Below are 105,625 nucleotides of genomic sequence, written 5' to 3'. Positions count from 1 at the left end.
CAGCATGATGCTTGGTGTTCTTTTAGACTATCCCTCCCTCACTGGAATTGCTAGCAAAGTGACCAGATGGGGACCCAGTTCTGCCATGCTCCACAGTAGAGCCCCAAATCCCAAGCTTCCATAGTGTAGCAGTACCCTCCTAATCCCCCTTCTCTTTCACGGTGACTGACTTGGAACCTAGAATCTTATTCATCAATTAAGAACAATTCTATTTCCCTTCAGCTTATCTATGCAGGCTGGAGACGGTCAGGGAGCCACTCAGCAACCCTCATTCTACTCCAGGTCTTAGTCATTGGAGTTAGCCGCAAGGGAATCAGGCATGAGGTTCAATCATTGATGAGACACAGTTCCTGCTCTTGAAGAGTCTGCCAGGGACTTAGAAAGCTGAAGCCTCAGTAAAGGGGGGAGGATCCAGGAAAACTGACAGCGCACATCAGGGGAGACATAATGCTGCTGGGGAGACCTGAAATGGGCCTGTTCCCTGCAGCAGACAAAGGCCATGATGATTCTTGAGAGTCAGGGACAGAGGGCATACTGTCAGACAGACACATGTGCCGACAGGCCAAAGAGACAGGCAGGCGAGCCAGCAGGCAGATAGCCCAGGCCAGAAGACAGCAGGACCTGCAGACAGGCAGACTGTGGCGTTTCTATCTGCCTGGCTGAGCTGGGCTCACCGAGAGTAGCAGGGATAATGCCACAGTGCTGGGCACAGGGCCTGGAAGGGAGCAGAGCAGACGATGGATAGCAGTAAGAAGTCTGGCCAGGGCAGGCTGTATGGAGAGGCTCTCCACCCAGTCCTTTGCTTCTCTTCCTCGGGGCCTGTTTTCTACCTGGCCATAGCCTAGAAACCAGGATTGGAGGAGCCTGGCTGTGGCCTTCGGCTCTGGCTGCCCCTTCCATAGCTCTGCATCAGCCCCACTCCTCTGGTCTGAAGTGTGGAGATAAGGCTGTCAGCTGCTTCTCTGAGGCCTGGTTTTGTGGCCAAAGGAAGGAATGGTTAGAACCAGAGATCACAGGGTAGGAATTCTCTGTGAAGGAGCTATGCCCATGCATGTGTGAGGAGAGAGAAAGGGAGCACGCGCCAGGGGGTGTTGGTGTATGTGACGTGTGTTAGGTGTGGCTGGGTTGGATGCTGACTGCGCCATCGATAGTGGGCCGGGAAGGAGGTTGAGTAAGTGCAGAGATGGGGGAATTAGAGTCTACGGTGAGCAGTTTTCTCCCTCAACTTGAAAAAAAGCAGATCACTTCCCTGGACTGTAGCACAGTTCTCTACACCAGGCCCTCTGTGGACCCATAAGGTCCAGGGTGCCTGCCCCAAAGGCCTGACTCCTAACTTCAGAGTTTGCTGTAGATAAAGTTGTAACACAAGTTAATTACATGGTTCTGGAGAGATAACGGAGCCACTCGAATGCCGTTTCTGGGCAATTACAATTGTTTCCAACAGAGTTACCATATTGCAGCCATGAAATAACATGTCATTCTGCGGTAATTATGTAATTAACTTGTCTCACCACTCGAGGTTGCACAACAATTAATTCACTCACAATAAGATAGACTCCAAATCAGACAGGTGGCGTTTGAAAGCCCCCAGTAGAGGAGTTGGCCTTCTCAGAAGCCCCAGACCTGTTCTGTCCACCCTCAGAGCTTATGGGGTGGGGCTCTCCCAGCTCTGTGTGTTCCAAGCTCACTGTCACGGACCCAATGTATTGCTTTCTTACCACCTTGCCCAGGAAGGAAGAATGATCTGGTTCCTAGGTGAGCCAGGAGACTCAGATCTACACTGTGAAGGCTGTGCTGCCTGGCATGAGCTGGCCTCACCATGCTGGGCACTGCGAGGGCCTGAGTTGGATGCACCTCACCAGGAAGCCCCCACCAGCCCACGGATGCTCTGAAAGCAAACTCTGCAGGCCTGGCCTTAGCCATGGGAAGCCACTAGGAGAGAGGAGGTAACCAAGACCAAGCACTCTTTCACGGGGCAACTGAGACAGGGCAGCACTAGGGGTTATGTATCTGGAGGGGATTTGTGCTCTCTGGGGTGACTTAGGAAAAGCCTTGCCTCCCTCACCCCAGCCACTGCTAGGGGAGTTAGTTAAGTGCAGGGTATGAGTTGTCCTACTTTGGTTCCCTTGGGACTGCAACCCACAGATGATTGAGGTTCAGGGACAGAGAGCGCTGAGAATAGCCATTGGGGGCTGCATCAGGTCTCGCCTAGGACAGGTGGCACTTGAACTATGCACTACATTTAAAACCTTTCCTTAGCCAGCCCCAGGTGTGGAGGCGGGCCTCCATCTCCCCTCCCTGTCTTCCTTGGTGGTCTAGTATCAGAAATAATACCTCAGGGCTCCTGGGCCTCATGCATGATGGAGACTGTTCTTGTCCCCAGTCCTTCACCTGCAGATCAACCCCAGGGAAGGGCTCAGGAAGGACCGTGACTCCAATCTTGATGCTGCCTGGCATGGAATCTCACATGAGTCTCTCTCCTGACCATGGTAACCTTTCATACATGACATTCCTGTCTGGGGGAGCTCATCTCTATGAAGAGATGATTGCTTTTCTTGACTTCTGCCACCAGAGACCATTCATGGCCAGGCTAACTAAATCAGACACCGAATGATCCCCAGAACTACCAAGTGAGGGCAGGCCCAGGAAAGATGCTTCCTGGCTGCAACTGTTGATCATCCTCAGAGAAAATGGTGCTGGTGAGTCAATATTTAGCTATCTTTTACCTTTAAAACTTGAATTTCCTGAAAATGAATGAATACAGATGAGCTGATATGAAGATAGGTGGGTTCAGAAAAAATTATTTGGTCAATCTTGGTTTATCATGAGAGAATAATCATATGAAACACACACACAGAGACACACACAGACACAGACACACACAGACACACACACACACACTCATAAAACCAGAAAAGAATGACCTTACTCAGAAAGCACAGTCAGTCTTTATCTTTGCATGAGATTGGGGGCGGGTATTCACGTTTTAGCCCATCTAGGGTCTTAGTTTCTTGTCCCTGGGGCAGGAAGACAGAGGATTGTCCCACTTTTCAGACTGTTGGTAGCACTAAAGTAGATTATTTTTTGAGCTCTTTACATGATTTTTGTCACCCACCAGAAGCCAGCCCATTCCTCCCATGGATTTGTCTTCAGCTTTGTAGCACTCTTGGCCTCTGCTATCACAGTTAGATTCTCTTGGACTCCTAGCTGAGTACAGTGTTAAAATAGCAGGCTTCATGTCAGGCTATTTCTGCCCCTTCGGCAGCCTGTATCCCCTTCTTGGAGCTTGGGATGACCCTTGATGAAGCTCTTTGTACCTGGGTTCCACCTTCTTGACACTCCAGGGTTTGAGTCAGACCCAGCAAGAAGGCAGTTGCTGACCACAGCTATAGAGGAAGGTCTGGTCCCTACTCTCTGCAGGCTCGGGGAGAAGGGAGACAGGCACTCAGAAAAGAAATCAGTCTTTAAACTCTTTTTTTTTCTGATCAAACCATGCTTTATTATTTTTCAGAAGCTGTTATATAGCAAATGGGCAAGGCTGAGGGGAGATGTGTCAGGTCTGCTGGAATTCAGGCCTGGAGACATCCCTAGCTGATAAGTAAATACTGAGGGTCTGTGATTGTTGACTAACAAAGGAAATACTAATTGTCTCTAAAAGCCTGGTGCCTACAGGTCTCACTAGGCTAATGTCCTAGGTCTGGAACTTGCCCTGCAAAGGTGAATGTCTTATTTGTGAACTTAAGATGGCTGTGACTCTTATTCCCGGCGGGGGTGAGGAGGCTGTATCAAACAGGCTTGCATTCAGTTTGTCTCCCCCAGGTGGCCTTTGTTCTTGGCACCACTCCTCCTTGAGAGCTGGTGGAAGCCCTGGGTGAGCTGAGCTTCCTCAGAACACCCACCTCCCCTCTTTTCAGACCACCCACCCCCCTAGGCTGTGTACCTACCCACTGCTTCCAATGGATGCTATCCAGAGTCTGCTTCTTTGAGATCATGGGTTCTGAGTCCAGCAAAAGCAACTACCCAATTATCCCCCCCCCCCCCGAGCCTGGGCTTGGCTTGAGAGTCTGGGTCCCTTTGGCTGGCTGTGGTCATTTGTGATGGGGATAGTCCTTTCCTTGTCCCTTCCATCTTTGGCACACAGACTGATTCCAGAAAGGATGTGATCCAGATGGTCTTGCCTGAATGTTAGTGACAGGTTCTGGCCTAAGTCTGCTCTGTAATGGGTCTCTGGTGAGGGACTGGAATTTCCAGGTTTTGTTATATTTTGTCTCCCAGAGGCATAAGATGCTTGTTAGGGACTAAGGCAGGCTGTGGGTCATACCTCCTGATGTAGTGGGTCTCCCCACTGTATTTTGGTGAGCATAAAAATTCCTATGGAAGATTCAGAATCTCAAGGCTCCTCTCCTTCTCCTGTCTCAACTTCTGTGCTCATCTGCCAGCCCATGGCATAGGTGAGATCTGAGGCCAGACACAAACAGGACACAGGGATCAGAACAAAGATGGTGCTTAGCGTGGTGGCGCACACCTGACATGCCAGCACTTAGGGAATAGAGGCAGAAGGGTCCAAAGTTCATTGTCATTCTCAGCTACATAGTGAGGTCAGGCTAGCCTGGGATGCACGAGACTATGCCTCATAAACACAAAAGAGGGGCTGGGGAAGGAGAAGACTGTGAGGTGGGGAAGAAAGAAGTAAGAAGATGGATAGAGCAGGGATGGGGAGGGTCCAGAAGGAAGTTTTCTGATTTCTGGGACGAGCCTGATAGAAGGGCAGTGTGACAGGACTGAAATGCTGACTCAGAAGCCAGGCTGGTGGCACGGTTAGAACCGGAACTTCCCCACCTGGCTGCTGCGCGGTCTGGGGTGGCTACCTGAGTCTCAGCTTAAAGTCTTTTCTTTTTTTTTTTTTAAATGTTTATTTATTTATTATGTATACAATATTCTGTCTGTGTGTATGTCTGCAGGCCAGAAGAGGGCACCAGACCTCATTACAGATGGTTGTGAGCCACCATGTGGTTGCTGGGAATTGAACTCAGGACCTTTGGAGAGCAGGCAATGCTCTTAACCACTGAGCCATCTCTCCAGCCCCTTAAAGTCTTTTCTTGAAAGAAGAATATTGACAATACCTATTTTTCAAAGTTCTCCTAAGATTTAGACAACATTCCGGCTTCAGACATGATGGTCAGCCCAGACAAGCGCTTGGTAGGACCTTTTATGTTCTGTAACTGTACCATGTCCTCTGGTCTGGCCTGGGTCTACCTCCAGGACAGTTTCTGGGCCCCTCTTGTGCAAAGGCCTGGCTCACTTCCACAATCTTGGCCTCATCATCGCAGGCTGTCCCTGGTACCTTCCTGCTCTCTGGAGGGAACACTGTACTAGGGAGCAGTGGGGACCAGAGGAAGTTCATCCCACACTAGCAAGCAGGCTTTCACAGATAAGATTAAACCCGACCCATTTCAGCCTTTTTGCAGTTTGGAAGTTAAAAAACAAAAACAAACAAAAACCCAACAATGAGCCCCTAGGAACTTTGTGGGTTATGCAATCTGGATTTGAACTCAGGCCTCATCAGACTCTCTATTCCATGCAAGTTTTTCAGAGATTAAAATCTCAGAGGCAAAGATCTGGCCAGTAGGAGTATCTGGGAATCCAAAAGTAAGTTTTACTTCAGTTAGAAGCATAGCCCTGGCTGCCATGGGAAGGTGCTCAGTTGGTTAAATGCTTGCCTTGCAAGAAGAGGACCTGTATATGATTCTCAGAAGCATATTAAAAAGCGAGCCTGCACTATATCTTGTAATCCCAACACTGGGGCAACAGAGGCAGGTGGATCCCTGAGGCCGTCTAGCCAGTCAGTCTAGCCTACTTGACAAGTTCCAGGCCAATGAGAGACCATGTCTCAAAATGTAGAGTGGATGACTCCTAAGGAATGATGCCGAATGTTGTCCTCTGGCCTTCATACCCATGGGGATGCACACAGAATGGTTCTTGGCTGAAGACAGGGCCTGACATATTTGTCTTTCAGTGCATGTCTTAGCTAAGCAAGTCAGCTCTGCCTGACCTGCATTGGATGCAAGATAGGATAACCAGGGCAGGCTCCTCATCTAGTCCCCGGCTTGGAGCCTATCAGGGAGGCAGGCCCCAATGCAACGTTCTTCAGTCATTAGTCAATCAACTGACAAGAATCTAGGTTTGGTGCTAAGAGCTGAGAAGTAAAAGTACTAAGTGCAAAGCAATAGTGTAGAGGTTGGGGGAGGGACAGGAAATAGTCCAAGTCATAGAGCAGCAGAGTGAAGCTTATTTAGGCCTTAGGATGGGCAATATGGCTCAGTGAGTAAAGGTATCTGGCATTAAGCCAGATGACCTCAGTTCTATCCCTGACACCCAGATGGAGAGGACCAGCTCCCAAATGTTGTCGTCTTACCTCCACAAGCACACTGTAGCATGCACACACACAGAGATGGATGGATGGGTGGATAGATGATAGATAGATAGATAGATAGATAGATAGATAGATAGATAGATAGAAGGATGGATGGACAAATGGAAAGATGGATATTTAGATAAGATAGGTAGGTAAGATAGACAGATGGACAGACATATAGATGGATGATGGATAGATAGATAGATAGATAGATAGATAGATAGATAGATAGATAGACAAATGGAAAGATGGATATTTAGATAAGATAGGTAGGTAAGATAGAAAGATGGATAGACATATAGATGGAGGATGAATAGGTGGATAGAAAAGATAGATAGATGATAGATAGATAGATAGATAGATAGATAGATAGATAGATAGATAGATAGATAGATAGGCAGGCAGGCAGGCAGGCAGACAGACAGACAGACAGACAGATAGATAGATAGACTAGAGTGGCCTCTGCTCACTCACCCATAGAGACATCCTTACCCAAAGGGCTCACTCTGGGGACACTGAGGTCCAAAGAAATGATTGGCAAGTACACACTGGATCCATCTAGCTTGAGAACTTGGTGTCCTTATCCTGCTGCCCTGGGCCTCTGCCTCCTGCCTGCCATGCCTTGTGTTCCAGTCTAAGACTCTGCCTGGACACAGAGGAAGGAGGACAGGCTACTCCATGTAGCCCTGACACCTCCTCAGTGCACCCTTCCCTCTGCTTTCCAGATTAGTAAAACACAAATAAATAACTGGGTTTGGGTTCTTGGCTGCCATCCCCCATCCCCCAGTTCCAGCTAGGGACACATTGGCTGGATCTATGGTTTCTGGAGATTCTCTTGGGTTCCTGGTGAGATTGTTCTGAACACTTAAAATTACTACCCTGAGCAGAAGATGCATCCAGAAAGTGGATTTCTCTATATTCTGCATGACTAGTTTTCTAGGGAAAAAGACAGTTTGCTATAAAAGCAGGAATTAGCAATGCCCAAAGGACCACAGGACATGGGGAGCTGGCAGGATGAGTCCTGCGTTCTTTCCCTCTGGCCCTTCTTAACCTGCCCAGTTTGCTGTGATGGGGAGGGGCTGTGAGCCAAGGCTAAGCCTTGGCACTCATTCTGTACCTCCTGGAACAAAACTAGCTTGGGGCTGCTGAGCTCCCCTTAGCTGTGACTCACAGGTGGGGCTGAGGAGGAGGGGTGTCCACAGGGTTCTGCCTGTTGCTACTGACAGCGCCCCTTAGAGGAGGGGTCTGCTGGCTGGCTCCTATGGACCTCCCATCTTGCTTCAGCTTGGGTTTCACCCAGGGCTGCGGGTTTCCAAATCCCTGTTAAGGTGACAGTAGATCGTTCACTTCTTGTTTGGGGACTTCAGACCGTCTTCTACACGGTCAGAGTGAAGGAGTGAGGCTGTCTTTGTATAAAGGATAGTAGGGGTGAGTACCCTGAAACCGCTGCTCCCAGTCCTCAAAGGCTGGCTGTCTAGGGCTCCTACAGCCCCAGCCTTCCCTGCACCTGTCTTCTTACTTAGGGCCTATGTGGGAAATAATCCTTGTGTTCATTATGTGACCCCCCCTCCTCTGCCCCTCTGCTTTCATTAGAGACAAGAGAGCTAATTACCACCCCTCAGAGGCCCAGCTACAGGCCATTTAGAACTGACACAGCCCTTGAAATGATTTAAAAATCCCATTTTCCTGCAATGAAATGGGCCACCCTTTCCTCCTCATTAAGGCTAATTACTAAACGTTTCCCATTCGAGGAGGAGCCTTGCTCTCACCCTCTGCCCAACCCCACCTCAGGAACTGGTTCCCCATAGATTCTTCCTGGGCAATAGCAGAGGCTCTCCCCTGTCTTGGCTGGATTTTGAAGACCCACTACACCACAGCATCCTATTGAATCCCCAAAAGCAAAGGCTAGATAGAACAGACAAGATGGGATCAAGCTGGATGGAGTGGTGTCAAGGAGGAGGGGGAACATCTGCGTGGTGAGGGGACACCAGCACCTCTGCAACTTGCAGTAAAAGCTCCTGAGCCCAGACCAGAACTTAAAACTTTGTTGCAGCCCAGGGGAAGTCAGTCAAGGCTGGGGCTGGGGTGGCTAGTCTCCATGGAACTCTCCAGGGTGCTGGATTTTCCTAGACAAGTCTTTAGGCTCAAGAGCAGATGGTTCCCTATTTAGAACCAGAAAGGTACAACAAACAAACAAACAAACAAACAATACATTAGAAAATGAATAGAGTTATTATCTTTTCCTAGGGAGATGTGAAAATTACAGAGAGTGCCCTAGATGGGACACTGATGACAGACCAAAGAAATTATTCCACAGGAGTCTAGCTTGGAAAACTAATGATTTATTGGGGTTCTTTACAGGAACAGAAGTAACTTAAATGGAGCTGCATCATTGAAAAGCAAACCCCATCATGAATGATGTCTGATAAAAGTTGCATTCCTGCAGCTCCTTATGCAGCTGAGGGGCAGCTGTACCAGTTTCCTCTTTCCAGAAATTGTCTACCATTTTTATAACCTTGGGAAGCGTTTGGCTTTCTCAGCTTCCTGGGTCTTGTAATCTTGGTTAGGTTCCTCAGTATTAATGAGGTTCCCTCCTGAACCCAGGAGGGAATGTTTCAATTCAGAGGAAGTAGTTTCAAAACACCAAATTAATAAATAAGACTGATCTCAAACTCACTATGTAGCCGAGGATGACCTTGAGTTTCTGGTCCTCTTGCCTCTACCTCCAAAGTACTGGGACTAGAACTGTGTGATGACCAGATGGTGGTGGTGCACACCTTTAAGCTCAGTATTCGGGAGGCAGAGGTGGCCACATCCCGCCGCCCGGCTAGCTTAACCCCTGAAATAACCACACAGAAATTGTATTAATTAAACTACTGCTTGGCCCACAAGCATGTGGCTAACTCTCACATCTTGATTTAACCCATTTTTAATAATCTGTGTATTGCCACATAACTGTGGCTTAATGGCATGAGTTTAACCAGCATCTGTCTCAGGCAGAACCATGGCTTCCAACACACTGCCCTTCTTCCCAGAATTCTGTTCGGTCTACTCCACCTATCTAAATTCTTCCCTATCAAAAGGCCAATGCAGTTTCTTTATTCAACCAATGAAAGCAATACAAATACAGAAGGACCTCCTATACCACAGAGGTAGTTCTGTGAGTTTGAGGCCAACCTGGTCTACAGAGTGAATTCCAGGACAGGTCCCAGAGCAACAGAGACACCCTATCTCGAAAACAAAACAAAACAAAAAGGTGTGTGCCGCCACAAGGTTTGTGCAGCAGTGGGATTGAGACCCAGGACTTTATGCACGATCCACAAACACTCTATCAACTCAGCAGCATGCCCAGTCCTCTCTCTTAATTTCAGTCTAAATGTGTTTATTTCCTAACATTTGTTCTTTGAATTAGGGTTTCTAACTTAGGCTTAAAACTCCATCTGGCGCTGCTTTCCTGTATTTATTGAGGCCTGGGAGATGCAGTTCCTAAGGTTCTTCTCCTGGCATCTGTCAGAAGCCTTTCCTTTGCCGTCACATGTGGTATGAACTGTCCCTCCATGCTTTCCTCCCAGCCTCACGGTGTAATATACACATTAGTTTAGCTCCTCAGTGAGCTCTGTATGGAGGGCAGTGGTATTATATGGGAAAGTGGTGTTACCTGCTCTGTTGGAGATGCCAAAGCCTTCCCAGTGTGCCAAGTAGGAACCAGACTCTATATTCCACAGCTGGTTTTGTCCCCACTGACCCCCAGCTGCAGAGACATTTCAAAGAGTGAGGCGCTATAATCTAAGTCCCCTTCTGGACTTTCAGTTTTGCCTACATTCAAGCTTTTCCTTTTGATGTATGCAAGCCAGAAAAGCTCAATGTAGAGGAAGAAGTACCCATTTCAGAGTATCCCAATAGATGTATATTACAGGCTCCTGACCCCATCTGGGTGACGTCTAGATCTCCACAACTCCTGCCCCTTGTTTGGTCTAAGCACACCCCACTTCTCAGTGACCTACCTTCTATTTTATCCAGTCAAGACTGCAGATTCCCTCGTGTCTCCAGCTGCTGTGTCTGCAAGGAGCAGCTTAGTATTTACATCCTTAGGTATTTTCTGTCACAAGCGCTAGCCCTTCCTCAGAATTTTCATGACCCACTCTCCATTCCCCACTCTCACTGTGCTAATGGTCCACACCTGGGTTGGTCACTTCTGTGTCACCATAATCACCATGTCTGTTGGGACAAAGCTGGAAGGAGGAAGTATTTATTTCAGTTCATGGTTTCAGTCCATCCTGGCAGCAAATGCGTAGAACTAAGAACTCGTGGCTGTTCACACAGTCAGGAACTAGAGGCGAGACATCGATGGCCTTCAAATGTCCACCCCTAATAATCTACTTCCACCACATGGGTCCCACAGTCTAAAGGCTTCACAGCCTCAGACAGTTCCATCAGGGAAACAACTACCCAAAACGTGAGTCTCTAAGGAATGCTTCAGTTTTGAACCACGACAACATCTAATGTACCAGAATTCTCTATCCCAAGAAGCCAAAGAGCTGATGTCTATTCTCTCCTGGGCATCACCTACCTACATGGCAATTTGTGGTACCTTTCTCCTGTAAAATGGGAAAGCAGCTCCAAGAGGAGTATTGTGAGGAGAGAGAAGTGAGGTGATTTAATTCATCCCCCACTGCTACCCATCCCTCCATCCTGCCTTCCACCTACCCTTTTATCTAATCAATGTCTAACACAGGTTAAGAGAGATGCAGAAGATAAATGAAGCCAAGGCCCTTTCCTCAAAAACCATCACAAAGAAAAGAGTCAGGAGCCAGCCCATGGAAATGTCATAACTCATTGTGCTCAGAACAGAGGCCGCAGCAAGAAGGCTGCATGGAGGGGACCAGAATTCCAGAAGAAGAAAGTTTCTGAGATCTCAGACATGGGCGGATGAGCGTGAGGCAGGCGGTAGAGACAAAGAGATGGGAGAGAGTGGGGCCCATAGCTTGCCATGCCTGCATCCCAGAGGCCCTGGAGGTGACCTGCAAGGCTGATAACAGGGCTCTCATTTCAGGCTAGAGAAACCTTTACCCACAAGACCACAGGGAAATGGCAAAGCTTTTTTAACAGAACAAGGACATGACTGGATCTGCGCTCTTTGAGAGATCATTCGTGGATGACATCAAGGGCCACTCAGAGGGAATCAGGGGTGGAGACAGAGTAGACAGCAGCCTTGGAGACACCACTACTATCATCCAAGTAAGGAGTGGGCATTGCATTATTTGCTCTTCATGAGCCCTTGATGGGCATTTTTGTGTTTTGTTTTTCAAAAATAAAATTTTAGGTAAGGGTTCGTCTTATAACTTAGGCAAGTCCAGAACTTGCTAAGTATTCTAGCCAGGCCTTGAACTTGCAACCCCCCTGCCTTGGTTTCTTGAGTGCTGGGACTGCAAGCTGTAGCACTCTTTTTTTTTTGGAAGGGAGGGGTTATTGAGACCAAGTCCCTTATAGCCCAAACTGGCCTTAAACTAGTTATGTTGCCAAGCATGCCCTTGAACTCCTGATTCTCTTGCTTCCACCTCTTACATACTGGGATTCTATTAATCCACCCCCATGGCCACCTTGGTTACTTTTTTGTCTATATCCATCAAAACTCCTACTTCAACCCTCTTGGGGGTGTCAGAGGGCAGGTGTTCCCATTCAACCAGTGTTCCCTAAGTCTATTTTTCTCTGTTTAGAAATCCAGATTACATACCAGGGATTTCAACCACTCTTCACTCCTCAGACAGCTCCCACCCCAGAGAATAAAATTGGGAAAGTTGTTCATATTGAACAGATGACTTTTACCAAATTGTATGAGCCATGGTTATCTTTTAAGTCCTCTAGCAGAGCATTTGGGGCTTGGTGGGAAATGAATTGAGAGTAATGTCAGTTTCCCCAAATGTCAAAATAATGGGGCATCTTCTGTGAGAAAAAGGACAGCAATTTTGACAGTTTGCAAAGGGGATTTGGGGGGGCTTCTTTTATAAATAGCAAGTCTGAATAATGGGGGATATGAGTGTTTTAGACGGGAATGAACCTCTTGCCAAGAACCATATTGCTGACCCAGAATATGGGTATAAACTGTCGGTGGCTGTGGGTTCCCTCTGCTCTCCTGGATAGGTCACCTCAAGCCTCTGGGAAGGTCCAGGCCAGCAAAGGCGCCACCCGAGGTCCCTCCACTGCATCGGAGCTGCAGCTCCCTGTTAGAATGCAGCCATGGCCCAGGGTTTTCCACCAAGAAGCAGAGTAGCCTAAAGCAGGTGCTCCAGCACCCGGCAGGCTCTGGAGGGGCTGCTATGGCTTTACATTGCTTACTTCAAGAGAGTATCCCTACCTCACAGAGACAATAAGAAGACTAAGGGAGGTAACAGATCAAAAGTGCCTAATGCAATGCGTGGCATACAATAGACCCAAAGTTAACACTATCCTATGTACTGTTATTGTTATTTTATTATTAGCAGAATGACATCACAAGGAGACCAGGGATTAGAGAAAGGACCGTGTAAGCTTTGCATAAAGGTCTTCAAGATACTTGTTAGGAGCCATCTCATTCCTTAAGGTGTTTATTAAGTAGAGACTGGATGACCCTGGCCTCTATCTCCAAGGGCCACCACTCATTCTGAGCAACATATTTGATGTACTTTCTACAACTTTAAAAATTATAGATTAACAGATAAAATAGTAGTTATGCACAAAACAATGTTTTTGAAGTACTCACACATTGTGAAAGAGAGAAATATAGCTAATTAACAAAGGCATTGCCTTACCTGGTCCCCTCTATACCTTTTGCTCCTGGAAGGGGTATCCATGACAGTTTGTTGGTCTATTTGTGGTATAGGAAAGGTGGAGTTGAGGGGGTTCCAGCCAATGTCTGTAGTAGAGGACCCAACTCATGTCTCCATGCAGAAAAGCAGCCCCCACCCCGAATTCCTTTTTCCGAGCACAGACAGCAGGAGAGGGACCAAAATGGGGCCAGGAAGAGGTGGCTTAATAAAAAATCCCAATAAAGCTTTGCAGCCCCTGGTGGCCAGGGGCAGAGCCTGGGCACACGCCTTCTATAGACCCTCCCACCAGGGGGCCCTAACTAATATTCCTGGAGCCTCTGCCTGCCCCTGGCTTCATTACCCATTCAGAAAGGGACAAGAGGTCCAACAGGGCTCCCCAATGCTGCCTGACAATATTGCCAAGCTACCCACCCCAGCCCCACCCCAGCATACCCCTCCCACTCCAGACCCTCTGATGAGGGATGGGATCCATGCAATCAGCCATTTGCCTATGGGACCAACTGGGTCAACTTATTGTGGTCAAATGCCAGCTCCAGGGAGTCAGGCAACCCTGGTGTGAAATTTGGAGCAAAGACTTATTAAAGAGCAACAGAGAGGCATGGGGTCCTTGGCCCCTCCCCCAGAGCAGAGAGAACCAAGACTGGTTCCAGTAGTGAAGGTTTAGATAAATAGGACCAGACTCCCAGACTGAGCCCTGCAAGAGTTGCTTGCTAACAGAGCATTTCCTCTGGCAATTCAGAACTGGCCAGCCCCCTTGAGGGCTCTAGGTGGGGCCAGTTCCTGCCTTGTTCCCCCTCTCTCTACCCTCTCATAGAAAACACAATGCTTTTGAGGAGTTTAGGCTGTGCAATGCTAAGTCTGGCCAGTTTCAAGACAGCTAGACAAAGGGCTGCTACAAGATTGCCCGGAGTGCCTCAGCCCTCAGCTGCCTACAAAAGGCAGGAAAAAGGAGTAGCGACTCTGCAGTTGAGCTTAGAAAACAAACCTGTGAAACAGAGAGAGGTCTCCGGCTCCCCCTCCTCCGGCAGGAGCAGGAGGGGCTGAAAACATTTGTTCTGGGGGGGGGGGGGGGGAGAAGAAAAAACCCTAAGTGCTTCTGCTTCTTTTTTTTTTTTTTTGCCAAATCATGCAGAAGATGCTGGCAGCTGCGAAGATTCAATTATGCACAATGCGAAAAATCATTTACAAAAATAATGGCACTTGAAAAAAAATGGCCTCTCCAGAAATGGCGTGGAACAATAAATCCGTTAATTAGCTAATTAATATTCAATTGGGGTCAGTGGGCTTAATAGAACCTTTCTTGGAGACCCAAGAAATTCTAAACTGCCGTGAGGCGTCTGCCCACTGCCATTATCTCGGGCTTGCAGGCCCTTATCGGACCGCCAGCTGTCCCCAAACAATGCGGGCCCTTATCAGCTGGGGCAGCAGCCCTGGCCGCTCACTCCAACTGCCTCCACCCAGAGGAGCATGCAGCCTCTTGGTAATTGATATATGGCTCAGCTTTGTCTGAGGCTGTTTGCTCTGCTGGTATTTAAGGCAGCGCGGGACCCCCTGATTGATTGCCATTGGCCAAGTTTCTGCTGTCAATGACAACCTGTCAACGGGGGACCAGCCAATGACAGTGGCTAACATTCTTCGTGTCCCAACCATCTGGGCCAGGCCAGAGGCCCGACATGCAGCTTCATGGCCTGCTGGGTTTGGCCTGACTTTTATTTTCCTTCTAAAGTGACTTGGGTAGGTAGATGCTTGGGTAGAAGGCCACCTTGCTTTGCTTTGTAATCTTTTCCGTCTTTCTCTCGGGAAATGGAGGGGTTGGATCAGACCCTTACTACACCAAGTATGACCCATGAACTTTCAGCCACCATTGCCTGAAAGTTCCAGAGAAACATCAGCAACTTGAATTGAAGCCTGGGGAGTAAAAGCCTGAGAGTCTGTATTTATCTAGCTTGCTGGAAAATTCTCAGGCTGGAGTTTGGGAAGTGGTTGAAAAGATCACAGTTCAAATCTCTGACTATGTCTCAGGATCATTTGGGCGTGAGGGGATTAGATACACTCCTTCCTGCTTTGTGAGAGTCTCTTCCTCAGTCCTGAGAGAATCAGGGTGACTAGCAAAGAGGCATCAATCACTGTCATGGTCATACTCGTGGGAATCCTATTCACTGTGAGAGAAGGCTGCAAGTGACCAAGAGCGTTGACAAGCTATGGACATATAGGACTTCAGGAATCCACTGAGAGCTAGAATGCAATTCCATAGAATATGTTTCCTACGGGAAGGGGTTCCAAGGCTAGCCCCCAGATGCTTTGAGCAGGCTGGATCTCAGTACATCTCTTTCATGGGATGGACCATGCAATCAGAAAGAGAGGAGAAGGAAGTAGAGGAAGTCAGTGACAGAGAGGGATCTTACGTCTTACAAGGACTCAAAGCACAGCGTCAGGGTACCAGGTATTTTTTTGTTGCTGTGAGCAAATACTAGACAAGAAGCAACTTAAGGAAGGGTGTGTTCCGACTCACACTTGATGGCATAGTCCGCCATCAAAGGGAAGGCAAGACCGCAGCAGTGTGGCACATTTGGTCGCATGGGGTCTACAACCAGAAAATAGAGATGAAAGAAGGTTTTCAGCTGACTTTCTCCAGTTTATTCAACTGGGGACCCCAGTCCATGGGATAATGCACCTACATTTAGGGTGCATCTCCCCACCTCTGTTAACCCAACTAAAGCTCTTATAGACAAGTCCAGAGGTTGATCTCCTAGGCTGATTTCCCCTCTTGTCAAGTTGACGACCAAAGCTGACCATCATAGTTAGGCTTCAACTGCTTTACTTTCTAAGTGGGCAAGGTTTCTGCAGTGCTCCACATTCCCACTGCACCCCATCTTTCCCTTCACCCTGCTTGCCTGTTCTCCATCAGTATACCTTCAGGCCTGAGAGGGCTTGCGGTCCCACACCTCTCCCTTCTCCTTGTCCTCCTTTCCCTAAAATCCACATGTCTGGAGCTGCCTGTACTAGGGGACCAGCTTGTTCCTGTCTCCGCATATCAATAAGAAAGCCTAATAACCTGAAGGTAGCCTAATATGAGGCAGGTAGGAGAGCCCACTCTGACAACACCCCACCTTCTTCCAGACACTGTGTGGGAGCCACTCAAGTAACAAGGACAAGAAGATAATGAAGTAAAGAACAAACACCAGGCAAAACTAGCCCAGCTCACCCTCAATGATCCTAATCTCTGTTCAAAAAGGATCCTGCAGATCTCGATGAAAGAATAATCCTCCTAGAGCCATGGCCAAGTGCAAGGGAGTCTGGGCATCAACAGGTGGCAGGACCCAGTCTTTGGAGATGTGGGAAGTTAGCGGAGCGAAGCCAGTGCAAGCAAAGCACACCTTTGTTTAAGAAAATGGTATGTTGATCATGAGACCTGGCAGGGCCGTGAATCTCAAAACAATCAAAACTGTTGGCCCTGGAGTTCAGCAGCTATGACACTAGCTAAACCCAGAATGTGAGGGTCGGGCTACTGAAGCTCTTTTCCATCTACAAGCACATCCAACATGTGTGTGGCAATCTGACTAGCCCCTTGCTCAATATGAAGCCACAGCACAGGCTCAATGGGCTCCTCTAGGAACAGATGTCACCACCTCCTGCTGTGTGGGAGTTCTAAAAGGAACTCCCAGAGCTTCCCAGAGCCTTGGGGCAGGCTCAGCCACTTGCTCAGATGGGTGTGGGGTCAGAATCACCAGCAAAGGGCTTAGGGAAGAATAACTGATGTTCTGGAGCCAGCAAATGATCCTAAGACTATGCTATCCTGGGACTCTGGGGTGATCCACAAGCTGATAAAGAATAGCAAAAGCCATATCTATCAGTCATTGCTCTTCTAGACCCAATGACTGTCATTTCACTATGATGAATTCTAACGAGAAGCATAGCTTTCTGCTAAGTAAGTACGACATTTATGTAAGAAACCATGGGTTAGCCAAGCCTGAATCCCAGCCAATGAGCACTTAGTACTCAAGCTGCTTAGGCTACCCAAGTATTTCATCCTTCCTCTCCCACCTGCTCACACCTGAGAATAGCTCCTCCTTCCTCTCCCACCTGCTCACACCTGAGACTAGCTGCTCCTTCCTCTCCCACCTGCTCACACCTGAGACTAGCTGCTCCTTCCTCTCCCACCTGCTCACACCTGAGACTAGCTCCTCCTTCCTCTCCCACCTGCTCACACCTGAGACTAGCTCCTCCTTCCTCTCCCACCTGCTCACACCTGAGACTAGCTGCTCCTTCCTCTCCCACCTGCTCACACCTGAGACTAGCTCCTCCTTCCTCTCCCAGCTGCTCACACCTGAGACTAGCTCCTCCTTCCTCTCCCACCTGCTCACACCTTACACTAGCTCTGCTTCCTTGAGCAAGTCCACTCCTTTGAACAATTTGGGTTTAGCTCATCTCACTGGGCATGGACCTGGGCATCAACATTGTTCCCACGTGGGTTTGCGTTGTGATCATATTCTCTTTCCAGGGGGAACGGATGATCCTAGGCTGTGGTACTGCCCTGGACAAGCTGGTGCAGGGTTAAGACATCCCAAGGCTATTTTGCCCAAGTCCAATCTGTCTTGGTTCTGTTTCAGGAGGCTCATGGGCTAAGTGTAGGCGGGAGAACTAGTGACAGAACCCCATAGCAATGACACATTGAGACTCTCAAGAGTCAAATCTGAGAGAGGCAGAGGGCACCCTCAAGCGCTGACTGGCTTGAGTGAGAGAGGGTGAGAGATAGCCGTTGGGTTGGGGAGGGCACTCGACTAGCACAGTCTTCCTAAACTAATGGTAGCAGTTATCAATGTGAAAATGGTGGTTGACAGTAGGCTGTAGGTTTTCAAAATTCCTACCCTGACCCTGAGTGCCTGGTTTCCCATATGCCCCACGTGGCTTCTACCTTGAGCAGGGTGAGGGCTGAGATTGCTCTTTTGGGGTACCTGAGACCATTCCACTTTATTTTTATGGTGAAGAATACCAAGGCTTAGAGCACACCAGTGTGTGTGTGTGTGTGTGTGTGTGTGTGTGTGTGTGTAGGCCAAAAGACAGCTTTGGGTGACATCATCAGGTACAATACACCTTTTTGTGTGTTTTAGACAGGGTTTCTTGTTGGCTTGGAACTTACAAAATAGGCTAAACTGATTGGCTGGTCAGCGAGCCCCAGGAGCTCACCAGTCTCCTCGGTCCCCAAACAGGGACCGTAGTGTGCTATTCCTCCACACCTGTCTGCTTTGTTATTTGTTTGTGTTTAATGGCAGGGTCTGGGTATCAGATTCAGCTCCTCATGTTTCCTGACTGAGCAACCCCCCAAGACTGCTTTCCTAGTATGTACTCTCCACATTGGGGCAGAGAGAGGACGAACCCAGGGACTGCCCTCTTTCTTCTACAGCCAGCTCTCTGTCTGACACTTACTTCTGCAGATACACCCCCTTCCTGGACTGACTCCATTGTGGGAGCATCCAAGTCCTATCACCAGGGGAGAGAAAGTTTCTGTTAACCTGAAAACACGGCTTAGGAGCAGGAGGCCCTGAGTGTGCCTGCGGAGTTTGGAGCTCCTTCAACTTCAGGACTAATTGCAGAGAGGCGGTGGGCGGGCTCTTGGCAAGCGATTAGCTGTCCCACTGCATGAATAATTTGCATAGAAAATGCTTTATTTTGGCAATCTATTAAAGGGCCCACAGTGCTGTGGCTTATCTCAGTCTCACAGCAAGGCAAAGGCTTGGCTATCTCGTTAAGTTCTGTTGATGCATAACAATTTGAAATGGGCACAAGCTAGTATGACATTTAAAGATGCCTTCACTTAATTATATTACACAAACATGGGGTTGTTTATCCTTGGGAATAAAGTCTTTTTGAAGTCAAAGTTGGCATGTGCATAAAGGAGGGCATTTTAACTGATTTTTCAAGAGGGGGCCTCCTCACTTCAAACTTTGGGGAGGGTGGCGCTGGATTTCCTCGGGGCCTTGTAACACAGAGGGTTCTATGGATGAGATTCAGGCTTTGAGATTGGTTCTTTAGTTTTTCTTCTTTCGGGGTGGCCTATAGTTTGGCACTGAGTACAGTATTGTGGAGAGAAAAGCTTATTAGAGCGAGGAAAAGAGACTGGCTATATGACCTTGGGTGAGCGCCTCCCCTTCTCTGAGCCTCCATTGCCTCCCGTGTAACACGTGAGGTGGCCTTTCCTGTTTGAGGGTAGCGGCTGGCAAACTACAGCTCATTTTTGCTCTCTCTTTGCTGTTCTGCACACTGAGTACAAAAGCAGCCTTGGCCAACCACAGGGCCTAGCATGCACAGATGGGCTCAGTCCCCATCACTGCATAAACAGACATGGTGGTGCATGTCTGTAATTCTAGTACTTGGACAGGAGGGTCAGGGGTTCAAGGTTGATCTCAGCCACACAGAGAGTTCAAAGCCAGCCTGGCACACATGAGCCACTGACTTAAAAACAAAACAACAACAAACCGCGGCTTTTCACTGAGAAGCATAGGCAATGCAGAAAGCCCATTGTGCTTCCTGAGGATTGGGCCTTGTGGGACGAGGGAATACAGGAAGGGCATGCCGCTGAAGCAGGCATTGGCATGCTTTTGCTCTGCCAAGTCAGAGGCCCAGGAGACTGCAGAAAACACAACCTCGCCTCACTCCCTTTAGCACTAGAATTAAGTCCTGATTGGAGGAGGCACAAGGAGAGCTCTAGGGGCATTTAGAGAGCCGTGAAGCTCTGCGAAGCCTACCTTTGTCTACCGTGCTTGAGGCAAAGCCATCTGAGAGTGAGCTAGGTCTTTATCGCTGGGCACTGGAGCAGTTGCCAGTTCTGCCATGGAGTTCTGGACCCAGGGTTCATTGGGCTGGCTTCCAGAAGAGCAGAGCCTTTGGTGTTTCCAGTGAACACACAACAAGAAGGGCTTTACCTGGGTCCTGGCTTCCTGACTCCATGGTCTGAATTCCAGCTTTCTAGAAAATGGATTCTCATCCTACTTCTCATTCCCTTCTGGTTCCTCTAGAACCAAGGACTACACACTCTTCCACGTAGAGACACATGTTCATGCTTCTGTCTCTTTCTAACACTCATGTGTGGGTTCAAAGATGTGTACATGAGCATGTGTGTGCATATGTGTGTGAATGTGTGTGTTTATATAGAAATGTATCATGTATATACATGTTCATGTGTATAGGTTCACAGATTCACATATGTATGTAGGAATATAAATAGATGTGCAGATGTGTGTTTGAGTGTGCCTCTGTGCACATGTGGTCATGCATATGAAGGATTGTGGCTGGGTGTTCATATGTGTGCAAATGTGAATGCTTGTGTTTGTACAAGTGTTTTTATTAGTGTATCTACCCAAGTACGTTTGAATGTGTTAATGTATACATATACTCACACATGTAAATGCATGCATGCATACATGTGTGCTTATATGTGTATTAGTGTGTATGTGACTGTGTGTGTGTTCATGCCTCCTCAACTTACATGTATTTGAAGTTAGGTGTGCAAATGTGTCTGTGTGATCACATGTGCTGTTGTTCTAGTGATTGTGTCCACTGTGTGTGTTGTATACTTGTGAATAAATGTGTGAGTATGTGTTTTCATGTGGGTATGAATGTATTTGCATATGTATGTGCATTAATGTGTGTATGCATATGTTTGTAGTGCATCTAGATGTGTGCTTGTCCACATATATGTGCGTGTGTATGTGTTTAAGTAGTGTAAACATATATGTGTGTGTGTCTATATATATTTGCCAGATTATAATTATTTTCATGAATGTGTGCATATGTGCTCTGCTTGTGTATATGTATGTATATGCATACATATTTTCTTAAATGTATTCCTGTGTATACTTGTGTGTACATCTATTTGTGTGCACACATGTGCTTGTGTGCATACCTGTGCATGTTTGCATGTGCATCTATGTATATCTATCTGAACTTTGTGTTTCCACGTGTATGTGTGTACATTTGTGTGTGGATTCATATGTGTATGTGCATGTATATATATGATTTATGTATGTGTGTTTATTGCTCATGCTTGTGTGTGCAGTGATATATTTGTGTATATTAATGTTTGTGTGTTCAGGTATATGTTTGTGTATGTGTACACTTCTTAATGTGTGTATGAACTTCAGAACTGTTCCCTGCACTCAAATCTGTCCCCTCAGCCACCAAAAAAGCACAATGTCTTCTCTTTGCCTTGATGTTGCCCCAGCAGTGCTCAAAGTAGAGACATTATCTGTGGCCCACAGTGCAAGGGGGGAAGATACAAGGAATAATACTCCAGAAGGATATCTGTTATGGTCAGTCTTCATTGTCAACGTGAGTGGATTTAGAATCACCTAGGAGACATAGCTCTAATCGTGAATATGAAGGTGTTTCCAGAGAGTTCAAAGTAAGGGGAAACTGCACTCACCCTGAGTGCAGGTGGCACTATTTCATGGGCAGGGTTAAGTAAAAAAAAAAAAAAAGGAGAAAGAGAATTGAAAGAAGATGAGCAACCTCCTCACGATTTCTCTGCCATGCTTTCCCTGTCGCCATGCAGTGTGTCCCTTCAAACCATGAGCCAAGCAAACTCTTCTTTTTTTTAGTTTTTTTATTTTTGTCATATCATGAGAACATTACTAATATAATAGTTTATGTTATAAACCAAGGAGGTGGACAGTAATTATCTATCTTTGGCTAAATGTAACTAAGAAATTTAAATCTAGAAAATGATGCACCATAAGCATAGCCACCCTGTTGAATAAAGTCCAACAACAAGAAGGTGATGTAGTTAGCATAAGTATTGCTTTCAGTCTTAGGGGATCAGCAAAAGCTGGTGCTGGGCATTTGCCTCCCTTGGGCGGCTAAGCCCCTACCCATGGCAATTTTTATAGTGGTCTACTTTGAGAGGAGTATAGATAAAGCAGTTAGTCAATTTGGAGACTTCTGATCACAGGGTGTCTCTGAAGCTTGAGGGGTGGATGGGTGTGTACAAAAGGAAGAACAGCTGGTCCCTAGAGAACAGCAGGAGGTGAAGCACTGAGCTTTTCTTTGGTTTTTGCCAGGTTTCCTGGAGATCAGAACTAATAGAATGACCATATATGACGAAGGGAGTTACTATATTGGCTTACACAAGAAGCCTGAGTAGTTCAGCAATGAACGCCTGCATGCTGGAGAAGCTGAGAACCCAGTATCTGGGTGCTTTGGCTGTTCCGGTCTGGTGCTGAAGGCCTGGGGGATTCTTGGAGAGCCACACAGGCTGAGTTCTGATGGCAGGAAAGGATGATGGTAGCAGCAGCAGCAACAGGACAGACACACTTGCCAGCAAGAAGTGAAGGTGGGCTGGAGGGCTGTCCCAAGAGCACTTGCAGCTCTTCCTCCAGAGAGCCCAAGTTCAGTTCCCACCACCCACATCAGGTGGCTCAGAATTGTCTGTAACTCCAGCTCCAGGCTATGCATACCCAATCACAGATATACGCCTACACATAATAAAAGTATTAAAAATATCTTTTTACAAAAGAGAAGCGAGCCAAGTAAGCATTTCTTCTTTTCATGGGGACCTCTTTATGTCGAGGCCACTGCCAGCAGATGCTGTCCACTGTGAAGGACACTCCTTTCTATTCAGTTAATCCTTCCTGGAAATGCTCACAGACTCGTTCAAAGGTGTGTCTCTTAAATGATTTCAGATCTAATCACATTAATAGCCAAGATTGCCTATCAAGGGGCTGAAGAGATGGCTAAGTGGTGCTCTTGTAGAGATCCCAACTTTAGTTCCCAGCATCCACATCGTGGATCACAGATCCTGTGGTTCAGGGGATCTGACACTCTTTTCTGGCCTGTTAGGCATGCATGTGATATACAGATGTAAGTGCAAATGAAACACCCATATGCATAAAAACATCTTTTATTGATTACCTATCATACCCACTGTGACTGGAGAGATGGTCCAATGGGAAGGAAAAACACTTGCTGTGCAAACACAAGGACCTGAGTTTGAATCCCCATCACCCATTTAGAACATGGCTGTGACTGCATGGTATAGCCCTGGTATTAGGTGAGAGACATAGATAGGATTGGGGAGTCTTGCTTATGCCAACCTAGCTCCAGGTTTAGTGAGAGACCGTTTTACAAAAGAATAAAGCAGAAATAGTTAGAGAAGAAAGACTAACATCCTCCTCTGACCTCTGTATATACACACGCGCGCGCGCGCTCACACACACACACACACACAGAGAGAGGGGGGGGAGGAAAGGAGAGAGAGAGGTTTACCCCTCCACCACAAAGCACCCCATACTCCTACCCCAAATAAATTAAAATGAAAGATTAACCATCACTTCTAGTAAAGTTCTATCCTCATGCAACGTATAGGAACTGTATGACCTGCAAAGCTCTTTTGATTTATTAGCTCATTTAATCTTGCAATAACTTCATTAAAAAAGATAATTACAACTCTAGTTTGGATGTTGACTGTCCCCTAAAGGTCCACATGTTAAAGGCTTGGTTCTCAGAGTGTTGTTATTAGGAGATGCTGTGACTCTTTAGGAGAAGGTCCTTAGGTCACTTGGGGTACTCCGGTGGTTTGGGGGAATTGTAGGACACTGATCCCTGCCTCTTCCTTTCTGCTTGCTTCCTGGCTTATGATGTATGTGATTTTGTATACCACACTCTTTAGATCATTGTCTTCTGGCACCGTGATAAAAGGCCTGCAGCTATGGGACCACTCGATCAAGAAAGGAGTCTCCAAAAGTGAGAAGTAAATAAACCTTGCCTTTTATAAGTTAATAATCTCAGGTCTTTTGTTAAAGTGACAGAAGTTTGGATTATACAACTGTCCCAAGAGGTAACTGGAGCCTCACGGGTAGGGGATCCTCCTAATTCTACTCAATGAGTCAATGATACTGAAGGGACCAGAACATCGTTGCTTAATTCCTAGTTCAGAATTCTTCCTATCAAAGCCCACCATCCAATGGCATGGGATGGGGTGGCAGGACAGGAGATCTATGATTCTGACATGATGGATGTGGAGTGGTGAGATCGCTCATCTGGCTTTAGCATCTGCTCAAAGAGCCAGGTTCCAAGACGGCCTTGCCTGTGTGGAAGAAAGCAGCAAGCGGATAAACTGTGTTCCAGACAATCCTAGAGTGTTGACTGACATCCTACTGTGTGCTAAGACTTGCTCTGGGTGACAGCCCATCACAATACCAGGTTCAATCCTCTTCTCCCCATTTCTCGCAGTCAGAATGAGACTGCAGAATCTTGGTGCCACAGACAGCTCAGTGCAGGGCAGCAAAGACTATATTAAACCTGCAAGAAGATGGAAACTGGGGGCGTTTCTACCCCCAACACACACACATACTTTTTCTGTATAACAACTTCATTTTGGAAGACCTGTACTCTCCCATAAAGGAGGTTTACGGCCTCCATCCCTCACACATTGAAGGCAGTCTATAGCTATATTCTTTTTGGCATAAGTCATTCAAGGGTCAGATGGGATTACCTGCACGTTCCAAGAGATCATCTCGATTCATTCTTCCTTGTTCCTTCTTCCTCCTCGCTTCCTTGACACCATTTCCTGTGACCCAGCTCTCGTCTGACAGCCCCAACTCTGATCCCACCACCGACCATTCTTTCAGACTCTGAGAACTTGTCCTGTGACTTTGATTTTTCCTAAAATGAGCTCTGATTTAACTTGCCCCTGTCTTGCCTTGATCGGAGCCCCGGATACGGCACCCAGACCTCCATGTACCCCAGGTAGCAGCTACATTTTCCTCTAGGCTGAACTTCGACAGATAGTTGGTGTGGGTATAACTTTGAAGTGACTCGCCTAGGAAAGAAAGAAAAAGCTGCAATTTGAGAACTATTTGGTTTCAGAATCACAGCCAGGGAGAGGCTGCGATGTGCTAGTGATAGGGCATGAAACGATTTCCCACAGAAAGGCTTCTATTTCTTAGGGTTTCTTTTTAATAATGAGTAGAGTAGCAGGGGATGCTGCGGGAGACAAGAAGAGAGGGGATGCATTCTGAAATAGTCTCTGTGAAAGCAGGAGACAGAGACGCTGGGGATCAAGAGGGGGACGAGTGAGCGGTGTCAAGGACCTGACAGAAAAGGTGCCACAATTTGTAGGATTCTGGGTCTTGTGCCTGGGCACTTGTCCTTAGTAGCACTTAGCTCCTGGTATGCAGAGAAAAAAGAGGTGGTTGTGGGAAGTTTGCTAATAGTAGAATGGAAAATGGAGGTCAGTGAGATTGACTGCTTTGGCCGAATAGTAGTAAATATAGCAGATTAGTGGAGGGAAAAGGAAAACTAATGCCAGGAGAAGGCTGAAAAAAACTTCAGAGAAAGAGGGACATGAGAAACTGTCAGGTACAATTAGGGCAAAAAACCACACACACACACACACACACACACACACACACACACACACACACACACACATATATTCAGGAGGAAATAAGTGTGGACATCCTCAGAACATGGGACTTTGGCCATCTCTGGAAATAATAGAAAGTAAGGATTCATAAGTGGCACGGCTTGGATGAAGGTCCTTGCCAAGGCTGTTTTTATGGGTAAGGGATGCCACGTAGTATGAGGATTGTACTGGATAGCTTCTGTCAACTTGACACAGGCTAGCATCATCTGGAAAGAGGGAATCTCAGCTGAGGGACTATCTCCATCAGACTGACTACAGGAAAGTGTAGATGGATTTTTCTGTCCCACCTGCCAGCTCCCAAACCACGACATGGAGACTTATTATTAAATATGAAAGCTTGGCCCATAGCCTAGGCTTATTTCTTACATTTGGAAATGATAAAATGAATTTTGTAGTGGGACTCGATGGTTAAAAGATGCCTCTACAAAGGCCTTGCAGAAAAGATCTGAGTTGGAGACCTGAAGGGCCATGGCGGGGTATGGCAAGCTGACACTGAGAAGCCATGATCAGTAATAACTAGCAGAGGAAGAGCAGACACAGGAGCTATGGATCCACTGGGTTAAGGACAGGACAAACAAGGACTATGAGTAGCTGCTACTAATGTCCCTCAGCCACCAGGATCAGAAACTAGTTTTTACCCAGGCTAGTATCCTGTCCTGGGGTTTCTGAATATTCAGACCCCCTGTTTATTCACTTTCCATGCTTGCATTGATCCAAATACTACTACTTCCTACATGATAAAGCAGTAACACAGAGCCATATCTCCTAGATCCAAAGGCAGATAAACCCCAACACTGCCCTCCATGAAGCTTCTTATGTCCCTAGCTCCTCCCAAGTCTTGGTGGGACAGACCTAGCAGCAAAGACTTCCAGGGATTTCAGGAAGCAGCTACAATCTTCAGACCTCACAGTCTCTCCCGAGCCTGCCCACTATGCCTCTCCCTCCCACTGGGAAAGTCTCTTTTGACACCTGTTGTCATTTCACACCAGGAGAAGCTGTCACCCCTTACAAAGACCTCCATTCTGTGCCAGGAAGGATGCTGTATGCTCTTAGCTTCTCCTAATGTCGCCTGTTAGGACCCAGTGGTTTCAGAGACAGAGACGCCTGTAAAATTCACTCCGTCACATTTCTGAATGAGAAAATAGGGGGTCACAAAGGAGAGTACCCCAGGTCACCAGTGCTGGACAGAAGAAGGAAGACATGTCAAAACTGGAGCCCTTGTCTCTGTCTCCTTCCTATTTCAAAAGATTTTTGATCAGTGGACAGGCCTATGAGACAATTACAGCCACTATAAAGCAAAGTGTGCATTCATACACTGTTGTTGACCATTGTTACCTTTTAAACTTTACCTCAATCACAATTCCTTTAAGTAGTATAATCTTCAACATTACCAGTGGACCAACTCAATGCAGAGTCTATCGCAAGGCCAATGGCAGAACCAGAACCCAGGCAACCTAGAATGCCAGTTCTCAGAGGTCCATAGAAGGTGACTAAGGGATGGCTGCTGAGATCGACCTTCTGTTTCCATGCTAATGGTGCTGGTGGGATAATACCCCAGAGTCCTGGCCTCTGCTTTTCTGAAATAAAAGGCCTGAGACAGGACGACCTAGGAATTTGCCCTTCCTCCTCCATTTATCAGTCATTGTGACTCAACATTCACAAGAGTTGAGCAGCTTCCCTCTGCAGAGACCCATCCAATGCATCGCAGCTTCGGTGGCATATGCTTCTAAGACTCCGTGCTATAGAAGAGGAAGCTGAGGCTCACAGATGAAATTGTTTACGCCACACTGAGGTCAGGGAGTATGGTGGAGATGAGAAGCTGTCCGACTCCACAGCTCTAGCTACTGCTATGATGTGCTACAACGGGCCTCTGAAAATTGAGAAGGAGCAGTGCTTGGTGGCAGTGGTGAGAGCAGGCACAAGTTAGAGTATCTATCTCTTTTTAGTCCAGGCTAGCAAGATCTGGGTTCCAACTGGCTGCTTCCTCCTGGGTTAAAGAGAATTGTTGTTTCATTCTGAGCATGGCATTCTGAATCTTACCTGGATGGGGCTGTGTTAGTTACCTTTCTCTCACTGCTGTGCCAACACATAGAGAATCAACTAAGGAAGCTCTCTTTTCCCCTCTCTTCCTCCCTGGCTTATGATTTAGGGAGTGCAGTCATCTGAGGAGGACAAAATATGGCATTGGGAGTGTGACTTGGCTGGTTGCATTGCATCCCAACTCAGGAAGCAGGGGAGATGGGTGCTGGTGCTCGGCTAGCTATCTCCTCTGTTCTCACTCCCATGGGATGGTGTGGTCTACAGTCAAGGTGGGTCTTCTGTCCCCAGTTAAACTTGTCTGGAAATGTTCTCACAGACACAGCCGGATGTGTGCCTCACAAGTGAGTCTAAATCAGTCCCGTTGACAATGAAAGCTAGCCATCCTGGGACATGCTGCCTTTGTGGGAGCTCATATTTCAGACTTTAGGGGTGATAGGATCTGGGACTCAGGATGTGGGTGGACAAGAGCAGCCTTTCCAGACACTGTTCTTCAAAGTACAATTGTGGGCATGGGCAGTGTTCCAGGTTTTGCACCCTGACAAAAGCAACTTTAAGGGGAGAGGGGACTATTCAGCTTCCAGTTTCAGGTTGTAGTCTGTCACTTGAGGAAGTCATGGCAGGGTCTTGAAGCGGATAGTCACATCCAGTCAAGAGCAGAGAGAAATGAATGAGCACACACTTCCTAGTCAGCTCATCATCTCTAATCTTACATAGTCAAGGGTCCAAACTCAGGGTCCACTTTTAGGCTGGATCTTCCCATGGTGATACTGTAATCAAGACACTCCCCTATAGACCAACTTGATCCAGGAAAGCCATCACTGAGACTCTCTTGTCAGATGATTCTAAGAGTGTGACAAGTTGACAATTCAAGCTAACTAGTGCAGGTAGTTTTACTGTTGCCTCAGGGTAATGGCAGGAATGTACTGAGGACAGCTACCACAAAGCAATGGCGGAACCACTGTTCCAGCAGCAGAATTGGCTGGGTAGCGGGTGGGTTTCCCTGGTTTGCAGTGCCACGAGGACTTAGGGTCAAGACTGTTCCCCATCCAGGCCCTCATGAACCTGAGTACAGGGCAGGGTGGAGTGACCTGGACCATCTGGAGAGAGGGAAGGGGCTAGGCATGCTGGTCACAGAGCTCCTGGATGAGTGTCTCTTTCCCAGAGCGCGCACACAGTGGGTGATTCTATAGGCGGTCAAACGACCCCTGTATGACTGCTGAATCTGGCAAGATGAGCAAAGATTCCTTCCCTCCCTGTAGCCTGCAAAATTCTCATCCCAAGATCCCAAGCCGTCGCCATATACACACTGCCATCTGCTGGGGGCAAGGAGGAGTGATCCCCAAACTACACTGTTTGGGCCCAAGGCAGAATTTATATCTCGCTAGAAGCCTTGCCTGCCTGCCCTTTCTGGCCTCCCAAGACCTTTCTCACAGTTCCTGGGGGGAACCCATCCCTTCATCTCTTGGGTTCTGCTCCTGACTCCCCACTTTAGGCAGTTACTTCTAAGGACAAACCATCACAGAGGTACAGGCTCACAGGCAGGGGCTCACCACTGGATTGCTGAGGGCTACCGCAGGGAGACTTTGGAGTCTAAGTGTCTTTACTCTGTAGTGCATGAAGCATGGGAGAGAGGGGTTGGAGTTCAGGAGTGGAAATTCCATGCATGTACTGCCTCTAGTTTACTTAAAGGTTGCAGTCCCAGAGGACTAGGCCACCCTGTAGCAAAGAGGGCTAGGTTTGGGGTCCTGTGCATCTGCTTGTTAACTTAGGGATCTAATTAGAGAAGTCAAAGCCACCTAGTGGAGAGGGGGGAGATGACTCAGTCAGTAGAGTGGTTCCTGCACAAGCACAAGGACCTGAGTTCAAATCCCCAACACCCATGTAAAAAAGACAGGTGAAGTGGCATGTAGTTCTAACTGTAATTCCAACACTGGAGGAGGGCAGATCCAGGAGGACCCCTGAAGCTCACTGGCCAGCCAAAGAGAAAGAGACCTTGTCTCAAAATATAATAATAGAATAATAATATTCTATATTATTATTATTATGTGGAGACTGGTTGAGGAAGCTACTGATATTGACTTCTGACTTCCACATGTACAGGCATGCATGCTTGTGCACTTTCATGTACACGTGCTCACACATGAACACGTAAAGACAGATATATGCCTCACATCAACACAACACACACATGCCAACATAGAAACGCCTAGTGGGATAGTGGAGGGAGACAGCAGTCTGAAACTTCCCATCAGCACTGCACACACGTTTCATGCATGAGAAAACCGAGGGCTGACGTCGTGATAAGAGAGACCATGGAAGTTCTATGAAAGGACTTGAGAACATCTCGTCTAATCTGTTCACTTGTACGTGGGGAAACTGAGCTTCAAGGTTGAGAGCAGGAAGAGAAGCTAGCACACTGGCAATATCTGTCCTGCCTTTCTTAGGCACCAGACTGTTCCAGCATGAAGGGATCAGCACCCTAACATAGGGTCTGCTGAAGACAGTGGACTCTGGGGAAGGGGACAGGTGGGTGGGAGGCTGTCTGGGCTTCAGAGAGGAACACTGCGGCAGCAGCCACAGCGTCCTGTCCTATGGGTATGCTTCTACCACCTGCCTCACTATTTAGACCAGGGCCGAGACGGGAGGCTTATTTATTCCCATGCTTTTCTTTACTCACCTTTCATTCATTCACATCCTGACACTGTATATTATTTACCTTATAAATCATGCATTCCCACACTCACTCTTTAGGAAAAAGCCCAAGAATCCAGATCATTCTGGAGCCATGAGAAAAGTGGTGATGGTGCTGGTGGATCCAGATCATTCTGGAGCTGTGAGAATAGTAGTAGTGATGGTGCTGGTGGATCCAGATCATTCTGGAGCCATGAGAACAGTGGTGATGGTGCTGGTGGATCTGGATTGTTCTGGAGTCGTGAGAACAGTGGTGATGGTGATGGTGGATCCAGATCGTTCTGGGGTCGTGAAAACAGTGGTGATGGTGCTGGTGGATCTGGATTGTTCTGGAGTCATGAGAACAGTGGTGATGGTGATGGTGGATCCAGATCGTTCTGGGGTCGTGAAAACAGTGGTGATGGTGGTTCCAGATTGTTCTGGAACCATGGGAACAGTGGTGATGGTGCTGGTGGTTCCAGATCATTCTGGAGCCATGAGAACAGTGGTGATGGTGCTGGTGGCCACATCTTATCTTCTTCTTCCCCCAGACATCCCAGCAGGATGTAGAGACTCTTGTGCTGAGCTGAGGACTGAGACCATCTTGACACCTCATCCTCAAGCCTAATATATGCATCTGACCTACATGTCTTCAGAGGGACACAGAAAGAAGAGCAGAAAATAGCTCAGCTGGTAAAGTGCTCTCCATACACACATGAAGTCCTGAGTTCAATTCCCAGGGTCCGGCTTGGTTTTGTTTTTTTTCTGGTGTGGTAACACTAGCTTGTCATCCCAGCACAGGAGAGGCAGTTAAGGTCTACTTGGCAAGCTCCAGGCCAATGAAAGGATCTGTCTCAATTAAAAAACAAAGTGGCCAGTGCCTTAAGAATAACACCTGAGATTGTACTCTGGCCCCTACATGTACACATGCACGTAGTGGGCATGCAAACACATGGGCACATACTCAGAAAGGAGAAGCGAGAGAGGGTGGACTCTGCAGGGAAACCGCAGGATGATGTGCCCCCCATCCTTGTCCTGAGCTGACCATGGAGGCTTAGAGTGCAGCAACAGCTGCTTCGAACTATCTGAGCGGAATCCAAGCTACTTTGGAGGAAAGCCTCAAAAAGCCACCAGAGACATGGGCTACAGAGGCAGAGAGTGCAGTTTACATGCAAAGGAGCGGTGGAAATAAGAGGTAACCTGATGGGGGAAGCTTTGTTAACCAATCGTCTTTAAGAAGTGGAACCTAGTTAAGGCCCAGGAGAAAAACTGGGACCAGGTACTCGCTCGCTCTGGTGATTCCCATGGGACACAGCAGAACTTGGACTTTCCATTCTTGTGGCATGAGTTTCCCCTTATAATGAATAAAAAATGTAATTGTTTATCTTTAAGCTAGCCTGGCTACTTCCTGAATTGAGCTAACTTCTACAGCTGGCACCCAGCATGGGGCCACTAGAGTCTCTGGTGGCTCTGGCCAGCCGTGTTCATTTGGGCATAGAATTTCCACACAGTGGTGCTCATTAGCCACTACTGGCTGACTTCTAGGTCCAGTTTTTTCTGCACTTATCGAAGCTCAAGCAGTGTGGGTGGAGAGATGCAGGAGGCCGGGGCAGAAAATGGCTGAGGAGCTCCCACCCAGCCCAGCTCTGCCACAATCACCGCAGGCAACACACCCTCTGTCCTGAGCAGGAGGCAGCTGTTGAACAGTCAGGGACCTTCACAGAGCACACAGTCTGTGATTTATAATAAATAACTTTTTAATCTAAGCATATCTTTTAGCATTTAACTCCAAAATCAGATTTAAACCAAGCATGTGGCTCCAAGTGCACCATGACACCTACTGGCAGGTAACGGTTATTGCACCTACTCCAGCTAATTAAAGCACAGGTGAGATTTATTATTCTAAATAGAATTCATAAGTTGCTGATTTAAAAGGGCAATCAGACGATTAATGCATATACATTTAAATATATATACATATATATGAATATGTATAGCTGGCTTTGGGATTGGACAATGGCTCTGTACTTCTCTAAATCCAAGCGTGTTGTTAAAAGGAACATTCAGAGTTTTGGTCTCATATTGGGAGCCATCTGGTATGGGGAAGGAAAAAAAGTAGAAAAAAAATTTCCTTTCTCTATGTCTAGTTTGTCTATATTCTATTATTTATTGGATATTAATACCTCTATTAATAATGTTTAAGCTTTCCACGATGATCAATAGACTTTCCTACAAATCTTTTCCTGCAGTAATCTTTGAAGTTTCTAGGAAGAAGATGGGGCCCCACAGCAACAATTCCACCTGCTTGAGATGACCTCGTGATACTGCTAGCACTAGTATAAGACCAGTTTTGGGGTACCAGCTGCTGACACGGTGCACCTTCTCATGACATTCTGGCCAATACTTCAAATAAGAACTTTGGGAAAAACCCTCTCGACTGCTCGAAAATCGTTTGCAACTATGCTAGACAGTAATCTTGAAACTTAACCATCACTTTACTTTTGCAGGATCCCATTAAGAGAATATTGCCCCCATGTCAACAGGAAGCAATTTTAGAGGACAATGCCCCCTCCCAAAAAAGTTGGTCTATAGGGTTGGGAACACTGTTTAGGGGTTGCTGATTATTACTTATATTAGATAGAGAGTTGGGGTGAAAACTATGTTTGTTCAAGAAAAAAGAGGGATAGTAATAGTGAGTAATAGAATGAATACTTGTGAGCTATTATTCATGGATAATTTCCATTGGTATGGTTTTTGTATAAAAGTTCAAATTATATTTATTTTTGTTTACAATATTTGTACACCTATGTAAAGCTATTCTGTCAGATTGTATATATATATATGTTCTTATCTCTGCTTAGGACATTTTTATATTGATACAACTTTAGGATATATTTTCATATTGCATTATATATTACTCCTATCTCTGATCAAGATACTTATAGATTGTTTACATTTTGAGGTCATTGTCCTCACTTGTTGCACATTTATTTACAGATTATTTAATATTCTGACATGAAGTTTTAGTCTTTAAGTTATACAGGTATTAATTATTATAAGTCAATAGTTGTTCATGTTTGTTGTACATACAGTCAGATCAATTAGGTTCTTTAGATACATAGAGATTATATTCTGTCCAGTTAGGTAATCTTCAACCACTTCAAGGATCTGTGGAACGGGGCGTTTAAATAACTTAGACATGATTGCTCCTGACAGCACCAATCTATTTCCTAGAGACCAAAGACACTCCACTTGGAGTGTGTTTTCTTCTTGGCAAAACTGGCCTTTGGGCAAGGAACTGCCCATACTTCAACCACTGACAAAATACATGGTATCTGAAATGGAGAAGCAGGACACAAGAAAAAAGACTGTCAAACCTTGCCAAGACAGAATAAGATGGTTTTTAAAAATTTTCCTGCCTCTAAAAATGTTAGGCCTTAGTCAAAGTTGGTTGCTTCAACGTTGCAAATGAGACTTTGGGTGATCACTCAAGAAGCCAATTGTCCCCATCATATACTGCTCATTTTGGAAGCTGCTTGATTGCACTTCTTGCCTCCTCAAGTAATATTATCTCTCTTCTCAGGCCTTCTATGAGGTTGAAGATTAGATAGTCGTAGTTACCTTCCTCATGATTTAGCTAAGCTTATTTCCCATGCAAGATTTAGACTCCTTGAAATAGAATGTTTATTAAAACATTTGTCATGTGTTCCTTACTTAATATTGCTTATGTTGTTTGTAATCTTATACTTGGTATCTGTTCCTATTTTATATGTAGTTGTATTGGTTTTGGATCAATTTTGTTTAGACAAAAGGGGGAGGTGATGGAGGAAGTTTTGTTAACCAATCATCTTTAAGAAGTGGAACCTATTGGCCATTTGAACTTCATCTGATGAGAATTCTCTTTTCAGTTCAGTGCCCCATTTTTTAATTGGATTAATTAGAATTTTCATGTCCAGTTTCTTGAGTTCTTTATATATTTTGGAGATCAGACCTTTGCCTGATGCGGAGTTGGTGAAGATCTCCCATTCAGTAGGATGCCTTTTTGTCTTAATGACTATGTCCTTTGCTTTACAGAAGCTTCTCAGTTTCAGGAGGTCCCATTTATTCACTGTTGCTCTTGTTGTCTGTGCTACTGGGGTTATACGTAGGAAGTGGTCTCCTGTGCTCATGTGTTGCAGTCTACTTCCCACTTTCTCTTCACTATTACACTGATGATTATCTCAAATATCACCATAGAATCTTCGTCCAGCGGCGATGGGTGGAGATAGAGACAGAGACCCTCATCAGAGCAACGGACTGAGCTCCCAAGGTCCAGTTGAAGAGCAGAAGGAGGGAGAAGATGAGTAAGGAAGTCTGGACCGCGAGGGGTTGGTCTACCCACTGAGACAGTGTGCCTGTTCTAATGGGAGTTCACCAAATCTAGCTGGAGCAGGACTGAATGAGCATGTGATCAAACTGGACTCTCTGAATGTGGCTGACAATGGGGGCTGACTGAGAAGCCATTGATAAAGGCACAGGGACTTGTTTCTACTGCACATACAGGCTTTTTGGAACCCTAGTCTATTTGGATGCAAAGCTTCCTAGGCCTGGATGTAGGGGGGGAGGAGGGCCTTGGACTTCCCACAGGGCAGGGTTCCCTGCCCTCTCTCAAGGAGGGAGGGGGAAAGAGGAGGGGGAGTGGGGGAGCGGGAGGGGAATGGGAGGAGGGGAGGAAGTGTAAATTTTTGAATGGAAAAAAATATAAATTAAAAAATATATAAATAAATAAATAAAAGAAGTGGAACATTAAGTTAAGTTAAGTTAAGTTAAGTTAAGGCGTGGCTTCCTGGAGCCCAGGAGAAAAATTGGGAGGGACCAGGTACTTGCTCGCTCTGGGTGATTCCCGCTGGACACAGCAGAACTTGGACTTTCCATTCTTGTGGCATGAATTTCCCCTTATAATAAGTAAAAATATAATTGTTTATCTTTAAGCTAGCCTAGCTATTTTTTGAATTGAGCTAACTTCTACAGTAACCCTGTGGGATGGGACATGGGTCCAAAGCAAGTCAGGAATGAATGCCCCAAGTCATAGTGGGGCCCAGCTTATGGGCACTGCTTGTAGTTATAGGTTTGCAAATAAGTGGACATCAAAGGCCTGGAGTTCTGACAAGATCCTGGTTTGAAAAACTCTGCTGAGCAGATGTGCCTAGCAGCTGTGAGAACAAGCAATGGGAAACCGATACCCACATGTTCAAGGAGAGCAAAGACACAGAATATCATTTTATTTGGTGTGTGTGTGTGTGTGTGTGTACAAGTATTCAACTATGCGTGGCTGCACATTTGAATACAGTTGCACAGGCTTGGGTGTGAATGCACAAATGTGGAGAGCAGAGAGCAACCTTGGCAACCTTGGGTTCCATGCCTTGGGTTTTGTTTGTTTGTTTAGAGACAGATTTAGTCTATACTTGAATTCACCAAGTAGGCTAGGGGAGCTAGCCAGCAAGACCTAAAGATCTGCCTCTCTCTGCCTTCACAGTACTGGGATTAAAGAAAACAGTACCATACCCAGCCAGCCTGGTCTATGCAGTGAGTTCTATGCCAGGCAAAATACAAAGTGTGATCCTGTCTCAAAACAGATGGGAAAAAGAACAGGAAGAAGAGAGGAAGTAGAAACTGGTTGGCTTTTATTTGTTTTCATTTTTACCACAAAGCTTTATTCTCCTGATCTAACTGTTGCGTTTCTTACCACAAATACATGCGATGAACAAGGAGTGCCACCTCACAACAGCCCTTTATGAACATATTCTAAGAAATCCAAATATATTCACGGAAAGGCAAAATAATCTTTATTCCCAAGCTCTGCTTCTTTGAAAGTGAGTTAACCTGACGGTACCAGACACCAGGAGTTGCTAATATATTCAAATTTAATATATCCTATATCTAGATGTATGTTTTATTCTCAAAACATTTGAAAAAATATATTTAAAGATAAAATTAAGGACAGATATTGAGGGAAGGCCTGTCCTTTCCATGTTGCTAAGAAACATCATTTAAACAGCCAGTTACGTATAGCTTGATAAATACTGTCTCTGGCCAACATGGGAACCTGGGTGATCCATCACTCATTGCAAACCTGTTCCCACTTCATTTACTCAACTGTGGTTCTCAGTCGCTGTGTAATGTACATCTAAACTTATTTCCAGCAGATGTGTTTTCAAAGCACTTCATCTATAGAGTCTAGATTCTGTCATCTCCACTCATGCATCTGACAAATATTTATTGGAGCTATATGCCAGGAAGTGTTGTAGCTGTCGGGGAAGCATAAGTAATCAAAAGAGACAAGATCTTGTGATGCTTACACTCTGGAGAGGGTCGGGTAAACCATTGTAACATGAAGGGCCAGGCCTGCTTGTTTGGGTTTTCTGTCCTGCCCGGTACCCCCAGCTGTTTAGCCCCAAAGAAAATCACACAAAGATCTCTGTAAGTTATAAAGCTGATTGGCCCATTGGCTCTAGCCTCTCATTGGCTAACTCTCACATCTTGATTAACCCATTTTTCTGATCTATGTTAGCCATGTGGCTCAGTATCTTTTTCAGTGGAGCAGATCACATCCTGCTGCTTCGGTGGTCTAGGCAGGAGTGGGAGGAATCAACTTCCTCCTTCCCAAAATTCTCCTGTTCTCATTACATCATTTCTACTTCCTGTCTGGTTTTCCTGCCTATATTTCCTGCCTGGCCAATCAGCATTTATTTATAACATGATTGACAGAATACAGACAATTCTCACGCACCAAACCATGAACCCACTTTGTACTGAGGGTGAGAAGGGCAATGGAGGAAAACAATGCAGGGTAGGAAGGTGAGTGTTGTGCTTGCGGGAGTGGGGTGGGTATATGTACACATGTCTGGGCTCGTGTGTGGAGGTCAGAGATCAACCTCAAGCGTCACTCCTTAGGTGCCCCCACTTTTGGTTTGAGACAGGGTCTTTTACTGGCCTGTAACTTTGCCAAGTCAGCTAAGTGGCTCTCAGCAAGCTTCTAGGTATCTGCTCCTCCCTGCCTCCCTCCTCTCCATCACTGGAATTAGGAAGCCAAGATTTGTACATGGATTCTGGGGATGCAAACTCAGATCCTCATGTTTGCAAGGGAGCACCTTGCCCTGGCTGTATTCTTGGTTAGTCCGTGAAGGCCTCACTAAGGAAAGCACTGTTAGAATAGAGCCTTGGAGAGGAGAGACTGAGCTGTGTAGATATTTTGGGACAGAGCATTCCAGGAAGAGGGCACAGCATAGGCTCAGGATGAGTCCTTTCCAGACATGTTTTGAGTGAGGTAGAGAGTGGAGCTGGAAGCAGAGACTGAAAACTCAGAGAGGCGAAGGTGTCCACAGACAGTGCTTAGCTCTAGCAGTGGGATCCAATTCCTCTTTTTCCATTCAAGACCTTAGCGGGCCAAGGGGCCAAGTCGGCATGTGACAGCCCACGGAGGGTGAAGGACAGACACACCATGTAAACAGAGCTTACGTGGGAGTTTTGAGATAAATGGAGTGGGGGAGGGAGGAGAGAAAGAGAAATACAGAAAGAAAGAGGAAGAAGAGGCGAGGAACTCCCTGAGTCTGCAGAAGAGCAGAGGGAAACAGAGAGTGGGAGTAGGTGGAGGTTGTCTCTTAAAGGGACCGTTTGCACCTGTGTACATACATAGGGACTGCTGACTAGTGACTAGCAGCCATAGGGCCCCGGGCTAACCAGTCTTGCCAGGTGACAGGGCCCAGCACAATGACTGAATCCTAACAACCATGGCCTGCCAGTTTCCTGGGGGACAAACATCCTATGTCTCAAGGGCATTGTGTGTCTGTGTGGCCGCTGCTCCTCTGCTTGCACTTCTGTGCCTCAGCCCTTGGCTTGCAGTCTAGAGTCACCTTGGCAGTCCAGATTAGGGTAAGGCAGTCAGCCATTCGATGCCATTGTTGCTGCTGTTGCCTTCTGTATGGTCGCTGTGACAAAATACCCGAACAAGAAACTTTACACAGAAATAGTTTATTTTAACTCATGGTTTAAAGGGGGTACAATCATGACAGGGGAGGCATGGCACCAGGAACGTGAGATGTCTGGTCACATTGCTTCCACAGTCAGGAAGCAGGAAGAAGTGTATGCTGGTGCTCAGCTCACTTTCTCCTTTATATTGGGTCCAGGATCCCAGTCCATGGAAGGATGCCACCCACATTCAGGTGTCTTTTCCCTTCTCTTTGGAAATTCCCTCACATATATTAAGATCAGAGATATGTTTCATAGGTGAGTCTAAATCCAGATGACTTGGCAACAATTACCCATCACACCTTCTTACACAGGGGCAGGAGTTAGGGAACAAATCTGTCCCTTCTTCCTAGGACCCTTGCCACTATCATAAGTGTTTCTGTAGGCTCGAGGAAAACATGCAGAAAACAAGCCTGGATATCAGCTTGCTGAAACCTAGTCCAACCCAACTTTCTCTGAGGCCCACCCCTCCACAAATCATGTGATTTCAAAGCTGTCTTCCCCTCATCACTCCCAAAGCTGTTAAATTCTTGTCTTTGGGCCATCAGAGTGCCCCCAGGTTTTCCTTCAGTCAGACCCCACTTATTTGGAAAAGCTCCTCTGTCTTCTTTGTCCCAACTCTTACTCCAAGTCAGCTTAGGATGAGCCTGAGCCTTGTGTGTGCAGAACCAGAAAATCCTTGGGAGTGCTTCCCCACTGCCTAGGCAAGCCTCTTGCAGTCTGAGAGGGTGGAAGCCTCTGCTGGAAGCTTTTCTAAAAGTGCCAGCTTTTACCTCCTATAATGCTTGACACAACTAAAAGCTATGGGACTGGGAAAATGGCTCAACTGGCAGTGGGCTTTGCTGTGTACGCATGAGGACTGTGTTTGATCCCCCAGAATAGCTTGTGCCTTTCATCCAAGTGCTGGGGAGGTGAAGACGGGAGGCTTCCCAAGGCTTGCTGGCTAACCAGTCTAAACCAAGTCAGTGAGAGCACAGAGAAAGGCTCTGCCTCACAGAATGAGGTAGAGAGTGATAGAGGAAGACACCTGACAGACCTCTGGCCTCCACACACACACGCATGTGCAAAGACACAAACACCATATGATATAAGTGTATAACACACACACACACACACACACCTATAGTGTGCTGTGGAAAACACTAACTGGGAGACATACTACTTCAGTGCACTCTGGACTCTTTGGAGTAGAGGCTGTAGCCAAGCATTGGCTACACAGTCAACCAGGCAGGGCATCTCAAACTATTATGCATGCTGGACCCTAAACTGCATTAGTTTCTTTTCAAATCAGAAGGAAATGAATTTCTAGGGCAAAGATTATGCTGCTTCTTAAATATTAATGTGTTTGTCTTTATATTAGGCATAAAGATATAAATGCAGGCATTAAAAAGTAGTTTAAAAACAGGTACAGTGGTGGACACCTTTAATCCCAGTGCTTGGGAGGAAGAGACAGGCAGATCTCTGTGAGTTTCAGGCAGCCTGGTCTACAGAGTGAGTTCCAGTACAGTCAGGGATATATAGTAAGACCCTGTTTCAAAAAAAGAAAAAAGAAAGACAAAGGAAAAGAAAGAAACAAAAGAAATTTTAAAATGTTTTTTAATGGGGTGAGTATAAAGGTGTCTAAGAGGCCATCCCAGATAAATCCCTGGAGCTAGGCAGATTCTTCCAGAAACTGAACCTGATTGGGTCACTCATGCTGTGTGGTTTGGCTCTCAGATCCTTGTGACCTAACTGCACTAAGTTCCCATAAGTAAACTAGAATGGTATTTAATTGCAACAAGGAGATAGTATAGCTATGGTTTATATGTATGTTTATATATATATATCTTTAACTGGGATGGTAGATTTCAACGTATGTTAGGAAAAAGATGAAAAAGAAGAGTAGAATTAAACTGAATTTTTTTAAAATTAGGTTTTTGTAAAGCTTTATTTAGTATGTTTACAGTATTCTTCCTGCATGTATGCCTGCAGGCCAGAAGAGGGCGCCAGATATCATTACAGAAAGTTTTGAGTCACCATGTGGTTGCTGGGAATTGAACTCAGGTCATCTGGAGGCCTCAGCCAGTACTCTTATCCCCTTGAGCCATCTCTCCAGCCCCTAAACTGACTTTTTATTATTTATTTTTATTTTATGTGCATTGGTGTTTTGCCTGCATGTATGTCTGTGTGAGGGTGTCAGATCTTGGAGTTACAGACAGCTGTTAGCTACCATGTGGGTGCTGAGACTTGAACCAGGGTCCTCTGGAAGAGCAGTTGGTGCTCTTAACTGCTGAGCTGTCTCTATCTTCCCAGCCCCTAAACTGACGTTTTGTGATTCTTTCCAGGCTTTATTTAAGTCCTTGATTCATAGACCCTTCTGGAAACAAGTCAGACATTAAGCAAAGATGAGAACCATGTGAGAACAGCAGCAGCATTTAACGGAGGCAGGCTCCATTCACGTTCAACATCGCGTTGTGTGAAAACTCACTTATCTCTGCACAAAACTTTTAGCTGCTTGAGATGAAGATGAAACTGAACCAAGTTTAACAATGGCCCCAAAAGGGGAGGACTGTGTTGGCTGAGCGGAGGAAGGAGGCGGCAGTCCTATGAGAGGTGCTGGGACTTCAGCACCTGGGTGCTCGGTTCCTGTTCCTGCCACTCTGTGCAAATGCCTTCAGGCTCCCTCCTCCAGGCAAGGCTACTCCACCTGGTGGGGGCAAAAGTTGCCCAGAAAACTCATTATATGTCTCCTTGTGTGGGTTCCACAAAGCCTTCTCCAAGGCAAGAATACAAGTGAGCTGCTCTTTTTGGAGGGTGTGGTAGGAGGGGCGTCAGGAAGGGATAGCGGGAGGGTGTGTTAGGGAAGTAGCTATAGCAGTTGAGATCTAACTAGATCTCAAGTCTTACCGGGATGCTCCAGAAAGACTGTGTGGAACAGCCCTCAAACTCATTCTCTTACGGAGTATGCTCTCTTCTTCATTGAGAGTTAGTCTAAAGGTAACTAGCTTGCTTTCCAGGGCAGAGAAAGGGCTTATGTTGAAAGGCCCAAGAATCTTCTACCCCATAAACCGAAACTGTGTGTAGATGGCTTCAAGGATAGACCACACCCACAATGACTACAACTTCTTCCAACACTAGTTTCCAAAGGGGCGTGGCGCTGTTTCTCCAGCTTAGACAGCAAGCCACTTGCGAGGAGCGAGCTAAGGTCATATGACCACCATGGACCAATCACAGGTCTAGAGGAGCAGGCGGCTGCACCATTAGGAAGGGGGCAGCTCATCTGTTGGAATAGAAAAGCCTCTTCCCCTCACTCTTTTTCCTCATGCTTTTCTGTACCTACATTCGCCCCTCAGGTGCTGAGTTATGAGAAGCGCTGACTTTGCTCTGCCCAGCAGCCAGGGCTCTGGCAGATGCCAACTTGCCTGCTTCTCCGGCTTTCAGCAACTTGATCCCCTTGCAGAAAGAAAATAGTCATTATCAAAAAGCCAATTGTCGTTACGCCTCCTTAGAAAAATTTCCATTAAAGATAAAGCAAATTTTAATTAGATTAAGTATCCAATTACTGTAATTACATTTTTTAAAAATTCACATCAGGAAGACGACCCTTTTTAAAAGGGTTACAGGAATAATTAGCGCATTCATATTAACCAAAATGTATTGGGTAATATTTATACCCAGAAGACAAAGTACATTCTACACATTTCACCTTTGGGGAAGGCTTGCAAATGTTTTGGCAGTGGCATGAATATTTATAGGCAAGAGTGTGCTTCAGCGAGATTATGTGAGGTAGCATTTAAATGCTCACCCATTTTTACCCAGGGGTAAAGTATACAGAAAATGTACTTCGGAGATTATGGATATGCAAAATGTGACTTAAGCAGGGAATTCCTATTAGTTTGCTTAATTAATTGGCGCCAAAGACTATTTCTCCTTATTCGGGGTAGAAAGAAAGTATCTGGCTGCGACTTCTCTTTGGAAGTAGAGTGGTCATTGTCCCCTTGCCCACTGGCCACCAGAAAGCGCCTGTCTTTATATTCCTTACCTTTGCCTACCCTGCCCCATTTGGGAGGAATCTGAGTCTTCTAGCAGCTTTCTTCTCAAAGCTTTTCTTCTCCTTCCTACTTTCTTCCTTTAGGTCTGCCTTTCAGCCGCTGCTACATTTGCCTGTTCTGCTACGCATGCGCGGGTTCCTCAACCCTTGTGGGAGGGAAACCCACAGTTTCCATTGTACAGATGAGAAACTCACCGGTTCTCTAGAGGTTGGATGGCCTCCTGGTGCTCCACTACAGAACTGGTCTCCTATGAACCGCTGAACCTGAACCACTGGTCAGGAAGCGCTCCCTGAAGCCCGGTGAGGCAGACTAGACTGGAGTCTGTGAACAGAGAGCCTATTTAAGGATATCTGTTTTCTTCTTTCTCGACTCTTCCCAGGTTTTCTTCTTGCTGAGTTCTCTCATATCTTATTATTACATGGCAACTGAAACCCCTCCTCCTCCTCCAGACTTCCCACGAGAGTTCTCTGGCCTCTTCCATCCTATGTGCACCTGCTTTCCAGGGAGGCCTCACATTTAGGAAACAAAGAAATAGCTGTCACTTTAATCCAGTCACTTCACAGTTACTTATGAGTAAATACCCTAGAATTAGATTTCCCACAGCCTTTCTGCCTGTAAAAACTCCGCAAGCAGCCTTACGTTTAACATAACGTTTTAACTTCAGCATTGATATGAAGGACCTGGAGCAGCTGCTGATCACCAAGGTCACCCCTTTTTGAGGTCCTCATGACCAGGGTCACCAACAAGAAATGCCCATCTTCCACTGAGGACTTAAGTTGTTCCTTTGGTCTAATAACGGAAGATCTCTGAGCTCCCCCTCCTCTCTCCTGCCCACTTCTACTCTTCTAGAATGAGTCTCTTGGAGGCTTCCAGGCTCGAGGGATGCTGTGGGGAAGCCAAAGCCAGCCGAGAATGTGCCCGTAGAAAGATGCTGTTTGTTTCCAGGGCGAGAACAAGCAATCCATAATTATCTGTGATCCCAGGTTGTCCGTATGCCTTCTTTGCCAAGCTGGAACGATTCCCTCCCCTCTAAAATCCTTTCCAGAAGCTTTTCCTCTGTTAATGGCCTGAATATATCCTTTTTGCCGGGAGTTCTGCTGCACTGGGAACACACTCCCTTGATCTGCTGTCCCTACACCATGCCTTTAATGTGTGCCAGAATTCACTTCTGCTTCGTTCTTCTACATTGGCTCCACCGCCGAGTACTTGGTGTGTGGTCCTCGTGTCCGCTCCAGGCCTGGCCTTTGCTCTAATATTGATCCCTCTTGCTTCTAGATTTCCCACCATTCTTTTTCTGACATTTCCCGATAAACACACAAATGTTTGTTTCTTCCCTTAAAAAAAGAACGTGCCTAGCCAGATTTGGTAGCACATATCTGTAATCCAGCGCTTAGGAGATAGAAACAGGAGGATTTAAAGTTCAAGTACAGCCTCAACTATGTGGCAAGTTCTAGGCTAGCCTGGGCTACGTAAGACCCTGTCTTTGAAAAATAAAGAATGAATACAGGGCTTCCTCAGCCTTCGGACACCCCAAATCACCACTGTACGCACTTCACCTCTTTCCATGCACACGGTGCACAGAACAGACTTGGTTCGCCAGCCCTATTTCCCTGTCATTTACTTTGTATTTCACTCATAGCCTTCAGACTTGTGATCTTTGGTCTCCAGTACTGTATTTAAAAACTTGCTTTGAGATAAGACCTGCATTTTTTCTAGAGGATTTTAATATAGTATTCTTCCGGATCCAAGATGGCCCCTGCGCAGGCCCCTTCCAGGGCCTCACTTCATCCGGCTGCAATACTGAATGTGGACCCAGTTAGGTGTTGTGGACTCTAACGTGGTGTCTTCACTTTTCACTAGGCGACTTCCCTGGTCTAATGTGACCATGGTCTCTGTCCATTCACAGTGACAATGACTGCTGTTCATTTGTCTTCACGTGGTCCTCCATCCCCTAACTACTATAGCATTTCATCTCTCATCCTCCCCTGGAACGAGTCTTCCTTTGTCCCACCAGCTCCCAAATAATAACATGGAAACTTATTAATTATGAAAGCTCAGCCTATAGCTTAGACTTATTCCTCACTAGCTCTTGTAAGGTAAATTGATCCATTTATTTTAATTTACATTCTGCTGCACGGTCATTACCTCATCCCTCTGTACTGCTGACGCTGCTTCCTCTGCGTCTGTCAGCTCCACCTTCTTCCCAGAGTTCTCTCTCTACCCGGAAGCCCCACCTACACCTCCTGCCTAGCCATTAGCCATTCAGCTTCTTATTACACCAATCACAGTCATACATTTTCACACAGTGTACAAATATCCCGTAACCCCCACCTTTGTGCCCCCTCTCCTTCTTTCTGTACTTTGCTTAACTATCTTGTTCTAGGGGATCCTTTGCACTTTTTTCCTAAACAATATATATTTGTCTTCCCATGGCTCAAAGCCTAGGAATGTAGTAGGTATACAACTCAGCCCTTCTCGATGCTTTCATATACCTGCTTCTTTATAAACAAACAAACAAACCATTGCCACTGCCACTAACAATAACAAAAATATAGTGCCAGGGGCTGGAGAGCCTATTAAGAGAGCAAAGGGCTTTGTCTTACAAATATGAAAAAACTATGCTCATTTCTAGAACCAGATAAAAATGAAAACAAACAAACAGGCGCAGTGGTATATGCTTTTCGGCCCAGTGCTGGTGGGTGGAAGTAGGTGCTTCTCTAAGGCTTGCTGGCTAGTTCGCCTACCTGGACTTAGTGACCTCCAAGGCCAGTGGGAGACTCTACCTTAAAATAAAATGGATGGTGTTCCTGTGATACTTGAAATATCCTGAGGTTGTCTTCTTGATCTCTACATGAATTTGATTATATACACATACATGCATGCACACCTGTATACACACACACACACACACACACACACACACACACACACACTTCTCCTTAAAAGAACTTATGAAGTTTTTTGTTTTTCATAGTTGTTTGTTTTATCTCTATACATATTACCTTCCAATCTTCTAACTCTCATTCAAGAGTTTAACATCTAGGTCATTATCTTCATCTTCCCATTTCAGTCCACACATAGGAACGTCAACATAGCATTGTTAATTAGATTTCTGTTGTTACCTCTTTACTTTCCATGAACACTTTTTCTAATGTCTTCTCCCAGACTTAATTTACTACTGATTATATTACCAATTGATGTCAACTTACACATCTCTTCAAAGGTGAGCATGTGTTCTAGATATTGCTATGTGGGTATTTCATGGAACATCAACATCAAAACATGAATTCATGATCTTCTTACCAACTTTATTGTATTCCTGTTATGAATTTTTTGTCATATAGAATCAAAGCCGACCCAGACATACAAACCAAAGTTTGGGAGATTATTCCAGATTATCTCTTGGTGGTCACATTCCCTCAGTAATAGCTTCCTAGCCTACACCTGTTGTCCATGAGTTCAGAGCTTCTCTGGTCCTGCCTCTATAGAGAGTAAAGCCAGTAGTACTAGGGAAAGTATTCCCAGGTTAAATCACAGATTCCAATCCATAGCAGGTAGTTGTCTGTAAGTTTCTTAAGCTTGTTGTGCCTTGTCTTTCTCATCTCTCAGATGTCATATAATATTGCTTACTTCTATAGCCACTAGGACAATCAACTGAGTTATGTTTGCTGGTTAGATTTTTTGTCAACTTGATACCAAGCAGAGTCACCTGGGAGGAAGGAACCTCAGTTAAGGAATTGCCTCCATCAAATTCTCTTGTGGGTGTATGTCTGTGAGGGCATTTTCTTGATTGCTGGCTGATGTAAGAGGGCCCAGCCTACTGTGGGTGGTGCCATCCCTGGGCAATTATTTCAGAACAGTAGCTGAGTGAGTCATAGGAATAAGCCAGCACTCCTATGGTCTCTGCTTCAGTTCCTGCCTTGACTTCCCTTGATGATGGACTAAACAGTAACCCAAATAAGCTGAATCCTAGCCCTGATTGATTCTAGTCATGGAGTTTACCACAACAACAGGAAAGTAACTGGGCAATATGTGTGACCCCGAGAACAGTGTAAATACTTCACAGCTTTTAGCGGTGTGGATGACATAAATACGGGTGCCAGCAGGGACAAACATCTGTAGGAAAGAAATCTGAAGAATAGTTACTTTTTGTTTGTTTTGTTTTGAGACGGGGTCTCTCTATTATATAGCACTGGCTCTCCTAGAATCACTGTATAGACCAGGTTGGCTGTAGCTCACAGAGCTCCACTGGGCTCTACCTCCCAAGTGCTGGGATTAAAGGTGTGTGCTACCATGCCTGGCTTGGACATCTACTTCTTAACTAGACCCTCAACCAGTCCTTTTTTATTCAGCTGCACACCACACCCTGGCCTTCGAAGATAACCCGTGCTTCTAATTACTAGAATTTATAGGTTCTTGGGAGCAAATTAGTTTGCTTCATATAGGCTTTCCTTTTGTAGCAATTAACTTTTTGTGCTGTACACCTTCACTATCCAGTTGGTAGGTGGCTGGTGGGTCCTTAAAATGTGACTGGCTAGTGCTACTCAATCTGAAACAATATTTTGGATATATCAGTTTAAATAAGACTTACTTAAATTAATTTCACATATTTATTTTAAGTCATTTAATATGGCTAATAGGAATTCTGAATTGTGTTTCAACTGGATGGTGTTGTGTACCTTACACAGTTTTGACCCTTCTCATCCTGTTTTCTAGCATTCTCTTTAGTCTTGAAGGCTTATCCCCCTTTTCATTTTGGGACGCGTCTCGGGGAAAACAAAGATAAATGCACGTGTTACACCCTCCATGTTTAACTGGAAGCTCTCCCTGTACTTTCCAGGACCTATTTCTGAGATCTAGAGTCTCAACACTTTATGACTGCACATCCAGCTAAAATAAGCTCTGAACACGGCCGGAAGCTTGAGGCAGGAGCTTCCTGCCTTAATTTTCTTTGCTTGCTGTTTTTGGAATGCACTCCTAATCCCTCTCAACTGTCTGACCATTAAATAAAGAGTTCAAATTTGACCCCAGCAGAGCCTTTCCTGGCTCCTCTTTGCAGCTGAGCTGAGTATGGAGTCCATAATTTGCTTAGATGCCTACCTGTTTCCCAGTGGAACCCATTTGATTCATTACGCCCTGCGATGCTAACTTCAGAGTTTAATGTATACTTTAAAACTAAAAGAACATTGACTAAAGGAAGAGAGACAGGTGGCATAGAGCCAAGGTTTTGTGACATGAAGACGCTGGCTACGTTTTATAAGGACAGTTGTTCTAAGCTGTTTCTTCTGATGAGTTTTTGACAGGTGATGATGACATCAGGTATCTTCCAGGAATAGGAAACAGGATGAACAAAAGTCCCCTCGAAACAAGAAAATTGGTAGCAAATGTGTCCTCTAGTTTCCAAAGTGTTGGTAAGACTAGATCATGCAGGCCCTTAAGGTCAGATAAAGAAATATGCTGTCGTTCTGAAGGTCATGGTAGGTTCTGTAAGGCTTTGAGCTATGGCGAGAGCTCAGTAGTCCGTTTTGGTTTTATTGCCTTTGGTTGTAGATGAGTTGTGGATGTGCATGAATGGAAGCTGGGAAAGAGAGTTCCTCCTGCAAATGAGGCAAGGGTTTAGAGGTGAACAGGGATAGAAAGGAACGCAAAATCGCTAGAGGTCTAGACTCTGGGATGGCCGTGCCTTGGTGACGCAGAGCTGGACGCAGAGCGAACTGAAGGACATTAGGGTAGCTTACGGTTGCCACGCACCACACTGCCCTAGGGTACACGGCGTAGGCGTAGCGGAGGGTCTTGTCCCTCGCGCGCCGCCGTCTGCGCAGCCCGCGGGTCGGTCGTGAACCGGCTTGCGTGCTGCGGTTCCGGTTCCGGTTTTGACTCCTGGGCCCCGCGGTACGCAGCCATGGCGTACTCCACGGTGCAGAGAGTGGCGCTGGCCTCGGGTCTCGTCCTAGCCGTATCGCTGCTGCTGCCCAAGGCCTTCTTGTCCCGCGGGAAGCGCCCGGAGCCGCCGGCGGATCCCGAAGGTGAGCGCCGGGGATGCTCGCGGGCGGTCTCGGCCTCCCAGGCCCACACCATTCCCCTCAGTGGCTGGCTGTCGTCTCGTCACCCGTGCCTGAACAGAGTCAGTAGGAATCTTAGTCGGTAGTGGAGTTTCACCTTTGTTTTGGGTGCTCACTGGTTCAGCCGTTTGCTGTCTCTCATAGTACGACCTGATCTGGTGTTGGTGGTCCGCACCTGTGATGCTGCCTTTCCAGAGGGCCACTGTAAGTTCAAGGCCAGCCTAGCCTGCTTAATGAATTCCAGGCCAGCAGGGCTACATAGTAAGACCTCGTCTCAAAACAACAAAAACATCAAAAATTTTGTTCAATAATTTAAACCATGTTTTGTTCCTGAGGTAGAGATAAGCAAGTTACTCTACTTCTCATGCCTGTTAATTCTCGTGGATTTTTGGTTTTGTTTTGTTTTGTTTTTTTTGGCATGAGTGTGATGCTTCAAAATCAGCCCCCTTGACTACTACATTCTGAAAGTTTTACAGAATCTGTAAATGCATGGTCCTGAATGCTGGGAGAAGGGACTGGAACAATTCGCTATTGTTGGCCAAGTTCTGCTGGTAACTTTGTCTTGTGAATAATCCTGTACTGCCATCCTTGAGCCTTGGGAACTGTCTGTGAACGGTCCCTCTGATTTCAGCTTGTTGAATGCTGGACAGCTCCCTTTGAACCGTAATCCTCTTTGAATTTGTGCTTATTGGCTGTCCTTCCATCCTCCGGAGCATTAGAGATTAAAAATACTACGAATGCAAAGCACCATGCTCCAGGGGCTGAAGGCAGGTTGAGCACATTATTCTGCCTGCAGAATGTGTTTGATGAGCTGTGCTTGTAAAGCTGCCGTTCCCCCTCCTTTTCTGTCATTACAAAATTCAAAACGTTTTGCTCATTTTTTTTCCTATTGGTGTTTTTTTGTCTTGAAGAGTGACGATCTTCAAGATCATCTTTAAACTCTGTGATAATCCTGAACCGTGGAGAGTTGTAAAACCCCCTTTCCCCAGCTGAACTAGCTAAAGAAGTACTATGGAATGTGAGTGGAAGACACTTCTGCTTATCAGTGTGTGGGGTATAGAGTTCATTGTAGATGTGACTGCCTTCCTTAAAAACCCAGGTACTGAGATCAGTGTTCCCATCTTGACATTTTTGCCCTTTCTATTTTCTTCATTCCTGAAATGCTATTCTCTTGCTTCCTTCTCATCATTTAAGTGTCTTCTGAGATGTATCCTCTGTAGACTTTGCCTGATGACCCCAGGTAAAGAAACGCTTCCCTGAGGACCACTTTAAAGGCAGTCTTGACCGACAGTTTTGATACATTGAAGGCGTAAGTCACAAACAATGCCACACCAGTTTGGAATTATGATTAATAGGGTGGTATTTATTTAAAGGGGAAAAAACTTACAGATCACTGTCAGCCCTCTGCGTAACCAGGAAGGAAGTCAAGTCACCGGCGGAGCAGGAAGTGAAGAGAGAGAGGAGAGGGAAGTGGCCGCTTTTTTAAAGGGAGAGAGACCACGCCCCAAGGGGCTGGTATCTCAGCGGCAATAGGCTGGAGGAGTGGGAGGACCTCCCGTAACACCTCCCCCTTTTGTTTAAATAAGAGAGTTCTAAACCTACTATGAAATTATATACAATAAGTACAAATATCCTATTCTAACTAGCTTAGGTCTTGTATAATAAATAACTTGGCCAAGTCATGAGAGAAAGGTAACTACATCTATATAGTCTTCAACCCCATCAAAGATCTGAGAAGGGAAATAATGTTACTTGGTTAATTAGGAAGTTCAATAAAACAACTTCCAAAACATGCAACAAATCACAGAGACAACTAGCTACCTAGGCAATCACCCAAAGTCACATTAGCAGCGTTGAAGCAACCAACTTTGGCTAAGGCCTAACATAACTGACACACCATTTTCAAAGGCAAGCAACTTTTCAAAACTATCTTACCCTGTCTTGGCAGGATAAGACAGCCCTGTTTTATCCATTGATGCACGCTCTGTATCTTTGTCAGTGGTTGAGGTATGGGCATTTCTTTGCCCCAAGGCCAGTTCTGCCAAAAGGAAAGGCTCCAGGTGGAGTGTCTTTGGCGCTCAACATTCTCTCGGGAATAGAGTGGTGTTGCCAGGAGCAATTGTGTCTCACTACCACAAAACTCTGAGTTAGATTAAAGGCCATTTTCTACAGCTCTTTGAAGAAGTTGAAGATTATCTATCTATACTGAGTATAATCTCTATATATATAAAGAACCTGATTAGTCTGATTATAAATGACAAACTTAGATGACTATTTATCTATATAATTCTCAATATCTATCTAACTTAAAGACTAAGACAATAAACAACTGTGAAACAAATGAGGACAATGACCTCCAAATATAAACAATGTACAAATATACATTGCAATATGGTAAATATATATCAATGCACAAACATTATATAAGTATCTTAATCAGAGGTAGAAATGTACATTGCAATATGGTAAATGTATACAATATATATATATCAATACAATATATGTCAATACATAAAAATGTTTTAAACAGACATAGAAACATGCATGCATACAATAGTCAATATAATTTAACTTTGTTTCAATATACAAGAATTGATACCAATATATTTGTCTAAAAGCAGTAACTCACAATTATAAATCTATAATCCCATCATCCCTCTTTTTTTTTTTTTTTTTTTCAAAATGATCCCTGAGCTTATAAAATTCCTCCCCCAACCCTCAATCGTATACTAATTATAATCAACCCCTAAATGATGTCCCTAAACCCAAGGGCAAACTTTACTGGGAGAGGGGACGTCGTCCTCTAGAATTACTTCCAGCTGTCATGGGGGCGACGTTCTTTCTGGGGGATCCTGTGAAAGTAAAATGATGGTTAAATTTCAAGATCAATGTCTTTTAAAATTGCCAATAGTCTCTGAGTATTTTGTGCAGGTCTGGCCAAAATGTTGTATAAGATGTGCACCATTTCAGCTAACCAAGTTGGAACTGTCTTGTGCAGCTGGTACCCAAAGCAGGTCTTGTTGTAGCGCTATCAGTATCATGACGTCATATCAACCAGGTGGAGTTGTTGTTATGGGGCCCCATCTTCTTCCTGGAAACTTCAAATGTCACTTCAGGAAAAACTCATTGTTCATTATGAGAAACTTAAGCATTAATCATATAGACATATATATATATATTCAATGAAAGACATGATAGATATATTCAATGAAAAGTATGATAGATATGAAGAAAAGCAAAGATGTTTTCTAAACTCATATTTCTTTCTGTCCCACATCATGGCTCTTGACATGAGACAGAAACTCCAGAAACTCTGGGTTTTTCTCTTACTAACAGGCTTGGAATTGGAGAGGGACTGAGCCAGAGTCCAACTTCAAAACCAGCTTTATAAATTTAGAAATATGGTTTAATATTACTTACACAACCCATTCAGTTTTCTTGATATTTCCTATCGGGCAGGTATTTTTCCATCTGTCAGTATCCAAACATCCAGGGTCCCTTGAATTTCTCAAAGATGAGTGTTTTCCTGTGGAGATAAGAACAGAACCCTGCCCCCATTCTATATGTTTTTCTTACCACCTGTATGAATATCATCATTATGGATGAGTTGTCATTTCTCCTTTCCAAGAGGTTTCTCTTCTTCAAATCGAAACTTTATTAATTTTGATGGTATCCACAATTTTTCTTCTCCTGTGGAAACAAGAGCAAAACCCCTTCCCCAACGTAGCACATCTCCTGGCTTCCACTGAGAGGTCAGCACATCTTTGAAATAAATCGGTTGATTTAGTTCAGCAGACTTTTCCATTATCCAATGTCTCTCTGCTGCTGTCGTTCCTTTCTCATTAGCGTTAAGAAAATTCAAGGTTAATAAAGCATTATGTAATCTATTTCTGGGGGTATTTTCGGTCCCTTTCTGTTTGTTCAGCATATCCTTTATAGTACGATTTGATCTTTCTATAACTGCCTGACCTGTAGGATTATTTGGTATACCTGTAATGTGTTTTATATTATAATAATCAAAAAAGCGTTTCATTTTCTTAGATACATATGCTGGACCATTATCTGTCTTTATTTGCGCAGGTATACCCATGATGGCCATAACTTCCAATAAATGTGTGATTACTGAATCAGCCTTTTCTGAGCTCAGGGCAGTAGCCCATTGAAAACCTGAATACGTGTCTATGGTGTGGTGTACATATTTTAATTTACCAAATTCTATAAAGTGGAACACATCCATCTGCCAGATTTCATTTCTCTTAGTGCCCTTTGGGTTACTCCCTGCAGGCAACGGTGTTTGATTATAGAAAGAACAAGTAGGACATCTCTTTATAATGTCCTTAGCTTGTTGCCAAGTAATGGAAAATTCTTTCTTTAGGCCTTTACTATTGACATGATGCTTCTTATGAAATTCTGAGGCCTGCAACACACTTCCAATCAATAATTGATCAATCTCAGCGTTGCCTTGGGCTAGAGGACCAGGCAGACCTGTATGGGACCGGATGTGTGTTATGTACATCGGACAAAGCCTGTTCCTGATTATGTCTTGTACCTGGATAAACAATGAAGTCAACTCTGTGTCATCTGGTATAAATTCAGCGGTTTCAATATGCAAGATAACTCTTTCTGCATATTGTGAATCTGTAACTATATTAAGAGGTTCTTTAAAATCCCTTAGCACCATAAGAATGGCATATAATTCTGCCTTCTGGACAGAATTATAAGGGCTTTGTTCCACCTTACTCAATTCATCTGACTTGTAACCTGCTTTCCCTGATTTATTTGCATCAGTATAGAACGTACGGGCTCCAGTTATTGGAGCATCACGTACAATTCTAGGAAGAATCCAAGAAGTTCTTTTTATGAGGTTAAGTCTACCACTTTTGGGATAGTTGCTATTAATTTCTCCCAAAAAATTAGCACAAGCTCTTTGCCACGGTTCATTGTCTTCCCATAACTTTCTTATTTCTTCAGTAGTAAAAGGCACTATAATTTCTGCTGGGTCTATACCTGCTAGTTGACGAAGTCTCAGCTTACCTTTTATAATTAATTCAGAGACTTTTTCCACATAAGTTTTTAATTTTTTACTTGGTTTATTAGGTATAAATATCCACTCTAAAATAATATCTTCCCTCTGCATTAGAATCCCTGTAGGAGAAATTCTGGAAGGCAATATGACTAGGATGCAGCTAAGATTTGGGTTCACCCTATCCACATGTGCCTCCTGTAATTTTTCCTCAATCATTGTCAGTTCCTTTTCTGCTTCAGCTGTCAGTTTTCTTGGACTATTCAAATCTTTATCACCATCTAAGGTTTTGTTTAAATGAACTATTAGATCAGGTGTTATCCCAACAGCTGGTCGTAGACTGGAAATGTCTCCTAACAATCTTTGGAAGTCATTAAGAGTCTTTAACCGGTCTCTCCTAATTTGTGCCTTTTGCGTTTTAATTTTCTCTAACCCTATTCTGTAACCTAGGTAATTAATAGAATTTCCTCTTTGAATCTTTTCAGGGGCAATTTGTAATCCCCACCTAGGCAAGACTTTCTTTACTTCTTCAAACATCCTTTCTAAAGTATCTTTATTTGAATCAGATAACAAGATGTCATCCATGTAATGATAAATAATGGACTTGGGGAATTGTTTACGAATTATTTCCAATGGCTTACTTACAAAATATTGGCACAGTGTAGGACTATTGAGCATACCCTGTGGGAGGACAGTCCATTGATATCTCCTATTGGGCTGAGAATTATTATAAGTAGGCACTGTGAAGGCAAATTTTTCTCTATCCTTTTCTTGTAACGGTATAGTGAAAAAACAATCTTTCAAATCAATAACTATAAGAGGCCATCCTTTTGGTAACAGAGAAGGCAAAGGAATTCCAGATTGTAGTGAGCCCATAGGTTGAATTACTTTGTTGACAGCTCTTAGATCTGTCACCATTCTCCATTTACCAGATTTCTTTTTTACAACAAACACAGGAGAATTCCAAGGGCTGGTTGATTCTTCAATGTGGTGAGCATCTAGTTGCTCCTGCACCAGCTGTTCCAATGCCTGTAGTTTATCTTCAGCTAGAGGCCACTGTTTGATCCATATTGGCTTCTCAGTTAGCCATTTTAAAGGTAGGGCTGTTGGTACCTCTAAAGGTTTGGTATTTGCTGTATGTTCTTGGACAGCCTGAATGGCTAGTGACCTTTTTCCATAATACCTCATCATATACTTCCCAGAATTATGAGTTCCTGGAACTACAGGAATGTTAATCTGGGTATTCCATTGCTGTAGCAGGTCACGGCCCCATAAATTTATGGCAATATTGGCTATATATGGCCTTAGTCTTCCTATTTGCCCTTCGGGCCCTATGCATTCAACCCATCTTGTGCTTTGTTTTACACGAGATAGGGTTCCAATTCCCAGGAACTGAACATCTACCTCTTGAAGAGGCCAATTCGGATGCCAAGATTCTGGGGTAATGATACTTACATCCGCACCTGTGTCTAATAAGCCTTCAATAAAAGTGCCATTTATACAGACTCTTAGCTTTGGTCTTTGATCATTAATAGAAGTCTGCCAAAATATACGTTTACTCTGTCCAACTGGGTTTTTTGACTCATCCTCCACATGGATTTCATCATTTAGACCAGTATTACTTTTTACAGCAGAAATTGGAGCTTTTAATTTTCTTGGTGAGGCACGTTCTCCACTGTGACTGGGAATGACTGGGCCACTGTTGGCTTGGGGGCCTGCGAGAGGCCCCTCAAGGAGTTTCCCGACGGTATCGGGTTGCCTTGTTTGTCTGTTGTTGACCTGCATTCATTGGACCAATGTCGGCCTTTACCGCATCTCCTACATATACCTGAAGGCCTAGGTCTCCTATCTTTGTCATTCCCAGAGGAGATAATATTCCTAGAAATTCTGTGCCTGCAATCCCTTTTCAGATGTCCTAATTTACCACAATTAAAACACCTGGCAGTTTGATGTCTCCTCATTGCTGTGGAAATCGCTTCTCCTACCCAAGATTCATCGTTATAGCTAAACGTCTCAACATTCATCGTATGCTGAATCCATTCATCCATAGGTGCTGATCTAGACTTTAAAGGCCCAATTATCTTTTTGCATTCTATGTTTGCATTCTCAAAAGCTAGAGATTCAAGAAGTATTCGTCTAGCTTCTGGGTCTGTTACCCCTATGTCCAGAGCCTTAATTAATCTTTGCAAAAAGTCAATAAAGGGTTCTCTCTGTCCCTGCCTAATTCTGGTATATGATTCAACCCTTTTTGCTGGATCTTGTATCCTATTCCAAGCATTTAAAGCTGCTTGGTGACATAGACACAGTACTTCATCATCATAAAGAGCTTGGACCTGTGGATCAGCATATTCTCCTGCACCAAGAATTTGGTCTTGGGAAACCTCAATACCTTTTGCTCTTCCTTGCTGTTCCATATGTTTGGATTCTTCTCTGAAATAAATTCCAAACATCAAGGAAGGTCCATTATCTAAAACTGCAGACACTAACTGATGGAAATCATGGGGGGTAGCTCTAGCATTAGAAGCCCAAGTCCTTATCATTTCCTTTACGTATGCAGAGTGCAAGCCAAAATTAACAATAGCTTGCTTAATTTCTTTTAGATCATTCATTGCTATTGGCGTCCATCTAGCTTCTCTGACTCCCTTTGAGCCTTTAGAAGTTGACGCTTTGTCAGAATTAAGTATAGGGTATGCTGCTAAAACCTTTGGTAAGCCAGTTCTAATAGCTGGTGTTGGCATTGTATCCTGTCCTTGTGCCTTATTACTCTGTTCACCAGCTCCAATCATTTCTTCAATCATTTCAAGTCTTTTTATTATTGTCTCTTTTGAATCCTTAATCTCCTGACCTGCATGAGTTTCTAGTAAAGATTGTATGGTTCTTAGGAGTGCCATGATCTTCCTAAATGATAGAATATGCAAAAGAATACTGAAACCTAGTAACCAGTAAATTAAGTTATCCCCATAGTCATATAAACCTTGCATGATATAACCCATTGTATTGGTAACCAGAACAGTAAAATTCGCGTTGGAAACGGGAACTGCCATATTACCTATTATCCAGCAGGTGGCGCCGTTGCCAAGTCTCGACGAAAACACGGTCCTGTTTCAGAGTCCGCCTAGTATTTGTTAAAAACTGGAAAATGTAAGTTGCTCAACAAAGTAAATGTAATTAAATCAATTCCAGAGATGGAACCAGAAACCAGAATCCAGGGGTAGAGAAGAGCAACCTGGAAGCCGCTTATGCCTCCACGTGACAGAGTCACCCTGAGGGGTTGTAGCTTTCAGCAACCGCGTGCTCTAGTTCGCGCCACTTAAGAGCTGTGCTTGCAAGGGAGATTTAAAAACGACTCAGAAAAGAGCAAACCAGGCGGGCAGAGACTACGCGGGCCTGTGGAGTTTAAATCCACAGGCAGCGGCTGAGGAAGCAAAGGCTCCCGCCAAGCTGAACAAGCACCCGCCAAGCCGAACTTGCGGCCGCCAAGCCGAACTTCCGGCCGCCAAGCCGAACTCGCGGCTGCGAGCCGGGAGAGGTTCTAAAACCAAACGTTGGGCGCCAAATGAAGGCGTAAGTCACAAACAATGCCACACCAGTTTGGAATTATGATTAATAGGGTGGTATTTATTTAAAGGGGAAAAAACTTACAGATCACTGTCAGCCCTCTGCGTAACCAGGAAGGAAGTCAAGTCACCGGCGGAGCAGGAAGTGAAGAGAGAGAGGAGAGGGAAGTGGCCGCTTTTTTAAAGGGAGAGAGACCACGCCCCAAGGGGCTGGTATCTCAGCGGCAATAGGCTGGAGGAGTGGGAGGACCTCCCGTAACAATACATCCTATCATATGTTGTGCACACAATGTGCGGATGTTCACCTCATTCCAAGGAACACGAGTGAAATCCCTGCTCAGGGAACTCCTGGTTTAGTAGGTCTAAGTAGACGAAGACAGATGAGTGTCAGTTCCTGGTATTCATCCGGTCTACACTGGGGACAGTGGAGATGTGCATAGACAACAGTCTCTTATTAGAACTTAACAAAGGTTTTATGGAGGTGTTTCTTTCTCCCCGCCCCAAGATCCAATACATGTACCATGCAATTTGTCTTTTTAAGCACATGAGTCAATTTTTTTTTGCATATTCACAGTTGTGTAACCATCACCCCAACAAGTTTTAGAACATTTCTTTGCCCCCACCAAGGTAATCTGTTTTAGCTTGTCATTCTCTCCTCATTTCCCCATCTGTAGTCAAGTGCAACCAGTCATCTTTTTCTGCCTCTCAAGAATTACCTGTGCTCTTCCTAAATGGCTTTCTGGTTTGGTTTCGTTTGGTTTGGTTTTTCAGGACAGGGTTTCACTGTGTATCCTTGGGTGTCCTGGAACATGCTCTGTCGACCAGGCTGGCCTCACTCACAGAGATCCGCCTGCCTTTGCCTCTGAGTGCTGGGATTAAAGGTGTGCACCATCGTCATTTGGCCTGACTGGCTTTTTAAAACTAGCATAATGTTTCAAGGTTCATTTATCTTCTAGTATGGTGCTTCGTTTCTTTTAAAGGCTGAATGCTAGTCTGTTGTGTTGATGGGTCACATTTTACTGATCTCTTTGTTAGTTAAGAGCATTTGAGGTTTTTGGCTTTTTGTTTGTTTGTTGCCGTTCAGCTCTTAGGAATAATGCTACCATTTGTTTAAAGATTTCTGTGTGGACTGATGGTGATTGGAATTAAGAGTGTGACTTCCTAGTCTTACAGTTATATTCTACTTTTCGAGATTCTGCCAGACAGTTAACAAAGCAGCTCTACCACTTTACAGGCCTACTAGCAGCATTCAATGGTTCTGATTCCACTGCATCTTGCAAACTGTAGGGACAAAGTTGAAATGATCGTAGCCATCTTGGGTTGTGACCACCATGATTGCTCTTGAGTAATCCTGTGAACTTCCTTTAGAGTGGTGTGTCAGACTGTATGAGCAGAGCCTAGTGCGCTGTGATGTGCCTGCCATTTTTGGGTTTAGCTTAAGACAAACATGGTGTGTTCTTGGGTTTGGAGAAACCATGTGTACCTCTGGTGACAAAAGCATCCTTCTTCTGATCCAGATAATGGAAAGTCACCAGTCTTTTTGCTGTCTTGACCGTTATACTTCCGTCAGTAAGTCCCAGATAAAGGACACTGTGGTACTGGGTCTATCTACCTTTTTTAGTCTCATGGCACTTTGCAGCTGGTGTCGCATTCATTGCATGCCCTTCTGATTACAGCTGCCCTAATGAGTCGGAAGTGGCATCTTCTTGTGGTTGTATTTGTATCTCTCTGTCTCTCTGGTGGTTGATGACATTGAGGAACTTTGTGTGTGTATGTGTGTGTGTTTGCTTTTTGCATATCTTCTGTAAATAGATAGCTACCAAGTCTTTTATCTTTTAAGAGCCGGGGAGCCCGTCATTCTGTTGTTGAGTTGTATATGTTTCTCTGTACTCCATTTACTATTCCATTATCTTCTCCCATCCAGTGTGTTGTGCTCACTTTATTCAAAAAAGGAAAGCTTTAATTTTGATGAATTTCAGGGTTTTTTTGTTGCTTTTAGTGTCAGATATGTCTAAGACAAATAAATCATTTTCTTATCTGACAATATATTCCAATGTTTGCAAGTTCTATTATTTATGCCCCTGCATTTACATCTTTGCGCCTTTGAATTCTTTTTTGGTGTATGATAGGAGGCAAGAATTCGACGCCATATGGGGTGTATAGTTGTTTCAGCACCGTTTATTGAAAAGACTGCACTTTCTCATTGAATTGTTTTTGGCACCCTGTAAAACTCAGTCAGCTATAAACACAAGTTCATACCTACATTTTAATTCAGTAGGCTATACATTGCCCCTTTGAAACTATGAAGTTACAACCCCCTAGGTTTTTCTTTTGCAAGATTAAGGTATAAGATTTTCTGGGTCTTGTGACCAGCATTTCAGTGTTAATTTTATGACCATTTCATTAATTCCTGAAAGAAAACAACAACAACAAAGAGCCAAAAAGTAGCTGGGACTTTGCTAGGTTGTGTTGAGTCAGTTTTCAGAATATTGCTCTCTCTCCAATGCAAAGCTTTCCATCTGTGAACACAGGATTTCTGTCTATCCAGATCTTTTTCTTTCAAAGAACTTTTTTTTTCAGCATTAAACCTTTATTTTGTTTAATGTACCCCTATTTTCTTTTAAATGCTATATTGTGAATATTTTGAGATTGTTCCTTGTTAGACGGTACATACATGATGCTTATGTATCAAGCCTGTGTCTTGCCACTTGCTGAACTTGTTTCTTAGCTTTTTGAACATAATCATGTTGTTTTCAAATGAGAGGGTTTTACTTTTCATTCTAATCTTATATCCCCTTTGTTTCTTTTTCTTGCTTAACTAGACTAGCTGGAGTCCCTAGTACTGTGTAGAATAGATGTGATAAAAGCCAATATTCTGTCTTGTTTCTGATCTCAAGAAGAAATTTCTGTACCATTAAATATAGTGTGGTAGGGGTGATGTAGTTTCAGACCGAGGAAATTTCCTTCTGTTCATAGCTTGTTAGATGTTTTTGATCATGGGTTGGATATTAGATTTTACCAAGTGCTTTTTTTCTGTCAAGATGATTATGTGGTTTGCTTTTAATTCCATTGATATGGTATTTACATTAATTGGCTTTTAGATATTAAACCAACCTGGCATTCTTTGGCTGAAATGGAGAGACAACTCTAAAGTGTGTGTGTGTGTGTGTGTGTGTGTGTGTGTGTGTGTGTGTGTTTCCTTTAAGAAAAACTGTTGAGGACTAGGATCTGACTTGAGGTTCCCCTGAGGCCCTGATGTATGGAGAGAACTATAGCTCCTTCTCTAAACCAGGAATATGCTTGGCAGAACCCTTAATAACATGGGGCAGGGCCTTGGGTGAGCTGTGGTTTGGGATCCTGAGAACCCAGCTTGTCTCCCCAAGGGGCTATGGTTGTCTGTCCCAAGGCCCTTAGCTCCCTCACCCACTCTCCATATAATGTAGTTGGAAATGACTGAACACAGGCTACATTAGAAGAGGCTTCTAGAATTGCAAATAGCAGTCTGCTCCTGAGACAATCATATCCTTTTATTCCTTTTTTAAAATTATGAACTGAGTTTGCTGTTGGTTTTTGGCAGTCTCTCTGCTGACTTTGCTGCAGTGTATGAAACTCCAGGCTGTTTTACTTCCTTTAACAGTTATCTAGATTTGTCCATTTTGTACTGTTCATGTGGCATTTTGGAACCAAATATGGGCCTTTTTGTTTTCTCTGTTGCATTTTTCCTGTCTAAATTTGTCCTGGCACTTCAGCTTCTTGGAATTCTTTACAAGGAATTAATTGTGGAATTCTTGTCTTTATCATTAATCTCATTATATTGATAAAAAAAACTTGGTTAAAAATGTTTCAAGCACAACAAGCAAAGGCAGAATATGCAGTGTCTGTTCCCCTCCCACCGCCCCTGCTTCAGCCTTGGCTGTGGTCAGTGTGCCTTTGTGCTGGAGCCTTTATTTTTAAAATGTATCACTTTTTAGCAATTATTCTTAAGATAACAGAAACATTTTTGTGTAAAGGATTTCGTGTATTTGTTAGTCTTTGGATTGCTTTGGTTCATCCTCCTCTACCTGCTTGCTCCCTCTCCTTTCAGTTTGTTCTCTATGCAGAAACTATAATGATTTTGTTCAAGCCAGTCTTAGTGTTTCTAATGCTGAGAAGAGACACCATGACCACGGCAAATCTTATAAAGGAAAATATTTAATTGGGGTGGCTCGCTTACAGTTTCAGAAGTTCAGTCTATTATCATGGCAGGGAGCATGGCCGTGAGCAGACAGACATGGTGCTGGAGAAGTAGCTGAGAGTCCTACATCTTACAGTCAACAGGAATTCAACTGAGACTCTGGGCAGTATCCTGAGCATAGAAAAACCTCAAAACCCCACAGTGACATACAAGGTTATACCCACTCCAACAAAGCCATACCTCCACCCCCTATGAGCTTATGGGGACCAATTACATTCAAACTATCATATTCCATATCCTGGTCCCCATAGGCTTTATAGGCTTTTAACAATATCATCATGCAGAAATGCATTGAGTTCGGCTTCAAAAGTCCCTGTCGTCTATCACAATCTCAACAATGTTTCAAAGTCTCTTTTGAGATTCATGCAATCTCTTAACTGTAATCCCTGTAAAATCAAAATAAAAAAGCAGATCACATACTTCCAACATATAATGGCACAAGATATATATTACCATTCCAAAACATGGGGAAGGGAGCATGGTAAGGAAATACCAGAACAAAGCAAGACTGAAATCCATCTGGGCAAGCTCCAAACTCTGCATCTCCATATCTGATGTCAACATGCTCTTCAGATCTCCAGCTCTGTTCAGCTTTGTTGACTGCAACACACTTCTTTCTCTTGGGCTGGTTCCATTCCCTGTTAGCAACTCTCCTTGTCAGGTATCCCACAATTTTGGCATCTCTAGCATCTTGGGGGTCTCCAAGGCAATCTTCAATAGTTTCACACATTGGCCTGTCTGGGCCTTCATTCATTGAAACCCCTGACAAATGCCTGGCCTCAGCATCTTTCCTTAGGCGAGAGGGCGAATTCCATATCTACTTTCTTCTGTCCTTAACTTTAAAGCCAGAACCACATGGCTGAAGCTGCCAAGTTTTGCTACTTGCTGGGGCTGGAACATGGCTCCCTCATTCAATTTCATCTCCACCAGCTTTCTGTCTCTCACTGCTTAAGCTTGCCTGTCCTTGAACTTGCTCTATACACCAGGTTGGCCTCAAACTCTAAGATCCATCAGCTTCTGCCTTCTGAGTGCTTGGATTAAAGGTATGCCCCACCATACCCGGCTCTAAGTTTCCTTTAGTTACTTTTCCGGGGTTGAACTTAACTGGGTCAAATCTTGCCCTGAGGTCACCATTCCCTTTACTCCATTTCTTAATCTATTTATCTTCTTAAACATATGACTTAGCTCCATTCCACTTAACTCTATTCCTTTTCTCCCTTTCATTATAAATCTTGATTAGAGTCATCACTAATAACCACTAATTCTACATGACAGAGTCTATACTAGGTTGTTTTGTGATTTCCTTTGCCAACAGAATTAATGTTAAACATTTCACTTTAGCCTCAGGCAGACTTTTTGGACAAGAGCAGCCATTTTCTGCAATAAAATATCACAAGAATGATCTCTAGACAACATACCAAAATTCTCCTCTGACCTCTTGAGCAAGCCCCCGACAGTTCATCAAATCCGACTCAGCACCACTGTCTTCCATGCTCCTACTCATGTGACCCTTTAAGCAGCACTTAGCCTAAGTCGACACACAGCTCTCTTCTCCTCAGAACCCTACAGTAGCTTCCACACTCACTGGGATAAAGGGGCAAAATCTTTTTATGGCCTAAAGCCTTTTATATGCCTTGTCCCTAGTCCCTTCTGCTTCTCCCCTCTCTCCCATATTGTTTTGGTCACATTGGCCATCTCCTGGCTGTTTCTTGAACATTCAGGACATGGTTTCACCTCAAGGCTTTTTTATGTGTGTTTCCCTCTGTCTGAAGGGCTCTTCTTTGGTCCACCCATATTTTTCCCCCTCTTCTTCATGATTTCACTGAAATGACATTTGATATCTTCTCTGGAGGTATTCTGAGTAAAGTGTGGCTGTAGACCTCTGGCTATTTCAGTTCAAGTCTCAGCTTCCCAAATCACTGTTTATACTCTTCCTGCTTTATTTTTCCTCTTAGTGTTTACCATTATCCTTATTGTCTCTCTTCCCACTTAGAAAGGAGGCCCCATCAGGACAGGGACTTATGTTCGTGTCCTCATGGCTGCATGTCCAGCTGTAGATCAAGGGTACATAATATAGATAGTATTCACTGTACACATGGATGAATGAGTGAATTAGTACATGCTGCTTCCTAGGTATCAAGATTTTCCACGGTTGGAGTTTGTGAGCTATAATCATTGCCATTAATTGTGTCATTCTTTATGATTACATAATTGATCTTGCTTCCATGTGTTAAACTACTATGGATTTTGTAAATTATATTCATAAAGAGCTTTAAGTGAGATGAGAATGTTGTATGATACAAATAATAAAAGTATATGTTCATTAGAGATATGTCCACATTTTAACAGTTATGATATCTGGACTGTAGGATTTTATTCTTTACATGTTTCTGTGCTTTTCTTACATGAACAGAAAAGAATATATAATGGCTCTTTCTCCCATATCCCTAGCCCCCCAATTTGGAAGAATTTTTTTCAGAATCTATTGAAGAGCTACAGCGTGCCTGCTTCTCTATAGTGGTAGAGTTCACTAGCTACTCTGTGTTCTGCAAAATGCAGCACGAATTATCCTGACTTTTTTCAACTTTATCTTTACTTGTATGTGGTCTGAGGTTTCTGTCCTGCCCGGTTCCCACAGTCGTTAAGTCTCAAAGAAATTACACAGAGGTCTACATTAATCACAAACTGATTGGCCCATTAGCTCAGGCTTCTTATTAACTCTTATAACTTCCATTAGCCCATTATTCTTATCTGTGCTAGCCACGTGGCTCAGTACCCTTTTCAGCGACATAGTCACATCTTGCTTCTGTGTGGACAGGACTGCAGAGGGAGTTCCCCTCTTCCCAGAATTCTCCTGTTCTTATTGGCCCACCTCTACTTCCTGTCTGGTTGTCCTGCCTATACTTTCTGCCTGACTACTGGCCAATCAGTATTTATTTAAAACATAATTGACAGAATATAGACAATTGTCCTGCACCACTTGTATAATTCATAAAATTTTCTTTAATGTAATGACTTTATTTCTCAGCTCTATTGGTAGAAATTATTTGATGAATAGACTTGATCGTACCCTCCTTGAAGCTTTTCCCCCTTAGTATTGCTAATTATCCATTTAATCTGAAGGTTGTCTCTGTTGATAGAATGCATAGAAACTAAAAGCCAAGAGGTTCTGCTTTCTCTGCATCACTTTTATTACCAGGCACACTCCCTTTTTGCTCTAACCCCACTAAGAACACCATTTATTTTGCTGACATTTTTATAGATCTTAACTTGTTTTGGACCATAGCCTCCTTGCCTGGCTTTTGGAAGTCTGAGTCATTCATGCTGATTGCTTCTGTGTTTGTTCATCTTTCTGACCTTTTACAAGGACTTATCTCTTGATTTCGTTTTATATTTGTATTTACTTTTCCATCTTTTTTTTTCCTCCTTGTTGAGCTTTTTTGAAATGCCCAGGCACAAATGTACATGAAGAGCTTTGAGTCTCTCTGTTCTAAGAACTTCTTAACCCTGTCATCCCAAGCTTGAACCGCATAGCTGCTCCTTCTGTTGCTACAGCCACTAAGAGGGCATTCATTCTTCTTATCTGAGCATGCCTGCCATACTGTCCTATTAGCTCTTCACTCTCATACTTAAAAAAGGTGGTTCCTTACTGGCCACTTCCCAGGATTACTGCTACAAGGTCAGTGTTTCAGGGAGAAGCTTCAGCATCTTAAGGACCTGGACAGTAAGACTGTTCTTGAATTGTGGTTAGCAGAGATACAAACACATCCAGTTCTTTATTGATTTATTTGCCCCATTAAGACCTTTCATGAACTGCTTTAATGAGAAATATAAACACATCCAGTTCTTTATTGATTTATTTGCTCAAGAATGAAATGCTACAGATGGTTAATGCTACTTTCAGAAAGCTCTTTTGTTAATCGTGTGAGAGTGTTGGTGTTTGTCTCATGAGCAATAGGGTGTTTTTAACAAGCAACAGTAAACTCAGCTCTGGAACACCATTAAGCTTTTAGCCAAATCTAAATGATATGCTAAAGGAAAACTTAATGATCAAATAAACCTAAAAATGAGAAAGCTTTCAATATACTGTTTAGACTGAGTCAAGTTACATTTTATTGAATATTTAAGTACTCTTAGAGGTTGTCACACAGCTACTTTCAATGTCAGAAAAACTGTAAATTTTGACAGCTTTAGTATTTTTATTCCGATCTTTCCATCTGCTTTTTAAAAATGTTCTATTACATCTATTTATTTATTTCTTATTTAGTGGGGTGGGTAAGAAGGTGTGAGCTACAAGACAGGAGTCAGTTCTCTCCTTTTATTATGTGGATCCTGCGGCTCAAACCCAAGTCATTAGGCCTGGCAGCAAGGCCCTTTGCCCACTGAGCCACTGCTGGCCCTCATCCATCATGTGTGCCATGTGTGGAGGTCAGAGGACCTCAGACGTCAGACCTTTTTTTCTACCTTGCTTGAGACATGAGCTCTTTGTTTGCAGCTGGGTACACCAGGTTAGCTAGTCTGCTAGCTTCTGGAGAGTTTTTTCTCCACTTCCCATCTCATCAAGGGGGTGCTGGTATTACAATCTCAGGCTATTGAGTATAGGTGGGTTCTAGGGATCCAAACTTAGGTCCTTACTCTTGTATGGTAAGTACTTATACTGCTGAGCCATCCCCAGGCTCCATTAAAACAAATCTTAAAAATTTTACAAATCCTATTCATAACATAAAACTTTTTAATACTAAAAGATTGGAAATAATCTAGATGTTCTTTTGTGGAAAATGGGTAAATAAACTGGAGGTTTATTTAAAATGCTGGTCAGTAGTACTGGTGAACTGAGCTGTACATAGCATGGCTACATTTCTGGGCCAAAATATTGTATTAACCATTCCCAAATAAAAAGGCAAAAAAGGAATTGGGGAGTTGGGTAGTATGAATATCATATATCATGATGTCAGGTTTTTTTTTTTTTTAAATGTGATACAAAATGTCTGAGACAGTCAACTTGTAAAGAAAAAGATTTGTTTTTAGCTCCTAGTTTTGGAGATTCTGTATGGGTTTGGCCTGTTATTTGGGGCTATGGTGAGGCAGTACATCATGGCACAAACATATTAAGGGCAAAACCTCTTACATTAGGATCAATAAAGCCAAAGAGTAAGGAGGGTTTCTGGATTCCCACAGTCTCCCTCAAGGGCACACCTCCAGTGACCTGAAGACCTGCTACCAGGCCCCCATCTCTTAAAGGTCCCATAATTTCCCAATAGTACAACCATGGACACCAAAGTTTTAATACACTGGCCTTTGGGAGACATTTAGGACCCAGAATACAGTAGTGATCTTCAGTGACCAAGCCTCCAAGCTTTGATTTCTAGCCCTCAGTAAATATACCAACTCTGCTGCTTTCCAGAAGCCTTGGTAGCTTGATACAGGGAGAGGCCAGAGGTCTCAAGGCCAGACAGTTTCCTCTCCGGCAGCTAGCACTTGATCAAGTACTAAATGTTAAAATATTTCAGGCAAACTGAAGACTGAAACCAAAGTAAGAAGAACTCAGAAGAGGGAAGAAGCCATCCCAGTGACAGCCAGTAGTGCCAGCCTGAAACAGAGCATTTGCTGCTATAGTCTGACAGTAATGTTCATACTTTGAAACATGTAAAGTATTTAAGGCAGGAAGACGTGAAATTCATGGCAACCAGTTAAGGTTATACATATATTTATGGCAAAATAATAAAACATTAAAATGAAAGACATAAATCTTTTGGCTGAAAAATAATGTGATAAACTATATGTGTACAACAAAACTTAAAATCTAAATTTAGGTAGCAGTTCAGTGTCCTTAAGTACATGTTGTACAGCTGTCACCTCCCTTCACTCATAATATAAAGTTTCAAAACATTCCAATAATATTATGTATATATTATGACTTATTTTGTTTATACGAGTGTAGGCAGTGCTTGTGGTCCCTTAGGATTGGAGTTATAGATTTGTAAGCTGCCATGTCCGTGCTGGGAACCAATCTCAGGTCCTCTGCAAGAGCAGCCGAGGCTTTTAACTGCTGAGCCATCTCTCTAGCCCCAGTATTACATGTTTTATGATTACTTAATCATTACAGATCACTATTACTTCAGTGAAATGTGAAAGCACACACTCTAATGCAGTTCTGTATGTTGGTATTGTACACTGAGTACCTGAGACAGGCCCTGTGCCAAGCAGCTTGGACACATGATAATTTGTTAAGTGAATTGGTTATGCAGATGTTAATAAAAGATGGAGGAAAAGACATGGCTGAATAGCAGAAAACATTAAAAATAATGGACAGCAAATGAGTTGGATGGAAGAGAATGTGAGAAATTAAGTCAGTGGATGCTGCATAAAGCCCATATAGACAGTCTGTTTCCAGTATGTCGAGACAGTGGCTCTTGCCCTTCCTAATGCTGTGACTCTTTAATAATACTGTTTCTCATGTGGTGAACCCTAACCATAGAATTGTTTTCGTTGCTACTTCATAACTGTAATTTTCTACTGTCATGATCATAATGTAAATATTTGTGCTTTCAGATGGTTGTTTGGGGATAGTGGCCCACAGTTGAGAACCACTGTGTGATGAGGCGTTGTCATCTTAGTTTTTGTGAGTATACGTTGGTGTCCACTCTGCAGAGCTGCTGAGACTGCAGTGTCAGAGTGTGTGCCCATCGTTGAGTGAAATGATTGTAATGCATGCCGAACTTGGAGAGTGACGGCAGGAGCCCTGGGACTAGGTGTGAAAGTGTGCAGTGTGTTTTCCACATGTCTTATTGTTGTCGACTTTGAAAACATTTGAGGTTACTCTGTTGTAAGAAACTTGGCTCACCAAGCTCTGAGAGGCGAGGCTTCCCCTATGGAGGCTGTTTTTCTTTATAAAGAGAAGAATCCCTTCATCTTTGATGTTCTGACTGCAGCCTAGTGGTTCAAGTACATCCTTGGTTATAGAAGTTTTAGGTCAAAGCCAAAGTTTGAGAGAATGAATCTGCAAAAGCAGGGTTTAGAGGTGAAAATGAGTTTCATTTTGAGGTTTGAGGTGATAAACATACAAAAAAGATGTAAGCTAATTGGTGTTGGAGATACAAGGAACTCAGGGGAAAAGTCAGAATTATGACTATACATTTTGGAAATTATAATGAATTCGAATTCCTTAAGAATGAACACATTTGCCAAAGGAAAAGAGAGAGTCAGAATCTTGGGGCAATTAAAGAACCGCTCAATAGACTGAGAAGGGCTAAGTTAAATAACTAGGCCACTTGACAGCGTGGTATCCCATACAGATCAAGGTAGGAAACTTTGACAGGTTACTCTTTACTGTGACTAATGTGTGACAGTTGATAGCCACTGACTTGGTTGAGGCTGCGGGAACAGGTGTTGCAATACCCTCTCATCTGCAACCCCCTCCACCCCTGGGCTGGGGCTTAGGCTCAGGCTCATGCCATTTTAGTGACTGACTGACACAGACCAGACATGTTGGAAAGTGGCTGGTGGTGGATATTTGGACTGTTAGAGTGAGGAATTCCTCTAGGTTATAAAAGTTATTTTTACTGTCTAACCTGTATGTTCCATTTCTCTCCAAATTATTTTCCGACTTGGCAACAGCTCTGTGATACCATGAGTAACCTTTTTCATTATAAAGTAGGTTTTGTCGCTAACCTCTCGGCTAAGTTCAAATGGATGTGTATTCACTTCCTGCCTCATCAGGATTTATTCAGTGTTGGTTTTGAAACTCTTATTCTTTTCTTATTCCCATGAGTCACTCACTCCTTAACTCCTTGTACAGAAGTTCTAGGGGACTGGGGCGATGTCTCAGTGGTTAAGACACTTGTACATTTTTATAGAGACATCTCCATTCAGACCTTTTGCCCATTTTGAATTGGGTTGTCTTTTACTATTGAATTTTTTAATTTTATTTTTTAAAACAATCTTTTTTATTTTGCATACCAATCCCAGTTTGTTCCCTCCCCTCCTCATGCTCTCCTCTCCTTTCTGTCCTCCCTCCATTCACTCCTCAGAGAGGGTAGGGCCTCTCATGTAGAATCAATAAAATCTGTCATGTCACTTGAGGCAGGACCAAGTCCCTCCCTCCTGTATCTAGGCTGAGCAAGATATCCTTCCATAGGTTCCAAAAAGCCAGTTCATGCACTAGGGATAAATACTGGTTCCACTGCCAGTAGCCCCACAAACTGCCCAAGCCACACAACTGTCGCCCACATTCAGAGGGCCTAGTTTAGTCCTGTGCAGGTTCCCCAGCTGTCAGTCTATCCCGGCCAGTGGGATACGAACGGGGCCTCCTTGATGAAGCTAGAGGAGGAGAGGAATGGAGGGTACAAGAGACAGGAGAAAACGATGGCAAGACGGGATTTCTGATCAAGCCGCACTTCTTAATTCTCAGAAGCTGTCAAGGGGGAGGGGAGGGTTCAGGTCTTTTGGAATTCAGGTCCAGAGACATCCCTAGCTGATAAGTAAATACTGAGGGTCTGTGATTGTTGACTAACAAAGGAAATGCTAATTGTTTCTGAAGCCTGGTGCCTGCAGTTTTCACTAGGAGATAAGATACCAGGTTGATTTCCTAGGCCCTGCAGAGGAGATAGAGGTTAATAATTTATTTAACTTGTGAACTTAAGATGACTGCAAACAAAATGCAGATCTCAAAATACAGGTCTTTGCTTCCAGCATCAGTCCAGAGTCAGTGAGCTCCCACTAGCTCAGGCCAGCTGTCTCTGTGGATTTCTCCATCAGGGTCTTGACCCCTTTGCTCATATAATCTCTCCTCCTACTCTATGACTGGACTCTAGGAGCTCGGCCCAGAGTTTAGCTATGGCTCTGCATCTGCTTCCATCAGTTGCTGGATGAAGGTTCTATGATGACAATTGTGGTGGTTGTCAATCTGATTATAGGGGAAGGGCAGTTAAGGCCCTCTCCACTATTGCTTAGATTCTTAGCTGGGGTCATCCTTGTGGATTCCTGGGAATTTCCTTAGTGCCAGGTTTCTTGCTAACTCTATAATGGCTCTCTCTATCAAGTTATCTCTTTCCTTGCTCTCCCTCTCTGACCTTCCCCCAACTCTATCTTCCTGACCCCTCAGTTCTCCCTGCTTCCCTTTTCCCCTCCCCAACTCCCTCCTACCCTCCACCCTACCCCTATGCTTCCAATTTACTCAGGAGATCTTGTCTATTTCCCCTTCTCAGGGGAATCCATGCACGTCTCTCCAAGGGTCCTTCTTGTTTCCTGGTTTCTTTGTGGTCATGGCCTATAGGCTGGTTATCCTTTGCTTTATGTCTAATATCCACTTATGGGTGAGTACATACCATGGATTACCTCACTCAGGATTTTTTTTTCTAGTTCCATCTATTTGCCTGCAAATTTCAAGATGTCTTTTTTTTTACCACATCAAAAAGTCTAATAATCCAATTAAAAAATGGGGGTAGATATCTAAACAGAGAATTCTCAACAGAGGAATCTCAAATGACTGAAGGGCACTTAAATAATTGCTCAACATCCTTAGTCATCAGGGAAATGCAAATCAAAACAACTCTGAGATACCATTTTATACCTGTCAGAATGGCTAAGATCAAAAATACTAATGACAGTTAATGCTGGAGAAGATGTGGAGTAAGGGAAACACTCCTCCATTGCTGATAGGAGTGCAAACTTGTACAGCAACTGTGGAAGTCAGTATAGTGGTTTTGTAGAAAATTGGGAATCAGTCTACCTCAAGACCCAGCAATACCTCTCTTGGGCATATACCCAAAAGATGCTCAATCATACTACAAGGACATTTGCTCAACTATATTCATAGCAGCATTATTTGTAATAGCCAGAACCTAGAAACAACCTAGATGTCCCTCACCCAAAGAATGGATAAAGAAAATGTGATACAGTTATACAATGGAGTATTACTATTGAGTGTTAAAAATTCAATAATAATTTGCATACTAGCCCTCATCAGAAAAATGATTTTTAAGTCTTTCTCCCACTTAGTGGGTTGTATTCATTTCCTTGATGCTGTCTTTTACAGGACAGAAGTTTTAAATTTTAATTATGTCAAATTTGTTTTTGTTTTTTTCTGAGACAGAGTTTCTCTGTGTTGCTTTGGAACCAGTCCTGGAACTAGCCCTTGTAGACCAGGCTGGGCTTGAACTCACAGAGGTCCACCTGCCTCTGCCTCCCGAGTGCTGGGATTAAAGGCAAAGGCGTGCGCCGCCACCACCTGGCTTGTTTCCTTCTTGTTTGTTATTTTGGTATTATATTTGAGAAACCACTAACTAACCTAGGATCAAGAAGACTTACATGGAGGCAGAGGCAGGCGGATCTCTGTGAGTTCGAGACCAGCCTGGTCTACAGAGCTAGTTCCAGGACAGGCTCCAAAGCCACAAAGAAACCCTGTCTTGAAAAACAAAAAACAAAAAACAAAAACAAAAAAAAAAAAAAAAAAGAAGACTTACATCTATTGTTTTTTTAAAATTTTTACCTGTTATACTTCAGTCTTCCGTCTATTTCATGTTAATTTTTAGTATAGTGTGAATATAAATCCATTTTCTTACTTTTACACATGATTATGGAATATGGTGTGGCTGTCCTTATACATTTGTTGAAAGGCTAGATCCTACTCTCTCGCCCATATGTTTATGCATATATGTGTGTATATTTTTCCTGCACATATATAGGTGTGAGGAAATTTAATTTATAGATTAGGTATAATAATACATACCACTAATAATAAAATAGAACAGTTGAAACAATATGCTACAATGGTAGCATCATTACTCGTCAGTTTTGTGGCCATTACTAAGTAAAATAAGGGTCACTTGAGCAGTGCTGCCGTAGTCAGCCCTGATAACTGAAGGAGTACTAAGTGATTAGCTAGCAGATAGCCTATGGCTCATGAATACTATGGATTTAGGGAAATTTACGTTCTAGGCAGGATGGAGTGAGGTGGTATGACTTTATCATACTACTCAGAATGGTGTGTATTTTATAACTTTATTTCTGGAATTTTCTACTTAACACTTTTAGATCATGGCTTCCTATGAGTAACTGGACTTACAGAAAGTACGACCATGTATAAAGAAAGTAGACTACTATACTTTAGTTTCTGTCACTATCTAAAACGGCCAGCTGTCAGACCATCATGTGATGTTCCATCTGTCACTAAGAATATCTTGAATCACCAGGCAGTGGTGGTGCCCACCTTTAATCCCATTACTTAGGAGGCAGAGGCAGGTGAATCGGTGGATCTCTTGAGTTTGAGGCCAGCTTGGTCTACAGAGTGAGTTCCAAGACAGTCAGGACTACACAGAGAAACCCTGTCTCGAAAAACTTAAAAAAAAAAAAAAAGTTGTTTCTGAAAACAAACCTGCTATTAGTCTTTAATCAGGTGATTTTTTGAGACAGTCTCACTGCACAGCCCAAGGTAGCAGGACAGCCAGAGACGCTTGCTCCTCCTGCCTCTGTGTCATGGATGCTGAGATTATAGGTATATCCACACCCAGCTTTCATTCAGTTCACCTTTCTAGTCTTTTCAGTGGGTTTTTCTTTCCTCTGACTTTTAAGATATTTGTTTGTGGGCTGGAGAGACGGCTCAGAGGTTAAAAGCATTGTCTGCTCTTCCAAAGGTCCTGAGTTCAGTTCCCAGTAACCACATGGTGGCTCACAACCATCTGTAATGAGGTCTGGTGCCCTCTTCTGGCCTTCAGGCATACACACAAACAGAATATTGTATATATAATAAATAAATATTTAAAAAAATTAGTTTGCTTTTGTCTTTGATCATTCATTCCCCTCCCCTCTTGTGCATGAGTCTCCAGGCTTTTGGTGTGGGGAAGAGTTGATCCAGCTTTCCAGCTTTGCCGTGTAGGTTGAACAGGGTTGCTGCTCAAGCTGACTGCAGTCAAATAACATTTCTTGCAGTGTTCCACCGATGCCTTGGATTTAAGTGTGTTCAGCTTTACCCGAACCACAGGCTTCTCAGTCCCTTTATTATCTCCTAGTAAACTAAATCTTGGAGTAATTTGACTGTCTCCTAGCCCTCTGCTAGTTTGACATTGTTTCTGTTAACTTCATGGTGATAGCCTTGGACCTATCCTTTCTTCTTCTTTTTTTTTTATTATTATTTTTTTCTTTTTTTAACGGCTCTAGCCATCACCTCGGGCACTTGAACCTCACAGCTAACTTACTATAATAGCTTTCTGCTATTTTTCCCCGACTCTACACTCTTTCTTATCAGGCCCTGTACTCAACTGCTAGATCAATCCCCCTCAAGCACCTTTCTCATTAAGTTGGTTTCCTGATCCAAGATCCAGGTATCGGATTCAGTAGTGTGCGAACTCCTCTTACTTCCTTAATGGTGCCAGCCTCACCTGGCAGGGTTTCCTTGTTCTCAGTCTCTCATTTCCTTCAGCAGTTGACCCCATTTGATTGCCCTCTTTTCTTTTTAAAATGTTTGCATTCTTTTAGTGTGTAAAAGTGGAATCTGTAGAAATGAAAACCTTGGTGATAACCTTGCTTGTTGTCTCTTTGTTGTGGACATGCTCCCCTTTATCAACATTGTTCCATGAAAGAACTTCATTTCTATTTTATTTATAATTCTTTTCCTTTTTACCTTGGCAGAATCTTGAACAAAGTACATGTCTAATAAATTTTCATGGTCAGGAGATCCTAATAGCATCATCAGTCTGTCAGTCAGTGTAGTTTTCTGTATGGACCACCCACCATTCGGTCTGTCCTGCCAGCTGCTCCCCAAAGAACAACCCTGAGACTTATTATTAATTATAAATGCTCAGCTGACAGCTTAGGCTTGTTTTAGCCAGTTCTTATAACTTAAACTAACCCATTTCTCTTAGTCTGTGAGCTGCCCCAGGCTCGTTTATCTCATTCGTCCTTCCCATCCTGCTCTGTCTGTGTCTCCTGGCGTCACCTCTAACTCCACCCTTCTTCTCCCCAGCATTCTCTGTCCTGAAAATCCTGCTTAGCCATTGACCAATCAGTTTTTTATTAACAATGGGAGCAACACATCTTCAAAATGTGCAGATGTATTAGCCCATAGCATCAGTATACAGTTTAAAATGATGTAAAACATCTTTTGTCTCATTATCTGATTTTAATTTTTGTGTCACTTTTAAAGGCCTATTAGAACAGTAAAAGAATTTGGAACATGGTTGCTATATACAGTAAGTTAGATTATTGAACTGTAGCCATCTGATATATCAGATTGTGTCGAGAGAAAGACTGCTCTTTTATATACTGGCTAGGTTTTTTCTATTCTATAATTTTGAGAAGAGAGTTTTTATAACTAAATAAAAACCATTATAGATAATGTAGGGAATTAAAATCATCATAGTAATTTTCTTAACTTTAAATAACTAGATAGACCATATATATCAATATACTATAATATAATAATAAACAGTATATATAACAATATTACCATTTGTAGTCAATAGAAAAAAATGTTTTAAGATGCTTTTCCATGGCATGGTTTACTTCTATAAATTTGAGAGAAAATCTCAATCCATTTTGAAAAGTAAATGTTTACAAATCCTATTTTGTATTGAATTAGCACAAGAAAAATTTGAAACAACAATAAAAAGGTTAACAACCCCTAAGGCAAATGTGGTAGTTTGAATGCAATTGGCCCCATAAGGTCATAGGGCGTGACATTATTAGGAGGTGTGGTTTTGTTGGAGTGGGTGTGGCCTTGTTGTGTGGGAGGTGCACTTTGAAGTTTCCTGTGCTCAAGTTCCTGCCCAGTGTCACAGACTGTTTTCTGTTACTTTCTGATCAAGACGTAGCCAGCGCCTTGTCCTCCTGCACACTACCATGCTCCCTGCCATGCTGAAAATGGACTGGACCTCTGAGCTGTAAGCCACCACCTCAGTTAAATGTTTTCCTTGGTAAGAGTAGCTGTGGTCATAGTGGCTCTTTACAGCAATAGAAACCCTAACTAAAACAGCAACAGAAAAAAAAGTTCTTTAGAAATGAAAGCTGGTCTGCTTAAATATTACAGAGATCGAACTATAAGTTAAAATATCGATTATTTATCAAGGTCAACCAGGATGTAGGAAAATATATATGGATACATACTGCTGTGTGTGTCATGGAGTACAATTTGAAAATACTTCTTAAACATATGTGTACCCCTTAGCCCAGAAAAACCACTCCCTGGAATCTCTCGTAGATCCATATAAACAACGATGTGAGCATAAAAGAAGGACGTTTTCAGCCTTCAGAAAAATGTAATGTGTATTGATGTATGTAAAAATATTTGAAAGAATAGGCTGTTACTAATGGCAACACTGTAGAATTGGCTAGAAATATGGTTGATAAGAGATTACATATGCCTATATTTCTTGAAATTTTATAATGGATAAAAAGCAATAAAATAATATATTCAAATTTAGAGTAAGAAACAAAATTTCATTTTGGTAAATAGCGAAAGATCTATTAACACAACAGTTCAAATCCTTGACTGTTATGCTGTACTAGAATGAATAAAAATAAGCAAATAAAATATTCATTGGTAGAAATTATATACACACTAGTTCTAAGTAAGGCAAAAAATACTGGAAATTAAAAATAAGAGTTAATGATTTAGCAGATTTATACAAGAGCCCTGGGGAAGCTAGAAACAATGTAAATATCCAAAATTTGTAATGAAATAATTTGATTGCTAGGCAGTGGTGGCACACACCTTTAATTCCAGTATGCGAGAGGACAAGACATGTGGATCTCAGTGAGTTTGAGGTCAGCCTGGTCTACAGAGCAAGTGCCAGGAAAGGCTCCAAAGCTACACAGAGAAACCCTGTCTCGAAAAACCAAAAGAAAAAAAAAAGAATTTGAAAATATAGAGAAAAATTGCGTATACCTTTGCGCTACTTTATACGTTTTGATGAGATGTATATAATGTTCTAAGGAAGAATACATTTATAAAACTAATGTATTTTTATATTATTAAATTATAAAAAATTATAATTAGCCAAAATCCATAATTTAATTAAAAGTGTTAGGACCTAAAGAAACAAAATATTTTTCAAACCTTTAAGGACCAGACATAGTTCATAAAATTATTGAAATAACAAACAAATGGAAACATTTAAGTATCATTTTAAGTTTAGAGGTGTGTGTATGTGTGTGTGTGTGTGTGTGTGTGTGTGTGTGTGTGAGAGAGAGAGAGAGAGAGAGAGAGAGAGAGAGAGAGAGAGAGAGAGAGAGAGAGAGAGAGAGAGCGCACACAAGTGAGTGAGCTATGGGGGTGGTTCCCATGCCATAGTGTGTGTGAAAGGCCAGAGGAAAAGTGTATGGGGTCAGTAATCTCCATTACATCTATATGTGGGTTCTAGGGGTTAATTTCAGTGGTTAGACTTTTTAAAAAATTGTATAGTTGGGTGGTGGTGGTGCACACCTTTAATCCCAGCACTCTGGAGGCAGAGGCAGGCAGATCTCTGAGTTTAAGGCCACCCTGGTCTACAGTGAGTTCCAGAACATCCAGGATTACACCCTGTCTTGGGGGAAAAAAAGTTGCATAATAATCTTAAAGCCAACATTCAACACTGAATGTGATTCTTGACAGTTTAAAAGAGACATAGTCACTGGCACCCAGAACAAGAGCTGGTGGTGACTTGGTGGTTTCTTGCCCCAACTTGTGCTTCTCTTGTTTACTGTCTTAGTCACTTGACACTGTGACCATGGCAATGCAATGCTTATTTAACTGGGGATCCTTACAATTTCAGATGTTTAGTCCGTTGTCATCTCGACAGAGAGAAAGCATGGTGGCATGCTAGCAAACACGGTGCTGGAGAGTAGCCGAGGTTCTTCAGCCAGACCTGCAGATAGCAGAAAGTGAGACTGAGTCTGGCAGGGGCTTTTCAAGCCCATCCTGGGTGACCCACTTCCTTCAGCCTGGTCACACCTCCTAATTCCTCTAATCCTATCAGAGAGTTCCATTCCCTCTTGACTAGGATTCATTTATATGAGCTCATGGGAGTGGCGGGGCATTCCTACTCAAACTACTACATCGACCCACTCTTATTTTTATCATTGTTTTTTTTTCTCATTGTTTTGAGACAGTCTCACTTTATAGCTCAGGTTGGCCTGGAGCTCACTCTGGTATCCAGGCTACCTTCAAACATATGGCAATTTTTCTGCCTTGGCCTCCCCATTGTTAGGATTATAGATGTGAGGCACCATTCTTGGGTTGGCCCGCTCTGAAACAAAGGGTTTCCTCCATAGCTTCCATGGCATCCAAAGCCAGTACTGAGAGGGAAAGGAAAATTACTGGAGGGGAGCATGGGTAAGGAAGGATATAAAGCAGAAGGCAGCTTCCATGCCCTGTAGCTAATGAGTTAACCTCCTTGCCTCCCTTCTACCTACCTAAGGGCAGAGTTCACTTAAACGTAGATAGCTCTCTTCACAGAACTTTGAAATCTGTTTTACAAGTACAGAAGTTCTTTTCTCTTTAGGCCCATTTATGTGTTTGAGTGTGAATGCACATATATGTAGATAAATTTGGAGGCCATTGGAAAACTCAGGTATTTTTTCTTGGGTTGTCTGTCTGTCTGTCTATCTCTGTCTATCTGAGTACTTTACTGGCCTAGAACATGCCAAGTAGGCTTAGCTGGCTGGCCATGAAGTCACAGGGATCCTCCTGTCTCCACTTCCCCACACTACGATTACAAATGCCCAGCACCATGCTTGGCTTTTAAATATAGGTTCTGGGACTCAAACTCCAGTCCTCATGTTTGCAAAGCAGGCACTTTACCTGCCGGGTCCCAAGCCAGGTCATATGTGTCTTCTCTAATGTCTTTATTTTAAACCTTTATATCTTCGTGTTTGTGTTTGCTTAAAAAGGGATGTGAAGAAATTATGTGTTCAACTGACATAGTATCATTCACAGCAAGAAATGCAATGCAGCATTCCTGTGTTGTTGTTTAGCCTGACGTGTTCCTCAGAGATACTGTCACATTGGGTGCAGCCAGGAATCCTACTTAAGTCATAGGAAAGAATTCAGGAGTTGTTATAAAGCAAAATTGAGTTTACTAAGAAAAAGATACTATAAAACCAATGTGTAGGTGTGGGCTTACGAGAGTCATATTTCAGTACCTTAGCGTGCTCTCTCTCTCTCTCTCTCTCTCTCTCTCTCTCTCTGTCTCTGGTGTGATTTTGTGACTTTTGAAGTCTAAGTTTATTGCTATCTAAGTTTAAAAGGTTAAGTGCAAATATTTTGGTATACTTTTGGGGGAAAGTGCTGGGGATTTACCTTGGAGCCTTGCACATGCTAGGCGGCTGCTTTGCCAAATGAGCCACATCCCTAGCCCTGACTTTTTGTTTAAAGGATTTTTATCCAAAGGTGTCTTCTGAGGTAAGTGGTACGTATTTAAAGATAAGAAAGGACTTCGGATAAAAACAGAAGTCAAAAAAGTCAATGTAGCTCTTACTGTACAGTAAGAGGTAGGTCCAGGCATGGATTTTGATTATAAATGTGGTTCACAAACCACACTTGTAAGATTTTCTCAGAAAAATACAGTTCAAAGATGAGAAATGACTGGTGATAAAAATTAAACTTAATTTGGGGCCTAAGCATGGTCATTAGTTTATCTATCATCCATCTCTCTTTGTGTCCCTCCCCTGACCACAGTATGTTCTTGAGACAGTGTCTCTTGTAACCACCTGAATATTTACCCAAGGATGGTTTTGATTTCCTGATCCCTTGCCTCCACTTCCCTTGGAATTACAGGGATGTGTGACCATGTCTAACTCATTAGCTGATTTAGCACTCTTATTTAAGAAATCTCAGGAGAGGCCATCTTCATAGTGGTTTTGCTAGTGCAGTCAAAATTCTTGACTCTCAGCCAGCAAGAAAGGCAAAGCAGACTGGGAGGTGGTGAGGCATCCTTTGCCTTTTTGTCTTTTTTCTTTGCTCTTTCTATCCTGCCTTTGTTTGCTTGTTTCAATGCTGGGGATTCAATTTAGAGCTTTGGGTATGGCAGGCCAGCTGTTTACCTACGAGGTATTATACATCCTCAGTTCCCTTTTCTACTTTCGAGGCAGGATTTTGCTATGTTGCCCAGGCCAGTTTTACCCACAATCTTCCTGCCTCATATTCCAAGTTCTGGGTTTATAGGTGTGTGTCACTATGTCTGTCTATAGACACTTATAATATAGTTTCAAAAAACATAAAATTCTGTTATTTGTGTCAATTCCATTTCAGTTTTTTATTTCCAGTTAGGAAGGTTAGTTACTTGAAGCTCTTTGATACATTGTCATAGTGAGCTTTCCATCACAGATCTGTAGTGAGTAATTCAGCCTGCCTATCCATAACTGTATTTGAGCACTTCTCCCAGATTTACCCACCACGGAGGGACCACTAGGTCATCCAGCCTATGAATAGTATCACAAAGCACAGGTACAGTTAGCAGGGTGACTGTGTGTGTGTCCTTTTACCTCAGTGCACAGTTCTTGCCTTCCCATATCTTGGCCACCTTTTGCTAATTCCCACCATCCTGCTTGGTAGAAAGTCCTTTCTCAGTAACTATGCACATTGGTCACATACCCTGTTAGTATTGATAACTCAGCACTGACCAGCCACTGTCATACTTTTAAGTTTCATTTGTCTGTTAGCAGCCACTTAGGTGTCCCTTTTTGTAAGTTCCTTATTCATATCTTTGGTCCCTTTTGCTGTGAATTTCTTGTGATGTCGTTAAGTGACATGCTCTTCTGTATTATAGATATCTAGTCCTTTTCCATTTGAAATGTTAGACTTTTTCATGATTTCATTCCTCCTAATTCTGTTCATGGTCTTCTGTATGTACAGAAATCCTTAATTTTGTTGAAGTCAAAAAATTTGTTTGTTTAAGAGTTTCTTGGAGGTTCTTCTGTTCTCTAGTGTCCTATACTTTAGAATGTTATCCCAACACTGTTTTTCAAACACTTGTACTTGTGGCTTTTTGAAGACTTACTTTTTCCTTTCTTTGTCTCCAGTTGGGTTGGTGGTGTTATCTTTTGGCTGCTCTTAATGGAGTTTTTAAAAAATGAAAGAAAATGGATTATAACCCCCCCCCCCTTCTCTAAGCTCTTCCAGGATTGGGCCTTTGACCCTATTTTTCCTGTTTGAATCCTGTCTGCTCAGCTATAGCTGATCCAAAGCAGTGCTTGCCTCCCTAAGCTGAGCACTCACTCAGCCTTCCTCCAAGGAATTTGGAATTAGGGCCTGTCTTAGCTAGTTTCTTGAAGGAGTTGCAAATTAAGAGGTTTGGAATGACTGTCTTCTACTGTGGGCACAAAGAACTAGAGGAGTTATCTGAAGAAAAAGATTGAAGTTATGAGCAAAGAAACAAAGGGAAAAGCTGTAGTCCCATAAAGAGGAGAGAGTTGGAGCTGGAATGTGAAAGTAGCCGGCCTGGATCCTCCTGATGGCTTTCCAGATTCTGGTTCTGTTCTCTCCTGAGAATACATTACATTTCCTTTTGCATTAGATAGAGGTGGCTAGCCACTGTAACAGACTCCAAAGTATATAATGGCCCTCACACAGTAAATGCTCGCTTCTCACTTACACAAACAGGACCAGGTGACTCTAAGTTAGCAGGGTGACAATTATTTAGGAACCAAGGTTGATGGAGGCTCTGCCATTTCCTACATATGACTGTCAAGTCTCCCTGGCCTTTAGCATCCATCCTACAGAAAGAAATGGTCATATAATTGAACCTATGGGAAGCTTTATTGACCAAGTTTCTTCAACTAGAACTCTGTCACATTTAACTCTACAGGAGGAGGAAATGTAGTTTAGCTACGGACCAAGAAGGACGAGGAAATGTGTTTAGTGAATAAGTTGAGATTACTACAACATGTTTGTATCTGTATGATACTTCTATCTTTCTAATCATATTTCAATTTTTCTTAAACATGTTTGAGATGCTTCTGTTATTTTAACTTCAATGCATAAGATGTTTTTGCCACATCCATTTTAAAATAGAAGAGATAAAGCTGAGTAATTACTTTTCTCAGGAAAACTGGGCCGATTTCCACCTATGATGCATCACCACTCAGTGCCCTCAGATGGGCAGATGCCTGGAGCTCGTTTCCAGAGGTCCCACCTTGCAGAGGCCTTCGCAAAGGCCAAGGGAGCAGGCGGAGGTGCTGGAGGAGGGGGCGGTGGAAGAGGACTGATGGGCCAGATCATTCCAATCTACGGCTTTGGAATTTTTTTGTACATACTGTACATTCTGTTTAAGGTAAGTGGAATTATCTTAGACATATGCCAGTGAAAATTTAATGTCGTTATAATAAAAATCATCTCCAGTAAAACCCTATAAAGGTCACACAGCTCTTTCAAATTCATCATCTCTTTAAAAAAAAAAAACTCATCTCTTTGAACAGTTAGGATAGCTATCATCTCAGTTTTACAGCTGAGAAATCTTAGCATAGATTTACAACTAAAATGTAAGGCCAGGGTTTAAACCTGGATCTTCTAGTTGATAATCCAATCAGCACTATAATTATCAAAGGAAAAGAACAAAAAACTAGGCATTTTTGCAAGCTGATAGACCATAGAGATGCTCTAGGAAAAGGCTTGTTCATAGGATGAAAGCCAGGCTTCCAATAGCCACTGTAAGGTCCATTTAATGGTGCCAGGGTATAAGATACTGTCTAGTGTCATCTCTGTAATTCTCCCAACAAACTGTCGTATCTACATACGCAGCCCAATAGTTCCTGGTTCTGGGTGTCCTACTGGGTCTTTTAAGGCAGACCCCCAATTTAGTTCTACCTTCAAGTAGGTTTTTATAGGCTACAGACTTGAGCTCTGTGAAGAGGTGTAGAATCTTTGTCTTAAGCTCATGCTTAGAGTAAAGTGAGGAGATTTTAGTTTCTTCTCATCCAGGAATTCTGCAGGCAGCCTGAGCTGAGCATGAGAATGTCCCCAGGGTGGTCCTTTACATCACCTGTCCTTCGATAAGCATGGGTACGCAGACAACAATAAGATTTTGTTTGCTTTGTGCTTTGATTTTTGCTTTGACAATTTTTGCCTTCTTGTCTCTTTCAGTGGCTTTTAAAAAGACATTTCTCTAATGCTGATATTCGGTTTGATTTCTGACTTAATTTTTGTCTCCCAGCTTTTTTTTTCTTTCCATTTAACATGCGGTGTTCCGTGCCTTTGAGGCTCTGAGCTGCTGCTGATGTGCTGTACCTCCTTCATCCTCAGCTTTCGAAGGGGAAAACTGCGGAAGATCGGAACTGCTCCACTGCCCCACCTGGGAACGCCCATAGGAAGATCAGTAAGTGCTTCTTCCCACATATTCAGTTTTACTGAGTTGGAGTGGAGTACAGCCAGGTGGACAGACATTTCTCAAAAGTGTATGGATATTGGGTCTTAAAGGGCTAATGCTGCAAAGGGCACAAGGCTGCTAGATCTTTGGTATACATTAGCAAATTAACAGTCAACATTTGACTTAGTTACTTTTCACCTACAGTCTTCAGGATGTTTGTAGCAAATGTGTTTGTTTCTCAGAGGAAAGCCGAGGGAGAAACTGCATCACTGTTACAGTCCATAGTTAGCTCTTGACACTTTGGAATCTTGAAATGTGCTATCAGATAGTTCCCAACTGAGTAGTCTGTCCTTCTCTCTAAGAATTTATAGGTTAGAATGATTCCAGGAAATAGGATCTGTGGGCTAAAGCACTTGCTGCACAGGCAGGAACTGAGATGGAATCTCCAGCACCTGTGTACAAAGCCAGGTGCGGCTGTGCATGCCTGTGACTCCAACACAGGAGCCTTAGGTTTCCCTGGCCAGCCAGCCTAGCCAGCACAATGAGCTCCTGCTTTATTGTGACACCCTATTGCAAAGGAATAAGGGAGAGAGTGACAGAGGAGGACACTGTGTGCCATCTTCTTGTACACCTGCACACTAACTTGCATGGATCTCACTCACACAGATACTTCACACACTGAATGCATACACAAAGCATAAAATTAGTAAAAAAAAACAAAACAAAATACACACTCTAATAATGAATAAAATAAAAAACAGATTATTGAGACCGTCTTTTGTCAAAGACAGAAAGAAGTGCATCAAATGGTAAAATGGACTCCCAAGACTGCTTTTCATAACAATGGCAATCGCGGTGAGTCAGCTTTATCTTTTAATTCAGAATAAAATTATTAACAATAACTTCAGCATCACATAGTGCGGTTTGCACCCACTTCACAGGAATTAACTGCCTTAAAAGACTTTTTAGAGTCGGGCATGCACTTAGGAGGCAGAGGCAGAAGCAGGTGGATCACTGTAAGTTTGAGGCCAGCCTGGTCTACAAGAGCTAGTTCCAGGACAGCCAGGGCTACACAGAGACCCTGTCTCAAAAAAAAAAAATAGGAAAGGAAAGAAAGAAAAGGCCTTTTAGATTCAGGCAGTGGTGGTGCACACCTTTAATCCTAGCACTCAAGAGACAGAGGCAGCTGGATCTGAGTTTGAAGCAAGGCTGCTCTATAGAGTAAGTTTGAAGCCAGCAGGTCTACACAGGAAAGGTGTGAAATAGAAGTCTAGGTGTTCATATGCTGAGGTACATTTAGTTTTCTTACTGCCTGAAAGTGTACTTCATGGTTTTGAGTATTTTTTTTTTTGCTGTTGTGCTGTTGCTCTCTGTGTGTGTGTGTGTGTGTGTGTGTGTGTGTGTGTGTGTGTGTATGTTGTATTGTCTACATTCTACTGACCCTGTCTGAGAAAACTGCAATTCTGGATACCCTAGCATGGTCTAATTTTTATTCTAGACAATTAGGGTCAGAAAACTTTGAGCAAGGAGGTCTCAACCATAATTCAGGATTTCCTACTGAAGAAATATAGCAATGAAACTATTAATTCCAAACCATAAATACAGGCAAACAGAGCTCACTTCAGAGTCCTGATCCTTTTTTCTAGTACTCTCTAGGCTTGGCACCTTACCCAGGGTCACTGTGTGGATCACAAGCTGTCATCCACCCTCTGCATTTATGCCGGGGCGACTTTGCAGGGTATGTTTTCAGTGTTAGATGTTTTCTTTAGTTGGCTCTGTTGAATTCTGTGTGGAAGAAGGAGTGATTTATTTATCATTCCCTAAGTGAGTATCCTGTTGATCCTCGTGGCCAGACTTCCAAGCCTTTTCTGTGCTGGTTGTTTTAGTTAGAGAAGCTCGTGTCTATTCTCCTGAGTCTCTGAAGAAGCCTGGATTATCACAGATCATCCCAGCTAGCCGTTTCTTGAAAGGGTTTAGGGAATGGGATATGATAGTTCTTAGATTGATGTTTGTTTTTCAGCCAATTATGAGCTTGTTCAACTGCAAGAAAAACTAAAAGAGACAGAAGAAGCCATGGAAAAATTAATCAATAGAGTGGGACCTAATGGTGAGAGGTAAGTTTTCTTTTTTGTTTGTTTACTTGCTCACTTTTGAGACAGGATTTCTTTGTGTTGCCTTGGCTGTCCTAGGACTAGACTAGGCTGGCCTCAAATTCACTGCCTTTACCTCCTGGGCGAAACAAATGGGGCAGTGTGATGGCTCCAGGTAAAGGTTCTCTTTTTCTTTGTTTGTTTTTGGTTTTTGAGACTGTGTTTCTCTGTGTAGCCCTGGCTGTCCTGAAACTCACTCAGCAGACCACGCTGGCCTCAAACTCAGAGATCTCTTGCTTCTGCCTCCCAGGTTCTGTAATTAAAGACATGTGATTCCACATCCAAAACTTTTTTTTATTCTTTATGAGACAGGGTCTCACTATGTACTTTTGAGTGTCCTGGAACTCGCTCTGTAGACCAGGCTGGCCTCAAACTCACAGAAATCTGTCTGCTTCTGCCTTCCGAGTGCTGGGATTAAAGGCATGCGCTACCATACCTGGCTCAAGAGGTAAGTTTTCATCAAATAGGACTCAGATAATTTCATGCGTATCTTTTTGCTTTTGATGTATAGACATGTAAGTCTTACATGGTTTTGTCTTATGTAATTGTCAGGTTAGGTGTAATATATGTATTCTTTCTCAGTTGAAATCCAGTTTCATATTATTGAGAAACCTATTTTCAAGCATTAAATGTAGTATGAATTATTGTGAGAGTTTGAAATTTGTAAATCATGTAGGATCAAATAACCTAGTTTTAAGAAGTATCTTTTCCTAGCTGTCTAATGTAAAATATTAAGTAAAATCTGGTTATTGTATGTTATATTTTCTGAGACCAAATTGAAAAACAAAAAACCAACAAACAAGGGGCTGGAGAGATGATGCAGTAGTTAAGAGCACAGCTGCTCTTCCAGAGACCTGGGTTCAGTTCCCAGCACCCACATGGTGGCTCACACTGTCTGTAGCTCCAGTTCCAGGGGAGGGGATCCATTGCTCTCCTCTTGCCTCCCTGGACACTGCACACATGTAGTGCACAGACATATATTCAGGCAAACACTTAGGAAGGAACATTCTGCTCTGCCACACTGGCCAAGGATCTGAAAAAGAAGGGGCAAGAGGTTTATGAAAATGGGAACAACTTAAAAAACAAAACCAGGAAGGAAAAGCCAGAATGTGATACTGTGGATACTATGTACCAAGACAGAGAGTCTCAGCTGAACTTTCTAACAGGAAAGAAGGGAGAACTTCACGGTGGGCCATAACAATCTCATGCGGGATAGTGAACAGTCTCTCCCACAGTGGTCTACAGTTATGGAGTCTTTGATGCAAGGAACAGGCATTGACCTCTTATATTTGCCATCTTTCAAGTACTTCTTCTCTGTCTCCTCCTCTGCTCCCCGACATCTAGTTTGCCCATCCCTGGTTGCATATTAGAAGAGTAAACAACTGAACGGTGGCATGCCTTTAATCCTAGCACTTGGGAGACGGAGGCAGGTGGGTCTCTGAGTTCAAGGCCAGCCAGGTCTACAAGTTCCAGGGCTAACAGTGAAATTCTGTCTCAAAAAAGAAAGAGAGAAGGAGAGAGAGAGAGAGAGAGAGAGAGAGAGAGAGAGAGAGAGAGAGAGAGAGAAAGAGAAGAAAGAGGAGTAGGCATCCTCACACTGCAGCTTCATGGCTTGACATTTCTTTATATTATCTCCTGTGCTATTGAAATGCTATTCATGAGGATGAACACTGGAACATTGCCTGTCTATATCAGGAACTTTGACCTCTTCGCAGTTCAGAAAGTAGGCTTAAAACCTAAAATGTTTTCTGAAGTCACATATGTACATGACTGTACTTGTGTGTGTATATAAAGGTTCACTAAACTTGCTAAAGACTGTTCTGAGCTAACTGCTTTTGTAGACATTATCTAATGTACAAATGTATGTGACTTTCCTGTCTGGGTGGAGAACTACCCTGACTTCTATAGGCTCTTATGCACTTATTGACATCTGTGTTTCTTCTTTTGAGAACTGTACGTTCAGTTCAGTAGGCTTTTTATTGTTAGTATGATTAGATTTTTTAATTTTCTGTTCTTTATCTATTCTATGATCTTAGTCCCCTGTCTGATGTGTAGCCAGTAGGATCCTGTACCGTTTCTGCAGGCATCCTTCACTCTGGTGATCGTTTCCTTTGCAGTGCAGTAGCTTTTTAATTTCACATAGTCCTATTTCAGTTCTTATGGAGTTTCCTGTGCTATTTGGATCCCTGAAATAAAAATCCTGTGCCTAGATCTTGAAGTGTTTCACCTGCTTTCCTCTAGCAAGCTAAGAGTTGCAGAACTTAGCATGACCTACCTAGTCCTGGGTGGGCCTCTGTTTTCATCCTCTCCTTTGATCCATTTGACTAGGTTCCTGTGCAGGGTGAGTTGTGCACCAGGTTTCCTTCTGTGCCTGTAGTTCTAGCAGTCGTGATTCTCAGAAGAACTGTGGATGCTCCAGTGTTTTCTGTTAGATGATATTGATGACATCTTGACTTCTGGGGCAAGGAAAGGATTTAAGACAAGGAGCACAAGCTTGCTTACAGCTCTAACCTTTTGTATGGTATCCATATACTGCATACTTTCCATAGTGTTCCTGACTGCAAGATGTTGTCCTGAAACTGAGAAATAGTACCTTCATATATCTATGTATGACTAGAAGCATGAAAAGGGTTCCTGATGTGGCTCATAAATTTTTGAGGCACCTTTCACCTCAGGGGTATAGGTCTGTACATGTGCAGTGATCTCTATGTTATGTCTGATTTTAAACATAGTATCAAACTCAGAGACACAGTTAAGGAAGCAAGGTGAGATGTTCTTATTTCGCCTTTAGAATTAGCAAGGTTTCCTTCCAAGAGTAGAGTGTCTGGTCAGAAATGGCTTATATTCTAGAAACATGGTGTAGCCTGAGAAAGCACTGGTTAGAAAGAGCCTACTCCTGAGTGCCCTGGCCTTGCCAACCTCCCTCACATGCTCTCTTGTACATGCCCCATCCTCACCCCAACACATGTAACTACTCCTTCCCCCACCCCCCAAAACATCTTTGCATCTAGGACCTTGCAAATCTATTTTCCTTTGCTGAGGCATTGACCTCCACTCAGTTGGTTCAATCTAGGTCAAGCAACATTTAATGAACCAATCACGACAGACAGGAAGATGGAATAGGAAGACTGCCACTTGACCACTGTCAAAGGAAGGTAAAGGGATGAATGGCTGTACCCTAACCTATAGTGTGAGCAAAAGAGAGACTGTGCCCCCATAGGAAACCAACTAGGTAATAACGTGGAAGGAATGGAAAGATACAAAGATCCCTGAAGATTTATAGTACTTCTTGGGAGATTCTGGCATTATTAATTAATAAGATTAAACACGAAAGAAGATGAGGATTTTGAGATAATGAACATGAACTGAACTTTGAATATGGTTGAGATGCTGTCAGAATAGCCACATATAATATATAATAGCTATAGGACTATGTGCTATTGGGGATACGATCAAGGTCATGGTGAAAGATGAGATCACCAAATCTTTGAGACCATCATATTCTGGTGTTAGCCTTGGTCTTTCCTTTCTGCTTTGTTCTATCCATATTTAATTCTTAGATTTGGACTTGATGATTTCTTTGATTAAAAGTCAAGTGACGTTATTTAACCACCTGTGACCTTATATTTTTCTAACATTTTGGAATCTGCCATAGATAACCTGCTATTCTGTTCTACTTGTTCATGTAGCTTCTTGTGGGCCTTGGTTTTGAGGGACTGAATTTAGGGTTAATTTGAAATTTAGTGTGATGACAAGTCCCCAAGTAGAGATGCTGAGGAAATAACTAGACAACAGGGACATCTGGGTAAAAAGTAAAGACTAAAGATAGGGTTCGGATATCTTCTCTTTAGGTAATGACTTAATCTGTGATGCTGGATCATGACTGGCTTTAGTAAATGGAGAGAGTAGGCCAAGGTCAGAACTAAAATGCCTAGAGAAGTGGGAGGGATGCAGGTGTGCTCCTGTAAAGCAGGAAGTTTCGGAAGGATGCTCTATGGTAAGAATCGGAAAGAACAAACTGGAAGATAAAGACCCCTGGACTCAGGAGTAAAACAGTCACTGATGATTTCTGTAAGATTTGGTAAATGACAGAGTGAAGACCACATTTCAGAGGTAGAGGAAAACAAATGTGAGACCAGCCAGACCCATATGTAGGCATGCTGTGTGTTCTGCCACAGCACTGACTGCCCTGCGGGGGCTTCAAGGCAGGCTGAGATAGCAAGAATTCCATAAAACCGTTCTCTGTAGTAAATCCTGAAGAGGTGACATGTGTATCCTGGACTCTGTTTAATGGGCAGGCAGACATATGTTTTCAAAGTTAAAAAGGATGTTTTAGTTTGTCATTTTATCTGTTGTACTTTAAAGGTTTCCATTTTCCATAAGTTAGGAACAGAGGCTCAGTTTTGTTTCAGTTAGTGTCAGACTATTCCATGTACAGTTAGAGAAACGGTCTGTAAACCTGCTAGCCAGAGCTTTGTGAACGCAGGCAGGTTGTCCTATTCTACCCCTGAACTCTCCCACAAAATGGGTCGTTCTCATTAGAGGAAGTTGGAGAACAGAGCTGATTTTGTTTTCTTCCCAGTGAGGGGGGTGGAAGTGACACACCCTTTTCCTCAGTTACACGCTCAGAGTTTGAAGGAGAAGCCTGTTTTTCCTGTCAGGTGAGCTAGGAGAGGAGCCCAGTGTAGATCTCACTGAGCAGAAGAGAGGAATGGGCGCCTCCATAACTGGTGCGTGGTTTTCTCCTGCGGCTCTGACTTGGGTGCTTGGGGCTTTAAGGAGAGAATGAGCGGTTCTCTCAATTCCTCCACTAGATGAACTGGCCTTAAAACAGGTTTCTGTTTGCTGTCCAAGACCCTGCCTTTCTGTATGATGCAGCGTTTTCCTCTCCGGGGCCTTGTTTCCCTCAGGTCTGGTGCTGTTCTTGCAGGTATTTGCCCAGAACCACAGCTAAGTTGGCAGTCAGGTGCAGTTTTCTAAACTGTAGAAATTGAGTTCTGTGGTGGGGTATTGGCTCATTGGTAGAGTGTTTGCTTATCGGAGTTCTAAAAGAAAGGGGCGGAGAAGGAGTAGGAAAGGAGAGATGGAAAAAGAAAAGGCACGAACTGTAATCACCATGTGTAAATTTCAGTTTGTGGATCTCAGGTTGTCAGTTTCTCTCTCTAAGAAAGCCTTTCGGATTCCAGTCCAGTGTTTTTCTGTGGTTGAGACTAATGGTCTAGAATATTTTTCTTTGACATCCTTGCTTCAGAGAAGTGTCTCATAGTAAAGGGAATAAGGTATGAGTTTGAGGGAAATTGAGAGTCTGGGGGCTCAGCCTTGTGAGATGTACGGCTGAGACCACTGGGGTCTTGTTTCCATCTCAGTAATCATGGACTCAAGCAGTCACTGAAGTGCTCTGGAGAGTACACTCCATGTGTAAGATCACAACATGGAACTAACATCTCAGGCACCAACCATGACATTCCAGAGTCAATCCTAGAAAATCACCTGCTGTTAGACCTCCGCTGTGAGGATCCAAACAGATCATGGCGAAGTTTCCCTCATTGCTTAGGAGTGCTGACCACCAAATGGCTGGATTGTCTGTTTCTCAGCAGAGCACAGACTGTGACATCTGACCAAGAGAAACGATTACTGCATCAGCTCCGAGAAATCACGAGGGTCATGAAAGAAGGCAAGTTCATTGACACATCTACTCCAGAGAAGGAAGCTGAGGAAGCCCCTTACATGGAGGACTGGGAAGGTAAAAGGACCCCTTACTTCATTTTTAGCTGTCACCCAGAAAAGACTTCTTACCAGTTTCCTTAAAAATAAGCTGGTACTGAGGCATGACAAATCTCTGTTCTCACTTTATAATGTTTACCTTTTATAAATGTGCAGTTGGAAAGTTTGGCAAACATCTACAGTTGTAATCACACTCAGAACAGTTTCATGGTGCTAGAAAGTCCTGCCCTCCTGCCTCTGGCAGCCCCTGAGCTGCTTTCCACCCCAATAATTGGGCTTTTCCTGTATCAATGGATTATAGTGCAGATGCGCTGTGGTGGGCGTCTTCTGTTTAGAGTAATGCTTTTGAGAGTCATGTGTGTTGTTGAGTCACACATTCTTTCTGAAGTTACTGGAGTGTTGTATAAATATACCACAGCTTGTTCATCCACTCACTAGCTGATTAACACCAGGCTCTTCTGGCTTTGGACTGTGGGGTCTGAGCTGCTGTGAGGTTTGCATGCAAGGCTGCTCATGGCTTCTTTTGGACATACTGTGCTTCTCTTTCAATATAGGACTGGGATGTCAGGGTTTATAGTCCGTATATGTTTAAATTTACAGACACTGTAAGTTAGCTTTAAAGTGGCTGTACATTTTCACCAGTAGCTTGTGAGTCAGTTATCCCATATCCTTGCTAATACAATGTCTCTGTAAATGTTAGCCATTCTGTGAGATTACAGTGGTATTGCAGTCATAAGTCAAATTTACATTTTCCCTGTGACTTATGATGTTGAACATTTTTTCATGTGCTTATTTCCAAACTGCATATCTTTGTTGAAGAGCTTGTTCTAATTATTATTTTTGATTATTTGTTTGAATGTGTTTTTCTTAAGTTGCAACATAATTTATTTACTGTCTTTTTTTGAGACAAAGTTTTGTGATACAGTAGCCCTGGCTGGGCTATAGTCACTGTATAGCACCCAGGCTAGTTATTCATGAATGCATTATCCTTGTGCCTCAGCATCCCTAGTACTGGGATTATATATGTGCATCACCATTCCCAGCTCTAAGAGCTTTTATGTATCTTGGATGCAAGTACTTTACCAGTTAGGTATTTTACATGTATTTTCTCATAAACTGTAACTCACCTTTTTATTTCCTTAATAGCATCTTTCAAATAGAAGCCTTAAATTTTTATGAAGTTATATTTTTCATTTTTCTTTTAACTCTTTTTATATGTCCTGTTTAAGACATCTTTACTTTATTCAAAATGTTTTCCTCTAGAAATTATATGACTTTAATGCTTGCATTTAGGCTTATTTGAGAATCATTTTTTAATTAATATTTTTGAAATTAAAGTATAATTATATCATTTTCTCCCTTTCCTTTCCTCCCTCCAACCTCTCCCTTGAGTTTATCTTTATAGATGGTAGGCATCAGAACTTAAATTTGCTTTTTCATATCTCAGTATTATATCAGTCTCCTTTAATTTGATTTAGCACACTGGTTGAAAATCATTTGACTCTGTGTGTGTGTGTTTTCCTAGGTGTGAAACCTAGAGCTTTGCACGTGTGGGCACATGCTCTGCCACTGCGCTTCATTGCTAGTCCAATATCAAATGTCCGCCCTGAAAACATACATACATACAGGTAACATACAGATTGAGAAGGTTGTGTTTATATGTTTAGGAATGCACATCACATACATACATACACATGTCACAACAATTAAAGAAAAGAGCCCTGCGTTGGTTTTTTAGTTCTAGAATAATTATGATGTGTGTTAAAACCTATTTTTGTCATGATAATATATGGCTAGACTCAGTTTTCAAAGTCTTTCACCCTTTTATTAAAAATAGATTCTTTTCTCATACAATATATTCTGATTACAGTTTCCCCTCCCTCTACTCCTTCCATTTCCTTCCCCCACCTCCTTGCTCCTCCTGATCCACTACCTTTTTGTCTCCCATTAAAAACAACAAGGTTCTAAGAGATAACAATAAAACATAACAAAATAAAATATAATAAGATAAAACAAAAACCATCCCATCAGAGTTGCACAAGGCAAAGCAACAGAAGGAAAAGAGCCCTAAGGAAGGCATAAGACCCACTAGTTCACAAACTCCTTGGGGTTCCCTGAGCTCTGAGGGGACGAATTGAATGGAGACATCCCATTTAGAGCTGTGTGTTCCAAGGACTCCCTCTCCGTATAATGTCTGGCCGTGTGTCTCTGTATTTGTTTGCAAAGATTATTTTTTAATGCTGGTGTTTATAAAGGCTACTACTTACTAGTGATTTTCTTTTATCCTATACTGTCTTTGGACTTGATTTCAGAGTAATGCCATGCACTGGGGTTGCAGTCTTTTCTGGAAGTTTGTGTTGAAGTGCTGTTAATCCATAATCATTAGTGGAGTTTATCTGGGCCTGCGTGGGGGATTTTTGTGTTTTGGAATGTGTGTGCAGGTGCATGTGTAGACTTGCAAGAATAAATTGAATTTCTTTAATACTTTAAGTAAGCTTTGAAAGTAGTTTTATAAGTTTTGCATACTTCATACAAATGTCTTGTTAAAAAAATATTGTTCATAATCTTTCCTACCTACTTACTGTCTGTGACACCAGGGGAATGTATACTTTTTTTTTTTTTTTTGGTTTTTCGAGATAGGGTTTCTCTGTAGCTTTAGAGCCTGTCCTGGAACTAGCTCTTGTAGACTGGCCTTAAACTCACAGAGATCTGCCTGTCTCTGCCTCACAAGTGCTGGAATTAAAGGCATGCACCACCACCACCCGGCGGGAATGTGTACTTCACTGTACTGATACTAATAATCTTTTCTTCCTCTCACTTCTTTTTCTGATCAACTGCACAGACTTATAACTTTTGATCTTTTCAAAGGCCTGTGTTTTGTTCTCATTGTGAGGTTGGCTCTGGAATATACTTGAGGGCTGGTTTAGCCTTAGTGAGCCTTGCTTGAACCCAGTTTCTGACAAGTCTTCTCCTCTGGATAGTAGAACAAGCTCTTCTTACCTACGTGTAAGTTTAGGATGTCCTTACTGCTGACACCTGGTGGCATCTTGTTCCTTCCCATGTCCGTACTCAGCTACAAACGTGAGGTTCCCTCTGCATGTCTGAAGTATTTAATTAAGAAGCTCTGTAGTTCTCAGCAAATTCTGACTTCCCTTTCTTCTCTGAACTCTCGTGTCTGTTTTTCTGAACTCAGGGAATTCCATGGGCCCCCTTTTCCCTTCTCGGGATTATTGTGGCCCACTTGTTTTGTAGTATTTGAAGATGTGCAAAAGGTATAAACAGACGTTTCAGCAGCGAGGATACAGATCGCAACTACACACAATAAAGCATATTCAACATAATTTTCCTCTTACAAAATGCAAATTAAAATTAGAATAAGATAGTAGTATACAAGTAGTGCACAACTTTATCCCCAGCAGAAGTAGAAGCAGAGGCAGGTGGATCTCTGTGAGTTTGGGGCCAGCCTGGTCTATATAGTAAATTCGGGCAAAAGGGCTATATAGTGAGACACTGTCTCAAAAAAGGATGCTTCTCCATACCTTTCAGAATGACTGAAATAAGAAATTGCACAAGATTGGACTACAAAGAAAGTATTATGTTTGCATTGGTAGTGAGATATGGAAGGGAATGCATGTGTTATTATTAGTTACTTTTCTGTCTCAGTGACCAAATGACTTCCCTTGCCAGTGGCAGGAAGACTTAATGGAACATCCCATTTCACAACAGGTAGGGTTCAGAAAGCAGAGAGGTGGCCAGGGATCTATCCTCAGCAATCTATATCTTCCAGCGAGGCTTTGCCTCCTCCACAGCCTCCAAAACTAGAACCCCCAGCTGGGAGCCAGGCATTAAGAATATGAGTCTGTAAGGGACATTTTGTGTTCAGTCCACAACAGGATGTTTTGGAAAACAAAGTAGTAGTTTGTTAAAAAAAAAAAAATCTAAGCATGTAAATACTATGTAATATAGCAGTTGCAGCCTTGATATTTATACCCAAGAAATGAGGACAGGGACATGCAGGACTTGTACATGAATATTCATAGCAGCTTTATCTAATAGGTAAAAACAAGAATCAATTTGATTATCCTTTAGCAGGTGAATAGTTAAATGGTGGTACATGTATTACATAGTATACCACAAAGCAATAAGAAGGAATGAATTATTGATACATGGAGAGAATTATGCAGGGTGAAGGGTAGAAGCTTATTCAAAAAGCTATGATTCTATATGTATAATACTCTTCAAATGGCAAAGTTTGGGAATAGATAACATACTAGTAATTGTTAGGAGTTGAGTAGCAACATGCTGGTAGGAAGGAGAGGTTGTGGCCATGAAGGGCAACAACATAAGGCAGCCTTGTGGATGAATATATTCTCTACTGTATGTTTTTCTTTTTGTGTATGTTGAATGCATGTATTTGTATGGAGTGTGTATGCGTGTATGCATATTCATGCGTGTTTTCAGACAAAAGGTTGAGGTCAGATATCTTTTTTATTTTTATTTTCAGCTGTCTTTCTTAATTTCTTTCCACCTTATATATTTAGGCAGGAACTCTTGTTTAAATCCGGAGCTTTCCAATTTCAAGCTTGTCTTGAGGGTCCTGTCTCAGCCTCTAAACGCTAAGATTACAAGCAGGTTGTCCATGCACACCTGCTGTGTATGTGGTGTTGGGGATTAACTGCCAGGCCTTGTGCTTGCAGGACAAGGCCCTTTCCGTTGAACTATCTCCCTACTCCTGTTCTGCTAATGTAGATACCTTGTATGGTGGTTTGAAAGAAAATAGCTCCCAAAGGGGTGGCACTATTAGGAGGTGTGGCTTTGTTGGAGTGCATATGGTCTTCTTGGAGGAAGCGTGTTACTGTAGGGGCGGACTTTGAGGTGTCCTATGCTCATGGTAGCCCAGTCTGTCAGTCAACTTCTGGTTGCCTGCAAGATGTAGGACTCTCAGCTGTTCCTCCAGCATCATTTCTACCTTCATGCCACCATGCTCCCCACCACGATGATAATGGACTGAACCTCTGAAGCAGTAAGCCAGCCACTCCAGTTGAATGTTTTCCTTATAATAGTTGCTGTGGTCATAGTATCTCTTTTCAGAAATAAAAACCCTAACTAAGATATCTTGGTTATGATTATGCTATATTTTTTCTTCATGCCATCAATGGAATAAACTGGGATAACAAGGGATTTCTGTGCTTATGTCAATTTATACTTATCTCAAGATTAAAAAAAGAAGTTAATTACTGAAAGTAACACAAGAAGTTGTAACACAGAGGTTAATAGTAAAGCTTTCTATACATAAAACTTCCTCCCTATGTAGTTAAAATGGTATAAGAGTTTAAAAGCTCATGCTGGACTGGAAAAATATCTACAGCAAATATGCATAAAACAAATTGATGGGCTTATATATAAAAAGTTCTATGGCTAATACAGAAGTCATTAAAATTCAAATAAATAGTTCACAGAAGAAAACGATGCCACCACCTGTAAAACCTGTGAAACTGTCAACCTCACCAGTCAGCAATAAAAGAAATTTTTTTCTTTCAGCTTGTAAATCTGTATTATACAATTTTGTTCCCTAGTATTACTCCTCTCCCTATCATTTTCTTGTAGGGGAACACAACCTTGTAGGCTGTGTTGAGATCACATAGAATTTTAGCTGTGGTACTAACTTTTAAAGACACGTGCCTTTTCGGCTTTAAATATCATTTAACCATGTTATTATATTCCCTGCTACATTACCAATGATTGATTATTTTACATTGATAGTTACCTTTTCCATTTTTCTATTCCTCTCTTACCCCCTCCTTCCCTACCCTTCTCCCTCCATCCTTTCTTTTTCTTTGATCAATGCATCTATTTCCTCTACAGTATCTTCAGCGCCTGAGATTCTTCTATCTCTTGTATTCTGTTGGTTTTACTTGTCTCTGCAGTTTCTGTTTGTTTACCCAGATTTTCCATATCCAGCCATCCCTTGGTTTGTGTTTTCTTTATTACCTCCATTTTGGTCTTCAAGTCTTAAGCTGTTTCCTTTACCTGTTTGATTGCTTTATCTTGGTTTTCTTGGGTATCTTTGAAGGATTTATTTATTTCTTCTAACTTTTTGTTTGTCTTCTCTTCCATTTCTTTAAGGGACTTTTTCACTTCCTGTTTAAGGGTCTCCATCATTTTCATAATGTTACGTTTAAAGTCGATTTCTTCTACTTCTGGGTTAGGGTGTTCAAGTCTTCCTGTTGCATGTTCGCTGGATTCTGGTGTTATCATGTTGCTTTTCAGGTTGTTGGAGGAATCCTTGCATTGGCGCTTGCCCATCTCTTCCTTCAAATGCAGCCAGGAGAGTCTTGGCATCTTGGTCTAATCTTTGCTGTGGCTGCCTGTGTACTTGGGGGTTTTTCTTGGTCTGCCCTCTCTTAGGTCCCCTTAGCACTGGAGCTGGCTTTCAGATCCCCTCCGCCCTGAAGCCGGCTGTGCTAGTGGACCTAAGGACCCTGCAGATGAAAAGGAGTGCTTGGGGGCAAGATGGGATGGGGTAAATAAAGAAAGCCGGTAGCCGGGGAGACAGCCTGCTGGATGGCCAGAAATGTTTAGGGAATTGAAGGGGGCCTGGACTCCGTTTCCTGGGACCGTCTGGCCGGGTGGCCACTCATTCACCACTCCGGATGGATCTCCTCAGTACAGGAGCAGGGCCTCTTGCTGGGCTCCAAGGACCATGTTGTTGTTTCTCAGCTCGCCAAAGTTCTCAATTCATCATCTCCAGCAACAGCAACTTCAATGCAGCACAGGAAACAGATGGCGCCAGATCTTCTGCAAAGCCAAGTCTGAATACAAGTCAGTCCGTCCTTTTGCTGAGATAGGCTGTCACCACATAACCCAGACTGACCTTGAACTCCTAGCCCTCTTGCCTCTGCCTCTTGAGTGCTGGGATTTTAGGCATACACAGCTGTATATGACTCAGCTACTTTCCCCTTCTCTACTAGGAATTGAACTTACAGCCTTTGAACATAACTTGCGTGTTAGGCAAGAGCTTTACCACTGAGCTCCATCTGCAAACCATTTAAAAGATGTAATGGGTCTTCTTGCTGAGTTGCCCAGTCTGGCCTTGAAGTTGCCTTGTGTCTTGTATCATAGGTAGCTATGACCTCAGGCTTGAGCAGCAAGCCTGCCTTATATCTACTTTCTTATATCCAGCTTCACAATTACTGAATTTAACTTTTGATGAATTTTTATATTTCCCAAGACAATGTCCTGCCTTATTTTTGATGTTTACATGTTAAGGATTGGTCCCTAAACTGATATTATTGGGATGTGGACCTTTTGGAAATGTGGGCCTCGGGAAAAGTCCTTAGTTCATTGTATGGATGCCTTCAAGGGGGACTGTGGTACCCCAGTCACTTCTTCCTTTCTGGCTCTAAGCAGTTTGCCTCTTGCTTCTGTTATAATGTGCTGCCCCTGCCAGAGGCCTAAAGCAATGGGCTTCCCAATCTTGGGTTGGAATCTCCAGAACCTTCAGCCACAATAAACCTTTCTCTTTATGAACTCATTATCTGAGGTATTTCATTGCAGGTGTAGACCTGACATATGAACCACACCTTCTCTCTGTAAAGCACCATGGGTTAGAACACTTAGATAGCTCTATGGAGTTTTATCTTGCTGCTAGAAGATTCATGGCCTGCCATTGCCCTTAGAAGTTGGAATCCTTGTTCATTCTGTGCTTTCACTTGACTCAAACCAAGAAGTCGTGTTCTGGTCTGATCCCTTCTCAGTAGGTAGTCTGTTTTTAGTTAGCTGTTTGTTTTCTGTCTGGGAATTCATTTTCATTTTATATTTGAAAATCTGAATTTGGTCACAGTCATTGGTTCTGTCTGTGCATACATGAATGTGTTTTTATACTACTTTTGCCCAGCAGTTAGTGAGGCTTCCATCAGTGAACAGATGTTTTCTCTCATCGTTTTTATTAATACTTTGATCTATTTTACTTTGCTTTCACAGTCTAGTAATTCAAAATGGGGTACAATGATGAACCTCTACAATTTCTCTGAATTGCCATTTCTTTGTCATTTGTATTTGTTATAGGAGAATTCTTTAGTGTGAACTTTTAATACATGGATTTGTTTTTCAGCCATGTCCATCTTAATCTTGTAACCTTTATTCCTGGGTATAAATTTTTCATCTTGTGATCATGCCTTTTTGTTTACCGGAATTCTATTTCTGTTTGCTCTGTATCCTCTTGAATGTCACAGGGATAAGTTGACGTGTTAAATCCATTCCCTATGTTGACTATTTTATTGGTGGCTGCTGTATATAATTTGCTTAGTTTGGATTTCATGTTTTGAACTGCTGTGTTTTTCATAGAAGCAGTGAATCTTTGTTGTTTGTTTATATATTTTTAATGAAGTTCTAAAGTATTAAGTTATTTGACATGAACTACATCAGCAATTGGGTGGGTCATTAATGATAGTTTGGGGTTTAACATCAGTTTTCCATTATATGGGATATCTTCTTTCTGTTCTTTCTCCTTCACTCTGGTGTTCATTTGTGTGTATTCGTGTGCACGTGGATGTGCATCAGTTTGCGTGTGGTCAGAGGACAGCTGGTTGAAGTTGGTTCTGTCTTTCTACTATGTTGGTCTTGGGGATGGAACCCAGGTTGTTGGACTTGGTGGTAAAGTAAGTACCTTTACCCACTGAGCCATCTTTTTAGCCCCTGACTATTATTTTGATAAGTTGTTTTCTGGTTCTTTTGTAGATTCTTTGTACTTTTCCTCCCTGTCAGTATTCCTTTGTGATTAGATTTTGTTGTCTTGTTTGTTTCTTGAGGTGGCTTGCTTAAAACCTGGAATGGATGACCTGGAGTCTGGAGAGGCTAAAGAAGTGTTGGGATGGGCCTGGAACCTTGAGTCTACAAGGCCTGGTGCTGAGGCAGCCTAAGGGCCTATTTTGCATGAGAAAACCTTGTGGGCCTAACTTTGGGTCCTGGGACTATGGGATCCAGAGGTGATCTGGAATCTTGATGCTATGTTTTGGTCTAGTACTCACATCTACTGGAATGAGCATGGGTCCTGAATGCACTAGACTGTGGAGATTAGCTTCAAGGCTGCACCATCAGTAGATAAGTCTAGAGCCAGCGCCTGCATTTAACATCTTGATTTCTGACTTCAGAGGTTACTACTTGGTTCTGGATATTCCTAGAAGTGGTGACAGGGCTGGCCTGGAACCCAAAGCTTGGTTGTTGCTGGGTGGACCTGGACCCTGTTTCTGTGAGAGTATAGATTGCTAGGTGTAAGCCCGATAACTGGGGTCACGGGACTGCCCTGGACTTTGTGCCAGAATAGGACTGCTCCCTGTGGCCATGGAGGCCAGGACGACCTGGATCCTGAGGCTGCTGGATTGGGCCTAGAGTTTTAGTCTAATTGTCTTCCATCCTACACCAAAGTAGGTAATTATCAAAATGCAAAGGTAAGCTTTGCTCTTGGTGAAGGTACACAAATGTACTGCTCGTGAGAAGTCAGTGGTTGAGACGGAAGTAACAAACTCCTGCCCTGAGGTTGTGAAAGCCCTGGGGTAGCTATCGCAGCTCATTTTCTATTGCTATGACTGAATATCAGATGAGGTAACTTAAAAACGTTCGGAGGCTTAGTCGTGTCAGCATCCACTTGGCATCTGGTTAGAGCCTTCTTGGTATGCCATTGTGTGTCAGAGGGCATCACATGGTCAGACAGAGCAAGCTTGATGTAAGAAGTTTTTCTTCTTACAGGTCCATGAATGCCATCGTGTGGAACTTACCTTCAGACCTGATTTAATCCCCCCTAAAGATCTCCCTCAAAATACCATTGCATGGACAAGATTCTGGTACTGATGTCAGTGCTAGTGGGGGGTTGGTAAGAGGCAGTGTTTACATCTCTGGGATAATTGAAACATTATAAGGCTCTTCTGGAAAGTAATTTGGCAGAAATAGTCTTCTATATGACTGTTCTCTTTGGCCTACTCTCCATATTTCTAGATGCCCACCTTGAGGAATTGGGGTAGGAGGTCTGCGTTTATATTCAGAGCTTCTCGCTGTCACATAGCTTACAATGGGTACAAGTTGGAAGGAATTTGCTTGAATGTCTTTTTTTTTTTTTTTTTTTTGGTTTTTCGAGATAGGGTTTCTCTGTAGCTTTAGAGCCTGTCCTGGAACTAGCTTTTTTTTTTTTTTTTTTTTTTTTTTTGGTTTTTTCGAGACAGGGTTTCTCTGTGGTTTTGGAGCCTGTCCTGGCACTAGCTCTTGTAGACCAGGCTGGTCTCGAACTCACAGAGATCCGCCTGCCTCTGCCTCCCGAGTGCTGGGATTAAAGGCGTGCGCCACCACCGCCCGGCTGGAACTAGCTTTTGTAGACCAAACTGTCCTCAAACTCACAGAGATCCGCCTGCCTCTGCCTCCTGAGTGCTGGGATTAAAGGTGTGCACCAACACTGCCCTGTTGAATGTCTTTTAAGAATAGTAAACCATGTCAGTATGACATGGAAAACTTTAAATGAAAAAATACAGAACAACAGTACATATCAAACATGATCTTTATTAAAAAGGCAGAAAAATACTATCTATATATGACTTTAAAAGCCAGAGATAAATGGTAAGATTCTAGGTGAATTATGTTTTCTTTTTAAACTTGTCTGTAACTAAAATTAGTAGGGAAAATATAGCTAAATAAAGGCTATGCTACTTTCCTCGAAAATGCTGCAAGTCTGAATAACTTTTGTAATCAGAAATGTTGTCAAAATGTCTCTAGATACCACACATTATACCAAAAGATTGTCATTTTTCATAATTGATGGGCAAAAAGTGGTGTCTGTCAGAGCTGAATATAGGGGTTATCATCACCATGCAACTGAATTTTGAATTCTCCAGCTTTCCACATTGTGTAGTGAACACTGCCGTTGCCAGAACTAGCGTATGAACTCCAGCCTGGCCCATCTGCTGCTCGGGCTGGGCTTGGCTGACACAGATTTATTTCATTTCGTTCCTCTTTCTCATTATCATAGCTGAGGTTCAGTGCCAGTGCTACTGACTTCATTACCTGTTTGTTGTTTTCCTTTTGTTCCGCTTTGTGAAATGAAGATGGCAACAATGGGGACTCTGTCTCTGGAGATACAGCTCTTGTCCTGTGGGGTCTTGGTCATGTCTTGCTAACTTGCTTCTGATACACAGTATTTTGGTTGTTTTGATAAGTAGAAAGCACCATGGTTTTTTTAAAAAGGATTTAGCATTGCTTTTCCCAGCCCCACCCCCACCAGAAGATTTGGAAACAGTTCCAAATAGAAAGTGTAAACACTAGCCTTAAGCTAAGCCCTCTCCATCTGGTATTGGTGCATTTTTTTTTTTATGCTGAAGGCTCCTGCTGTTTGCTTAATCTTCATCAGTGTTGCAGAAACATGAGGGGTGAGACTTACCTCTACCCCAAGCACCTTACTTAAGAAGGATTTTCCTCTGCCTTGGTTTGTATTTCAAAGAGCATAGGGATAGTCAGCCAGACTGCTAGGAATTTGTTCAAGTGAAACTTTAGAACTATTAGAACCATCTTAGAGATTTATTGGATGGATTTGTTAGGATAGGATAGCTGCTGCCAGAGAATCCTCTCTGATCCTGACACTATTTATTTTCAAAGATGCTCTTTGTAAGACTTTGTTCTACTTTCCTCTCTAGGTTACCCTGAAGAGACTTATCCAGTGTATGACCTTTCCGATAGTATCAAGCGTAGGCAAGAAACAATCCTGGTGGATTACCCTGATCCAAAAGAGCCCTCTGCTGAAGAAATAGCTGAACGAATAGGGGTGATGGAAGAGGAAGGGTCAGAGCATTTGAGCTGGGATCATTTGCCCACTGACCCTGGAGCCCAGGAAGATAATTCTGTTACCCTGTGTGATCCTAAACCAGAATCATGCTCCTGCTGTTTTCATGAAGAAGAGGATCCTGCTGTCTTGGCAGAGAATGCTGGTTTCAGTGCAGATGGCTACAGTGAGCAAGAGGAAGCCACCAAGGAAGACTGGTCCCAAGACTTCACAACTGAGGGGTTGGGAATCAGCACTGATAACACATACATGGGTGGCATGTTGAGGAAGCGCAACCTCCAGAGTTTAGAGTGAAAGCGGCCTGTTTGATGATGTATCCATTACTCTACTCCCAAGGTATCTTTCCTTAATTTCATCCATGGCCCTGTGCCATCTGTATTCAATAGCATAGTTTTGGGCCACTACCATGGATATTATTTATCCTTCCTGGTGCTTGCTCACCTGTCACCTTGTAAAGTAGACATTAGCGTGAACACAGGGACAGCATCATCTCTTCCTGCCTTTCTGCATCAGAGACACTAACTCATTAGGTAATTATACTTGTTTGATTGTGCCTGGAGGTGGTATCACCTGTGCAAAGATCTGACCCCTTCACATAGGGGTAACAGAAGCTTTACCTATGAATGAGCATTGATTAGCAGATGTTGGGGACTTAAGGTTTTGAAAATGAAGATTATAGACTCCCAAATGCCTTATTCTTTTGAACTTGTTAGTAGTCCCCCAAGAAGAGCATGCTCAATTGTGAGGATGAGGGGCCCAGAGCGCACAGCAAGACAGCTGACTGAGCTGTAGCCTCCCCTCAGAACCTTCTAGGTTAAGATATCCCGGCTCCTCTGGAGTACACACGACTATTTGGAGACCTTTTTGCTTGTATATCACCTTGATCTCTAGCTTACCATGTCCTTACTCTGTTGAACAGAATTGCCAATTCAGAAGCACCTTTATATGTCCGGTCTGCGGCTAGGGGAAATTTGAGGCTTAAGTCTGAATCCTACAAAGCTGAAGTTTGAGGCTGTTGGAGCTCCAGGATAGCCTAAGTATAGTGGTCCTTCCATGAGGAGTTCAGGGGGCCAAGGCTCCATGTCTTTGTGAGGCAGGATGAAACCTATGAATCCTGACAAGGGCGAGTCAATTCAGTTCCATGCAAGACCTGCAAGTTGAAAGAAGGTGTGTCTCCAAGGACATGCCCAGCCATGAAATGGGAAGCCCAAAAGTTAAGGAATTCTGTGAAGTTGGATACAGTCTTTAGAGCTCTACTGTGCCTGGTCTGAATATGATGACAGAAAACAGTGTGGACCACTTAGGAACACACTGGCTGCCATCAGAAGGTATGGGGCCACACCAAGATAATCACTACTACAAAGCTTTACGTGTTTGGTGAACTAGAAAAGGCCCTGGATATTGAGTCTAGAAATGGACTGCACTGTACTGATTCCTGTATAGAACACTGATTGAAATGGTGAAGAATGCAGTTAGCGTGGACTAAAGAGTCTTGGTGTAATGAAGTGTAAAAAGTAATGTAGGTACTCTTGTTTTGCAAACTGTTTTCTGTGTGGGTCCCTCATCCACTGTGTGAAGTTGATTTAGGATAGCCCCTTGTTCTCACTTTTGTCCATAGGATACGATCTCCTTATCACAACTTGTTTCTCTCATTCACTCATCCGACAGTTGCCTCATGCCGAGCACAAAAAGGTTGAGTTTGTATCTTAAAGAGTTCCAGTTTACTATGGGAGTTTGACAGATGCACTGAAGACTATAGGAAGGCTCGAGATTGTGGATTCTTTGGGCACAGAAAACTGGGTCCTGATGCTTCCCTGCGACTCTGCCTGTAGAGTTCTGGATTGGCTCCTTAGGCGATCTGAGCCTGGTGTGGGCATCTGTAAAGTGAGGGTTGTAAAACGCAGGTCTCTCAGGGTCTTAAGCTGTAAATGAGCTAGTCGGTGTGCCCAGGGCAGCCTGCGGTGTGCACAGGGCAGCCTAACAGGCTCAGGCATGATAGAATATCACGTGGCAGCTATTTTATTACAGTGTGGGCCCAAAACTACAGGACCATGCAAGAACAGGAATGCTTTTCCCAAAGTAGCAATAAATTTCCAAAGAGACTTTATGTCACACTAAGAACATGGGCAAGGAAGAGAAAGGACATTTTGGCAGAAAGAGTGGGTTAGCAAGAACAGTGGGGTGTGTAAATGGATATTCAGCTAAAAAGTGTTACAGAGTCAACTCTGTTATTATTGGGGTGAGCTATGGAAACAGTTTCTGCCAAAAGGACCAATTAAGGTTTTTGCCACTGTAGGTATTAGTTTGCATATAGGAATATATTTGTCTGTATATACCAGAAACTTCAGTGTACCTTTCAGTAATTTAGAATGTAGGGTTGTTTTTTTTTTTAATTTTCCAGAATTGTATCCTTTGGATATGATGATTTTACATGTAAACCCAACCCATGGGGACCAGCATCAAGGGATTGATTTTTATTGTGTTATTCATGTCTCAGTATTAAAGGCTGCAGACTTCATCAAGGCCTTGCTATTAGGTTTGCAGTGACCCCTGGGGCACTGTAGCAGCAGCTGGCCTAAAAAGCCACTGCATCACCTAGGGCCATGCTTGGTAAATAAAGTGGGTGATCAGCCAGAAGATCCCTTCACAATGTCATGGTAGGAAACAGGACAGTGCCTCATGTAGTGCTCAGGGACTAGGTCCAGAGGTGTGCTGAGTGGAGATGGATGTAACCTCTAAAGTTCTTTGTACCTTAGTCTTAGGTGATAAAATCATTCATGGTCTACACTCAGACACTTTGAAAAAAGTAACTTATATACACATGGCATAATATTTTCTTATCTCTGTGACCAAATACTCAGCGAAGGCAACTTAATGCAGGAAGGGCGTATAGTGTGTGGACAGTCCTTCCTGGAAGAGGGCCGTGAGGACTGGTTCAGTCAGGGAGCAGAGAGAGATGGACACCAGCACTCGGTTTGTTTCCCCCTTTATTCAGTCTGGGACCCCAGCCAATGGGACGCTGCTGCCCACAATGAAGGTGGGTCTTCCTCCCGACTGAACCGTCTTGTAAACTGTCATAGACAGGTGTGTTTCCGTGGTATTCTAAATCCCATCAAATTAGCAATTGAGATTAACCATCGTGGCAACAGGTTTAAGGCAAGATCTTCCTGGACATGTGTTCTACAACTTTAGGATTTTTTATCAACCTGATAAGTGAACAAGACCCTTTCTCCTTTTAGAACATCCTGTATTTGGTCTTCCTCACAAAGGCAGAAGCTAAAGGGCTAAAGGAGCCAGACCATGGTTCAGGCAGGGACTGCTTTTAATCTACATGAGTGAATAAGTGAACCCTAATCTATCTGCTCTCCACTTTCCCTTTATCTAGACAG

The 105,625-nt window shown here is 43.3% G+C and overlaps 1 protein-coding gene across 2 annotated transcripts; it reads left to right on the top strand.

Moving 5' to 3' along the window:
* Positions 1-48,139: 48,139 nt before the first annotated feature.
* On the top strand, positions 48,140-105,023 carry Ric3 (RIC3 acetylcholine receptor chaperone). 2 transcript variants are annotated; one of them, XM_075971835.1, is made up of 6 exons: positions 48,140-48,416; positions 81,283-81,509; positions 82,478-82,550; positions 84,562-84,655; positions 90,286-90,434; positions 102,091-105,023. In XM_075971835.1, exons 1-6 carry the CDS (start codon positions 48,293-48,295, stop codon positions 102,528-102,530), a joined length of 1,107 nt encoding a protein of 368 aa, XP_075827950.1. In that variant the 5' UTR covers positions 48,140-48,292; the 3' UTR covers positions 102,531-105,023. The 2 variants fall into 2 exon arrangements, with proteins under 2 accessions (XP_075827950.1, XP_075827951.1); XM_075971836.1 differs by having other exon boundaries at positions 48,230-48,416; positions 90,289-90,434.
* Positions 105,024-105,625: the final 602 nt, after the last annotated feature.

Source organism: Microtus pennsylvanicus, chromosome 5 (assembly GCF_037038515.1).
Source record: "Microtus pennsylvanicus isolate mMicPen1 chromosome 5, mMicPen1.hap1, whole genome shotgun sequence".
Lineage (NCBI taxonomy): Eukaryota > Metazoa > Chordata > Mammalia > Rodentia > Cricetidae > Microtus > Microtus pennsylvanicus.
This window is presented reverse-complemented; position numbering and strand designations above follow the sequence as displayed.

Coding starts and splice junctions, on each gene's coding strand:
- Ric3 (XM_075971835.1), top strand. CDS start 48,293: ATGGCGTACTCCACGGTGCAGAGAGTGGCGCTGGCCTCGGGTCTCGTC. Junction 48,417..81,282: donor GCCGCCGGCGGATCCCGAAG/GTGAGCGCCGGG, acceptor TACTTTTCTCAG/GAAAACTGGGCCGATTTCCA. Junction 84,656..90,285: donor GTGGGACCTAATGGTGAGAG/GTAAGTTTTCTT, acceptor TCTGTTTCTCAG/CAGAGCACAGACTGTGACAT.